Source organism: Taurulus bubalis (assembly GCF_910589615.1).
Source record: "Taurulus bubalis genome assembly, chromosome: 14".
In the NCBI taxonomy this organism is placed as follows: Eukaryota; Metazoa; Chordata; class Actinopteri; order Perciformes; family Cottidae; genus Taurulus; species Taurulus bubalis.
In genome coordinates, this window is record NC_136602.1 from 6,412,572 (window position 1) to 6,556,750 (window position 144,179).

The 144,179-nt window shown below is 40.6% G+C and overlaps 6 protein-coding genes across 6 annotated transcripts in view; all 6 read left to right on the top strand.

Moving 5' to 3' along the window:
• The window catches only part of ankrd1a (ankyrin repeat domain 1a (cardiac muscle)), a 6,854-nt gene extending 1,092 nt beyond the window's left edge, over positions 1-5,762 (top strand). The window contains exons 2-9 of the mRNA XM_079229686.1: positions 262-444; positions 1,620-1,748; positions 2,104-2,211; positions 2,421-2,519; positions 2,595-2,693; positions 2,883-2,981; positions 3,088-3,186; positions 3,983-5,762. Of these exons, the coding sequence (XP_079085812.1) occupies positions 262-444; positions 1,620-1,748; positions 2,104-2,211; positions 2,421-2,519; positions 2,595-2,693; positions 2,883-2,981; positions 3,088-3,186; positions 3,983-4,060 (894 nt within the window). The 3' untranslated portion in view covers positions 4,061-5,762. The remainder of the gene's footprint in view (positions 1-261; positions 445-1,619; positions 1,749-2,103; positions 2,212-2,420; positions 2,520-2,594; positions 2,694-2,882; positions 2,982-3,087; positions 3,187-3,982) is intronic.
• A 6,891-nt stretch (positions 5,763-12,653) lies between these two features.
• LOC306746532 (high-affinity choline transporter 1-like) lies at positions 12,654-16,663 on the top strand (the record flags this gene model as incomplete). The annotated part of the gene is made up of 7 exons (XM_079229455.1): positions 12,654-12,837; positions 13,734-13,850; positions 14,658-14,806; positions 15,188-15,331; positions 15,460-15,613; positions 15,728-15,945; positions 16,127-16,663. 7 exons carry the CDS (start codon positions 12,654-12,656, stop codon positions 16,661-16,663), a joined length of 1,503 nt encoding a protein of 500 aa, XP_079085581.1.
• A 1,847-nt stretch (positions 16,664-18,510) lies between these two features.
• On the top strand, positions 18,511-23,083 carry LOC306746533 (kelch-like protein 23; the record flags this gene model as incomplete). The annotated part of the gene is given in 5 exon segments (XM_079229456.1): positions 18,511-18,540; positions 20,069-20,371; positions 20,375-20,819; positions 22,543-22,695; positions 22,773-23,083. Coding segments are annotated over 5 exon segments (1,242 nt in total).
• Positions 23,084-25,819: 2,736 nt separating this feature from the next.
• Positions 25,820-29,404, top strand: LOC306747188 (lupus La protein homolog A-like; the record flags this gene model as incomplete). Its single annotated transcript, XM_079230210.1, has 10 exons — positions 25,820-25,879; positions 25,970-26,073; positions 26,867-27,041; positions 27,557-27,664; positions 27,746-27,849; positions 28,487-28,558; positions 28,655-28,697; positions 28,781-28,921; positions 29,004-29,190; positions 29,292-29,404. 10 exons carry the CDS (start codon positions 25,820-25,822, stop codon positions 29,402-29,404), a joined length of 1,107 nt encoding a protein of 368 aa, XP_079086336.1.
• An 11,570-nt stretch (positions 29,405-40,974) lies between these two features.
• LOC306746534 (high-affinity choline transporter 1-like) lies at positions 40,975-47,763 on the top strand (the record flags this gene model as incomplete). Its single annotated transcript, XM_079229457.1, has 8 exons — positions 40,975-41,158; positions 41,774-41,890; positions 42,656-42,811; positions 43,567-43,715; positions 44,184-44,327; positions 44,949-45,102; positions 46,419-46,636; positions 47,224-47,763. 8 exons carry the CDS (start codon positions 40,975-40,977, stop codon positions 47,761-47,763), a joined length of 1,662 nt encoding a protein of 553 aa, XP_079085583.1.
• Positions 47,764-53,800: 6,037 nt separating this feature from the next.
• Positions 53,801-95,714, top strand: kif20ba (kinesin family member 20Ba; the record flags this gene model as incomplete). Its single annotated transcript, XM_079229459.1, has 34 exons — positions 53,801-53,908; positions 54,283-54,372; positions 54,666-54,788; positions 55,028-55,166; positions 55,713-55,897; positions 56,556-56,598; positions 56,857-57,063; positions 57,561-57,672; positions 57,889-57,960; positions 58,079-58,225; positions 58,879-59,041; positions 59,178-59,333; positions 59,478-59,603; positions 60,043-60,182; positions 60,277-60,397; positions 60,896-61,061; positions 62,317-62,477; positions 63,596-64,072; positions 64,309-65,390; positions 67,343-67,481; positions 67,781-67,903; positions 68,016-68,070; positions 68,547-68,672; positions 69,435-69,568; positions 69,890-70,045; positions 70,435-70,611; positions 72,684-72,815; positions 73,404-73,511; positions 75,137-75,346; positions 86,823-86,864; positions 91,541-91,615; positions 92,165-92,279; positions 94,701-94,846; positions 95,634-95,714. 34 exons carry the CDS (start codon positions 53,801-53,803, stop codon positions 95,712-95,714), a joined length of 5,637 nt encoding a protein of 1,878 aa, XP_079085585.1.
• Between the last annotated feature and the right edge of the window lie 48,465 nt (positions 95,715-144,179).

Here is a 144,179-nt window from a genome sequence, read left to right on the forward strand (position 1 = left end):
GACAGTAGTGTTGGAACCTTTTTTTCTCCGCTTTTTAAAAAATGGTGCTGGCTTTCTCTACTCAAAATGCAAAGCAGTTCACTAAACCTTCAAATAAACATGCTCCGTTTGGTGACAGAGATTTAGATATTTTTTTTAAATTTTCCACGAAAACACTGACCTCAGTGTAACACATTTTAGGTCTGGTTTCATTCATGTTTGCTCGTGTCATGACTCAGGATCGGAGTGCACAACAACATCTCCACCTCTTCTCTCCCTCAGGTGTCCGGGAAGAGGTCAGAGGGCAAAGAGGCGGACGACTTCCAAGGTGGCGTGTACGAGGCGGCCGTCAATCAAGAGAAGCAGGATGACCGCAGGTCCCACAGGGAGCCGGGGGACCGAGGTCTGTCGGAGGAGAGCGACAGTGGCGGCGAACAGGAGCAAGTCAGTGTTGCTGCTCTCAATGTAAGAACAAAAAACACAACATACAGTTCCTTTTATACAGTTATTTTAAACTTATTTTCTTGGAACTACTGTAAGGAGTCATACAAATAAAGAGTCTAAAAACAAGTTCTGAATTGACAATTTTACCTAGTGTAACAAGAAGTATGATCAGCTAAATGTAATCAAAGTACAAAATATAAGGACACATATTGTTACACTTTTGGATCCATAGTATTGATCTATTAGCAAGAAATAAGTATTATTATTTTACAATGTCTGCTGTAGAGGGAGGATGGAAAGAGTTGTATCATTAAATAACATTGAGTAAAGTACAAGTACTTAAAAACTTGAATAAATGTACTTAGTTACATTTCACCACTGGTAGTTAGTCAGTTACATTGCATGGTAGGCTCCGCCCACATGGATGAACGGGCTGACGTTAGTCTTGTGGTCCATGCTGCCACCCGAAGGCGTTGGGAGTAAAACACGTCTTGATGTACTCAGGAGTACATCGGTTATAAACCTCATCATTGTGGTATTGACATTGTTTTTGCATTGAACGTTTATTGGGCTTAAATGTCATTTTCCAGTATGTGCAGTGTGCAAATCCAAACAGCATGTTCATTGCATAAAATCCATATCATTAATATTCAATTGTCCTGTTTCACACATACCATATTTTGAATGCACACCCACAGAGTGGGTCTGTGTGAATGCGGCATTTGACTGATCTTTAATAATCATTCAGATACAGCTGTATGAATGGATCATAATGGAGTTATGTAGATTACACAAATAGTAGTATTTTAAGTATAATTGTGAGGCTTTTTACTTATGATTTACTTTATTTCAGCGGGAAATATTGTACTTGTACTTTACTCAAAGCCAGAGTATAATTTCACCTGCAAAGCAAATGACACGTTTTCTATAAAACTAACTGAATCATTACAAATGAAATACTGTTCACAAGTTAACATACACAGTATCAACAATTCACACTGATATATCTACTTTTGTGTACCCTTTACTTTTGTTATTCAAGCACATGTGCCGGCATATAGTCCTTGCTGAGCTTTTAAAGCAGGGCTTGAAGTGTTCTGTGATCTTTCACTTGAGTATTACTCAGTGAGCAGAATAAAAGCTGCTTTTAAAATGTCGTTGAGTGCTGAAAGCCTCTGTGTCTTGTCTCCTCTCAGATGGATAAAAGCGGCAGGCTGAGGTTGGAGACGGTGGATGACCTGTTCAACATCCTGCAGCTGAGGAAGAAGAGGAGGGAGAGGAAGGCTCCCGTCCATAAGAAAAAGCAGCCAGAGCCTGAGAGCGTGGTACGATTATGTTCTCGGAACATACATATATGCCTCGCATACTATTATTACTTTGTTTAGAGTGGATTTCTGACTTTCTTTAATTCCTCAAATGAAATGTATATTGTAACTCTGAGGATGACATCAGATGAATGTAAATCGGGTTCACATATTATTTTTCTAACTTTCAGTGCATTTGTTTTAACAAAAACACAGAAACATATGTAGTTAAATGTTCTGACAAAAACATCCAGTAATTTAGTGCTGTTTCTGAAGCTCCACACCAGTCTGTGTGAATGACCCCTGGGGTTTTAAAACGGACCCAGGTACACTGTCCCTTTACCTGCAGTTTACATGTTTGTTTTTGATTCTTTAGCCAGAGATCGTGGATGATGAACTGTTTCTGACAGCAGCCATGGAGAACAAACTGCCTGTGGTGGAGAAGTACCTGACTGACGGAGGAAGCCCCAACGCAGCCGACAACGTGAGTGTCACGCAGTAATGTCTGCGCCTGCACAAACATGCCGACTTGTCAGAATCTCACGAAAACATGCGAATCAGCATGTAAAAGAAAAAATACTTGCGCATGATAATAATAGAAGGCTTTCAAATAGTGCCTTTATCAGATGCATGACGCTCTTTTAGGTAGAGTATTAATTAAATACACTTTATGTTTTGTTATCTTTCATCCAGTTCCAGAGAACAGCTCTGCACAAAGCCTCGTTCAAAGGTCACGTGGAGGTCATGAAAAGACTCCTGGAGGCCGGCGCTTCCATCCAGAAAAAAGACAAGGTGAGAGATTTGAAACGCTCATATACCACACACACACACACACACGTGTCAGTCTAACAGTTGTGTGTGTCTCAGCTGGAGGCCACAGCAGTCCACTGGGCCTGCAGAGGAGGCAGCCTGCCGGCCCTGCAGCTCCTCCTCGACCAGGGAGCCAAGTTCACCGACAGAGACAAGGTTGGTACAAACACATCTGTGCAAGTTACGGAAACCTCTTACTTTGGCTCCATCTGCTGGTGGTAATGAAAAAGACAACTGTCGTTGATGATTTCTGATATATATATATATATATATATATATATATATATATATATGGACTCTTATGGAGTACTTTCTTCGCATTAATGGATGAAACTCTCTCCTCAGTTGCAGAGCACTCCTCTTCATGTCGCCGTGCGGACGGGACACTGCGAGTGTGCTGAACATCTCATTCACTGCGGAGCAGACGTCAACGCCAAAGACAGAGTAAGGGCCGAACACAACGCAGAGATCACCAGTCTTCTCACAGCGACATTAAAAGCTGAAAACGATGCTGAATAGTCTGTTTTCTTCCCCCCCCCCCCAACTGAAGGAAGGAGACACGCCCATGCACGATGCTGTGAGAATCAACAGATTCAAGATGATCAAGCTGTTGATGATGTATGGGGCCGGTCTCAAAACCAAGAACTGTGTAAGTTCAGAGCAACTTTGCACATCTTTCCCAATAATCAGAGATGATATTTTCAAATTCTGGCATGAAAGGCAACATATTCAGGCACTTACTTCAGCGGAAACTAAGTCTGTTCGCCTTTTAAGACTCTTATCGTTTTCCATTCATAGTGCTGTGGTGGCTCACTGGTCATACCTAAAAATTACATATTACTATGTTATTTTAGTAACGGCCCGATGACCCAAAAGCACGACTCAGGAAGACAATCTGGCAGGAGACAAGTGCAAGTGAGGGGACCTAAGTAGTGAAGACTATTGAGGGAATGTGCTACAGGTGAGACAAGGATGGGCCAGGTGCAAGGAATGAGGGCTGACGAGGAGGGAGTGACTGATGAAGGGGGCGTGAAGCAGGATCTGAAATGACAGGACAGTTAGTAGACAGACAGGCAGACAGGATGAAAATAACTAATAGAGAAATGTGTGGCGCTGAACCGTGACAATTTTACACAAATGGGGGACTAGGAAGGACTCGTCGTCATGTGTGCTTTGTTTAGATATTTGGATTTTATAATGTACAGCGTGTAGCCTTACTTTACAAACACTGATACTGATTATGAAATGTAGGCGCCAAAGCACCAACGGCCTATAATTACAAAAACATGCAACAGGTGGGACAGTTGGAACAAAGCCAACAATGCAGCCTCCCTGAGGACAAATACTGAGGCTCATGACCTTTGTGCCTCAATGAATCTTAGGTGAAGGTGCTTCAGTTTCCCAGTTTAGATTTGAAGTCCTGTGTCTTTGTTCCTCCTGTGCAGGATGGTAAAACTCCACTGGAGACACTGAATTCGTGGCAGAACGGAGCCAAGAGCCTCCTGTGCAACTTCAGCCAGTAGAAACCAACACATTCCACGAAGAGCAGGAATTCAACATGCAACTCAGCCAAAGGATCTGATGGCTTATCAGGGAAAAATGTCAAAAACGACATTTTTCAAGCCCATCCTAGTCATTTGTATGCGGCGGTTCAAGAAGCACACACGTCCTTTTTTAAATAAAACGTGTTTATCCAGCGAGGCTGCGAGCGAGGGTTCACATCACATTCAAACCGTCCCACGTTTTGACTGACAGATGTTGACGCCCACAGGAAGTAACAGTATTATTAAATCTGAAGTTAGCACAGACAGTTTACTGATAAATATCTTAATTACTTCTCATCTTACAGCCACATCAGCAGGAACCTGAAGAACCCGTAGCTCAACAATGTGAAATCTCATCAGGTTGTTAATAATGTGATAATTTGCAGCGGTAGATTAACTGTTCGCCAAATATTGCTGGACAATGTCTCGGGGGACAACGTGAAGATGTTTTCTTCTTCTTTTCTTAATTTTCACTTCAAGCTGAGTTGAAGTCAGCGATACTGCAACGAGAAGATGATGTATTTATTATTGATTAATGACGACTGTCAGCAATCAACAATTGGGTTTGACCTACTTAACAACCAAGTGACTGTCTAGAGTTATAATGTAGTTTGAGTGTTTGACAAATGTTCAGGGTTAAATTTGAACCAATTATATCAACTTTATTTATTGATTTGTATTTATTAACTAATGGGAACTGGGAGATTTTTTTCCAGATGTACAACACCTGGTTCACATTTTCCTCACAGTTCCATTAGATCAACAGTTTATGGATCAATCCAAGTGTAAAACTGAAGTTATTTATTTGTATAAAATGACTCCATCTCAGTGTAAAACGTGAAAAAGGGAGGAACTGAGCCTCACCTTACTGGCAGATTGTGTGTTATACTTAAACATTCAGAGGAGTTTAACCAAGTTCTTTGGTCTTATGAATTTTAAGATTGAGAGATGAGACAGGATGAAGAAAGTTTTGGGATCAGAAAGAGAAGCGCCTCTCCACTTACACTTGCATTGTTGATGTTGGTTATTAGCATTTTTACCATTTATTTTTTGTTTGCGAGACACGCGCAAATACCTTTTCTCCTGCAGCAACATCACAAGTAAACTGTGAGTTAAAGAAACGTAGCACATAAAGCCCAGTCAAGTTATGTTGACTCATCTTAATCTTGGCTGTAATTGTGTTACTTTCAAATTCAAAACAGCACCAATCATTTGGATAAATGAGCTTCGTTTTATAATTTGCGCTCCCAAAAACAAGCCTCCAACCCTCTTCCTCAATCCACAACATTGATTTGATTAAGCATTTGTTTTGGAGATTTCGTCCAGACAAAAGTTTATCTTGCTTAGATTTTCCCAGTGTATTCTACTGGAGCTCAATTTGTGCATCTGGGGTCCTGACACCTTATCGAAGGTCACGTCAGTGATACAGACACTTCAACTTGTCCATTATTCCAGCTGCCGGCCCATTTTACACACACACACACACACACACACACACACACACACACACACACACACACACACACAGAGTGCGGGAGGGAAGAAGCTGAAAAGTGAGTTTTGGTTCAGAGGATGTGTTTATGTGGAAAGAACAGGTCTTGATGTATAACTTTTTTATTGTCAAAGATGTATGTGCATTTTTCCTTCTATTTATGGATTGTTTGATTAAAACTGATTTTGAATTCAAGACGCCTTTTTTTTGAGAGAGAGAGAGAGAGAGAGAGAGAGAGAGAGAACACGACCTTTGAAACACTACTAACAGACAGCTTTGCTTTCACTGAAAAATGCAAAAAAATTGAAAATAAAAAAAAATGAAAATAATTACACGGCTGTGTCGTGGAGTAATTAGTAAGGTGTGCTGATTTGATAATGACTCAGAGTGAGAAAGCAAGATACTGAGCCACTAATGCATGAATGCTCCGTATTTCCGTGTCACTCGGAACTAAATTATGTTTTATGTTAAAAAAAAAACTCATATGTTCAGAGATGCAATTATTATCCATCCATCCATCCATCCATTATCAGCCGCTTATCCGGGGTCGGGTCGCGGTGGCAGCAGGTCCAGCAGGCCGACCCAGGCTTCCCTCTCACCCGCAACACTTTCCAGCTCATTCTGGGGGATCCCGAGGCGTTCCAAGGCCAGCCGGGAGATATAATCCCTCCAGCGTCTTTGGTTTTCTTCGGGGTCTCCTACCAGTTGGACGTGCCTGGAAAACCTTTAATGGGAGGCGTCCAGACTAGATGCCGAACCACCTCAGCTGACTCCTTTCGACACGAAGGAGCAGCGGCTCGACTCCAAGCTCCCTTCTGATGTCCGAGCTCCTTACCCTATCTCTAAGGCTGAGCCCGGCCACCCTACGGAGGAAGTACATTTCGGCCGCTTGTATCCGAGACCTCTTTCTTTCGGTCACGACCCAGAGTTCGTGACCATAGGTGAGGGTTGGAACGTAGACCGACCAGTAAATGGAGAGCTTTGCCTTCCGGCTCAGCTCCCTCTTCACCAAGACGGACCGGTACAGCGCCTGTTTTACTGCTGCAGCAGCACTGCTCCGCCTGTCGATCTCCCGCTCCACCTTACCCTCACTCGTGAACAAGAGAGGCGATCCCGAGACTCCTGAACTGGATCCTCTCCGCCCCCTGACTGCGCCTAGATATCCTGTCCATGAAAGTCACGAACAAGACCGGTGATAAAGGGCAGCCCTGGCGGAGGCCAACACCCACCGGGAACGTGTCTGACTTACTATTATTCGATGAGGTATAATTAAAAAGTATTGAATAAAAGGTTCATCACAAAAACAGCATATGCATTCTCGCTTGAGGCCCTATCTTGCTCACAGATTCACAGTCTGTCCCCCAGTTACCTGCCGCCTCCGTGGTTCAAGAGAGCCCCTTCCAGTCTCTCGTGTTAGTTTATCTCATACATTCACATAGCTACATAAGGCCCTTCCATTGGTTAGTTCTATTATTTCACACCTTTTCACTCATTCATTCGCCTGCAGCTTCAGGGGCGGCGCTATTCTTCTTCTTCTCTAGAAAAGGGTAGATTCTATCATCTCAAAAGTCAATGTTCAGCGCCCCCACCTCAGGCGAACAAGAGAACTACACTTCCTTAAAGCAGTAGTCAATATATCATGCAGCATGCAGTATTTGTCTAACATTCATTCACACATCAATCATTCTACAGTAATAACAGTGACCTTCATATGCATACCAATTACAAATCCCTCATAATAATATCCCTTATTAATTATCATATTTCATGCATTGTAATGTACACACAAACAACTTATTTTACATAGATGTGCAAGTCCAAATGTGACTAACTAAGCTTAAAAAACACTACAATACTCAGCCACGACACAAGCTGTCCGTCCTGCGGTAACTTTGTATTCCTTCCATTGACTCCAGCTGTCTACGGCTGGAGACAAAACAAGCGTATTGCTTGAGTTCTGTCAATAAGATAACTGGGAAACGTTTTACTCTGTAATTCTTAAAGAGAGCATGCTTGAATGGCAAAAGGTTAAACACGTTTGTGAAATGGCTTTGGGCTGTTGAGGGTCAGGAATAGCATAATATTGTTATGTTGTGTTTTGCCCTAGACTCAATAAGTTCAAGTTTAGGGGAAAGGTTGGAAGATCCAACACACTGTCACTCTCACTTTACTTGAAATGAGAGAAGAACTTAGATGTATTATTAGAGTATGTATTATTTATAATTCATCCAGTGCAATTTGAAATCTGAGAATGAATAATGTTTAGATATTATTCAAAAGAACTTTTGTTATTTCATTTAACAAGTAAATTGTTGATAACACACACACATTAATACAACTGTTTGGGTACTTCAATATATATATATAAATAAATCATAGGACAAGTTAGACATTATTGTGATGTTCCGGACCACAGCATGAGGAAATTCTCTCAAACTGGATGTCGCTGAATTTTAATTGCTTGTCCCTGATGAAGAATAATAATGCTTTGATAAAGTGCTTTTCTAAATACTCTTTACATAGGAGTCATCCACCAAATGATGAGAGGAGCTACCATGCAAGGTGCCACATCAGGACTATCCAATATTCATACACCGTAGGCGCAGCTACGGGAGCAATTTAGGGTTAAGTGTCTTGCTCAAGGACACATCAACATGGGCTAGCGGAGCCGGGGATCAAACCGTCGATCCTCTGATTGAAGGACGACCCTGCTCACCACTGAGCCACAGTCACCCGTGGAAGAAGATCATTTTCATAATAGTTATTGATATTGGAGAAGCAGATTGATTAAAAAATAGCTCATCTTTGAAAATTCTTGCTAAAATCCACTTTCAGTTAATCTAGTTCAGAGGTGGCCAACCAGTCAGAGAATAAGAGCCACATTTTTTACTGTGTTACCGCAAAGAGCCACATCATGTGGTCTGGGGCAGTGGTTCACCTGGTCTGGCTGCAGGACCCACCATCACCCCTGAATGACAAGCCGCGACCAAAGCGAGGAACATTTTCAACTTCTCAATTTGATTTAATGAAAATATGGCGCTGTTTGAACCTGAGATAGTGTCACAGTATGCCACAGAACACAGAAATATTCCCTTTCACACTCAATTAAAAACTAAAAAGTGCTTCTTAAGGACACAAGGTAATACAACACACATAATAATGTTATAACTTCAGCCTTTTTGAACATAACATAAAAAAAAGGTTGGGAATGAAGCGAACTATCACAAATAGTCCGATGTGTAAACTCACGCAAGTAAAGTGTTGTGAACGCAGGATTGAGGAGTGTGTGAATATTCAATTCAATTTATTTTATATAGCCCAAAATCACAAATTAAAATGTGCAATCTGTACAAATGACATCCTGTCCCGGGACCTCACATCAGATCAGGAAAAACCCACCAAATAAAGATAGTAAAAACCATTTCACAGGGAAAACAGGAAGACCCTTCATAGAGCAACAGAGGAGGATCCCTCTCCCCAGATGGACAGAAGAATAAATGTCATGTGACCAGAATGAACAACGTAACAAAGTTACAACACATTACATCAATATGACTGAAATTGAATAAATTGCACTCTGCCGCATTAAAAAATCCCTTCAAAATGAAAGCACAGGATTTTATTTATTTTTTTGCCCATGTAAAATGACCGTCCTGACGGACTGAAAACGGGTCCGCGATTTCATGGCTTTCAAGCCGTCGCGCCTTGAGTTTGACACCAGTGGTCTAAAGTATTTGCAAAATCAATAAAAAGATTAAAAAAAAAAAAAAAAAACACAAACACAAACTTTGATATGAACGCGAGAGCTGCATAAAACCAGGCAAAGGGCCGCATGCGGCTCGGGAGCCGCGGGTTGGCCAGGCCTGATCTAGGCCTTCAAAAAAACGCTTTCAAAAGGAGAGCAATGCCCACCGACACCCAACCAAACAAGAAATGTTGGATGTTAAAGCGCATGAGAGCATTAGAGGTGGAGTGGCACAGAAAACAAAAAGACGATGAGTCTGCACTGGTAATATCATTTTACTCTGTTCCCGACAACCTGACTCTATCAAACAACCGTCAGGTTCAACATGGCTGTCAGTGTCCCAGGAGTAATTGCAATGTTGGTGTTCTACCTGCTGATCCTCGGAGTCGGCATCTGGGCTTCTTTCAAGTCCAAAAAGGAAAAGAACGAATGTCCGGCTGATAGTATGGAGACGGCCCTGCTGGGAAACCGAAACATCAGTAGAGTTGTGGGGATCTTCACCACTGCAGGTGAGCTCACCTTTTATTGCAGCCCAGTATCGTGACAGTGATTCTGGACAAGAATTGTATATTTTTGTTGTTTTGCTCAGCACGTAAACTAGGAAACTGAAGTTAATAAGGATCTTCTTCATGGTGGACAGACACATGAAATGCATCTGTGTGGCAATGCAGAGCTGGTGACATGGTGTCCCAGAGTGCTGTAGTGAAGAGACTGATGTGTGATTCTGTTTCCTTCTGTAACATAACGTCATCCCCGAAAACAAAGTGAAAAGTTGACAATTTTGTGTCCCTGTACATGAAACGGATAGATTGCATTTTGTGACTAATTCTGAAATGGCTGTGGACTGTGTTGTTTATGTTGTCAGTGAGAGAAGACAGCTCAGAGAGCTCTCTTAGTACAAGTCATGTCGCTGCTTTATTTCAAACATTGAAACACATTTCTGTGCATAATTTAAAGTTAACTAATTACATTTGAATACTGTTAACCTCAGTGGGATTGCAACACATTTTAATATTTGTATTGGTTTTGTTCCTGTTCCTGTTCCCTCTTGTCAGTTTGGCCGGAGGGTGATCCAATTAAAATGATTGGATCATTCATAGTTTATGTACAGTACCTCTACCCTGTAACCACCAGCTGTAATTGCAGTAGTGTTATATTCTTTAATTTGTTGGCTAAAGCTCTCTTGGCTCACTTAAAGTAATCCCAAAGTGTTATTTTTCATATAAATTTGCAGTCCAATGGATATGCTTTCTCTGTACAAACCTCAACAGATTTTGAAACGTGTGTGTGTGTGTGTGTGTGTGTGTGTGTGTGTGTGTGTGTGTGTGTGTGTGTGTGTGTGTATCACAAAAAGTGATGATGTCATCACTGACATGTTTATCATATTGCTGTCAGGAGACTGTTCCCACCTGCTTCAAGAGAGCCACCATATCCCTGTTCCAAAAAAGTCTGCAGTGTCTAGTACAAATGACCACTAACCTGTAGCACTCACCCTCATTCTGATGAGGTGCTTTGAGATACTGGTTCTCCAGCATATCAAAACCAACATCCCACCCAGTCTGCACCCTCACCAGTTTGCAAAGAGAGCCACCAGATCCACAGAGGACATCTTCTCCACTGCCCTCCACTCAGCCCTCACACATCTTGAAAATAACAACACCTACATCAAAATGTTGTTTGTTGATTTCAGCGTAGCATTCAACACGATCTCCACCATGACTCATTTGGTAAAATTAGCACTCTGGCTTGAGTACCACAACCTGCAACTGGTTATTAACATTCCTCTCCAACAAACCCCAGGCAGTTCAGATTGGCAGCCATACCTCCTCCACCTTAGTGTTGAACATCGGAGCCCCGCAGGGCTCTGTGCTCCTCCCCCTCATCTTCACGCTGTAGACCCACAACTGCAACCCCATGAAAAGAACTGTTGAGAAGTTATCAGATGACACAACCGTCATCGGCCTCATTACACATAACGGCTGAGACGCAATAAAGAGAGGAAATCAACGATCTTGCAGAGTGGAGCTCAGAGATTCTTCTCCTGATCAATGTCGGTGAACGGATATTAATAATCAATACTCAGCCGCGCCACAAGCTGTCCGTCCTGCGGTAACTTTGTATTCCTTCCATTGACTCCAGCTGTCTACGGCTGGAGACAAAACAAGCGTATTGCTTGAGTTCTGTCAATAAGATAACTGGGAAACGTTTTACTCTGTAATTCTTAAAGAGAGCATGCTTGAATGGCAAAAGGTTGAACACGTTTGTGAAATGGCTTTGGGCTGTTGAGGGTCAGGAATAGCATAATATTGTTATGTTGTGTTTTGCCCTAGACTCAATGAGTTTAAGTTTAGGGGAAAGGTTGGAAGATCCAACACACTGTCACTCTCACTTTACTTGAAATGAGAGAAGAACTTAGATGTATTATTAAAGTATGTATTATTTATAATTCATCCAGTGCAATTTGAAATCTGAGAATAAATAATGTTTAGATATTATTCAAAAGAACTTTTGTTATTTCATTTAATAAGTAAGTTGTTGATAACACACACATACATTAATACAACTGTTAGGGTACTTCAATCTATATATATATATATATATATATATATATATATATATATATATATATATATATATATACATATATATATATATATATATATAAATCATAGGACAAGTTAGACATTATTGTGATGTTCCGGACCACAGCATGAGGAAATTCTCTCAAACTGGATGTCACTGAATTTTAATTGCTTGTCCCTGATGAAGAATAATAATGCTTTGATAAAGTGCTTTTCTAAATACTCTTTACATAGGAGTCATCCACCATGCAAGGTGCCACATCAGGACTATCTAATACTCATACACCGTAGGCGCAGCTACGGGAGCAATTTAGGGTTAAGTGTCTTGCTCAAGGACACATCGGCATGGGCTAGGGGACCCGGGGATCGAACCGCCGATCCTCTGATTGAAGGACGACCCTGCTCACCACTGATCCACAGTCGCCCGTGGAAGAAGATCATTTTCCTGATAATTCTTGATATTGGAGAAGCAGATTGATTTAAAAATAGCTCATTTTTAGAATGTCTTGCTAAAATCCACTTTCAGTTAATCTAGTTGTTTAGTCTGCACCAGATTTGTATTCACAACTTTCAAAAAGAATGCAAAGCTGACTGATAGCCAACCAACCAAACAAGAAAGGTTGGATGTTCAAGCACATGAGAGCATTGGAGGGGGAGTCACACAGAAAACAAAAAGGCGATGAGTCTGCACTGGTAATATCATTTTACTCTGCTCCCGACAACCTGACTCTATCAAACAACGTCAGGTTCAACATGACTGTCAGTGTCCCAGGAGTAATTGCAATGGTGGTGTTCTACCTGCTGATCCTCGGAGTCGGCATCTGGGCTTCTTTCAAGTCCAAAAAGGAAAAGAACAAATGTCCGGCTGATAGTATGGAGACGGCCCTGCTGGGAAACCGAAGCATCAGTAGAGTTGTGGGGATCTTCACCACTGCAGGTGAGCTCACCTTTTATTGCAGCCCAGTATCATTACAGTGATACTGGAACATAATTGTCAGTTTTTGTTGTTTTGCTCAGCATGAAAACAAGGCAAATGCAAAATCAAAAAGGATCCTCTTCATGGTGGATGGACAAATTAGATGCTGCTTTAGTTTAAATACCTTCAAAACAGCTTCTATGATGAAATCCAGACCCCACAAGTACCTTAAAACCCATCAAAATGTGAAATCCACGAGAAGACTTTGTTTGCATTGTATTGTTTTGTCTGCACATCTTGACATGTTTTCTTGACACTGTGAATTTCCTCCCCTGAAATGATTATTTAAAAAGCATTGTAACCTCCAAATTCTAAATCATACTGATAAAAAGTTATCTTCAAAAGTGTTGTAAAGTATTCTTAAAATCCTGGGTGGTCGTGGGAAGTGAAAGTCCAGAATGCAATGAGTTATTATTAAAACTCTTCAGTGTTAAAACACATTTCCGTGTACAATTAGCTAATTACCTATACTGTTGACCTAAATAGGTAACACACAAATATAGAAAACATGTTTATTGTTTATTACTGTAGAGGTACATTAAATACGATCCATCGTATTTAATGTACCTCTACCCTGCAATCACCAGCTGTAGTTGCAGTAGTGTTCTTTTTTATTATTTGTTGGCAAAAGCTCTCTTGGCTCACTTAAATTAATCCCAAACTGTTATTTGTCATATGAATTTGCAGTCCGATGGATATGCTTTCTCTGTAAAAAACTCAACAGCTTGAAACAATGTCAAGCAGACATCTGTGTGTGTGTGTGTGTGTGTGTGTGTGTGTGTGTGTGTGTGTGTGTGTGTGTGTGTGTGTGTGTGTGTGTGTGTGTATGTGTTCATATATGTTTTTTCACTTTTCAGCTACGTGGATTGGAGGAGGCTTCATTATTGGAACGTCAGAAATGGTGTACAACCCGTCTATGGGCCTTGTTGGCGCTTCCAGCTTTATTTTAGGATTCGCACTAAGTTTGATTATTGGTAAGTCTAAAGTATAGTTTGTTTTATTTGTGTTGCCAGACAAAACTAACTATGTTGAAGTTGTACAACTGTGTTATGTTGCAGACTCCAACCCCTCACTATACATTAGCGCCTACATGTACCTTTTTGACACGTGCATTTCTGTTGAAAATGGAAACGAATGGAATCACAGATAATTTCCTTATCAGGAAACTTTGCCAAATTGCCACTGAATGTAATTTATTTTAGTAAGTTCATCTCTATATTCTCTACAGTCTTGTTTGTTTAGAACTGTTAGTCCGGTCCCAAAATGTTAACGTTCATTAGCATGCAGAGGTATTCTACAGAAAATGATGGACGCCAGCATTGCAATGGGTACGTCATACGATCGCGGCGGTAAGATGGTAAGATGCTACAGTGGTGACCACTGCTGCCTTACAGTAAGTGGGTTCTGTATGTTCTCCCTATGGGTTACTGAAAAAATGTCCTTGTCTCATTAATAAGGTGGTCTGTTGTTTGCTGGGCCAATGAGAGAAAGAAGATATGTGACCATGATGGATCCTTTCCAGATCAAGTATGGAAAAGTACCAATGACCTTTTTTGCTGTGACCACCCTGGTGACTGACATTTTGTGGGTGGCATCAACACTGATTAGTCTAGGTATGTAATGACAGTTTAAATAAGGTAACTTTCAAACAATTAGATGTATACATGTGTTGCATATATGACAGAACTAATCTCAAGGAACTAGCAATGTCGTTTCTTGTGTATGCAAGGATTAATGCAATTTTGAACAATAATTAATGATTGCCACCTGTGTTTCCACAGGTGCAACCATGAGTGTGATTCTGGATTTACCATTTGTCGTATGCAACTGGATCTCTGCTGCTGTGGCTATTATCTACACGCTAATGGGAGGTCTCTACTCTGTGGCCTACACAGATGTCATACAGCTTGTCCTCATGTTTATCAGCTTGGTAAGTTTTCTCACGTCCTGGTTTTTTCACATGACAGATTTTGCTGTTATTTTATAGCAGGTTTATGGTTTTACTTTTCTCAGATAACGAGTCTCACACACAGAGTATGAAACAGGCATGTGAGAGGATTGCTGTTCTTTGGCTGCAGAAGCTCAAACGTCCAATGTCTGTCTCCTTGAAATGATGTTTATATATTACTCATTTAATTTGCTAATTATGTTTTCAGGGTGTTTGGTGGCCATATATGTTTAGTTCATACAACAAAAGCAAAAGGTTCAAAACGAAGAAAGATTCGGTTTAAAAAATGTAACATTGTCACTTTTATGTACTGCTCTGGAGATTCTTGTGGGTGCCTCAGTATTATGATGCTTGTCTCTGCAGTGGTTCTGTGTCCCCTTTGTCCTGATGAACCCCTCAACCTCTGACATCACTCAGACAGCCCTGAACAACACTTTGCAGGCTCCCTGGCTGGGTACACTAGAAGCAGACAAAGCTTGGAGATGGATCGATAATATGTTTGTTTTGGTAAGTGAAAGATCATGTATTGCAGAACTATAACCCTTATGTCTCAGCCATATTGTACTCCTACTCTCAATTTGGAAAAAGGTTGTGATTTCTATGGTGCATTAAATTGACATTGCTTTTCTCTGAAGGCTCTGGGTTGCCTGGGCTATCAGGAGTTCCATCAGAGGACGTTGTCTGCTTGTTCCTCAGCCACAGCTAAAATCAACTGTTTTGTTGCTGCTGCAATTGTTCTTATTTTTGCAATTCCTCCTGTCCTGATTGGCGCAGTTGCCACATCAACAGGTAATTTATTCCCAATCAAAACTCTTTTAGTCTTACTCTTAAAGCTTGAAACTTCCCTTTGAACCACTTAATGTGTCTCAACATGTGTAATGTGTGTATCTGTCCATCCCTTAGACTGGAATCTGACTTCTTATGGTTCTCCATCTCCATTTGAACGTGGGGAGGCAACTCTTGTAATGCCCATTGTCTTGCACCACCTCACTCCAACCTATGTCTCCATTGTCGGCATTGGATGTATCGCCGCCGCCGTGATGTCATCGACTGATTCTGGCTTGCTGGCTGCAGCTTCCGTCTTCACCTCCAGCATCTATAAGGGCTTCCTGAGGACCCAGGTCAAAACCTTGAAGTTGCTTTCACAATGATAAGCCCCAACTGGCCTTGGCAAGAGATAGATTGACAGATGGTTCTTCCAATCCCCTGCCCTGTATTTGACTTCCAATGAAGGTTCCTCAGATGGTTCTGTGTAAGATAATAACTCATCATGTCATCTTTTTTCTGTTTCTCCTTTCCCAGGCATCAGAGAGAGAGATCCAGTGGGTGATTCGTGGCTGTGTGGTGGTAGCAGGCTTGATCAGCACATCTCTCACCAGTGCCCAAAGCAGCGTATACGTGATATGGTTTCTTAGCACATTGATAACCTACATTATTATCTTCCCTCAACTGGTCTGTGTTCTCTTCTTCAAAATCTCCAACTGTTATGGAGCTGTTATGGGCTGGCTGGTGGGGCTGCTGTTAAGACTGTTGTGTGGAGAGCCGTTGATTGGGCTACCGCCCATCCTCCATTTGCCAGCATGCACCCTTGAAGATGGTGTTTATGTCCAACGCTCTCCAGTGAATACCATCTGCATGTTGGCTGTCTTGGCTGCCAACCTCTTGTTTTCCTACTTGTTCTCTCTGCTCATCCACAAAAACCTGCTTCCGGAGAAGTGGGATGCGTTGAACATGAAAGTCAAACAGTTGCCGAAACAACAGACGCCAACAGACAAAGGCAACACTGACAATATTTGTGACAATGACGTTTCAGAGCCTATGATGATTACAGGGTGTTAAAAAGGCAAAACCATACTTGCTTCAGCTTAAACGTGTGAGGTACAAGCTGAAGCAGGTTTTTTGGAGGGCCAGGGAGGCCTTTTCACATTAACTTTGACTGTGAAGAGGAAGCCAGGAAATGGGGTGTGAGAGATTGGGGTGCACTAATGTTCCCTCAAATTTTTTTCAGCACTGAGCAATTTTTTTTTTCTGAGCGCACATTTCAGCACAGCGAGCAATTCGCAACCACGCGACCTACCGAAAATGACCACAAGCCTGCGTTTTCCCAAAGGTAGCCTATATAAACAATTTAATAACTTCATATTCTTCATATATAAATATGTCTGAAAGTTTCATCCTACCTGTGCCAGTTTGGACTATTTCATCTAGCCCCTCATGTTTGAACGTTAGGCAGACCTTTTTCTGGGGCACCTGCTCTGCCTTTCTTTTCGCCTTGGTAGCCTATAACTGCTGGAGCAGGGCACGCCAAGAGGAGCCTAAACAGCGCCGGCCCTAGATCATGTGGCGCTCTGGGTGAGCTTCACTCCTGGCGCCCGGAGGAGGACAGCGGGGTGGGGGGTGCTAACGAAGGCAGAGCGCTAGCAGAGGTACAGAGAGCGCATGTCGAGAAACGGGACGCTGATTGGCCAAGAAGACTCGACACGTCACATCAAAGATCTTATTATTGTGGAGATGGCTCACTCCTATCTCAGAAACACTGGCGCAAAAAAGATTTTTAACCCCTGAATAAAAATCTTTTGTGTGGTCTGAAAAATGTGAGCGGTCTGAAAAATCTATTGCGCGGCCACTTCGACTGGCCTGCGCGGCCGCGCACGCAGCTTAGAGGGAACACTGGGTGTGACATACAACAATGTTTGCCAGCTGGAATTGGTTTTGGTTATCTTTTTCTTCGTTGTTGTCTATTATTTTTCTGTAAAATACAAGTGTAAAACAATAAATAATCTCCATTTTAAATAATCATCCCTTAATATCAATCGTTCCTTTTTCACATGCACCAACCAACTAACTGATGTCATCACTGACATGTTTAACTGCAACCCCAGACATGAAGAGAACTGTTAAGAAGTTGTCAGATGACACTACCATCATCGGCCGCATTATGGCGTGTTCACACCGGACGTGACGCGTTTTTGCGGCGCGACCAGTTTGCATGTTAAGTCAATCCACAGACGCGCTGCTGCGCGAATTTGCGAATTGGCGAATTTGCGGCGAGATAGACGCGTTGGAGGCGGCGCGAACAGAACGTTTGACCTGGGGCGAACAAAGCGAAGGACGCGGCGCGAATTCGCGTGAGTTGAATTATCCCAAATCTGGTGGAGAAATCGCGTGACGCAAAGTTGCGGCAGCCAATCAGCGTTGAGAATCAGCGTTGAGAATCAGCGTTGAGAATCAGCGTTGAGAAGCTCCGCCCGTCACCACCGCCGTCTCCCCGTTTTTGAATGAAACTGCTGCTGCTCTGCCTGAACCAGCGATTATTATACATTATTGTAGAACATGATTAAGGTGATGGTGATAAGAATACAGAGAATCACACACAATTTATTTTCACTGCTTCAATTGATTGACTTTCTGATTATGAATAATACAAACATACTGATCCGCCCATACACATATTCAAACTCCTAGTTATATGGTAATCTACACATACATGTATATACACAAATATAGTACATGATTCATACGCGCATACAGTACATATATCCTCATAAGTATATATTTATTCGTAAATATAATCTGATTGATTTGGGTGATGAAACACTTAAAATTAAAAATCAGTGCGGATCAGCTAACGGGGTTATATATGTCTACAGCTTGTAATGCAACAAAATAGGAAAAACGCCAAAGAGATGGGATTGGAGAAGAAGTTCGACCGTTGTGTGCTCATGTTAAAAATGTTCTATTTTGCTGTCCCCGTCCCGTCACACTCAACAGTTTGCGGACGTTTGTGCTGCAATGTCCCTTTTAACTAGCTGACGGTTTATTGCGGCTAACGGCGGGATCCCAGTGAAGGTCCTGAACTCTGTGGCCCCGACGTCATTGTGCCAAGTTAGCCAGATAGAGCTGCTGCTAACACGAAGCTAGCGGGTAGGGGGCTAACGATCGCTAACGGGGTTATATTAGCTTGTTTACTGTCAACAAGCCCGTTTAGCTTTAGCACACCGACGACAATTGTGTGTGAATCACGGAGCTCGCCGCATTTTTTCCCTAAAACGATTAGCATTCGTGAGCTAGCTGTAATCTCAAATTAAAAACCTGCGTGCACGTGAACGACATCCTAAATGTGCTCCGGTATTTTGTGTGTTCAGTGTTGGGGAAATAAATTGGCACCATACTGTCAGTCATCAGTCTAAAAAGAGACGCTTGTGCGTTTCCTCAAATCACATTACATGTTTCACTTCAGATTCTTAGCGGACATTTTGGGGAAAACACAGAACTCCTCCGTGCCGATCACGTCCCGTTGATTTTAGCGTTTGTGGCTGTGAAAAAAAACACTGTTACGGTGATTGCAAAAGACTGGGAGAAATGATGATTATAATTAATCTTTTTCTAATTGGGCCTCTGGTGCAGAGCATCCTTTGTTGCAGTGAGCGAAGCACCATTAAGACACACACACACACACACACACACACACACACACACACACACGAAAATGATTCCTTGCAAACGTTTTAAAGTGGTTTATTAAAAATACGGTATAAATAAAAATGACACTTCCGTTACATCGTAGGTTACGTCATTCAGATGAGAGACTGGAATACACTTGATCGACGTTTCTTTTCAGTACAAAACGATTCCGTAATATCATTTCAGTGGTTTTTCCTGTTTTTTTTCTCATCTCCCATAACCTGCCACTGCCGTACCTTTCATTACAGCGACAACCCAGCAAGGCCTGCAGGAGACGCAACAATTACACTCTGAGAAATTGTCACTTTCTTGTCACTTTCTTGGTATCCTTGTGCTCGTGTGTTTTAGGGTCAGCTGCTCCGTCTCCTTAAAGGTGTTTAACTGTGACTGGAACACCTGCTGTTTGACTCTGAGAATCCAGTGTAGATTTGGGTCATCTTTTAAGATCAACACTTCTCCATGGAGCTACGAGCTAGCCTTAGCTAACGCGCAGCAACACACACACATATACACACACGACGACGGCGTCACACATAAAGGATTCTAATTAATTTACACGTTACACTAAACGCATGCCATGTATCAACTATATGAAGCCAAATGATTTATATCACAATATAAAGTGCAAATACTATATTTTGGTAATATTAGTAACACTAACGTTAGCTTACTAGTGCAGGAAAGTGTCCCTGCTTCCCTCTAAAGCCTAGTTTATGGTTCTCCGTCAGGTCGACGGCGTAGCTACGGCGTAGCCTGACGCGCACCTCCAAAAAATCCTAGGCCCGCAGGGTGATGCTGAGCAGGTTCCCAGAGCTCATCCAGCAGGAAGAGTTCCTCGAGCTGGATCATGGGCAGATGAGCTCCGTTCTGGCTGCACAGAACCTCATCGTGCAGAGGGACGACGTGTTGATAGATGCTGTAGCCAAATGGGTGACCCATGACTTGGATAATCGTGTTCACTGTTCTGCGGAGTTGCTGCACTCCATCCACCTAGACCTTGATGAGATGTACTTCAAGGCTACTTTAGAGGTGCACAGACCATGCTTGCTGAACAGTGAAGACATTTTTAAATCTATCATCGTTTAGGCTTTAAGGTCCAATGGCAAAGACGTGTCCTCAAGCAGAAAAATGTCTTCCAGCATGTATATCATCGGTGGATATTACTGGCACCCTCTTTGTGAGGTTCACATCTGGGATCCTATCAGCAACACCTGGGTGCAAGGAAAAGACATGCCTGACCACTCTAGAGAGAGCTACAGCGTCAGTTTACTTGGAGGAAATATCTATGTGACTGGTGGTTACAGGACAAACACTGTTGAGGCTCTGGACACAGTTTCTGTTTATAACTGTGACTATGATGAATGGACCGAGGGCTGCCCCATGATCACAGCTAGATACTACCATTGCTCTGTGGCGTTGCATGGCTGCATTTACGCCATCGGAGGATACAGAGGAGGAGCTCCGGAGCAAGAGACCGAATATTATGATCCCTTGAAAAAGAAATGGTCCCCTTTGGCCAAAATGATCCAAGGTATGCAACATTTTAAATGATGACTTATATGAATCAGTGAACTTAAGAGAAAGAAGAAAGACAACTTTACTGAGGATGAGTTTTAGTAGCTGTTCAGTGGCATCACATGATCTTCCTCTTTCATCTGCTGACGGAGATCATGTGATTTGATTGAAATCTCCTGAGGAGCTTCAAAATTAAATATTTTGTTTGTTTTTTATTTTCAACTGTTATTTCAGGTCAAGAATGAACATTGAACCTCAATAAATGAATTATTAACACACGTCCTACTTCTATTCTAATTTTTAGCTCCTTGCTTTGGATGGCCCACAACTTTAGTTCAATCCCACTGCTGTCCTCCACCCTGTTTTCAGACACAAGCATGCAGCTGGTTTTAGTGCTGTTGCTATATCGGAAAGAAAACCAACAACAACGACAAATAAAAACTATATTATATATGCAGGGTAGAGGAGGGATTAAGGAGTCTCACAGCCAGAGAAAATATGCTGTTTTGAAGTCTGGTGGTTTGGCAGCTGATACTTCTGTATCTCTTTCCAGGCGGCAGCAGGGTGAACAGGTTGTGGCTGGGTGGGTTTTGTCTTTTAATATCCCCTTAGCTCTTCGCAGGCTCCTCTTCTCACCAGATCACTGATGCTCAGTAGATGGGTGCCAATGTGGTTATGGGCGGTTTTAATCACCCACTATAGAGCCCTCCTGTCCGGTGCTGTAAACACCCCATGCCAGTTACGGTAGTAATGTTTGCAGGCAGGATGCTTTCTATTGCACTTCTGTAAAAGTTTACAAGAACTTGACACAGGCATTTTACCTTCTTACATTTCTTTAAGAAATACAGCTGTTTATGAACTTTATTCACTATGGGTGGATGTGTGTAAGGACCATGTCAGGTTGTTTTTTATGCTGATTCCTAGGAACGTAAAGCTAATAACTTTCTCTACCTCAGCTCCATTGATGTAGACAGGGTGTAGACAGCTTGTGCGTTTTCACCCCCTTTTTTCTAAAAATCTACAATCAGCTCCCTGGTTTTACTGGCGTTGAGCAGTGAGTTGTGAGCTGCAAGGTGGTTGATTTTCTCTCACTGTGAAATCTTTGCGCTGTTTGTAATCTGCAAACTTCACAACAGAGTCCTCTTCATGTTTGGGGTTGCAGTCGTGGGTTTACAGCGTGAACAGGAGGGGGAGGAGTGCACAGCCCTGAGGGCCGCCAGTGTTCAACACTAGAGTGAAGGAGGTTTGGTTGCCAATCCGAACTGCCTGGGGTCTGTTGTGAGGAAGTCTAATAACCTTGCAGAGTGAGCTACTCAAGACTGCTAAGAGTGCAATCAGTTTCATTGGGTAGATTGTGTTGAATGCTGAAATCAATAAACAACATTCTGATGTACATGTTGTTTGCTAGTGAACATAGTGGAGCATTTAGCAGCAGATATTTCTCTCAGGAGTTGATGGAGAGCCAAACAGAACTAAAAAAGAGTGAATATAGGACTTACATTGGCCAGCTAGCAGGAAACACCACACACATACACACACATTGATGTTAAAGTTGCTCCAGATCTGCTGGATGTCTGAATAAGCAACTTCTTTCTCACAAAGTAATGATATCAACTGTGTAAGGTGATAAGGCACTTCCTCCAAATGGTCAAAAAATAAATGAATGCAGGTTTAAGTCATTTACATTTATAGATGTGAGTGCTTGATCAAATACCTATAACCTCTGTCTCCTTTTAAAGGTGTAGGAAATGCCACTGCCTGCGTAATGGGAGATCAGATATATGTGACTGGAGGTCACTATGGTTACAGAGGAAACTGCACCTATGAAAAAATCCAAGTCTACAAGCCAGATGTGAATGAGTGGAGTATCATTACAATAAGTCCGCATCCAGGTATGAGAAAAAGAGGAAGAGATCGAAATGAAAATATGCTGAATACTGTATTCTGATTTGAAATCCTCTGTTTTCAGAGTACGGGCTGTGTTCAGTGTCTCTCAACAACACGCTGTATTTGGTGGGTGGACAGATGACTGTTGCAGACTGCTACGACATAGAGAGAGACGAATGGAGACCTATATCAGTGATGAAGGAGAGGAGGATGGAGTGTGGGGCGGTGGTCATTAATGGTTGTATTTATGTAACAGGGGGATACTCCTACTCAAAAGGGACCTATCTGCAGACCATTGAGAAATATGACCCTGAGCTGGACTCTTGGGAGATTGTGGGGACTCTTCCAAGCCCAGCCAGATCACATGGAAGTGTTTGTGTTTACAATGTTTAGCGTCAAACCCTTATCACATAATTTTGTGCCAAATGGATCTGATTCTTTCAAAGTCTGCAAATGCCAGCTACACGATCACACATGATGTTGAGTTAACCTTGTATAACGGCTGTTAGAGACAGCTACCGATTTGCCAAACTGTGAATATAATAACAAGCATTTCACTTAAACTCAGGGGTTTCATAGTTAGCACTTTACTTTTGGGTATTTCTGTTTTTATAGATGAAAGGAAGGACTGAAAAGAAAAAAAAAGATGACTTTACATGAGTATTATTCAAATACAGTTTACATATACACACAATTCACCTCACTGATGTAGGATACTCCAAATAATAATTTCCCTTTAATTATAGACCTGTACTATTACTTGATTAAATAAATCACTACCCTGTGATGGGATTTCTGACTCAATTCATAAGTGAGCCTGATATAAGGTACATTGGACTATATAAATTGTATCACAGTGTCTAAAGAGTCAGAGTGAGATGTTTGTTAGGCTCCATCCTATATAACCTGTCAGCTTTTATATAACATTTTAAATAAGTTGTAGTGCAAGGCAAATTTTCAGAAAAAAGGCGATTAAAAGTGTTTTACAATAGTAAACAGATCTAATTTTTTATATATATATATTTTGGATAGCATTCAACAAACAAATTTCACCTATACGACTGTGGCCTGTGGTGGAATAAATACTCAAATATTTTGCTTAAGTAAAAGGAGCAATACCACCGTGTAAAAATGCTCTGTTTCAAGTAAAAGCCCTGCATTCGAAAGTACAAAAGCACTGGAATAAAAATATACTTGTTTGTTTTCATCACTTTAATGTTGCAGCTGTTACAGGTCGGACTAATTTTAACAAATTACTGTGTAGATAGCAGAAATCTATGACAATACATCATTTATTAGTTTGTTATATCTTAAAGTTCACATTAATGTAAGAAAATAAATAAATGAATAAATAAATAAATGTACTATACTTCCCACAATACTAAGTAAAAGCATTAAGTGGCTTCCAATGGAAATACTTAAGTAAAGTACAAGCAGTACCACTGTGATAAGAAAAACACCCAAATGATGAAATTATTTCAATAAATAGATCTATGTTGTACAACAAATGACTTATCTGTTAAATGACATACAAATTAAACAAATGGCTAAATAACGAATGGCGGTTACATCGACTCACAGCGACATCCCGATGTCTTGACCTCCATCGCACAGCAGCCGGAGTAGCGCGCGGGGACGCGCTCTTTTTGGTCCTCGGTGTGTTCCGAGGCACGCAGTTCTACAACGTGCGAGAAGAGAAGTCTTTTCCTGTTTGAACGGCTAAACGTGTTGCTAGCGGAGACTCAACGTATCGTAAGTATAACTTTTCGAGGACGAGCGAGAGGGTGTTCGTGGTTCAAATGCTTATATTGCAAGTGTTGAAGCGCAGGCGACAGAGAAGACGTTTGCGGCGGTGGTCTGTAGGTGTAGGAAGACAGACCGGAAGAAGCAACTGCCGGAAATTACGTTCTGAGCGGACCAATCACAGCGCTTACGGTCCGCGTCAAAGCAACGCGTAGTTAGGATTTTTTGGAGGTACGCGTCAGGCTACGGCGTAGGGGTCTGCGTCGACAGCGTAGCTACGGCGTAGGTACGCCGTCGACGCGACGGAGAACCATATGGAGTTACGCCGACTGTAACATTACGTACTAAAGTATTTTGCGGCTAACTAAGCTAAACGTCCCACTGAATTAACTTAAACGTGTACTGTCCCCGTTGCTAGACTTCATAAGCTGTGTGCCTTTAGCTTTTCCTGAATCATACGGTCTCTGGCGTACAGCGTGGCCGGCGTCCAGCTGCAGCGGATACATTAAGCTAAGCTAGCGTGGTAGCTATGAAGTCAGCAGCAACATTGCATCAGGACAAACGAAAACTTTCTGTTCATGTCAATGAAATGCACATTTTAAACGTGGTTCGTTTGAAACTGGCTTATTTGATTTCAGTTACGGGGTCGAGCTGTTCAAGACATAGAATAACAGCGTGTTGTTCCTGCTTTTAAGGTGTAACCAATTACAAATTGATTCATTAACGTCTTAATCCCAGATAATAGGTTCGTGGATCAGGACTCTTTAGAGTGCACAACAAATTTGCTTCATTCGAAGAAAGACAGAAAACCTTGTGGTATTGCAGACAATGTGCACAATTTACAAAATGCACAGTTGAGTGTTCTCCAAAACAATGGGAAACGGAATTTAAATGAATGTGTTCACTATTTTAAACACGTCTTCAACCATCAACAAGGGGTTAAAGGATTTCTCAATAAAAAATGTCTAGAATACACTGAATTATCCAGAAACCCCAGCATGGCTATTTCCAACCTGAAGCAAATACACCTGGACGCCTGCCAGGATTAAGGCAGTGCTCAAATTGTAGCCACAAAAAGTACTGAAAATGAACAACCGCTGGAATAGACTAATGTGGATAGTTTGTCATGTATTAATTGTGGAACTTTTCAGTTATTGTAATAAAAAATAGTTTAGTATATACAATTGTTGAAGTGGCTTCCTCCAGTTGAACCAAATATCAACAAATACTGTTTGCTGTGATATCAGAGAGAAAAGCTATCCCCGCATATAATAAATTGGAACTGGAGAATATTTAGCATTTTTACTTTATTTGTTTTCCTTAGATTTACTTGTTTTATCATATCTTCTCAAATGTTTGGATTACTGTTTTCTACACAGAACAAAAATGGCAGAAAAGAAAGAAGAGATGTCTCCAATTGAGATGAAAGTGGCACGACAAATAGAGGTATTCTGACTTAATTATATATTTTATATCAAATTTTGTAAAAGTCCATTTAAATTCAGCTGAAAAAATGACTCTTATTCCCACCTCTAGTACTACTTCGGGGATCACAATCTTCCAAGAGACAAGTTTCTCAAAGAACAATTGCAGCTTGACGATGGCTGGGTGACTTTGGAGACGATGCTCAAATTCAACAGGTTCATTATCCCTATTTTTATCCCATTCTGTTGTAACACAACTACTCATATTTATTTGATTAATTCACTAAAAGCTATCCTTTGCATGGATGGGTGTTAGGATTTTATCGATACTAGTATTTTTATCAATACTGCTCATTGGTTTAGTTCCTTAGCAATACTCTTATTGGTTCTTTTGGATTATATTGTGAGGAAAACATACATTTAATTAAGAAAACAATCAAATTGATTTATTCTTGTATGTATACAAATAGTCTTTCTTGAGCAGCAATACAAACTTTCAAAAACATTAACAGCTAAAAAAATCAGCTGAGTGATTAGCTGTAATTTATGAGACTACTCTTATTAGCAAACTCTGTATGGCATTGTAACGTTACCTGCCGTGGACGAGGATGGATTAACAAGATAAGGCAACCACTAAAAACGTTAGAGAAAGACATTAATGACTTAACAGTTTGTGGAGCCATTGTATGACCTATGCCGAGCAGGGCAAGTTAGCCCATGACTTAATCCTGTCCCTAGCCACCTCATGCACACATAAAGAAAGGGACGAAGGGACAATTTGCTGACTTTAGTAAAAGGTATTCATGTCAGGCAAATATAATTGGAGACCCTCTTACTGACAAAATCCAACTGATTAAAGTCTATATATTTTGAGTTTTATATAGACAGAAGTCAGTGTGGGTCAGCGTTTTTACTTTCATCAAGTCTAAATACTTGAAAGAGCGGTGTAGTAGCAATTCAGTTGCCTTTTATTACCCTTTGAGATCTGAATATTTGTATTTCTTTCCAGACTGAAGTCTTTAACTGCAGAAACCAACGTTATCGTCGAAGCTCTCCAGAAATCAAAGACTGGTATCTTGGAAATAAGTGATGACAAGACTAAAGTCAGGAGGGTTCCAAACAAACCCTTACCAGAAGTGAATGACGATTACAAAGACGCTCTTAAGCACAAATCTGTGTACATGGTAAGTTTTTTTTAATTGCATGACACATTTATATTTATAAGTTGATTGTTTATTAGGTACATTTAGCTTAAAATCAATGCAGTAATACAAAAGTGCTGTGATATATTCTACTTTCATGAATGTTATAATGTTCAGTTTCTATAGAAACTGTTTTAGAGAGTTGATTCAACTGTTTATTTTATAGAGGCTATAGTTTGTAGCCCTATTAAACAGAGGTGTTCCTGCCTTAGCCTACTCATGGATATATATGGACCTAATGATGGGAACACCACTCTAAAACAGTTCCAACAAAAACTACACATTATAACCTTCATGAAGGTAGAATATGACTGTAGTATTGGACTGCATTAGCTTTGGCTAGAAGTACCTAATTAACTGACAACCGGGTGTATATTTACATTATATACAACTATAGAGCAGGTGTTATCCTGGCTGTTCAATTTACATAAATATAAATGTATATATTCTGAATTAATACATGTTTTACCCACATTCTAATATCTTTTCTCTTCTAGAAAGGTTTCCCTCTCGAAACTTCCCTTGATGAGATTCAGGAGCGGCTGAATGGGAAAGGCCCCATAGAAAACATTCAAATGAGGAGAACCCTGCAAAGGCAGTTCAAGGTCAATTACATTTGTATTCTAACAATGTTATCTAACAATTCAATAGAGATTTCTCTAATTATTTAAATTAATTAGTTTATAGGATCAGTATTTGTCTGTTTTGACACAGAAGAGTCATCTAAGCAGTTCGTAGAACGTTCAGACATAAAATCCTTCAAAGACAATGAGATGCTTGTGTTATCAAGGTAAGTTATACCACTTGTTTTTGTTTGTTTTTTAAGCAGAGTACCCTCTGAGCTTTTTGGGTTGTAAAAAAAAGTAATATACAGCACTGTGCCATCAGTGTCTGATTTAATATATACAATTCAGTTTATGAACTTACACTTGTATTTTATTGAATCATTTTTAAATAACAATTTTTAAAAGATTTCTTTAATGGATGCTCATTTTAAATATTTTTATAAAAAAAAATCTCATGGCAATAGCCGCCACATCAATTTAAATTAAAAATACACACCAACATTACCAGTTACTGAGGTATGTATTCCAACATTAACAGTAGTAAGATGTGTCATTTCTGTATTTGTGATGAACCTGAGAGCAGAGGTCACTGGTTACCAAGGGGAGACGAGATCTTAAGACTGGGAGTGGAGACTCAGCCGAACGCATCCCAAAATGTTCCTGTAACTTGAACAATGATTACATGAACTGTGCTAGCCACAACAAACTACAATAGAAAGACTCTTGGCTATCTACATTAAACATCCAAAATATATTGTCTGCCAAAGGCCTTTTTTTTTTTTCTTCAGAAATTTAGCAATTAAACTGAATTAAAATGAGGTTTTCCTATTTTTGAATATGTGATTGCTGTTCTACTTGCAGAGAAGACTACCATGTAAAGAAAGCAGAAGAGAGAAAACTGTTCAAAGCCGAGACCAAAGCAAAAGCTAAACAGTGAGTACACAACCAATGCCGCATTGGCCTGAAATATACAGCTAATTTCTTTGAAAACGACTGACCCATCCCCCCATCACAATGTTTAGGGGCAAGGAACAACAGCAGAAAAAAAAAAAATGCAGAAGACAAAGAAATGGTGAGGTCCTCCTATGTGCTAATAAGCTTTGCAATATGATGGGCTCTGGTCTCAGTTGTAATAATTTGTCATTTGTGTTGCAGGGCCTGCTTTTGGATGAGCAGATGGGTTGCTTGTTGAAGTTTTCAGGAGAGCTTGAAGATGTTTCAAGAGAGGACTTCCATGAATTGTTCTCTGGACATGGAAAGATTAAGTGGGTTAATTTTACAAGAGGGGCCAAAGAGGTAAGGAAGCTCTAACTCAAGTCTCACACTCGGGGTAAAAATCTGAGACTTAATTTAATTATACATTTTTACTTTTAACAAGGGCACCCTACTTTCCGATGGGAATGCAAAGGAAGCGTTCGATAAAGCCAAAGAGGCAAACGAAGGGGAATTGAAAATCAAGCAAAACAGTGTTACCGGGCATGTCCTTGAGGGAGATGAGGAGAAAGAGGAACTGAAGAATATCATCGACGCTCAACAAGAATCGTACAACAGGTCCAAAAACCGAGGTAAATACTTTAAAAAAAAACCTAACAGCTGGTCTAAAACAATTTATTAATAAATAATTGAATCCATGATTTTGTTTAATGTATCTGATCTGTCTTAAAAGTTAGCAGAGGAAGATCAGGTGGCAGAGGAGGAAGAGGAGGCCGAAGTGGTGGCAGAGGTGGCAGAGATCAAGGCAGATCTCAGTACAAGGGCAAAAAGATGAAATTTGAGTGATGATGAGGGCGACAGTAAGTTCAGCATCTTTTGGAGCTTGAAAACTCGGTTTGACTTTTGCATTGTTATTTATATTGGATCTACTTTGTGCTTTTCCTCCAGAACCTGCAGCCCCAAAGAGAGAACCCGAAGACACTGATGGTCCCGCAGCAAAGGTTCCCAAAACTGAAAATGGATCTTAGTCAAAGTCACACCAATCATTTTTTTTTTTGTGAAAAGATTTATTATAAACGGTGAAAATGCAGAGGCAACTTTAATCCATTCCAGTGAAAGTTTCAAGTTTTGGAGAATCGTATGAAGTCCACCTGGATGTCAACCTAGAGAACAATTTGCAAAGCATCAGTTTTCAGCTTTTTAAGTCCCTTTATATTGTGCCTCTCACATTATTTGTGTACCTATATTTCTCCTCTTAAGATGATTTTGACTTTATCATTCAACATAAATCTGCACTTTGACAGCAATGTAATTACATCTGAACATTTAGGTTTCGTAAGACCTGTGTGACATCTACAGTCTGTGTGCCATTGTTTTTTTCTGTGTAGATTCCCTACAGTGAATGAGAAAATTCTTTTCTTTTGGTGTTTTTTTGTATAGCAAATAAAATGTAAAAATCCATCAATTTGTGTGTGTTAATTCAATTACGCCTCGACACGAAGACAACTTACCGATTTCTTTTTGTGGAACTTGTAGGATGCTGGCAAGTCGTATCTTAGTTCTGTAAAGAGAGTATGTCGTCAGTGTTTGAATATTTTCACTATAGCGAATAGTATAGTCTTGCTACAGATGAAGACTTGGGTCAAAGTTTTACATATGAGGACCTAAGCTTTGACTTGGCTCAACTTCAGGCTTGAAACAGACATGAAAATCCCTCACCTTTTGGCGAAATTTGCCGTTTTGAAACCAAAATAGGTAACCTACGTGAATGGTGTAAATCCGAAGAGTTTTTGTTTTTGGGAGAGGGGGGCGGGGCGTCAACTGTCCGCCGTTTCTGAGATTGGAGTGGGACACGGAAAAAAAACTGAGGTCGTGATCATCTTAGCAACAGAAGACCTTTGACATGTCGAGTCTTGGCCAATCAGCGTTAAGATGTCTACAGCGGCTTCATTTCCCTCCCACCAGTTTAATAATAGCAATCTAGTCAGCTTGCTAACACGTTAGCTAACGTTGTTGGAGAGACAGCGAGTGAGATTACTGGCAGCGGAGAGTCCGTGGCAGCGTGTGACGTCATCCAGGAGAGCGGCGAGTCAGCGGCTCTGTTAGTTCTACCTACCGACACCTCACTACATATAAGGAGAGGACAATGGAGATTTTATCCAACTTTTATTTTAATAAAAAAAACGAAATGAGTTTCCTCCGTAGGGTGGCCGGGCTCCTGTTTATATTTAAGGGTTTAAGATCTACGTGTAGGAAGAAGTGTATCCTCTAGTTAATTATAATCTATATAGTTATGCGGTTATAATCGCTGTCACACAGAGAGAGGTGTGCATGTTCAGGTTTACTGGTGGGAACATTATTCAGTGTTCTAGACTAACAGTGATGTCGCCTCAAAGTAAAGTGGTATAACAGTATGACATAATATGGTCAAATAAAAAGGCTGGTACATTATACATATTATGGCATATAAACTTTAAAAATAGTTATTATACTAGTCCATGAACTACAAACTTTGTGAACAAATGTAAAGGCCATGTGTGTGTGTGGGTTTGTGGGTGGGTTATGATTAATTATTTTTCCTTATTTTCAATTTTTTTATTAGTTGTATATTTTTTTCACTTTCTGCAAATCAACACACACACACACACACACACACACACACACACACACACACACACACACACACACACACACACACACACACACACAAATGAAAATACTTGTTCGCTGATCCCTGTCATCATATTGAGCACATTCTCTAATTAAGTATGTTTAAAAAGAAGAAAAAAAAAGTTATTTAATTAAGTTCATAAACTGAATTGTATATATTCTATATTAAATCAGACACTGATGGCACCGCGCTGTGTATTACATATTTAAAGAATATATAAAGAATATTTCACATGGGGTACATTACTGAAAAAAGGTTGAGAACCACTGGCATACAACACTCAGCTGGGATAACAAAAACTAACGTTAATAGGGTTTGTTGGTTTGACTGTATTTCAATGTATTTTGCTGTTTTTTATTGACAGTTGAAATTGTAAAAAAAAAAAAAAAAAAAAAAAAAAAAAAAAAAAAGCATTTTTAACGGGGTATATATGCTGTATTCTATGCAGTACTGCATATATGTGCCATTTTTGAATTTGTCCTATTCTATTACCTGTTGCATTGTATTTGGCTTGTGGGAGGAAACTTTAACCCACACTGCACGGGGAGATCAATGCCAACTCACGCATACATTCGGGGGGGCGGGTCGTGCATCCCTGACCAAGTCCCGGTGCTCGCCATCACCTCAAGGTGGTGACCGAATGTATGCCAGGCCTAGTGTTCAGCCACTAAGCCACCGTGCAGCCCGATCATATCGAACGTGGAACTATATTTATCTTTGCCAATTTTCAGAAACAACTATTGCGCATCTACAGCATCTTTAGACTGTATTTTTGACCAGTTGGATAACTTTTCTCTAAAGGCCTTTTGAATGACAAACGGCTGGCCATACCTCTGATTTAGCTTGTTCCAAGCGTCACTGTAAGCTTCGCTGTCACTACGATAGAATGCCCCTTGTAAGCATTTGTGAGCTGAGCCACCTACATATCTCTTGAGGTAGTGCAGCTTATCGGTAGTGGGAATGTTCTTTCTATCAATAAGGGACACAAATGAAGCCTTCCACTCAACAAAGTCAATTGGATTGCCCTTAGATACTGTGGGCTCTGGCATTGGAAGTCTGTTAATAGCAATGCTGTCCTGAACAGCTTGTGCTAGGCAGGATACGTCCATGGGAGGAGATGGAGTGACAACTGTGCGAGGGTGCGTTGTTGCAGGGGGAGGGGAGTGTATAGGGTCCTGAAATGATTGAAATGACTGGGCATCAGACTCCTCTATCGCTTCTCTGTCATATGATTCAAGTCTGGCTTGGGCGGCCTTTAAGTCTTTTTCAGCTTGTAATCGTTCTAATTCGGCCTTGTGCTTTTCTAATTCGGCCTTGTGTTTTTCTGCTTCCCTTCTGTGTTGTTCCTCTAAAGCTCGAATTTTTTCCTTTTGTCTCTTTTCCTCCGTTAGCATCTTATATTCAGCTTCCTTAGCTGCTAACTCCGCCGCTGCTTCTGCTCGCTTGGCTGCAACACCTGAGTGCATAGAGAGATGACTGCCAGTCAGTGCTGAAGCAGAGGAGCCATAAATGGACCGGGCATAGTCGGGCTCAAGTAGCTCACGCAAGCGCCGTCCTTCATGTTCTGCATCATAATCTCCGTTTACGCCTGTCAGTCTCTCGTTCAAGATTTTGATAATGTCACTCGTTACTGCTGCACAAGCATCAACTTTACATCTTAGCTCAGTGTCAGGCGGGCCGCACTCTCTCAGTTCATCATACACTTTCATGACATCCATCTTCCTTATTTCCAAATTGTCTGCGAGGGATGCCAAGTGACTTTCTGTTAGCTCAGATTTGAGTTCTTGACGTGTTTGACGAGCTTGGGCTTTCCACTGTTCATAAAGGCTAACAAGTCTCCTTGCCCGTTTGCTCTGCTCTTCTTTACGGTATGCTAGCATCTTTTCAGTGGGAACTCGCACCCGGTCAGGACGTCTAACAGCTAAATGTGTATCATCATTTTCATCACTTAAAAGTTCAGCAAGAATCTTCTGTTTGTTTTGCAAAGACTCTTTTAATTCTTGTCTAACAGCACCTTTTTCTGTTTCCTTTTCTAGCATTTCCTTGTATTTATGAATTACCTTTCGAAGGATTTCGATTTGTTGCTCTTTATCCTTGCTGCGCAGAGCAGCATCGTTTCCCTCCATTTTCGTTAGCTCCGTTAGCTCCGTCTAACTTAGCTTCGTTATGCCGTGTTCACACCAAAACACTTGCGAAATATTCGCGCGTCCAGATTACATGTTAAGTCAATGCACAGTCGCGTTAGGTTGCGAAAAAGCAAATTTTTCGCCGGGCGTCGCGATAGAAGCGAAACGGCGTCGCAACGCCGCTTTTTCGCTGGCGTTCAAATATTTCAACTCCAGCGAATAATTCGCATGACGCGGAGTTGCGAAAGCCAATCAGCGTTGAGAAGCTCCGCCCGGCATCACCGCCGTTACTGAATGACACTGCTGGCCCGCTGAAGGAGCGCTGGAAGCGGCTTCATTATTCAGACACTCGTCCTGGAAGAGTCGGAGCTGTGTGCGACTACGGATACTATTATGAACCCAGACACGGGGGTGGTTGATGTCCCGACGTGTGTGGGACTTCCTCAACAAGTATAAAGCAGAACTAGAGGTTATTTCAATGCTGAATGGCGGAAATAGTAAATGCTTTCAAGACACATAGATAAGCCCCGCCCCCTTTCCCCCGCGATGGTTGCTATGGTTGCGAAAAAACGGATTAACCACATAGAGCGAATTGTTCACCTGCGGCGCGATATAGGCGAAGTGGCGTTGTGAAAATTCGCAACTGTTTTGGTGTGAACACGGCATTAGTCTTCCTCCGTCTTCTTGCTACTTTTACCACGTCACCGTCTTCAATTCACCGCTGCCCTTGTCCATTTCCTCCGTAAAAGTGTCTCTTTCCACAGTAGAAGTTGTCCTTTTAATCCGTGTTTCTTTCTGTAGAAATTGTCCTTTTAATCCGTGTGTTTCTTCTTCGATGCAGCAGGTGAGCGGCCCCGTATATGAATTGGCGTGAAACTTACTGCTGGTGAAATTACTCCTTTATTGTTTTTCCTCTGGGTCAAAATACATCCATTGAACGTGTACTATCACCACCGTAAGAGCATTAGCCTCATACGGGTCCATTAAACTATTACACTTTGTTAGGTGACGACAAAACTCCGTGGCCGTACCGTTAAGTTAAAGTTCAAAACATAAAACAAATCTGCGCTTCCTTTTACCTTTTCAAAATAAAGGTCACATTTATCTATTTAAGAGAAAGTAGCATAAAGCCTCTATAAACTCTTCATACAATATAATCTAGGCTGGCGTCAAGAGCCAATAAGACAAATGCAAAGCAGGCAATCAACACAAAACAATAAACCTTCCATGGGGTTATTTACACATATATAGAAATCAGTAGAGTTGTGGGGATCTTCACCACTGCAGGTGGGCTCACCTTTTATTGCAGCCCAGTATTGTGACAGTGATACTGGACAAGAATTGTATATTTTTGTTGTTTTGCTCAGCACGTAAACTAGGAAACTAAAGTTAATAAGGATCTTCTTCATGGTGGACAGACACATGAAATGCATCTGTGTGGCAATGCAGAGCTGGTGACATGGTGTCCCAGAGTGCTGTAGTGAAGAGACTGATGTGTGATTCTGTTTCCTTCTGTAACATAACGTCATCCCCGAAAACAAAGTGAAAAGTTGACAATTTTGTGTCCCTGTACATGAAACGGATAGATTGCATTTTGTGACTAATTCTGAAATGGCTGTGGACTGTGTTGTTTATGTTGTCAGTGAGAGAAGACAGCTCAGAGAGCTCTCTTAGTACAAGTCATGTCGCTGCTTTATTTCAAACATTGAAACACATTTCTGTGCATAATTTAAAGTTAACTAATTACATTTGAATACTGTTTACCTCAGTGGGATTGCAACACATTTTAATATTTGTATTGGTTTTGTTCCTGTTCCTGTTCCCTCTTGTCAGTTTGGCCGGAGGGTGATCCAATTAAAATGATTGGATCATTCATAGTTTATGTACAGTACCTCTACCATGTAATCACCAGCTGTAATTGCAGTAGTGTTATATTTTTTAATTTGTTGGCTAAAGCTCTCTTGGCTCACTTAAAGTAATCCCAAAGTGTTATTTTTCATATAAATTTGCAGTCCGATGGATATGCTTTCTCTGTACAAACCTCAACAGATTTTGAAACGTGTGTGTGTGTGTGTGTGTGTGTGTGTGTGTGTGTGTGTGTGTGTGTGTGTGTGTGTGTGTGTGTGTGTGTGTGTGTGTGTGTGTGTGTGTGTATAAATGTTTTTTCACTTTTCAGCTACGTGGATTGGAGGAGGCTTCATTATTGGAACGTCAGAAATGGTGTACAACCCGTCTATGGGCCTTGTCAGAGCTTCCAGCTTTATTGTAGGAGACACACTAAGTTTGATTATTGGTAAGTCTAAAGTATAGTTTGTTTTATTTGTGTTGCCAGACAAAACTAACTATGTTGAAGTTGTACAACTGTGTTATGTTGCAGACTCCAACCCCTCACTATACATTAGCGCCTACATGTACCTTTTTGACACGTGCATTTCTGTTGAAAATGGAAACGAATGGAACCACAGATAATTTCCTTATCAGGAAACTTTGCCAAATTGCCACTGAATGTCATTTATTTTATTTTAGTAAACACGTATTTTAGTAAACACGTATTGCAGAACTATAACCCTTATGTCTCAGCCATATTGTACTCCTACTCTCAATTTGGAAAAAGGTTGTGATTTCTATGGTGCATTAAATTGACATTGCTTTTCTCTGAAGGCTCTGGGTTGCCTGGGCTATCAGGAGTTCCATCAGAGGACGTTGTCTGCTTGTTCCTCAGCCACAGCTAAAATCAACTGTTTTGTTGCTGCTGCAATTATTCTTATTTTTGCAATTCCTCCTGTCCTGATTGGCGCAGTGGCCGCATCACAGGTAATTTATTCCCAATCAAAACTCTTTTATTCTTACTCTTAAAGCTTGAAACTTCCCTTTGAACCACTTAATGTGTCTCAACATGTGTACTGTGTGTATCTGTCCATCCCTTAGACTGGAATCTGACGTCTTATGGTTCTCCATCTCCATTTGAACGTGGGGAGGCAACTCTTGTAATGCCCATTGTCTTGCACCACCTCACTCCAACCTATGTCTCCATTGTCGGCATTGGATGTATCGCCGCCGCCGTCACACATCTTGAAAATAACAACACCTACATCAAAATGTTGTTTGTTGATTTCAGCGTAGCATTCAACACAATCTCCACCATGACTCATTTGGTAAAATTAGCACTCTGGCTTGAGTACCACAACCTGCAACTGGTTATTAACATTCCTCTCCAACAAACCCCAGGCAGTTCGGATTGGCAGCCATACCTCCTCCACCTTAGTGTTGAACATCGGAGCCCCGCAGGGCTCTGTGCTCCTCCCCCTCATCTTCACGCTGTAGACCCACAACTGCAACCCCATGAAAAGAACTGTTGAGAAGTTATCAGATGACACAACCGTCATCGGCCTCATTACACATAACGGCTGAGACGCAATAAAGAGAGGAAATCAACAATTTTGCGGAGTGGAGCTCAGAGATTCTTCTCCTGATCAATGTCGGTGAACGGATATTAATAATCAATACTCAGCCGCGCCACAAGCTGTCCGTCCTGCGGTAACTTTGTATTCCTTCCATTGACTCCAGCTGTCTACGGCTGGAGACAAAACAAGCGTATTGCTTGAGTTCTGTCAATAAGATAACTGGGAAACTTGTTACTCTGTAATTCTTAAAGAGAGCATGCTTGAATGGCAAAAGGTTAAACACGTTTGTGAAATGGCTTTGGGCTGTTGAGGGTCAGGAATAGCATAATATTGTTATGTTGTGTTTTGCCCTAGACTCAATGAGTTTAAGTTTAGGGGAAAGGTTGGAAGATCCAACACACTGTCACTCTCACTTTACTTGAAATGAGAGAAGAACTTAGATGTATTATTAGAGTATGTATTATTTATAATTCATCCAGTGCAATTTGAAATCTGAGAATAAATAATGTTTAAGTATTATTCAAAAGAACTTTTGTTATTTCATTTAATAAGTAAGTTGTTGATCACACACATACATTAATACAACTGTTTGGGTACTTCAATATATATATATATATATAAGTCATAGGACAAGTTAGACATTATTGTGATGTTCCGGACCACAGCATGAGGAAATTCTCTTAAACTGGATGTCGCTGAATTTTCATTGATTGTCCCTGATGAAGAATAATGCTTTGATAAAGTGCTTTTCTAAATACTCTTTACATAGGAATCATCCACCATGCAAGGTGCCACATCAGGACTATCTAATATTCATACACCGTAGGCGCAGCTACGGGAGCAATTTAGGGTTAAGTGTCTTGCTCAAGGACACATCAACATGGGCTAGCGTAGCCGGGGATCAAACCGCCGATCCTCTGATTGAAGGACGACCCTGCTCACCACTGAGCCACAGTCACCCGTGGAAGAAGATCATTTTCATAATAGTTATTGATATTGGAGAAGCAGATTGATGCTTGCTCCAAAATGTTGAGAGAAGCCTCTCCTTCCTCTCCGTGGTCGAGAGAATAAGTGTCCATCGGCACACAACGTTAAGGTCTACTGTCATCTTTTGTGTAACACAACGGAGGAAATGCAATGTCGAATTATGGTGTATTCCCGCTCAAAATTACTGTATTGTGATTCACAGCAACAGTTATTACTGTATTATGAGTCACAGCAACATTTATTTACAGTAAGATTCACCCGGGAATGAATTTTGACCATGATGCATTGCAGATCTACAGTAAAATGCTGTATAGGAGTTCTACAGTAAGAATATGGCCAGTATACAGTAATATTACTGTGAAAACTACAGGAACTTGTTACAGTGTATATATATATATATATATATATATATATATATATATATATATATATATATATATATATATATATATATATATATATATATATTTTAAGTGGTCGTGCCGCCCCCCAAGTGTCATGAAAAAGGTTCGCCGTGCCCAAAGCCGCGCCTGCGGCTGAGACGTAATAAAGAGAGGAAATCAACGATCTTGCAGAGTGGAGCTCAGAGATTCTTCTCCAGGGCCCTGTTTCTCGTACCTGGCTTACTGAGTTAGCGGGCTAATTGTCAGGATAAGATGACGTAGGTCTGTCTTTCTCGGTTTCTCGAAGCAAGCTTAGATTAATCACCATAGAAACACATCCAAAAATGTAAACCTGCTCCCGGGCAGGCTTACGGAAATTCACTGGATAAGGTGACCACTCCCACCGGACAAAAAAGGCAGCTCCCTTCCTCATTGATGAAGGAGCGATATTAGTTATATTAGTTTTATAGGGAGAGAGTTCTTTCAGATAGCCAGGATCCATCCTTTACATTATCATGACTTCCTGTAGGCGGCGATATAGATTTTGCCGGCAAGAAATAATTTATTTACGAGAGCTTCTCGAGCCGCGGACATTGATCACCACAGGCGCAGCTGATCGCCGTCTCAGACACAGACTGTCAGCCGCTGCAAGCCGCTGTTCTTAAGTTTATTTATCTCTTAAGAAACTTATGGATGTGTTGAAAGCACTCATAATTATATGTCAGCGTTATTAGTACACCATGCATATCATTATTGTAGAACATGATTAAGGTGATGGTGATAAGAATACAGAGAATCACACACAATTTATTTTCACTGCTTCAATTGATTGAATTTCTGATTATGAATAATACATACATACTGATCCGCCCATACACATATTCAAACTCCTAGTTATATGGTAATTTACACATACATGTATATACACAAATATAGTACATGATTCATACACGCATACAGTACATATATCTGATTGATTTGGGTGATGAAACACTTAAAATTAAAAATCAGTGCGGATCAGCCGTGAAGAAACCCAGATAGCCTGATGTGAATCATGTCGCTAATTTAAGATGGAGATTAGGACATTTGCTTGACTTTGTTTAGCCAGGTACGAGAAACAGGGCCCTGATCAATGTCGGTGAACGGATATTAATAATCAATACTCAGCCCCGCCAAGCTGTCCGTCCTGCGGTAACTTTGTATTCTTTCCATTGACTCCAGCTGTCTACGACTGGAGACAAAACAAGCGTATTGCTTGAGTTCTGTCAATAAGATAACTGGGAAACGTTTTACTCGTTTCTTGAAGAGAGCATGCTTATATGCAAAAGACAGTTTAAACAATATGTGAAACGGATGATTAAAGAGCAGGAACAGCATAATATTGTGAGATCACTTTGAAATGAATCATTAAGAAAAGCGTGCTCAGCTAAAATGTTTCTCTTAAGATTAATATGTGGTGGAATCTTGTTTTGTGTTTTGCCCTAGACTCAATATATTCAAGTTTAGGGCAAAGGTTGGAAGATCCGACGTACTGTCACGCTCATACCGGCCACGCGCACCGGGTCTGGCCCGCATGCAGACAGTGCGAGTCAAAGCGCGTACTCGCTCCCAAAACCAGGTGGAATCGCACCTCACGTCTTTCTTTCCCCATTTCAAATACTGTATTGTTGCAGCCGCTGACAAGCATTTTGGAAGTTTGTTTTCGTCTCACACCCAGGACACGAACACGGTAAGTACTAAAAACCAGCTTTCAAAATGTATTCAGTTACCTGTAAAATAACGTAGTAATTTAGCTTCGTGTGCGGTTTTTAATTCTTAATTGTGCAATTATAGCACGAGCCAAGTCCATGATTTTATGAGTGAATTCCATAGAACGATTGTTCCAGATTTGAATAGTCCAGTTAATTTTTTCTAACAGGGTTCCCAAATTAATATGCACAAATTGAAGAAGACCTCAGCGGTATCTAAAGTAGGATCAGAAGGAAGATTGTTTAATCTAAAAGTGATTTCAGTAGGAATGAGTGAAGAAGTAATACAAATATATTTATATTAAACCTTGAAGATGATTCAACTAATCAAATTAGATACATGTCTCAGGTGTTTAAAAATGAAGCAAACACACAAATGCCAAACAAATGGCAACTTGAAACTGTCTCGAGAAAACAAAAAAGGTGTTTCAATCCTTCATAGACCCCTATTTGAAAATGCCCAACTTTACAGCAGTTATAACACCCATTTATGGCCTTGTACATAACATGTTGGTCTCTATAACTAATATCGTCGTTCATGACAACTGTAAGGAATTTGTATATAACTCACCCATTTAATCTATATTTAGGCTTAAAGTTGTGCATTAAGGGTGTGGACGCTCTATAGGTGTCACTTTAAGATTCACATGTGATTTATTGGCATCAACAATTTAGCAAGTGAATGATCACCAAGCCATGAGCATTTTGGACATAATCCAGGAAAATTCACAAAGTTAATAAAGTTGAAACTTGAAAAGATTTGGCAGATTTTTGTAGGATTTGTCATAGCACTTGATACGCTGTTACTTCCTATAATAACAAGATACAAGGGTGAAAGTGTTAAACATCTTCTCAGCCAACTGTCAACATTCCTGCCTTTATGGGGTTGACATGTTGCCAAAATAATTGAAGAGATATTTCATAATAAAATCTGACTTTGTTCGCAACAAAACTACAATCTCATTTTAAAATCCATACTTTGACAGCAGACATTTGTTTTCTACTGTTGTGACTTTGAGGGAAATTTAGTTATTTCGTTCATCTTTAATTGCTCCCGTCAAATAATGATAATGTCTTCACCAGTATTCAGGTGCAGCATGGCTGTCAACATTCCCGGAGTGATTGCAATGCTGCTCTTCTACCTGCTGGTTCTTGGAGTCGGCATCTGGGCTTCTATCAAGTCCAGGAAGGAGGAGACCAAAAGTGGGGCTGACAAAATTGAGATGGCGCTGCTGGGAAACCGAAGCATAAAAAAGGTGGTGGGGGTCTTCACAATGACAGGTGAGGCATTACACCGTGGACGCTGCTGCTGCCAAAGTGATTGAACAGGTAGAGCAGGGGACACTTTAACAGGATTTACTTGCAAGCAACCTGCAGGCGGTGTTGCCAATTCCTTTCACTAGAAAGTAGCTAAATCCTGCTTAGCCACGTTCCTGAGCTAATATAGATATGCATATTGTCATAATATACATATGTAAGATTTAAAAGATGAAAGCCAGCTAAACTTGGCCGACTCTCTTTATCGTTAGCTATTATTCTCATCAATGTGCATCTAAAGTTACCTCTTTTGTTTTTAATGAAGGTGTTCAACTGTGGAACTAAAGTGCCATTAATGGAGATATAAACTCTCTTTCTTGCAGTTTGAGTTAAATCATTTAGAATAAAATCAAAATAAGAGTTCCCCAGACAAACAATAGAGATTAGTAATTGAAAGGCAAACGTTTAGCCAGCAGCTTATTCACGACTAATTTGCAACCACAAACACGTTTTGCAATTTGCAATTTACAGATGTTGCAAATCTCAGAATTTTGGGATTCAATTTCTGCATATTCTTTTCTCTCTACTTTTCTCCTGTGCACTAATTTCTGTGTTTGTCTGTGCCTGTCCATCCTGTAGCCACGTGGGTTGGAGGCTGCTTGATTATGGGCTTAACTGAGATGATATACACACCCTCCATGGGACTAATGTCAGCGGTAGTCTTCTTAACAGCTTTATCTTCTTCGTTTATTTTGGGTAAGTATTTAAGAATTACAATCGAGAGAAGTTTGATCGTGTTTATATATTTCATAAAACGAAAACTAACGAGGCTCACACAGAAAACGTTTTTCAGGCTTTCTTGTTCCTCTGCATTTTTGGGCCCACATATTCCTTCTCTGGATGAATTAGTTGACCTCCTCTTCTCTGGCATCAGACCTCTTTTATGATCCTATATGGAGGTGGTTGTTGCATTTATTAGGATACAGACATCTCTTTTGTAATGCCTGTATGTCATCATCATGGGATCCAGTGGGCTTGCTTTTTATTACGAGAGCTGGACACTGCACTGCCACAGAACTATGTAGAACCAGCATTGCATCAGGAGACTTTTAAAGGAAAGCTTTCATGTGTAAGAACCAGGGTTAAGTGACCAACAGGGATAGCTGAGCTAGCATCACTTCCTATGTTAGGAAGGTTAGCCTAGATAGCAACGCTGAAAGCAACCTCGGGTCACCTCCTGCTGTCTGTCACACTGCGCCTTGCAGTAGAGTCCCACATGGCTTCCCTTGACTTGAGACCATGTTCGATGAGCTTTGCTTGAACCTGCCTCTTATTGAAAGCAGGCATAAATGCAAGGCTCATAATCAGATGTTTGTGTCATGTTTAAATATATTGGATGTTCATATAAGGCATCCAGACAAAACACTGCAAGCGAATACTAGGTAGCTGATGTATGTATTTGCTGTTTTGAATGTGTGCATCGTGCATTTACTGAATCTATCCATCTGTTTGATTGTCCAGGTGGCCTTGTGTTCATCAAGCCAATGAGAGATAACAAATATGTGACCATGTTGGACCCTTTCCAGATCAAGTATGGAAAAGCATTCACAGCTGTTCAGTCACTGGGGGCACTTCTAAGTGATGTTTTGTGGTTGGCTGGAACACTAATCAGCTTAGGTACAGTATATAAGCACTTTACTGACAACTTCTTTAAAGTCTCTATTTTACCAACCAGAGCTGCAGTCAAGACCAGCTGAATTAAGTCCACGATGAAGCACAATTAAGTCCAAGAAAAGAATGAGTCTAAAACCAGGGTTGCAAGAGACCAGTAGTCATGAAAACCCTGAGCTACATTTAAAGGGATAGTCCAAATGTTTTGAAGTGGGGTTGTATGAGATACTTGTACACACTCAGTGTGTTTCCTACTGTATATGGCGGTTGGTGTAGGTGGAGCTGTGGGCAGGGGCACAAAAAACCTATTTTTGTCAGACAGCTCAGTCCTGAGAGGGAAACGTATATGCAATCTTTAAAGCCGCAAGACGCCGTGGACAAAAACAGTATAGATAAGTTTCACCCGAGCAAACCCTTAAACTTTTTTTAGGCGTGTCTTCCTTTATGTGGCTAAAATACGTTAAGCTGCTGCTGGTACTCCTGTCTGCTTCCCCAAACCGCCGTGTACTGTTGGTGATAAACTGAATATAGATAAGTACCTCATACAACACTTCAACATACCCAAACTATTCATTTCAGCATACCTCCTAACATTGTGTAAGCACAATCAAATTCAACTTAGTACAACAATGGTGGCTGCAGCTTGTTGGGGAGAGAGGGTCATCCTGTCACCACAAGGTTTGTGGTTTGATCCCTGGCTCCAACATGTCAAATGTCATGTTTGTTTATGAGGAGTTTTAAGTTGCATGTGTGCGTTTCAGGTGCCACCATGAATGTGATTTTGGATTTGCCTTATTCTGTGAGCATCTGGATCTCCGCTGCTGTGGTGATTGTCTACACACTGCTGGGCGGTTTCTACTCCGTGGCATACACAGACGTCATACAGGTCCTCCTCATTTTCATCACCATGGTGAGGATGCTATACATTTATGTGTGTGACTAATCATTCACTACTGCAGAAAAATGTTGTAAAGGAAACAAACTCTTTATTATGAAATCCGATACAGCAGTTGTGCAGTTAATAAATGGTCCTACAGTTTGTGGTGATCTACTGGGTTGATTCGCATCGTTTTTTAATGATGCAGACAACATATTCCAATAAAACAACACCTACTGTAGACTAACTCTGTCCTCAGAAATTATGTATTAATACATTATGAGCTTCCCAAAGATATTTTCTTGGGTTGTTATACTGAATCACATTGGAATGCAGGTGTGCTTATACCGATATTAAACACCTTTGTGTTTAATATGTTGCTAGTGAAATGTATTTTCACTAGCTTACCATGTCTTATTTGTCATCCAAATGACAGGTACTGAAAGCTCCTTAAAAAGTGTTTTGACTCCACTTGCTGTCATGTGTTCTTTGTCTTTGCAGTGTATCTGCGTACCGTTTGTCCTGATGAACCCCTCCTCTGTGGATGTTACTCAGACGGCCCTGAACCAAACGTTTCAGGCGCCCTGGATTGGTAAACTGGAGAGAAAGTTTGCTTGGACCTCTATCGATTCCTTCTTATTTCTGGTGAGCTCAAGAAGGTGAACAAACTCAGGACTCCAGTGTGAAAAGATCAGCCTCCATATGTTGTTATACATATAAATGGCAATATTTATTGATTTGTATAATGTTGGCATACAATTTTCATAAGTTTGTCATGAGAATTTACAGGAATATGATTCAAATTGTCACTTTCAAGTTGCAATCAATATGCTGACAGAATATTAAGCAACGGAAGGTTTATTGTAAATGTCGGCCAAATAAACATGCGTGAAAGTTCAAGGCTGGATTGGTCCATTGTTAGTGCAGCTTCGGTCCAATTTTTCTACCAATTACATTAGGAGATATTATTTAATGTTTTCTTTCTTCTGTTTATTCAACCTGCAGCCCAACTAGATCACCTTCTAACCATACTCATGCGCGCACATTAAGAAATCCACATTTGTTACCTATTACAATAATGTTCTGTGCGTTACCAGACGCTGGTCACCATGTGAAGGACCCTAGAAGATTGCCAGTGCTGATACATGATGAACATGTTCAATTGTTATCTAATGGATTAAAATCCCTAAATGTGACAAGTGATTGACTATCAACTTCAACAGATTTAATAGGAGTAAAAATGATTATGACTATTTTACTTCCAAGGGACTGGGAGGCCTGGGATGCCAAGCTTTCCACCAGAGGACCTTGTCTGCTACTTCCACATCGGCAGCTAGGACCACATGCTTTGTTGCGGCTTTCACTATCTTGCTATTTGGAATCCCTCCTATACTGATCGGGGCAGTAGCTGTATCCACAGGTAATGACAGCTTCTAAAGACATGTTTATTGAAAACATGCACAAATCATAACTAAAGTAAAAGTGCATGCATTGTGTGTGCGTTAGTGACTGCATGTAACCAAATCCCCCAGAAGTTGAATGCTGTGATTCTCAACGTTTGGGTAAGAATCCCAGGCAGTCAATTGATGTGCAGATTGGATCAGACGAGATGTTTGAGACAAAATATTAATACTCGCTCATATGAGATTTTGATATGGACATGTCAATGCAGCTAAATACATCTAATTGATGAGACATTTGAGTTCCCAAAGATAGCTGAAACAAGTAACTGTGTGCTAAGACAGAAGATGAAGTCATTTAAATCAGGAGAAAAAATAATTGTTTAGTACAACAGATGATGTGCGAGTTGTGGGAGATGACAAGTCTGGATTGACAGCCCCAAATAATGACAGCATGGAGATTAGGAGTGAGCATGTATGGAATGTGTGGAAGAATGTATGAGCAATAAACCACAGGCCTGAGCATGCAAAGGTAAAGTCTTGCTGACTGAACTTAGTCCAGTCACTCTCAGGGGTTCGGCAGGGGTCAAGACACACACAGTATAGCCCGGTTCACACCAGCGCTGACATCTTTGCTCAAGTAGTTGCAGATCTGATTTCAAACCCAGCAAAATTCAGCCTCCAACTCGACGAGACCACCGGCGTCTCCAATCTAAGCCAGCTTGTTGTATTTGTGCGCTATATGAAAGACGACGAGATAAAGGACGTTTTTTTTATTTTTAGTCAATGTGAAGAAACTCGTGGATGACTTCAGAGACAACGATCTTTCGTGGAATGTGGTTTCCTGCCCTGCCCGGCTGGCTGGTAGACATGAAAAATAAGAAAAGGAACAGACTTTTTTGCGAAAATGATATGAGAGTGGCACTTGCCAAGGTGAAGCCGTGCATTTCTGAACTTGTATCTGAAAGGCACAACAGCAAAAGTCACATTGATTTGCAGTAAATATTCATTGAGTTATGTTTTTGTGTGAAATTCATGTTTTGTTGGTTTTGTTCTTTGAACACAGTGATTTTGTGTGCAACTGATGCATGGTTCATTTTGTGCACGAACAAAATACATACCTATGTTTTGAAGAAATCACATTTATTTTTTCCAATTACGAAGGGTTCGGTGAATGCACTGATGAAGCTTGCAGGGTTCAGTACCTCCAATAAGGACCACTGATTTAGAGGCTGAACTGAACTCGTACACAAACATGTATAAACTATTAAATTCCTGTGAACATATTAATGAGCTTTCATTCTCTCTTTGTTTATCACATTTGTCTAAATGCCAGACTGGAACCTCACTTCTTATGGTTCTCCGTCTCCGTTGGAACGCGGGGAGGGAGCTATGATCCTACCTATCGCCCTGAACCACCTCACCCCGGCCTTCGTCTCTATCATTGGAACCGGAGCCATGTCTGCTGCTGTTATGTCCTCAGCCGACTCTGCTTTGATCTCCATAGCCTCCATTTTCACTTGTAACATCTACAAGACTGTCCTGAGGCCTCAGGTGAGACCAACTCGATTGTTTCTTAAATTGCTACATCATAAAATAAAAGGGGAGACAACACTTCCTTACTCCTTTTCAAAGATTTGCGAGTGAAATAAAAGTAATGATTAGATTAAATTAGATATTCCTTTATTAGTCTCGCAGTGGGGAAATTTGCAGGATTATAGCAGCAAACAGGGTAAGGTGCACACAAGAGACAGTCAAAAATCTAAACAAGTAATATAAATAATAAACAGTAGATAACAGTAAAAAAAATCTACAATACTGGATTATGTATATAATGATATGTGTATAATTATTACAAGTGTATTAATATTGCACAGGTTGAAGTGTTTGAAGTGTTATTTGTGGTCTACTGCGAGCTCAGTTGGTTGTGCAGCCTGACAGCAGCAGGAAGGAAGGACTTATGGTTCCTCTCCTTCAAATACCGGGGATGAATCAGCCGGTGGCTGAAGGAGCTGTGGGGATAAAAAAAGAGCAGAAGATAAAGTAGAAGAGTAGGATGAGAAAAGATTGAGAGAATGTGAAACCTTGACTCCGTTACTTCACTGAAACCAACTTTTCCTTCCCATTTCCTTTTTATATAGGCGTCACAGAGAGAAATCCAGTGGGTGATCCGTGGGACTGTGGTTGTGGCAGGCCTGATCGGTGCAGCACTCACCAACATTAAAAACAGCATCATTTTATTGGTGTTCCTTGGTGCCGAAGTGTCCTACATCTTGATCTTCTCTCAGCTCGTCTGCGTCCTCTTCTTCAACATGTCCAACTTCTACGGGGCCGCGATGGGCTGGCTGACCGGGTTGGTGTTAAGACTGCTCAGCGGAGAGCAGTCGATAGGGTTAGCGCCAGTCATACACTTCCCGGGATGCACTCTCGAGGATGGCATTTATGTTCAGTACTCTCCGGTGAGGACCATCGCCATGCTGTCTGCCATCGCTGCCAACTTGTTGTTCTCCTACCTGGCTTCCGTGCTTTTCAACAAAGGGTTGCTTCCGGAGAAGTGGGACGTGTTCAAAGTGAAAGCCCAGGACTCCTCTGACGACAAGAGAGACAATGAGAAGGAGACACTTGATGAAACAGAATCTCACCGAGATACATTGGAGCCAATGATTACTACCACATTTTAACTATTTTCTGTGCTGTACTTCAATGTAATACTATGTATTGCTATCAACATGCAATCTGGTTTCTTTTGGAGTTTTTCAGTATTTAAACTATGTATTTGGGTTTTTCATAAAGGTTTATCCTGTGAGGATGAGGAGGATTGGAACAAAGGACTGGGCCCTGTTTCTCGTACCTGACTAAACAAAGTCAAGCAAATGTCCTAATCTCCATCTTAAATTAGCGAGATGATTGAGATCAGGCTATCTGGGTTTCTTCAAGGCTGATCCGCGCTGAAACGGTCTCGTTAATTCTAGCCAGACGCCAGTCATCTGGATAAATGCGCGCCCGCTCCTCTTCAGAAGGGATAATAATCGAGCACTGACACCACGATGGCAAATAAACATATTTCTCTGCTGAGAAGCAGGAGATGAACATGAAGGCATATGAGGAAGTCAATACCGTAGTCATTCACAGCAGGATATATGTACTGTATGCGCGTATGAATCATGTACTATATATGCCTATATACATGTATGTGTTGATTACCACATAACTAGGAGTTTGAATATATGTATGGGCGGATCAGTATGTATGTATTATTCATAATTAGAAATAGAAATTCAATCAATTGAAGCAGTGAAAATGAATTGTGTGTGATTCTCTGTATTCTTATCACCATCACCTTAATCATGTTCTACAATAATGATATGCATGGTGTACTAATAACACTGTCATATAATTATGAGTGCTTTAACACATCCATAAGTTTCTTAAGAGATAAATAAACGTAAGAACAGCGGCATGCAGCGGCTGACAGTCTGTGTCTGAGACGGCGATCAGCTGCGCCTGTGGTGATCAATGTCCGCGGCTCGAGAAGCTCTCGTAAATAAATTATTTCTTGCCGGCAAAATCTATGGCGCAGGAAGTCATGATGATGTGAGAACGGATCTTGGCGATCTGATAGAACTCTCTCCCTATAAAACTAATATAACTAATATCGCTCCTTCATCAATGAGGAAGTGAGCTCCTTTTTTGTCCGGTGGGAGTGGCCAGCCTATGCAGTGAATTTCAGTAAGCCTGCCTGGGAGCAGGTTTACATTTTTGGCTGTGTTGCTATGGTGATTTATCTAAACTTGCTTCGAGAAACCGAAAAGCCTGACCTAAGTCATCTTATCCTGACAATTAGCCCGTTAACTCAGTAAGCCAGGTACGAGAAACAGGGCCCTAGACGATCACAATGCTTGTGATACGGATGAGTTGATGTAGCCAGACCCAGAGAGAAGCCATTGAGACGGCATTGCCAAACTTTTTAAATTGTCAAAAATAGTTTTAGTTTTTTTGATGATAGGTTTGCAAATGCCACTTAACAACAATGTCACTTAATACAAAACATGCATTAATTTAGTCCACAGCAGCATTTATACTGTTATTATTATTATTATGAGTAAATATTTTAGAAAGAAATACCTCAATTAAATATTGCCTCTTAGCAGATCATCACACTTCAGGCGACCCTGTGTTCCCATTGCCATCAGACTATACAACAACAGAGGAGACCGCCGACTCATCACTCTCCCTCTTTCTTGAGTGTTTTTATACTTTGATAGATTTAATATGTCTTTATATAATATAGGATTATGATGAAATATGTTATATGCTATGTCGTATTACATTTGATATTCTGTTATACTACTATATTCTGTAAGAGTACTTTGTTAAAATGTCTACATCATATACTTCATTGTATTTATATGTGCTTTTAAATAGACATTCTTAATTCCTCCTCATGGACACTACAATATAAAATGAATCTCATTCTGAACTCGAAGTGACGGTAGCAACTCGTCAGTGAGATAGATAGATAGATAGATAGATAGATAGATAGATAGATAGATAGTTACTTTATTAATCCTGCAAGGGGAAATTGTTTCACTACGGCAGCATTTATACATAATGTTGCTGTTAACATGCAACAATTTAAGGTAAAATGTGCCCATTTTTATGTGGATGTCCAATAAGTGCTGATGGTAAATACAGGCCATCGAAGAAATAAACTCCCCAGTTCTTGCTATATTGACGTTGGCCGCTGCACCCTAAAGCTCTTTCTGTCTAAATACGGCTGAATGTCAGCCAAAATACAAATAGCTTGTAACACTATCTTTTGTTTGAAGAGGAATTTTGGATGGAACCAGATGTGACGCTGCCAGACGGATTGAGTGAAGTTTCATGACCTGAAGCCGGCTTCAGAGATCAGTCATGCCTCGGCTGCTTGTTGTGGCTTGTCCTTCGGAGTTCTGATTATTATTGTACCAACTCATGTGCTTCAGACTACCAGCACAAAGACACGAAAAAATGAAAGAGAAATTTAACTGATAACCTTAAAAAGCATGTGCTTTAACTCCTAGTTACATTGCTGAGTCAAAGCGCAGCCTCAGGCAGGACTAAAGGTGACTGGGTTTTTGCAATAAGGGCCACTCGGCTGTGAAGCCCCCGGCCTGAAGATCTGAGGCTTGCAGAATCAGTGAGATCTTTTAAACCCCTTCTCAAAACTTAGTGTTTTAATGTTTTTGTTAATGTCAGCACACCATTTTATTTGCAACAAGTCTTATCATGTTTCATCTTATTTTTTGCTTTTATTGTTGTGTATTTTTTCCATTATATTCAGTGTAGTTACTTTTATTGGCCTTATTGCAGTCCTGCCATGTTTTAATCTTGGTTAAACCATGTAAAGCGCTTGCAACTTTATTTTTAAACGTTATTAGGGAAGGCACATTCTTGCAGGCCTAATTATGCTAATATACAGACATGAAAATCCTTCACCTTTCGGCGAAATTCGCCGTTTTGAAACCAAAATAGGTAACCTACGTGAATGGTGTAGATCCGAAGAGTTTTTGTTTTGGGGAGAGAGGGGGGCGGGCGTCAACTGTCCGCCGTTTCTGAGATTGGAGTGGGACACAGAAAAAAACTGAGGTCGTGACCATCTTAGCAACAGAAGACCTTTGACGTGTCGAGTCTTGGCCAATCAGCGTGAAGATGTCTACAGCTTCATTTCCCTCCCACCAGTTTTTTAATGGCAAACTAGTCAGCTTGCTAACACGTTAGCTAACGTTGTTGGAGAGACAGCGAGTGAGATTACTGGCAGCGGAGAGTCCGTGGCAGCGTGTGACGTCAGACAGGATAGCGGCGAGTCAGCGGCTCTGTTAGTTCTACCTACCGACACCTCACTACATATAAGGAGAGGACAATGGAGATTTTATCCAACTTTTATTTTAATAAAAAAAACGAAATGAGTTTCCTCCGTAGGGTGGCCGGGCTCCTGTTTATATTTAAGGGTTTAAGATCTACGTGTAGGAAAAAGTGTATCCTCTAGTTAATTATAATCTATATAGATATGCGGTTATAATCGCTGTCACACAGAGAGAGATGTGCATGTTCAGGTTTACTGGTGGAAACATTATTCAGTGTTCTAGACTAACAGTGATGTCTCCTCAAAGTAAAGTGGTATAACAGTATGACATAATATGGTCAAATAAAATAAAAAGGCTGGTACATTATACATATTATGGCATATATGTGTAATATAATGAAGTGAAATGTAGTAGTAGCAAAACAATATCCAGTATAGTATAGCAGTATTGCATATTGTAAGTATTAAGTCTACAAAATATATGTACACACACATACTACCGTTCAAAAGTTTGGGGTCACTTAGAAATTTCCTTATTTTTCAAAGAAAAGCACTGTTTTTTCGATAACATTACATTAATCAGTAATACACTATACATTGTTAATGTGGTAAATTACTATTCTAGGTGGAAACATCGGGTTGTTAATGAAATATCTACATAGGTGTATAGAGGCCCATTTCCAGCAACTATCACTCAGTGCTCTAATGGTACATTGTGTTTGCTCATCACATAGAAGACTAATGATGATTAGAAAACCCTTGTGCAATTATGTTAGCACAGCTTAAAACAGCTATGCTGGTGAGAGAAGCTTTACAACTGGCTTTCCTATGCATAGCATCACATGTGTGGGTTCCATTATACTCTCAAAATGGCCAGAAAAAGAGAACTCTCATGTGAAACTCGCCAGTCTGTTCTTGTTCTTAGAAATGAAGACTATTCTATGCGAGAAATTGCGAAGAAACTGAACATTTGTCTGGGCGACCCCAAACTTTTGAACGGTAGTGTGTGTGTGTGTGTGTGTGTGTGTGTGTATATACAGTATATGTACACTTGGGTATTGACAAAAGAAGAATTAAAACCCATAATGATCATAGTTTGTCAGCTTCTCGACGAGTGACGCTGTTCGGCACTGACTCGCCCGTCACTGCACCCCCCCCCCCCCCCCCCCCCCCCCCGCCCCCCCCCGCCCCGCTGGTGTCACCTTTTTAACCCCTTATGAGTTTGCAGGTCTGACTGTAAATGTTAGACCCAGTGACATGCTGGCATGAAATGGCTTGCATAATACTTAGTAAGGAGGCCATAATAATTTTTGACTCATGGCTGAAGTTAAGTTTCTCCAGCTCTCCCCAGGTTGGCAAAAAAAGCATCTCAAAATGCATCAGATTGATGCTTTAAAATATGGAATATTAAAAATGTTCTTACGGGGGAGCATGCCCCCGGCACCCCCTAGAGGGGTAATATCCTTCTCACCTTTTTCACCCCTGACCCGTTTTCATGCCTGAATATAAGTATCACTCTAACGATCCACACATGTTACCTTTTTAGGATGGGTACATTCTTCCTCATGAGGGATGCACATCTTTTCACTGAAGACATCCTATCTCAAAACCACACTCTTTGTTTTCTAGATTCAGTGTATTAATACAATAAAATAAAATACTTAACTGTAATGTCTGTGCATTATAGAGAAGGGATAGCCTGTGATGTGGCAGACAGTCAATGCAGTCTGAAATAATACACATCACCCTATAACTAATGCTAGGAAAGTAGAATATTAGGATATTAGGCATGGTCTGAAGTATACAATACTTGCTGGTAAAGTAGAGATATTTCCAATGTTTTGTGGTAGACTAAAAATGCAGTCTGAAAGACGTTTATCCCATTATACTTCATAATACCAGGCTACTCTACTATTCAAAAACATCTACAACAATATCCAAAGATGGGAATACAAATATTGTTTACAATGCTTCATTCAGTTCAATTTATATTTCGATTGAAATTTGTAATAGTTGTCCACTGATTCACACTCCAGACCAGTTGGTGGCGGTAATTCGCCATAGCGTGGTTTGCCAACCGCCATAATAAAAGAAGAACAACGAAAGGACGCATGCGCAATTTCTGCTTGAATCCGATTGGTCTGTTTCAAACTCAGACCGCGGCTGTGTTGTGTTGTTGTCTTTAGTTAGCTAAGCTAGCACACGAAAGAATATAATTTTATTCTCAACCAATGTCCCACATATAACTTGCCAGGTACGTGTTTTTGAGTAATTGTCCAGTTGTGGCGTTGTCGTGTACTTCCTTTCAGAAAAGTAAACGGACATTTTAAACTATATTACAATCAACATTGCCAGTTGACAGGTGCGGTGTTGCAGCTAAACGGCTAAGATTTAGCCGTTTATTTTGTCGGTGAACACGGTTTGTAACGATTAAAACTTGTGCAAAGAAACTTGCAAAACGTGTATAAACTGTCAGACACATACAACGTGAACAAAGCGCCACCGTAATGAGCATTTGGGTGGAAGTCAGTCGGTACCGACACCACCTTACGACCCTTCTCTGACGCGTTGACGTCGCACAATTCTCTCGCTGCGGCGCATTAAGTATGCGAACAAACGGTTGTTTGACTTAGCTAACGCTAGCCAACTAGATACAAAACTCTAACAACGTGCACGCCGAATTAACCGTAAGCCCTTGGAGGTTTGCAAAAGTGTGGCAATTGCAACACTAAGTGACAGACTTTTGAAGGGCGTGACTTAACTGTTCGTTTATTTTGTCCTGGTGTCAGCCACGTTTTAAAGTGAGCTAGCATGTTATCACTTTGCATTTTTGCTCTTTGCCTACTTTAACGTCCTTGTTTATTTGTTGCAGGATGATGGAATCATGCCTGAACAACGATGCTGACAGACGGGTTCAGGTAGAGGTCGATGATTTGAAGAGAGATCTTTCATCAGAATTCAGCACCTTGCCAGACCCACAGGTAAACCTGGACATGTCAGGGTAATTCACAATGATGCTATCACTATAATCGACATATTAGAGGCATGTTCTACCCATAGTCACGTATATATTACATATGGAATACATATTTTTGCTCAGAACGAGGACTGTGGGTTATGTCCCCCCCCCCCCCCCCCCCCCCCATCACTTTGTTGTCACAGTACTTGTACTATGTGCAATGACAATAAAGTTGAATCTGAATCACTTACATTGGGGAATGAGAGGATCTTAAAATGCCCAGTATGAACAAGATACATCATTACAGGAAACATTTAAATGTTATAGCTTCTAGCCCAAATGTAGTTTTTCACTTTCCTAGTGCTGTTTTTGATTAAATCCTGATGTGTTGTGCAGCATTCCATGATTGAGGAGAAAGAGCACCTTCAGGTCTACCTCCGTATCCGACCCTTCAGCTCAGCAGAGAGCAATAATGGAGAGTCGCAGGTAAAAATGATGGATATTCAGAAACAAATGGCAGTGTCCTTAGTAGATGCTTGGTTTTGTGGTTGTCAAAACTCTGTTCATGGTATTTACTCAGAAAATAATGACTTCAAGCCTCTCCTTAAAACAGGCATTGCTTTTAAGTTGAAATATTCTGCTGTCAAAAGTAAAACATGACTGGATTCAGCTGACTAACTTAGTTGATGCAGCTGCATACCATTTAAAGAAATGTAGCAAAAAACTGAATAATTCAATAATTGTCACTTCTGCTTGCCTTCCTCTTTTGTTTTTAACAGGGTTGTGTTACCATAGAGCAACCTGACACAATTCTGCTGAAGCCTCCCAGTTTGTCCCTCTCAGCGAGGCTTAGCGCTGACAAATCACTTCCACAGACTGGACAGCGCTTTCAGTTCTCTCAGGTTGGTGTTTCCTGGAAGATAACTTGATTGATGTGTATTAACATTTGATAATTTGATTTTGATCAGGCTTTGGTTTTTAATATATCTTTGCTTGTATACAATACATTTTGGTCGACCAATATTCATTTTCTAGGCCTAAAAACAGGGCCACGGGCAAGGAAAGGTTGAGACATCCTCATATAAAAGATAGTGTTTCATTGTTTTTTTATTAAGTACCTATTCATTACCCTCCTTTTTAGGTGTACGGTCCTGAGACGATGCAGAGAGAGCTCTTTCAAGGCACAGTCAAGGATTTGGTGAAAGATGTTCTCGATGGGGGGAACTCTCTGGTATTCACTTATGGAGTCACCAACGCTGGGAAGACCTTCACATTCTTAGGTGGGTTCCTCTTTGTTATTGTAGATTCTGCTTTGTTTGGTCTATTTCTAGCACAAACCTTGGCTCGGCTAGCTGTCAGGAGATTCAGGCTGATACTGTATTTTGTCAATAAGTGAGTGAACTCTGCATTTCTGCTTTGCCTTTGCTGAAACTGATTATTTAAGTAAAGCATTTAGTGCATGCTATTTCATGTGAGCTTCCCCCTGAGTGCTAAACAAGCTCAGATGTTGTCAGCAAAGATAGATTTAATATTCTAAAGCTCTGACCTAACCAAATCTAGCAAACTAATTTTTAAGGTGCATACCACCACCTGCTGTGTAGTGTGTAGATGCTGTGCTTGTTGAGTCAATGAAAGAAATTTGGCTCCTATTATCAGCCAATAATTTATTGCATAAAATGTCATTATTGTAATAGCAACATAAATTACCCATTACTCAGCCCCGATAAATTATCAACAGATACTGTCGATAATTTATCGGGGCTGATTTATATCTTGCATTCCTACAAGTACCTTAATAATCTAATAATCTGCTCTTATCACTCCAGGTCCCGATGCTAATTCTGGTATCCTGCCCAGGTCTCTCAATGCCATTTTCAGCAGCATTGAGGAACATGTTTTCACAGGAATGAGCATCAAACCTCAACGCTGCAGAGAGTTTACAAAGCTCACCAGGGACCAGCAGGCTGAGGAAGTGACCTTCAAGAGAAACTTCTTGAGTCAATTTAAACAGGTAACTCGTCTGTCCAAGGCTGCTGTAGAGTAAGCAGAGCGGCAGCTCCAGTCCTCAATCAATGTCTACACCAGCGTAAACCCCCTATTCATTTAAATTAACAATTTTTTTTTTTAGACCAAGTTTCTGGTGTACCGATTTACTATTTTACAGATGAATAACAATTCAGTAAATTTATATTTATTTATTTGTTTTACAAAGTTAGGAAAGCAATGTTTAAGTGACGCCTGATTTCGCCTTACACATAAAAGAATGATCCCAGTCACTTCCACCCAGTGAGCCATACAGCTTATCGGTGTTATTAATTAATAAATAACACTGGTATCGAATTGGTACTTTGTATCGGCCGATACCCAAAGCCCAGGTATCGCCAACGGTATTGGGACTGAAAAAGATGTAATGGTTCATTCCTAAGTCGCACAGGAGAGATGTCAGAAAGCCTTCTGGCATGCTCCTATGTGCGGTGGGGTTCGTGGTCAGACCTTTTTAGAGGTGTAAATGGTCAGATAGCTGATTGTGAATGTCTTAGAATTCCTTAAAAAATCAGCTCGGAGCTTTACTTACTTTGATTTGCTTAAAATGTATTTATTTTTATTTGTTTTTAGTAATAGTGTATTTAATGCATTTAACATTTTAATTCTTTTACGTCCTCTTTTAGAGTGAGAAGAGCAGCCTGTCGTCTAACAAGACTCTCTTTGAAGGCAAGATTTCGATTTTTCTTTTAATTTATTATTGGTTGTTCGTCTGCTATTTTTTTTATTAATTCTGATTGACAGGACTACCAGGCTTTGATTTTATTTTCAAAATATACTGCTTAGCCTGAGGACAGAAATGCCAAAAAAAATCTCATTGCGTTCTGTTATACAGAACAGTGACGAACAAAATGACTACTGTTTCTGCAAGAACTGTGAAGCGTGTTACTACAGGGCAATGATTTTTAGCGTTTGCCTTTGTTGCAGGATCCTCCATGTTGGACACGACCATAGCAGCAGAGGACAAAATCAACCTGGCGGTGGAAGCCCACACTAAGTTCTCTGTTTGGGTTTCTTTCTGTGAAATCTACAATGAGAACATCCACGACCTCCTTGAGGTGATACCCAGCGGGGCGCCAAGGAGGACCATACTGCGCCTGTCACAGGACGTCAAGGGCAACGCCTTTGTCAGAGGTCTGAAGGGTTTTATATTAAGACAATGCAGACAATTTAAGCATAGATTTGTGGCAAAATTATATACAAATCGGCAATCTTTTAGTAGATGGATTTGTTCCCATCACAGTTTATTGATTTTTTTTTATTTTTTTTTTGCTGCTGCCAATTTTATTTTCCAAAACAATACATTTCTTTTTCTTTTTATCACACCAAATGTACTTGCACTGCAGCTCTTGTTTAAGATTAGTGAAATTTCTCCCGGCGCTGTATTTATGGGTTGGTGTACTTTGCTTTCTTTGGCAGAATGAACCCTCTACATTTTCTTAAAATACAGTAATTTAGGACCTTTCCCATAGAATGTTGAGAAATAAGCACATTAATAAATGAATGCCATGTTGCTCAAACTAATAGTCAGAAATATTTTGTAATTCTTCCAACTGTGCCTTGACAAATAGGTTGCACTTTTTTCTTGTCAGTTTAATATGAATCTCCTGTTTTATCCCATTTGTATTTAGATCTGCGATGGATTCAGGTGAATAGTGCAGAAGAGGCTTACAAGGTGATGAAGTTAGGCAAAAAGAACCAGAGCTTCTCCTCCACCCGACTCAACCAGCTCTCCAGTAGGAGGTGAGAATGCCAGCCAGCAGCATATACAGATACTCGGCTCCAAGTGTTTTCTCTGATGCATTATATTTGTCCACTTCATAACTGTTTTGTATGCATTTTATTTCTTTGTTTTTGTGCTCATTTCCTGTGGTAATTTCTCTCTTAAGATCCTGTTTATTCCATCTTCATACAAAGTTACTAAAATGTATGCTCTATTTTTTTTCTTTCTGTCTGCAGTCACAGTATTTTCTCCATTCGCATTTTGAGGATTGAAGATATTGGGACTCCGAGGGTCCACTCAGTCAGCGAGTGAGTGACAGATTAGACATGGCACATATAAACATGGTTTTAGGTGTGTAGCAGGGCAGCATTGATAAAAATGCGAGTTATCATGTTCTTTTATGTGGATAAATGTGTTTGTCATCAGGTTGTGTTTGTGCGACCTGGCTGGCTCGGAGCGATGCGCCAAGACCCAGAATAAAGGAGAGCGCCTCAAAGAAGCCGGAAACATCAACACCTCACTGCTCATCCTGGGAAAATGCATCAACGGACTACGACACAATCAGCAGGCCAAGTGAGATTTTTACCTTTCTCTCCTCATCTCCATTTGATAATCAATCAATAGGCTTTACAGAATATGAAAGGGCCCATCAAAATTGCTGGGCACCCAACTCTGAAACTTTTTTGTTTTAATGTATTTTCTTTATCCTCTTTATAGCACACTGTTTTTGTTTACTGTGGTCGTATTATTGCTCTTTTCAACCTCCTATAGATGTTGCTGTTTTCAGCAACTACTATAAAAAGATAAGCCCTACTTTATACAATCTACAGCAGATGGACAAAGTTTGCGGCCGGTGCCAAAAATTGATATCTAACAGCTAAAGAGACAGATTTTTCTAGTGGAGGAGTTGGTGGGGACCAAACCAGTGCTAAAAGTAGTGAATGAATATTGAACTTGCATGCATCAAGTGGACACGAACCCAATGTTAATAGAATGATTAAATTACATAGTGTATAAATAGCAAACTGTTTGGAAACGCGTTTGTCGTAACAAATTTAATGAGCTGGTAATATTTTACCATATTATTTGTTAACTTCTACTGGCCAAACATTGATTCAGTAATTCTCCACAAGTTATACATCAATTCAGCTTCAAGAGTAGCAGCACAAACTGGTCAGAATGCACAGCCTGTATATCAATGCCAACTAAGCTGTTCCCTCCCTCAGGCTCCTTCAGCATGTTCCCTTTAGGGAAAGCAAGCTGACCCACTACCTGCAGGGCTTCTTCCGTGGTCGAGGTAAAGCCTGTATGATCGTCAATATCAACCAGTGCGCATCCATGTACGACGAGACTCTCAACGTCCTCAAATTCTCTGCTGTGGCACAAAAGGTGCATATACATTTTCATTTTCTCTCTTATTGTGCCGTTGCTCACTGAGAGTGTATACTTGTTTATTATGATGTGTTTATTCATAAATTCTATTATCTTTTGGTGTTTTTTCTTTATATTACCTGTCTGTTTCCAGGTTGTTGTTCTGTCCACCAGGCCCGCACCCATCATCATGCCCCAGAGGTCCGCCAGTGATCTATCCTTCATCATCAACAATGCTGAGAGAAAGGCTCTGCGGAGCAGCAGGAGGAGCTCCCTGATTGGCTGGGATTCTAGCCTGGAAGATGTACAGGTGGGGTGGAGGCTGGGTCCCATCACAAGGCTCTTGATTTCCTTTAGTACAGTTGATGCAATATTTTAGTGCTGCGTTTTGAATCTTACTTTACTTGGATTATCAAGTGTAAATCTATTAATCATGTGTAAATCTATTGTCCAGGAGGATGAGGATGATGAGTATGAGGAAGAAACAAGCCGGATGGAGGGCACAATGGATCAGACGGGCACTCAAGAAGACGCCGATGAAAGTGATGATACAATTAACATCGGTGAAGGAACGCACCAGGTCAGTCCCATCCCAATATTGGCAGATATCCAGGTAAAGACTTCCTTCTCTGTACACTGCTCATTGTTTACAGTCCGATTAGTAACTTGAGATGCCAAGCAGCCAGTGTACCAACTGAATCTAAATCATTACGAGCGAAACCATCGACAGAAGATAGCTGATAGGTCCCGAGAATGCATTTCGGGTTTTGCTTTTGCTCTCCAAACAGATTGGTTATCTGCATTAAACCAAAGCGATTCGGACTACGAATGGGAAAAAAACTTCTCGTCCTCTTTATAGATATTAGTCTTTTAGGATTTTATACATTGATTTTTTTTTTTTTTAAATACACTTAAAATATTCAGTAGTCTTACTTACTACAGTAGTAAATACTTAATTTATTTTTCAATGTGAAACATCCTTCTTGTTGTTTGATGCTATCCTGTGTCCTGTTCCTCAGAGGCAGTTGGCACTGTTGAAACAGCTGCAGGTACAGCTGAAGAAGGAGCGAGCAGAGAGCCTGCTCATGGAGGCGCGACTCAGAGAGGAAATCAGCAAAGAGTTTTCAGAGATCTTCGCCGAGATGCAGAATGACTATAAGTGAGATTTTTCCTAATCTGATGTTACCAGGAACGTTTTGGGTACGCTAATGTAGTCCTACAAATGTGTCTCTGTGTGTGTGTTTTTGTTTCAGTGATCGCCTGGCGAGGGAGAGCGAAATCTTAGAGGAGCGAGCAGAAAGGAGGTTGGAGATCTTCAAGAACCTCATGAACAAAATGGCCACCCCTGAACCCAGTCAAGGCGCACAATCCATGGTAACACAATCTCCTCTCCTTGGAGCCCACTTCATGTATCGTGGGGTTTGTTGACTTATTTGGGTAAATGTTATGAATGCTAAAATACATTTTTGATAACAATAATTTAATGATGAAAACATGAAGAAAAAGGTAATTATGTGGATGCTGTATTTGATGCCTATCATATTGCTTATCTTTGTGACAAGATTCTTATGCAACACTATCACTTCATACATCCAGTTCTCAGTAAAATATAAAATAATAATGATTTTGGTTGGGACAACTTTCATTTCAAGGTTTCTTACATTCCATACAGCCAAGTTATTTGGTCTCTTTTTGACAGCAGCTATTTGTAAAGTATTTGTTTACTCAAGTAAGTGTATTTTAAGTACCTGGCTCCAGGATAGTCTTGGCAGGTATGTGGTTGAACTGGCACCACACCTGGATGTTATAATTATAGGGATTTGCTCACTAATCTCCCTGACTGATTTGTCTGTTGCTTCCTACCTCCCTCAGGACACATCTCTGGAGTCCCACGCCGCTGCGGCTGCTCAAACATGTCAGGGCTCAGTCCGAGCAGGAGCTCAGGAAGACGGGGGAAATGCTGGAGAGGAGCTGGAGAGGAAGATGTTGGAGCTGAGTGAGCGTCAGCTGCAAGGGCAGATACTTCACAAACACAATGGTAAATATGCATATGAATCCACCAATGAATCCATCAATGTCTTAATCTGTGTGAAAGGCATTTTCACAGACCGGCCTTCACGGTGTGGGCGATAAATATGATGTAATACTATTATACAACCGGCATAAAGACAGTTATAAAGTGCATATAAATGCAACTCACCATTACGCCAAATTAGTGGGAGCTCTGAGCCTGTTTCTCTACTACGAGCCGGTCCCACCTCGGGGTGATGTGAGACACCCGACGTGTGTGCTTTATATCCGGACTACTCCTTAACTTTCATATGCGGTCTACCCCGTAACTTAAACGGAAGACGGGATGTTGGAAATGGAAGCAGGGTTTTCAGAGCTTTTTGGCGATCTCAGGATACTCTGCCTTGATTTTAATCCAGAACAACATCAGAGTTGAAACAGACTTAAGTTTAATTTTTGGGGTAACGTATCACGTGATCTCTTGACATGTGTCAAGAGGCTTAGACGCACAGGCGAATGTATCCAGTCATTTTTCAAAATAAAACATCTTTCCGACCTTGATTATTTTTTGCAAATTTCTTTTCTTTCATTCTTTCTGAGCGGCCAGGTACCAAGGGACTCACAGTCCGGTCCGGTGTTTGGGGACCGGTGGTCTAAAAGACTGATGCTCAGATCATTTTAAATATTCCAGGCATTAGCTTTAATGGGTGTTTTCTCTTTGACCCAGCACACGTTTAAGGAGCCCATAAACGTAAAGTAATTGCCATTTACGTTAGCATACAGATAAGGTCGAAGTAAATTTAGTGAAACCCCTCCTAATGCACACTCCTCTTCTGCACTTGGGTATTTTCAATTTGATAGCACAAGAGATGCTTTTCAGTTTAATAGCCTATTTAGACCGGTTGCCTTTTGGGAAAGTGTTTGGTGTTTGTATAGTGTTGTTTTTTTTTTTTTGTTGTTCAGTCAGGAGAAAAATAGGACTTCATCACTAGATCATCATTTTTTGGTAATGTTTTATTTGATACTTTTGTATGCATTAATTGGTGCATTTGCCAGAGACATGGACCATTTATTTATTTTGTGTATCTTTGTCACCTTTTTTCACCCCTGAAAAGTTGATGAGCCTGATGAAAAAGCCTGGTGACTATTAGTAGCCATCCATTTAACAGTGCAACATTAATCTCTTAAGCATGTCTTTTTTCCCAAAATTGTTGGATATCAGTCTGGCCTACTTTTGCACATCCTGATATACTGTTCCTTGTATATTTTTGGTTATTTCTTAGATGAAGCCAGTGGATTAGAGGATGAAGAGAAAAGGAGGCTTCTCTCTCAGCTCCAGGGGAAGTCATCAGAGATTTCCCGACTGGAGAAACAAGTGAAAGACCTGCAAAAGGCGGGAGAGCTTCTCCCCTCCTCGCTTCTCAAGGAGGAAAATCGGCTGCAGGTAAGAACCCTGGGGAAAGGAGCATGCAGGGGAAGAACTATGAGGAGGTGCTCCATGCCCTGTCGTCAGTATCCTGAGTAGAATCAGTTGTTAGGGAAGGGCAAGCTGAGCGTAATTGCCATTATTATCTCTTACAATATTACGCATGAGGTTTGCTTTTCTGGAGAAATATCTATCAACTTCCAAAGTTCCCCTCATGGTTATGCAGCTCTGTTAATTCATTCTGCCATAGGCTCGTGATGTTGACCTATGAGTCAATCTGCTAAATCATTTGGGGGTGGATGCCTTTTTCAGTGGTCCCTTGACAAATGAAAAATGTTTGTTTCACTTTGTGCACTCACATATTTATAGGTACATGAAATTAAAGCAGCGACCTGTTCCCAAGCGAGTCTTTCTAACCCCTAGGCTGTTACTAGCCTACATGGTATTTACCTGATCATGGTATGCTGTACCTATTTGTGAGCTATATAACATTTTGCTCAGTTACCACCAGGAATAAATCAACTGATTGAGAGATACACTGACTAATCGCACAGAAGTCTTTGACAAAGACAAAAAGCTTGGAGGAGCCATGGAACAACATTACAAACATTTGGAACAACTAACTTAATCAGACACTTATTATATTGTAATTCATTTCCATGCATGCTGCTTCCGAGTAAGCGTAGTGACCGGCTTGTCTGCTGACAGCATGGGGTCCCTCCCTAGCAAAGCCCTGCTTATAAGATAGCATTAACGGAGGTTGTATTAACTTGCATTGAGATGCGTTCAAGAAATGTGGAATCTGCAAAAACAGGAATCAGCAGCTCGGACTTAAGATATCCAAATTGGCAAAGAAAATTGCAATCGGTGCGTTTCTTTTATCACCAGGAATACCAAAAATCACAAGAAATGGAACTTGAATAAATGGTTGAGAGTAATATAGGGTTCATAATTTCCAATGTAATTAGCATTTAATGAGAAAACATATCAATCATCACAACTATTACACAACTACTTTTTTTAAACGCTTTTAGCCACAGCAAGACTTTGTTTCTCTGACACACTCCCTTCTCTTAAGTTTATTCAATACTGTTTAAACATTAAACTAGGAAATAATCATTCCTCCTCTCACTCAGGAGGCGTTGACTGCCCTTGAGAAGGAAAAGAAAGGCAGAGAAGGCACCCTCGCTGCTTTGGAGTACCAGACTATGGAAAGAGAGAAGGCACTGGCATCCTTAGAGGAAGAAACTAAAGCAAAGGAGGAGGCCCTTGCCACACTCTGTGAGCTGAAGCAGAGCAAAGAGGAGGCACTAGCATCCCTTAAAGAAGAGAGAGAAGGCTGCAATAAAGCCATGGCGGCCCTTGAAGCTGAAAGGAGAGCCAAGGAGGATGCCATGGCAGCCCATTCAGAAGAGAAGCAAGGCAGAATGGATGTAGTTGCTGCTCTCGGCCAAGAGAGGAGTTTCAAAGAGGAGGCTCAGTCTGTTCTGGTGGTGGAGAGGAATGAAATCAGCCGGCTGGTTGAGGAGAGAGAAACAAGGCACCAGGAGAGTGATGCACTTCAACGAGAAGTCAGAGAGCTCACTGCCAGACTGGAAGACTCAGAGCACCAGGTGGGCAATAGAATGATTTGTCAACTTGAACCCGTTATCAGCATAACATTTTATTTATATATTCATTACAATGCTAGTTATCTCAAGATATTCTATTTGATAAATTGTAAGAATGTAAGTATGAGATCTGATATTTGAGTCCTGACTTTATGAGTGTTGCCTGTTGCCTGTGTTTAATTAAATGGTCTTAGTGCTAGATGACATAACTTAGGTGATATTTTTGGAAATTACAACAGGTGACCAGCAAGACAAAGAGAGCCGATCAAGTGTTAGTCCAACTGCAAACTGCTCAGGCTCGACTGGACAAACACGCCGAGGAGATCCAGGAGAAAACTTCCCTGATCCACACCCTGACCCAAGAAGTTCAAGGGCTGAAACAGGAATCCCAGACTTCAGCAACATCATCTGATGGGGTTCATGACCAGCTGAGAGAGGAAGTGTCGGAGCTAAGGAAGAGTCTGGCTGAGGAAAAGGAGAAAAACGAGAGCAAGGACAGACAAATGCTGGAACTGGAGCGCCAGCTTGGACAGACGAAAGAACAGTTGGCACACAAACTGCAGATCTCCGACCAGCAGCTGCAGCAGTTCACAGACGAGCGGAATCAGCTGGAAGCTGCTTCAACGCGGCAAGTTGAAGAACTAAGAAAGAAGCTTCAGGAGCAAGAAGAGACGTCACAGCAAACACTGGATGAACTCGGGTCCAAGCTTGAATGCCAAGCACATGCCTCGGAAGAAGAAGTAAAACAGCTGAGGGCAAAACTCGAGGAATCAGCTCGGGCCTCAGAGAAGCTGGCAGAGGAGCTCAATGAGAAGCTAAAGGAACAAAGAGTTATCTCGCAACAGCAGTTGGAGGAGTTCAAATGCAAACTTAGTGAACGAAAAGCAACTTTTGACCAAGTTTTAGATGTTATCAGGCTGAGGGGCAGTGAGCAAAATCAAACTACAGAGCTGCTCAAGACTGAGATTGCATCCCAGACGTCAAGGATTTTCAACATGGAGGAAACCATAACTGACGCTCATCTAGCTTCTTCAGAATGTGAAAGAATGCAAAAGGGCAAACAGACAGAGGAGAAGCTAGCAGAGGCGGCGAAAGTGTTCGCGGATCTGCAGAAAAAGCTGCTGGCAAAAGAGGCACAGGTGACATCCCTGCAGAAGAGCCTGCAGGCGGCCCAGGAGCAGCGGGAGGAGCAGGAGAGCCAGGCAGTCCAGGAGGCTCGGCGCAGGGAGGTCGAAAGGCGCAGGGAGCTGCTGGCTGTGGCGCATGAGGCCATTGCTCAGAAGGACGCAGAGCTGGAGAAGAAAGCCGAGGAGATCAAAAGGTAACCGATCAGTTCCTTTGCATATCGGGGCGGGAAATTACTTTTTCCTAAAGATTGGAACATATTCATAATTGTTGAAAGATGTCTTTTCACAGAACTTTTTCTTTAAAAATACTGAAACTGGCTCTACTCACTTTGTCCTGTAAGACATAGTAGAGCCTTCCATGCAACACTTAGCCCAGCGTTATAGCTCTCTCAGCCCTGGCCTAACGGCAGACCTACACTCATTAACAAATCTTTTTCTAAACCCAGCATTCAACTACTAGCTCTGTGGGAGTTCTGCCCCAGTGGGAGTTTTGGGTTATGCCTCCAGTTTAAAGTTCCAGTTATCTATTTAAATCTAAACTGTTTTTTCGGGGTTAACAAATACAAACTTTATATACGGTTTAGTGGTTGAGGCCAGCCCAGAGATCATTATTACTGTAGTGAATGGTGTTAAAGTAGGAAAACAATTGTCTAGTTCAGAACTTCCTTAAATTTTCTGAGGGTAAGATTATCCGCAGAACACCTATTTTAAAGAGTAAATAATACCTTGAAACAGAGGAGAGAGACGAGACTCATCAACCAAATAGGTCTTTAATACAACGGTAAAACATTTTTTTTGCTTCACTAAGATATATTTTGTTGTCACATTAAAGTACAGTTATTTACAGAGTATTTTTTCCTGGAGTTGTTTATTATCCTACCCTGTCAAAGAATATCCCCACTGAGTTGCAGAGAAAACTAATATACCGCGTAGGGCTGCAACTAACGATTATTTTAATAATCGATTAATCGGTTGATTATTTTTTCGATGAATCGGATAAAAAAATGTTTTAATCAAAAAAGCGTTCATTTCCAACCCTTTATTCAAAAACAGAAGTGACAGTGCAAAACATCTTCAGAAAGTGCACAAACAGGTTGCTCCTTGAACATCCCTGAGCTGTTAATTAAAACAATAAAATGGACTAACACTAAAAACATACACATGTATACTTTACATCTGCCAAATGTGAGCCCTTTTTACTGTAATTGATCCCTTCAGAGGCTGCATTTACATACCCTGCTTTATCAATATGTATGAAATACTGGGACAGAGGGAAGCTGTACTGCTACATATAGAGCGTCCTCTTCCTTAAACTTTTTCATTCTGGGTCTTTTATGACCACGACGTCACGTTGTTGGCTAAGCCCAACTACGTGATTTGCTTCATTCTACTTTGAGTAAAAAAAAAATAAACCTGCAGCCAGATCCTCCGGTGTGCCGGTTTAACGTTAACGAGTGACAGCGTGAACTGAACCAGACCGGGGGGTGACGGCATGTTTCATCACGTTGCGTTTTTTTACAAGCAAGACTGAACTGTAACGGAACATAACGGAACTTTAACGACAATACACAACCCAAACACGTTAGCTAACGTGATAGCAAGCTGACTAGCTTCCATTAAAAACAAGTTTGAGGAACATGAAGACGCTGATTGGCCAAGACTCGACTTGTCAAAGATCTTCTATTTTTGAGAACATCACAACCTCAGCTTTTCTCGTGTCTCACACCAATCTCAGAAACGCTGGCCGGCCAGTTGCTCTGTTCCGCTCTTTTTTTTCTTCTCCACGACTTATTGCCCGGCGTAATAATCGCGCGACACAACGAATCGATAGTGAAATTCGTTGCCAACACTTTTGAGAATCGATTTTTATCGATTCGTTGTTGCAGCCCTAATACCGTGAGGAGCGGTCTCTGTATTACTTTTTGTTTTGTACTAAACTATATTATTCTGTCACTGTAAATACGTTTTCTCTTTATCTTGCCTGTCATCTCTCCACCAGTACATTGTCTCCAGGGAGAGCTGCATTATTCCATCCATCCACAAACTGTATTAAAGAGCAATGAAGTTGTTCTCGACCACAATGTACTGTCTTGTCTTGTTTAAAGAATTGGTTGCAGTTCATTGTTTTCTTGTCTCACTCTCCCAGACTGAAAGAAAACGCCAAGCAGGACTCGGACAAAGTAAAGAGCCTCAGCCTTGACCTTCAGAGGAAGGAGGACGACTCTTCAGACCACCGAGAGAAACAAGCCGACTACAAGAAGCAGATCCAGCAGGTCCAGAAGGAGGTACACATCATTTTATTACATTTCTGTGCCTTGCTACTTAAAACCAGAATAATGTCTTTCAGACAAAGCCAGGAGCTCATTTGACAATATTTACAAATACATTTAAAATGCATTTAATTAATGCTTTAGAGGCATCAGCTTCCATGCTTGAAAAGATGAACAGTGACAAAGAAAAGTTAAATTAAGGGGAAAGTTGAACACAAACGTTGGATCAGTGGATACTAATTGGACACTGATATAAACAGCAGATGGCTTATGTTAGTTTTTTCTATAATACCGTTTTGATTTTTCCCCTGAAGATCTCTGGCATGAGAGAAGAGGAAAAGCTTTTGAGGCAAAAACTGGCTGATGTGGAGAAAGCCAGGAAGCAGCTTCAGTCTGACGTCGCCAACAGAGATAGAACCATTCAGCAACTCAAAGTGGTAAAATGATCCGTCACTTTTCCATTTACCAGAGCAATTCTCTGAAGGTTATAACTATTTATCCTCCATACTGGTTTATTGATTGTCTATCTTCACCTCCTCCCTTCTCTAGGAACAATCATCTGACACCAAGTCCGACCAGACTCTCTACCAGAAGGCCTGTAAAGGTAAACAATGTGTGTCTTTGTATTTGTTCACAAGAGGAAAACCATTTTGTCATGTTTGTGGAAAGTTCTTTTTCCTATTTACATCACCGTGGCCATTCTTATAAATATTGTCAATATTGATCTGATTAATTTGGTTTTAAACTATTTAAGAAATAGTCAAAATAAATCCCCCAAATTTACCAGAGCTGAAGATGACCTCTTCAGGCTGCTTGTTTTGTCTAACGGATCAAAACGTAAGGATACAGCCTTCATAGTTGCAAATCCTCAAAAATGGCTTCAAAGTGAATCTTGCTGTTGAACGGTTTAAATGCTCTGAACTTTCTCTCTGGCTGAACCTTTACCTGTTTATGGAAGGGCAATAAAAAGAAGAGGATCAACATATTATAGTATGTTGCTCTGTAGTATGTTGCTCTGTAGTATGTTTGGTTAATTATGTCGTTCTGCGTGTAAACCTGTACTTTTTTTTTTTTTTGTAGACCTTGAAGCCAAGGAGTGCGTATTAGACGGCATGCGTTTAGCTCTGACGGAGCAGGAGGAGACCCAGGACCAGATGGAGCAGGTCTTGGAGGAGAAACTTAGCCTCATCCAGGAACTCTCAAGCGGTGAGGATTTGAAAAATCAAAGAAAGAACATGAAAAGAAATCAGACGTAGTGAAAAGAATGTGGATTTTATTGTTTTGAAAGGGGTTTGGCCCGCGGGCCGCTTAGTCTAATCCTCTTATGCTTGAAAGCTGCAGAGAAACCAGAGTGTTCAGAAAAGACATAAAATGAAACTGACTGCTCACTGAGACTGGAGCAAATGTGTGTGTCCTCACAGTAATAACACATTTAAATACCAGATACCAAAGTCAGTTTTGTAAGTCAATCCTTGTTAAGTCACTATAAGGTCAAAAACAGGATGCAGTGTGTGTGTGTGAAGTATAGAACACCACAAGAAGATGCATGCATGAGAGCAGAAACAATAAAAAAACAAGAGACAACTTAATGTGGGCTTATAAAACTAGATCAACTGCAATAAGTATTGGTGGACTTTCCTCCAACACATGGATGTATTTCTAATTTGGAGGCTAGATTACTTGGAGGACTTTTTTAAACAATATCTTCCCAAGGCACAGCTTGTAGTTGAAACTTTCCATGTATAAAAACTCTAAATGGTGAGATTTAGAGAAAAGCAATGAATATCATAGAAGTCTGTCATTACTTATACACTTGTTTATTCTAAACAGTTGTACAAATAATAATGAGTGATGAGTGTAGACATTATATTTAGAAGTTATATCAATTAATATTAAAAGTACTGAGTTTCTTTGATTTCAATGCCATTATTAATGTTGTGTCTTGTTCTCTGGTTTTAACCATTACAGAGGTGGAGAAATTGAAAGGGATGTTGTTGCAGCAGGACCGACGTGGAGACGGCGCACACCTTCAAGTTGACAGCCCATCAGATGACCTCAGACTGGCCAAGCAAGAAACTGACCGGGCTCAGGAAAGCTTAAAGGTAATACAGGGAAGTCGTTTTCAAATGTTTTTGTTCCAATAGGAATATTGATTATTGTAAGTAATTAGTTAATCCTTGTAAAAAATGTGATGGATGAAGAATATTTGACGTGTGTGTAGTGATTAGCTAAAAAGTTGGCAAAACAGTATTTATACATCCTTAAATCAGACCAGATCTTCCAACAACAAAAAATACTTTTTTAGAACACGGACATTACAACAGACTCACCCTGATCACATGTATGTGCACCTTAAATGTGTTCCAGATACTTAAACTGACATCCTCTTAATAAATAAAAAGAATAACCATTGTGTTGTACAGCTGTGTTCAGAGAAACACCAGACCGAACGCAAAAAGTGGCTGGAGGAGAAGCTTTCCCTGATTGGCCAAGCTAAAGAGGCGGAGGCCAAGAGGAACCAGGAAATGAGGAAGTTTGCCGAAGACAGAGAACGCCACACTCGACAGCAGAGCCAGCTGGTAGGAAAAGGATGATATGAAAACACGTGAAACTCTAGCCGCATCATGGACATGTCAATGTGTTAGAATTAATCTCAAAGCACAGATGAGCTGAAATCCACCTGCAGCTACAAAAACAACTACTGCTGAGGCTGACGACAGTTGAACCAAGTCTGACGATTTACAGCTAACCCTGAGAAGCCTGACATGTCCAAAAAGGGCTTTTCTGATTTGGGTGACTTTGTTTTTTTTTGCCTCACTTGTATTTATGGCCTAAGAAAAGCAAATCCCACTTTAAAAAAAGATTTTTTTTTAATGATCATAACAACCTTGGTGGTGTTATTTTTCTGTGTCTCTTAACATCTCTCACTTACACCCACATTTTGCATGTACATTTCCCTCTTTGTCAGGAGTCCTTATCATCCCAGTTGGCTGACAAGGAGCAGATGATGGAGAAGTGGAGGAAGGAGAGAGACACTCTGGTAGCAGCTCTGGAGGTCCAGCTACAGAAGCTTCTCTCCAGCCAAGCAGAGAAAGACAAACTCATCCAACAGCTACACCAGAATGCCACACAGCCTCCACAAGAGGTCAGTATAACATAAAGATAATACCACACTGAAGATGTAAACTGGCAGAATTTCAGCGAAATATATATTTAAACAACAATGCAAGATCTGCTTCATTTAAAGGGGGGATAGAGATGAGGTGGAAGAGAGGAAGGATATTTGTGTCTCACATCTTAGTCAAATCGCATCCCACTTGTGGATACTGTCCTGAAGATTTTAATGGATTAGTAACAACAACTAAAGATGGTAGCTGCTCTCCTCTACTTGAGACATCCCAGTAGTACATTTCATCTCTGTACACACTCAATCAATAATGTCAGAGCAATTTGTTCCCATCATCTGTCGAGGCCAAACACCGGCTGTGAAATCATTGATCGGGGTTTAGAGAGGTGAAACTTTACTAAAAGTTTGAACCACATCAACAATGTTCTACCACATTTAATTTGGTGTTGATTTACCCTTCAGATAGGATTCATTGTGAGAGCAGACCCTCCTGTTGTACAGGGAAAGGGATTGGAAAGCTTACCGAAACCCTAGAGAAGGAAGAAAAGGGCAGCTTTGGAGTCCAGTTTGTGACAAACATATCAGACAAATAGTTAAGAATAACTTGTGATTACTCTCTTTACTAAATGGTTCTTGTAATTTCACACAACAGAGGAGTGTATTTGGCAAAAGAGAATCTTCCAGTTTGAGTAATAGTGAGTAGTCCCTTCTTCCTTTCCTTTTCTCTCTGGGGAATTGCAGGTGATTTTGTAGGTGAATCAGCATTGTGCACTTTGAGCCGTATCTCTGTTCCACATACATGACATTTCAGTACTGGCCCTTTGCGCTCTCACTGTCCTCACTGAGCTTTTACTTAATTTTCAAACTATCATAATTTCTTTCTTTCATTTCAACCATTGGTTAAAAGATTTGGTTGAGAAATTGCAGCTAATTTTATCCAGGCGCCTTTTGTAACCGGAAAAAAATGCAAATGATTTTAGGAAACACGATACACATGAGTGCAAACCCTGACCCTGTCTATTGCAATGGGGGATTGGCATGCTATCAAGGACCACAAAATGACCCTGGATGCCTTGACAGATTGCTAGTCTTGTTTGTGTAGGTTTAATGAAACTCTTCCCTACATCTTTAACTCTCTTCATGCTTCCATCTGGTCCTATCCTCCGCAGCATGTTGTGCTCTGCCCAAAGTTAGTTTAGCCAATTTCAGTTCCGAGGTCAGAGTTTTCCGCCTGGTTGTTTTTGGCTAAGGCAACTACTTGTGTTGAGACATAAATAAAGTTAACTTTTTTGGCAAGAATTATGTGTATATTCAGCAAAGTTAATTACTGGAAGAAGAAGAAAAAGGTAGGTTAATAAGAAGTAGTATTTATAGCATTTAAAATGACCATTGAGTTTATTAAAAAAAAATGATAAGCTTTATAAAATGGAATTGTATCCTCTTGTTTTATTGCCATATGTCCCTCCGTGCCAACACTATATTTTGCTCCAGGATCTTATTACCGCTTCCAACACCTATTACATTTCATGTTTTCAAGGAGAGATGAGGGTTAGGAACCAGAGTCATGGTGCATTGGAAGCAATTCCATCATCTTGCCAGAGTTTTTCCACTGACTGTGTTGTCTTGTTCATTTTCTTGGGGATATTGGTCATGCCTATTTCGGTCTCCATGGTTCCATGCTCGCTCAAAATGTGCAGTTGCTTTTATTTTATTTTTTTACTGACTATGAATTGTCAGAACTCAATCTCCCATTGTAAATAGCAACCTCAGCTTTATGTAGGAAAGCAATATTTTATTTTGTTTGGCTATAATATGATTAGAAAGTGGGAAATATTAACTAGTAATGTGTCCTTAAGATCATATTTGCTGAAACGGTTCTCATGCTAATCTTATTTGTACATAGATATTTTAGATCTGCTAATCTTTTGTACCGTTTGAGATGAAAAATTATATGGATGCATACTGAAGTAATATGTCATGTAGTGTGTAGTCCAAAAAATTTCCTTTGAAATAACTCTTTTAAGCTCTGGATAACATGTTGTTTGAGAAGCATGAAAACATCCTCAGTGTCCATGAACTTCCTGTTACAGAGTGGCGATGATGATGTTGGCGCCTGTGTGGCAGAGCTGCAGGCTGCTTTGTCTGAAAGGGAGGCCGAGATCTTACGACTGAAGGAAGAGCTCAAGGCCTTAAACGCCAAATGGGAGGATGCAGTCACAACGGTCAGTCTTAAAGGAATACTCCCAATAATTATTTTTATTTTATTTTTACATTTAACCACCCAGGCTTGCATTAAGGTGGCTGTTTAAATATTTGTGGTTTCATCCTTCACAAAGAATAGCAGCAGTGGCCATCTTTAACTTATACCTCTTAGAGTGTATTCAGAGTGCAAAATATTGCAAGTTTAAAGTTGTTTGCACGCACATACATACAGAATGCTCTTGCATTATTATTTTTTACACTAAGCACAACTAAGATTACAATCTATCAAAATTGAGGAAGGTTCTCAAACCACTCCTGCATCATGGTACACCGATGATTGCTCATCTTTCACTGTGCGTTGACATTGCTAGTATTAAACTTGTTTGACACACTGTCTGGTGGATTTAAGAGGATCTGTATGCGAGAGACCTCTAGAAACAGAGGAGGCACTTTAAAATGCATAGGTGTTCTTTGTTTGTGTATAGCTTTGTCACTTGGCATATAGATGCAGGTAAAGAGCATTACATAATGCATGGATTGTATTAACATGTTTTGGAGGTTGTACTTGTAATCATAATTAATGTGATTTATTATTCTGCACCTGACAGATTAAAAGCGATGTGAACCCTGCTACAGTGGTTGAAAACCCCCAGTGTGACACCATTAACAGGAAATCGGCAGGAAGGAGGGATACCAGGACGTCAGTCAGCAGTCAGGTACGCTCATGAGATGACATGAATATGGAAAAGATCGGTCTGTGGTCTACTCCATGAATCAAGTCAAAAAGTTTAATCTGTGGTTCGCAGACACTTGTGGAACACACGTTTTTAGATTTTAGATTTTCCTTTTTTTACATTACAAATGAGTGGTGCAACGCATCATAAACTCACGGTTTGGATCGTATCAAATATCGGATCAGCACAAAAGAAAAAAGGCAGCAAATATAACTTTGAGATACTCGATGCTGCTGCTGATACTAATGGCTGATCATTGATGATCTACGTTGGCAGATACAGATCCTTTGTTGTTTGATGATGGCAGCTGGTCTACAGACTATATATTTTTTTGCCACCGTCCCAAAAGTAATTTTCACTGCTCTGAAGTCGGTGTAAACCGTCAAAAAATAGTTTTCTTCATATACTTTAATAGTCATCTATAATTACAATTCATATAATAAGGAAATAAGAGGTCCTTAGAGGTATCGTAAACGGGTCATAATTCATCTCTAATTTCTATTTATGTTCCCCTTCAAGCAACTGAATTTATGAAAGTTTCTCACCAACACTACATTTTACAAGATTACATGTGAACACCTCATGATAACATTATTATTTACCTTCGCCCAATACTCATTTTCACTGAACAGAGCCTGAACGCATCATAATGTAACTGAACGGAACCGTCGTTCATGCCAAGGTTACGAGCTCTCCTGTCAAGTTAAACACAGATTGATTGTTTACAATGTAACATTTTAAGAGATTGCCGAGTAGAAACGCAGAAATGCCGATGACCTGAACTCCAATTTTATTGAATAATGGCGGATAACGATCATCGGTAAAACATAATTTCACGCTGTGATGGTAACGTTAAACTATGTAGTTAATCCGCAGTTTAAATGAGTGACCGTGAGGGGGGACAACATTGCGTTTGGATTAGAGTCATTAAAAGAGTGCTTAAAATGACTTAAGGACTGGCTGAAGATTATAGTAGAAACCCACAGTTACTGACTTTTTTATTTTTTTTTTATTGCCAAACACTTGTTGGCTTGCTAAACAGTTTTCAGTACTAGAAAGGAAACAACAAACATAATATATTCAAAGCCATGATTCAGATTGTTGACATAAATTGGTCTGACGTAGTTACTGGTCACATTTTGGTCTGCACATTATCTCAGTCGACTAATCCATTGTTTGGAGATACTCCAGTGAGCCAGCAGCTGGCTAGACATTAACTTCAGACAAAAACGTATAATGTGACCAGTTAAACCTCATCATCATACTCTGCTTAATTTACAAGAGATTCTAATTTCCATTTTCCTTATTCTTTTGAGGACCAAACACACCTGTATGTTTTGTTGGTTTATATTTGACATTTACATGACACACAGGTACATACGCACTTTAGAGGTTGCCAGTGATTAATGGTCAACATTTGGCAGCTTGAACTTTTCAAATGCTCAGCAACAGTCCACGGGGGGTGGATGCTTTTGCTTTTGTGGTGGCTCACCTCAAGACCTTGTCGTATCGGACAGACAAGCCTGTATTCTCAGACCGAGACACATTTCACTCTTGAGTGACCAGGAAATGATCTTTTTAATCTCAAATCATGTGTGGTCCCACAGGGCTCAGCTGGCTGTCAGTCAGTGCTAGACGCCTCTGAGATTTCCACAGAGAACGGCAGGACGAGGCGCTTCCCCCGGCCGGAGCTGGAGATCGCCTTCAGCTCTCTGCAGCCAAACCGCATGGCGTTGCGACGCCAGGGAGAGGAGAACGCTGTCACCGTCAAAATCACACGCTCTGCGCGCAAGAGGAAGAGTGGAGAGATGGAGAAGGTAAGAGCCAATCAAACAAAAGCAGCTTGTCCGAACATTCATTTGGCGTTTAAACTTTTTTTCTTATCCAAAGTAAGAGGCCATTGAAAGTGATTAATTGGCAGTTTTATCACTGAGGAGGTTTAAGTTATGAATTGATTGAAGGGTCGCATGTCTTTTTGCCCTTCGTGGAGACATTTCCCACTATCTGACTCCAACTACAAAATGGTGCACGTGAAATCATCCCACTGTAGGAACTAGGTTTCCAAAAAAGACATCCTCCCTGGATAACTAGAAAAAAAACTGCAACATGGGCCTCAGCGATTAGCTGTTATCTTCACATGATAGTTCATTTTTCACACGTTCTGTGCAGAGAATGTCCCTGTGAAACCTTTCCCTCTGCTATTATCAACCCAGCACCGGCAGTACAGGATGCTCTTAACAGTTACTTTTGAGAATGGAGCAACAGCAGTTATAATGGGTGTTGTTGCTGTTACAGCAGGACATGGCAAACTCAACATGTTCCTCATCGAAACGTTTGTACTTCTAAAAAAAATTAAATGAAATTAAAGTATATAATGGGGTTGTCATTGCGTAGAAACTCTGTGATTGCAAGGTCTTGGTTTTGAATCTGGCGAGAGCGGGGAAAAAAGAACGAAACAACAGCTATTGTACATATTGTCTCAGTGTGGACAATGATCATTCAACACTTAACTAATGCAATTTGCACACTGCAAGGCAACAAGCAATCTGATTACAAGGTCAACCGATCCTCCTTGTGCCATTTTGAAATGCAGTAACATCCTGTGAACTGTTCGACGCTGTGGCTGTTCTGTAAAACCAATTGTAAGTCACACATTGTATGAAACTAATCCCAGATCAGAGCAAAGTGGTTCTGTAGAAACGAGCAAAAAAAAATTCAGAACTTTAATGTCCACAACAGAGTTTATAAATGTGTGTACGGTATAATTATGACTTATTCGAGAAAATAATTAAAGACAGATTTAGCAGCCATTCAATTTGTGAATATTTCAGTTTTGTTGAATAATTTCAGGAGAAATTTACACTCTTGAGTGATAATAGATATAAACTAAAATGTGACTTCTGCCAAATTATACAGTTCACGAAACTATCTTCCCTTCTGAATATTTTATAGTATCTGCCAACCTCAATAAGTGTGGAAAGAAAACCAATTTAATTGTAAAACTCAAGGTCTAATATAATAAAAAAGAAAAGATGTAATATATTATTCATGGTCATATTTTTGCTTCATATGCAAGTCCTTTATTTTGACAGAATACTGTATTTTAAACCTGAGGGGGGTCGGGGGGGGGGGGGGGGGGAATACTTTAGTAGTAACATTGCACCACATGTCTTCCCTCTAGATATAAAGCATACAGTATGGTTAGTTAAAACACTCACATGCATGTACCAGCCACACATGGGTGAGGGGGAAACAGTAATTAATCATAAATACCACCTACTAGGAGAAACACTCGCTTCAGCGATAGCACAAGCATACACACCTTCATTCTCACACCTTCTAGAGAACATATTAAACAAGCATCCCAGTCGGAGAATAATAAGGTCGGGTACAGTTCACTTGTCGCATCATTCTGTCACTGCCTGCAAAGGTTAATGCTGGTTGCAGTTTGTGCAGCTCCTCTGTTTCAGAAATCACTCACTATTTTCCTTTTTCTCTCATTGGTAAGAATCTTGAACATAAATGTCTGCATTCGGAAAAATACCCAAAATAGGAATAGTTTCGACAGATTTTCCAAAGGCAACGGGAAGTTTAAACAATACTTTCTTCTCACCGAATCTGCTTGTTGACTACATATATTTATTTTGAATGTTAAATTTCCAAATATGGAAAACAAGCCATTTTAGAGCAAAAGACCGATTAGGCATACAAACCAGTCAATGTGTTCCTGCTGCCTCTTTAATGTTGTGCCCTAGATTGCAGATATTGTACTCCACTCAACAGTTGAATATACAACTACATAGTAAGGCCTGGTAATATGAGATGATATCATTATTGTAGGTTGTAGTGTCGGCTGCTTGTTGCTAATCTTGAATTTGCCTTGTTTCCACATAATCCCAAGTGGCGGTGGGTTTGAGACTTGCAGAATTTGTTTTCTATAAAAACACTGTATGCCGGTTATTCATACATGCACACGCTCAATGTTTTAAGTTTACTACGATAACGTTAATTTAATAAAAACTGCATTTCAAGCCAATTTCATGCATGGCAAACCAGCATGATGAAATGATAATATAAAGATGATGATAAAAGGACGAATGAAGGAGACTGTGCTTTGCTTGATAGTCGTGGTTGAGATGATCTTTGACGAGTGGAGCAGCTTTTCAGTGATCGCTTGATAAATGTCTTCAGGCCATATTGTCATATTGATATATGTCATATGGTGTAAACGTTTGACCTGCAAACAACTTCTTGTTTTTCATGTTTTGTTCTTCTGTTATCCAGCATCATAAGGATGAGGTAACATTGTATTCTCAATGTGCAATTGCTTTCTTGTATGAGACAACAAAATATACTATGGTGTTTATTTCTGTCGCGTTGAATAGTTGTTTATTGACTTTCAACCAATTCCTATTTTAATGACTTTGGCTGTTGTCCTTTTTTATATTTTCGTTCACTTTAATGCTGCAATTGAAGTACAACAAAGAAAAATAGTTTTTTAATTATTAGTTTTACAAATATATATATATATATATATATATATATATATATATATATATATATATATATATATATATATATATATATATATATATATATATATATATATATATATATATACATGTTTTATCTACAGTACCTATTAGAAAATGTAATTTATTAATATTATAGTGATAACTTCCACCATATTGCCCAGCCCTATTGCATAATTAGGCATTACTTGTCAATACAAGCTAACTGAATACAGTTGTACTTAATCCAGTCTTGGATTTAAATGTAAGGGATTAATATACTTCAATGTCTAAGTACTTGACATGATATGTTTAAATTAACCTATATTCTTAAACTACAATAACAATTACGTTTTTATTCTATATTCCAATGAAGTCCTAATCTGGAGTTGATGGTTGTTTTACATCTTGTTGTTTTGCTGATTGAGAGCACATAATCCCCTGGTGCTGCATCGATATCCCAAGTATACAAGCATAACACTGTTTTAAAGGGGACGTGGTTATGTTGCCATCTCCTTTCTAAATGCATGTTTTTCAGTTTAAACATTTGCTCAGGGTCTTGTTGGCTGTATCTCAACAGCAATGTTCACACCTTCAGTGACATTAACTAGCTTTAATGAATAACATGTTGTCACCCAGGGCAAGAGTATGAATGCTATTCAAATCAGAAGACATGTAGGCAAGCATGTTAAAAACAATGCAACTGGCACCGCTGAGTCCATTTAAAATCAACTTATTATTATAAGGACATTCTGGTTTGCATTGATTTTGCAGACAAAAATCAGAAACAACATTGGTGGAAAGAAATCTCCTAATACTTGGCATCACATTGTCGGGGTGCATTTAGCATAATGGCTTCAGCCCTTAAAGGGTAACACTTTGATTGCACATTGTTTGAATAGTGAAAGCTGGTTGTTTTGTTTGCAGAAGTCGGCATATTCTGCCTTGGTTGTTGTTGTTAATTATTGAAAGTAACCAAAATGGCAATTCCTGATGTTATGTAAATCTTCTTGAGAATCAGTTTTCCCTGACGCATCTTGACTTTGCAGGCATGGAAAGAGAACCTTGCTGAATAAAAGATGAACGTCATTTTAAGATGGCACCAAGAGGAAAGCTATTTTGAAACTGAATGAGTCAAATGTGTGACTCAGCAACCTAAACCATGTTGAACAAGTAAATGTTTTTGATTAGTTTGAAAGGTACAGGGTAAAAGAAAGAAGTTTTCACACAACTTTGGAAGGGTATCATATCATTTGAAATGTGGCAATACTCGAGCCGAGACAATACGAGTTTGCATTAGTTTTTTTTCTCCTAACTTTAAGGAATAGAACATGTTTTGTGGAACCACTTATTTTTATTTTTATTACCAAAATAATAATTTGACTAAACGCAAGCCGCTGATCAAGATGTTTGTCAAACTCAAAGTCTAAATACAGCAAAATGGTCATTTACCCCAATAAATATCTGATTAAAAAATAATAATAATAAAATAATAAATAAATAAATGACATGACTAGAAATGCAATGCCCTGACAGTTGTTCTATTAACAGAGTGGTCTTGCATAACAGAACCACAGACATGCAAAGCTTCCTTCGAAAACCCGAATCAAGACTTTGAATATAACAAAATGACACATCATTTTATCCAGTCGGTGAGGAGAGAACCAGACGGATGGCTGAAGCCAGCAGCTATTGTGGAAAGAGGAGGAGGTGGTGGCAGGCTGAGGCCAGCAGAACGCAATGGGGTGGAAATAAGTCTGGAGCGGCTGATGAGTTCAGATCAGGGTGGAGACGCATCAAAGGCTGAGACTGCATATGTCAATATTAGGGATGTTGGGATTCGCAGGTTTTCCAATAACTGCTGTTATATCACATCACGGTTTCATAATCGTAAGAATTGAAGAAGCTACGATATCTATGTACTCCTGATTCCTGCATTGTTGCGCTCTGTAGACACGCGTCACAGGACCTGTCTGCGTGTGATGAAATCTCCTCTTGTGCATTCACGTAACGTGTGTGTGCGCGTGTGCGTGCCGGTTTGTTTTGTGTGTGTGTTAGTCATGCCACTCACCTGAAGCATTGACCAGAAGAGCTCGACAAATGTCACAGGGAACTGACGTACCAATCTTACATCTGCCAAATCTGCCAGTAACTATCATTAATGGCCTAAATTCAGTTTAAAAAAAAAAAGCACCATCAGGAGATGAGCGTTACTGCTTCATAGTCTCTGATTCCTGATATTGCTACATTGGGAATAACACATCTGTGTTGATCGGCAGGAGGAAAGCTAGTAGCGATAGCAGCAACAGCTAACAGCTGTAATGTTATTATTGTGTGTTTATCAGTATCTAGTCTTGGTGAGGAACCTGAATAAATAGTTTTAGAAGGAGATCACAGCAATACAAAACAGATGGAGGTAATTGTGACCTGTTTAACTTTCTAACTCGATTATAATACATCATTTATATTTCCTCATTTGATATGGATAGATGATTAGAAAACCGTTAAACCGTGATATTTCCACCAACAATAATTGTGATATAGACATTTCATATTGTGACCTTACTGGTCAATATGAAATATAAATGTGTAAATTACTAAAATAATGTTTATCCGACTGTTTCTGGTGCTGTCTAGCGAGGATGGCAGCTTTCGACTATCTGACTAATCTCGTACATCCCTACTGCCAAACCTGTAGTTTGTAGGGTTTTATTATATTCCATAATTTCGACAGCTCCTTAAGAGACTTTGAGCAAAGAGACTGGCAAAAGCTCATTAGTTGAAACCTATTATAGGTCTGTGTAATAAGTATCCCCTCAATGTAACGAGGCTCTCTGTCTCGGGCTCGTTTTTGTCTTTTGATACCAGCAGTGGGAGTATTTAGACAGCGGTGAAATACCTGCGATTAAAACTCCAATGTAATTCCACTAATGACTGCGGTTCTGTGGACTGACCTGAGTTCAAGAGAGGACTGGAACCGAAACAGAGGGAAGGGAGGTGAAATGAAAAGCCCACAAAAAGATGTAGATGTTTTTGTTGGGGAGGAGTACGACAGTCAGATGTTATTCTGGGGATCTGGGGCGCTGCAGTCAACATTCATGAACATGAACGCGTCCCTTTTTTTTAAAAGGGCAATAAAAAAAGGACTGAGATGGGAGTACCAGACAAATTATCTGTAGGTATAATGATGTTTTGTTGTCCATAACTGCAAGAAACAAAAAATGTGAATTGCCGAAATAATTTCATTTTCTTTTTTTGCTTTTGCTTTTTGTACACTTTGTTCCCTAACCTATACCTCTACAATGACCCAGTTTCCACTTAGAAAGCAATGGAGCCTTCCTGATCTGAACACATAAGAAAACATATATGGGGGGTGGAGGGTGTTTGAAGTGTCAAGAGCCCGTGGGTCATAAGAGTGTCAACACATCAATGACCCTGTCAGCCTTCATACAATGGCATGTCAGTAATGGAGGCTGAAGTAACATTTAGTCCCCAACAACAGAAAAGGAGAGATAATACAATGTAGAGAAAGGGAGAAAGTAAGCTTTAGACCAAGGAAGAAATGGCCCAAAATAAATGAAGGGAAATAGTGCAGAAGGAGGTGGAGGCAGCACAGAAAGAATACATTTGGAGAGATTAGTTCAGGGTTAGAGCGGGGAAATGCCAGGCAGGGAGGTGAAATGAAATGAGACTGGGAAGAAGGACAGATGGACAAAGACACCTGAGGGAATACATGAGTGAAGAGGAGGGTAGGAGGAAAAGGAGAAGATGAAAGTGGCAGGCAAGCAGAGATGTTTTTGTGGGGGGGGGTAGATAAAACAATAAAAAGCAATGTAGGAGAGAAAAAAGAGAAGCTGACACAGCAAAGGACGGTAGCTGCCAAGAGAGTTTAGATCAGAGCCGAGTGTAACTGCACAGCCTGTGCTCAATGAACACATCCCTGAGCACAAACATCTCCTTCATGTTCTCATTTTATCAGCGTCCGTTTAACTGATGTGTGTACATATTGAACCGCCGGAAACTCTGCAACTTGTCCCTTCTTCAGTTGGCAATGTATTGAACTCTGAAACCACATGTTTGTTGCCTTAATGGTAAGAGAGAAAAAACATGCGATGCCTGGAATTAAGGTGATCTAGTTCCATCACAAAACTCCTATCTGTTGGTGTCACATAGGCTCATTGGAGAAATAACTGCAAAAGCTGGAAGATAATGGATCGCAGAATGGAATTATTTTAACTCTAAAATGACTAATAGTTACACATTTAACATTTAGCCGTGTCTTTTATTGGAAAAGAACATTCACAACCTTTGCATGTAGAAAAATAGGCTAAAATCAAGTTTCTTAGCGTGTTGTAAACTACACATTCCTACTGCAGAAGCCCGGATGAATAAGGCGAGTGTATGCTAGTCATTTAATGCCAAACAGCAGGCAGATGCCATTTTAGATTAGCTGGTAAAGATGGAGAAACATGTAGCAGCTCTACTAAATAGTACATTGTTTCTCTGGAGTTGTAGGAGACCAAACCAGAGCTAAAAGGAGAGTGAATGTTGGCCTTAGGTTGTTCATAAAGACACAGATGTGACTCCAAATGAATACTAATGTGACTTTCTGTCTCCTGAATGTGGAAATGGTCAGTTGTCAGCAGGTTAACATGTACAGCTTGAGAGAGCAATGGTGTGTCTGTTTGTTCTTCTGCCCTCTAACTTTAGGCAACTGTGAAATTTTCAAATATCAGAGAATCTGCATAATATTACTACCGTAATATTGAGTTGTTGTTGTTGTCAGACGATCCTGAGTTTCCTGAAATGCGGATCTTCCCCCTGACTGTAAAAACTACCAAAATGATATGAATTGAAACCACAAAAGCTCCATATTTTAGTTTGCTTCTTGGGATCCTGATAGTTTGTGCAGTGGGTGTTGTATGTTTATTATATTAAGCTACTCAAAGCCAATGTTATTTCAGGGGAAAAAATATACAGTATGTGAGCCAGAGGACATTTTAGATCTGAAAAACATATTTCAGTCAAGCTCTCTCTCTCTCTGTGGGTTTATCAGCCAGCAGGATCTTGACCTATCCTTGATCTAACCGAGACGCAGCGAGAACACAGAGGCACAGAGCAGCTTCCCTGTTGATTAATGGGACACTGAATAGAGCCTCACACAGGTCAGGGAGACAGTGAGAGTCAGAGAACAGAGACAAACAGTGACGTCCTCAGCGCTATGCGAAGGAGTTGCAAATTTGCAATTTCTCAGGTCGGTCAACTATAACAACAGTCCATCCATCTCGTTCAGTTTCGCTCTTCATTAATTGGATAAAGTGGGTGAGTTTCTGATTGGCAGTAGCTGTGATGCATCAACGCAAATGTGAGGGGAAGTCATGAGAATGTACTGCATTTAATCTTTGTATTAATTTAAATAGGATTTTTATTTATTTAAATAACTTTTGCTGGTGGATTTTTTTTTTTTAATTTCTTTTGCATTAGTTTTTCATGATGGATTATTTTTTTAATATGAGACCATATGGCTCGGGCCGCTGGACATCATACATCAATTAAGAAAATAGTCTAGTATATAATCCTTCAGGTAAGGCTTCTCCTCTGCAATCCGCATGTGAGCGAGGTAGAGTGAAAATTAAAACTACTTCTGATGAATATGCTCCTTAGGCTTCTAATTTAGAAAAGGCAAATTTGTTGGAGAGCTCTCTTCAATTTACTGTGGAGGTGGTGAAGAGGGAAAAGATGGTACAACTGAGGTTCCTGGACTCAACGATGTTCCTTCCCGCTGTCCAGCTGCACTACGTCAGTCGGGGTTTAAGGGTTCACAAAGATGATTGAGTCCTCTGGTTTGTGTGTTCTCAGTAAAGTTGGGAATACAAAGGAACTACTGCTGCTGGCTGGCAACCTGCAGCAATGGGTTTTGGCGTCGTGTGAAATGATGAAATAAATAAAAAATCTGCCCATTCCCTATTATTTAAAAATAACCTAGTGTCACTGCTGTTTGCGATCGTGTTTTTTCTTTGATCGTTATTGTATTTATTACGTTCTTATTTCACATTTTTTTCCTTTTATGAATCTTTTTTTTTTTTTTTTTTTTTTTTTTTTTTTTAATATATAAACGGTGTGAAGAAATTAGTTTCTGTTGTTCACAGCTAGGTTATTGCTTGCATGAGAACCGACGTATTGTGTCACTTTAGGTTTCTGTAAATGCAAAAATTGTAACAAGTACCGGCCTCACAGACGATGCTTGTTAGGACAAATCCATTTGGGGTTTTAGGCTCAACCTTTAGTTTTCCAGGCTGAAGACCTCCAGGTGGTGTTGAATTGGATTACATCAGATTGAAAGGTGTTGCTTCGAATGTGTCCACCCTAAAGGGTGACAAGAATTTTATTATGACCTTAACGCTACAGAACAGATGATGACCTAAACGTCCTTTGGGCTTAACTGCAGTAAATGCTTTCAGTACAAACACTCGTTTCAACATAAATGGAGCACAACTGAAAACGTCTTGAGGCCTCAAAAGCTTCCACTACTTCCATTTTGGTTATGTATGTGTTCTTCTGATATGGTGCTTGTGACATTTATATAGCTGTATTTTGTGGCTCTCTCAAAAAAGGCAAGCGTGTGACTGCTAAATGTACCCTCTGTGAACGACACACAATTTCTACGAATAATATGCGTCTTCACTCACACAGAGCCGATTGGTTTTGAACATGAAACACGAATGCAGCAGGGAGTCGTGGGAGACTTGCGGTCCGACGGAGCTTGATAAAGAGACGCTGCATCCCATTGGTGGCATCAGTGGCACTTTATACCCAATCCCATCAGGACCTGGACTATATAAACATTTGATGATTCCTTCTGAAATGACATAAAACATTAAATCATGTCGGTGCTTCCATCTATTCACAGGCCATGATGGAAATCTATACGATCTGAAAAGTATACACGCGTTGTTACTTATGTATATCATTTTATGTGCCACTTCTCTTAACAAGTTTAGTGCTTTGCCGAGAGTGAACAAAACAAACTACTAGTATGCTCCTTCCTCTGTCTGGCAAAGGGTTTTCTACAAAGCTCTTATCTGAAGAACACTTATGGGAAATTCATGCTGCGTGTTCTTCGCGCCCTCGCATCCATTGGTGTCAAAGTAGACGCATGGAGGGTTTGCACAAAAGTGAGAGCGGCACCTCAGGGAATTTTTAGTGTGCAACGACTGCGGCGCGAGATAAAAAAAAAAATAGTTTGACTTTTGGAGCATGTCATGCGACGGCTGAAACAGTGACGACAGAGCTAGCGGGGTTAACTCTGTCATTTGTCGGGACGGCGTTAGTGCAGTGGGGCAGTCGCACCGGCTAAGTCAGGGGTGCCCAATACGTCGATCGCGATCTACCAGTCGATCGCGGAGGTAGTGCGGGTAGATCGCGTGCCATTTAAAAAATAATAATAATTAAAAAAACTTTAGCTCCCAGTGTGCAAATTAATGTCAATCACTACGGAAGCTGCGCCCGCAATGGTTGGCCGCTTGAATGGATGTATTGCCAAGTACAGGGAGATGTTTTCCCCGACTTCCTTAATTACCACTGCATAATACACCAACAAGCATTATGCGCTACAACGCTAAACATGAAAGAGATCACGGATGTGGCAACAAAGATCGAGCGAGAGCTCTTCAAAGACGGATGTTCTGTGCGCATCTGGAGAAGGACTGCAGCCACTCTGACTTCCTGCTGCACACTGATGTGAGACGGCTTATAGAGCTCTGTCCGGAGATACAGGAGTTTCTCCATGTTGTTAAACATGCAGAATACAACCAACTAAGAGTATGTCAATATGCTCACGTTTCTGAATTACAATTTAAAACGTGTGTAAATTGTGTGTTCCCCTGAAGGAGGGAGCAGCAAGACGTGGCACTGTAATAAGTCATTTTGATTTACTTTTAAACCCTTGCACTTTAATTATTGGGTAGGATGGACAATTTTTTTAAACTTTTGGACTTTGAATGGCACTTGCAGCCCAGTTATTCTTTAGTTATTTTGCACTTTCAGAGGCTTGATTGCTATGTTGAGTTACCTTTAAAGCTTTATTTGTACTTTTTCTTTACTTTTAAAGGATATTTGCACTTTAATTTGTATTACTATTTAATTTATTTGTTATGATGATGTTCTGATGTTCAGATCTTGTTACTCAAATACATTTGAAGTTCAAATTCCAACATTTTTTTTGGCTTATCTCTGTGAAAAGAGCTTTTGTGGCCCGATTTTTTATTTTTATTTTTTTCTCGGCCGGGTTGGAAAATTTCTACTTGCGCTATTCGCAACGCATCGTTTGCGCCACCTGGAGAAAAAAACGCTTTTTCGCAACCTATCGCGTCTGTGCATTGACTTTGCATGTAATCTATTCGCGCGTCAAATTCACGCCGCGTTTGGTGTGAACGCAGCATAAATCAAGATTCATGCAATCTGTTAATTTGTACAGTTGTCTTAGTGGGCGTCGCCGCCACCCTGTTGCTTCCCCAGCCTGAGATCGTCTGTATGTGTGACTGTGTTATAGTTGCTTTTTCTCGTTATAACCTAAGCAATACATGGTGTTAACAAGACACCACAAACATGATTCCAGCAGCAATTTGAATCATGTAAAATCAGCACTCAGTTTGTAAAACAGTAGAAATAGCAACAATACTAATGCTTTTCACTAAGTGAGCACAGATACTCACTTGGCCAAAACATGTTTAAATTTTGATGCACTGCATAATTGTAACCACGTTTTTTTTTCTTTCTGAAGACTCACATTTTCAGGAGGAGTAAACGACGAACAAAACCTGAGGTACAAAACCGCATCATGTTCTCATTCCTCCATCCTCATCAACATCAACAGCCAATCATTCCTCTTCACATTCTCCACATTCTTCATTGTCAGTTACCACATTAGTATAGTTTTCACTTTTGGGCCCAAAAATGTAGTGCTTCCTAATTGCTTACTCATTATTACATCGTTACAGAAATCTATACAGCAACTTCCTGTATAGCGGCAGCAAAAGTGCTTCTGACCAGAAGGCTGCTGGCCGGATGTCCTAACTTTACTCAAAAATCCAGCAGAGAGTACTGAGAACTTTCGCTCAAAAGCCACGTTGTCCTTTACTGGCGTTTTTCACCTCCAGCTTGGATCCCTGCCAACAGTAGATGCAGGAATGAATAACAGTGCAGATATGATTTAGAAAGAACTGCATGTGTTCATCCAACCTTCCCTGTATCAGAAATGATTTGAAAACAGACGACTTAACTGCCCTTCTCTCTCTCCTGAGTTTTAAAGAGGCTACATTTACTTGGGCATTATCTGATTATAGCCAATAACCAGAGTTAAGGCAGCACACCGATGAGGATGTTTACATGGCTCGCCTGTTGGAGCGTTCCATTAATTTACCCGTTTCAATGCTCCAGCGACTCAAAGCGACTAATGCCTCTTGACGACCATTTCAAATCATTCTGCAATGTCACAGATGCCCCCCCAGTATTCTCATTCAAAAACACATTTCTTCCATGATGCTAATGTGGTATAACCTTGTGCTAATCTGGCCTTTTATTTTTCTCTAAGATGTTCTCTTTTCCAGTAAAAAGTGGCAGAACGTTCTAAGCATTTGTTCAGCATCTATATTGCTGTTATTTGCAGAATGTGTTAAAAAACTGATGGTTCATAGTTGAGGAAAGTGTTCAAATTCCATTGTCAAGCAACTCTGTTAGATACAATCCATATATCTTTCTCAGATCATGCTGATTGCATCTATAAGGTTAATCATATTATGTTCGTTTTTACATGTGCTACACCTTGTTTTTCTGCCTTGATCACGTGGTCATTTGATTGTTGGTGTGCATGATAATGGACCCACTAAGAGCAGTAATCCGTTGATTTCCTCTGTAAACAGCCTTTCTCTCTGAAAAAATTAGCAGAACTCTGGTCTGATTTGTACCGTTGTAGCCGCTGAGTCTCGATGTTTTGGGCGGAGTGCAATGCAGCTGTAGCCGTTCTTCCCTCCTGCAGGGAGGTCAGAGTTGAGGTGGAGCCACAGGGCGGTGCTCCTGGACATTGTTGGGACTCACTTCCTTCATCAAGGACCCTTGAGCGGATATCTCACTGTCAAAGTGTACAATTATTATTACAGGGTCACTTGTATGACCACAGGCCCACACTGCGCCCAGCTGAGTGTGGAGTTGATAATGGAATCACTTAGTCCTGTACTAATGCCTTTCCCCGGGGGATCCATGTAAATGTCCCAGATTTAGCTATGCAGGCTAATTTTCATCTGCATTCTTTGGTTAGTGTTCATGCCTCCTTTTTCTAAAGTTAAGACCTTGTTCCCCTGTCATGTTTTCTTCTCAAATCAAGATTCATGTCATCTATTGTTTATGCTTCCCTCGTTCATTATTAATTATATTTCATGATTAGGATTTATTTTCAAATCTGTGTCACACGTGTGCCTCCTACTTTTATATATCCTTTTAGTGCAAAGTAGATGCTTCTCGACAATTGTATGGTCTTGTTTTCGAAATTAATTACATTGTCAAAATCAATGAAATAATGTTCATTTAATTGGCCCCTCTTAAATAGAGTGCTCTGATTTCATCTGAAACAGCCGAGTAGCGGGTTTCATGGTGAAGTAGGTTCCTATCTGATGGGTTTGACATCTGCAGGCAGTGACCCGGCGGCCGATTTCACCATTCAATCTTTTTCTCTGCGATAATGTGAGTGTTGGCAGGCGGGAACATGTAAACTGTGCTAGTGAACACACACACACAAACAAACAAGCAAAACAAACTGCTCTAGCTTTTACACTGTGCACACGATTGTCTTCTCTTCCTCTCCGTTGTGCTTTCTTTTCCATCTCTCTTTCTGTCCTTTCAGTCGTCTCACATGGAGCCTCGTCTCTCCCACCCAGCCACTTCTGTCCGTTCAGCAGATCATTTCTGAATGATTTATTGATGGTGCTGCGTCTCTTCTTTCGAGGAGACATCGCTGCTGTCCCAGAAAACCTTTATCGGATTCTTTTATCTTTCAAGATTTGGATGTTGTATGGCCCTGTCAAAAGAAATGCTGTGCAGCAACCATTCACACTGATTATACTCTTGCTATACAACTTTATAACTGTTATCTTCCTACAGTACAGCATGTACTGGGCGACTGTGCAGGCCGACTGTGGCTCAGTGGTGAGCAGGGTCGCTCTTCAATCAGAGGATCGGTGGTTCGATCCCCGGCTCCACTAGCGCATGTCGATGTGTCCTTGAGCAAGACACTTAACCCTACATTGCTCCCTTAGCTGCGCCTACGGTGTATGAATGGTTGATAATCTGATATGGTAGCTCCTCATCAGTGTGTGAATGGGTGAATGGTGTCATGTAGTGTTAAAGCGCTTTGAGTGGTCGGAAGACTAGAAAAGCGCTCTACAAGTACGGGTCCATTTACCATGTACTCATTTTTTTTTATTTTTATTCTCACCGCCTGTATTCTACTCCTCAAAGTCACAGTGTATTTAGATGGCTCCGTCATCAGTTATTCCATTATGATGTTTGTGGCTGTCCAAAAGAAATGCATTATGCTCTTAGTCATTTCAACTATGGAAGACTAACTTTTGCCTTCTTGCCAGCATGCTTGAAAACAATTGCATATGGCTGGGTATTATTTGACATTTTTGCAACTCTTTTTCGCCAAATATATTGGCTTATATTGCCTTATTGCAAATACATATATATTGTTCAAGGTTTTTATTTGGCCATTTGTGCCTAGACCAACAGTCCAGACTCATTGGAATTTTTTTAGCAGCGCTCTCTGAGTCAACAGTTTTGGAAGAAGAAGAAATAAAAATAAGAAAAAACACACTATACAGGAAAGAGACCAAATATAAACTATGAGAACACTATATAAAATATGAGAAGACTGAGACAAAATATGAAATGCCCTGAGACAAAATATGAAAAACACTGACAAAATATGAACATATTTGTGTATGTGGCTGGCAATAAGTCACAAGAAATTGCAGACATGTCAACTTTTGGGAGAGAGTTGTCAACACTAGGCTGTTTTTTGTTTTATAAACCTGGGGACTGGCTAGAACGATTAACAGAAGTATTCATTTATTTTAACAATTTTAACATTTGTTCAATACTGCGTAGTTGGAGTTGAAAATCCAGCAAGAAAGCATTAACTTGCAGCACAACTCTGCCTCTCTCTATCTCGTCTGCATCTTTTGTCCCGAGTCTTGGTTGACGTTATCTCGCGTCTCATTTACTTTCTCCACACGCTGCCGCTATCACCTCATCTGTCTCTCACGCGCGCAGACACACATCTCATCTTGTTTACTTTCTCCACACTCACACTCCAATTACGCTTTATCGCCATCACTTATCACTACGCTACTCATCTTTATCTTTCCACTTTTTTCTTCCTCTCACACACACACACACACTATCCAGCACCATTATGCACTTTCTTCAGATTTTTGTATCTCTGCCAATCTCCGTTTCCGTACTTCTCTCTCCGTTCCGGTCTTCCTTCCTTCCCTCAGATTATTTTTAAAACCGGCCGCTGACTCACTCGTGACTTCACATGTTTTGACCCTTTTTTTCTGCTTTTCAAAGTGGAGCATGTTTACGCCGTTCGCCGCGCCCACTCCCCTCCACTGCCGGGTCGGCGTAGCCACCCTCTCAGGTCGGCCTCGTCCCCGACGGCTAGTTGTGAGTCAGATCTGTCCAGGGATTTATCGAACTGTTGTGGACTGCTGAGGAAAATACTAACAAAACCTATGAATTTGAAGTGCCGGTTTCTTGTAGTTTAAAAAAAGGGGTCCAATTTTAGAATATTTCTCCATTCACTCATACATATGCCATCAAGTCAGATACTTCACCTGATTTAAAAAAAAAAAATCTGAATGCGAGCTGGTTATCTTTGATACGAGTTATAAAATAAAGTATTGACTGGAGACGGCAGAAAACATCACACTCAATTGTTTGCTTTCTTTAGTGTTCATAAAAGGTAGTCTACACACGGTTGACAATAATGCTCGTCACTGACATCAGAAAACTGATTAACTCTCTGAGGAATCCACATGATACATTTGGACTGGTAGCAGTTGAGCGTGTCAACTCTTGCAGCCCTCATGGCAGGTAAATCGCCCTAAATTGGCGCTTGTTTGTTTTCTCCCCTTGAAAATTATTCCGGCTCGCAAAATGATAAAAGTGGATTTAAGCGTCGCCGATGCACAAAGTGTCTGAACGCTTTTCTCCTGATGTCTACCTTGTATTGATGACCGTCTCGTTCAAACAGTTATGTCATTATGAAACACTAAGTTGTTGTTTTTTAAGCTCTTTGTGTCATTCTTACCTCTTGAGTGTTTACTGATTCATCTGTAACACAAGGTTAGTAAGAGGCTGAAAGGCAGTTAGTTTGTGTGTGTGTCTTCATTTTGTATGTCCTTTGTTTGTTTGTGTGTGTGTGTGTGTGTGTGTGGATAGGAGGAGCTGGATGCCGAGAACAGAAGGAACACGCGGACCAAACTGACACCAAAGCTGACCCCACACCAAGAGGAGGTGACGACCAGACAGTAACACACAGACGCATGCATAACCACGCAGACGTCCTCTGTTACATCCTATTCATGTGTTACGACAAATAACTCGTAGCTAAAGCCTCAATGTTTGTTTCGGAGAACATAGCCGGTCACTGCAAACCTGAAGGGGTCAGATTTGTTTTGCCTGAGATCTTCTGTTTTCTTGGCTCAGTTATCCTGATTCATACTTTATTATTTAACTTGCTTTCTTAATTGCTCAGATACATAGTTTCTTAAGTCAACTTTCTATAGTGAATACACAAATGTCCTCTGCTTTGTAAAACCGCATGCATACACAACTACACTAAGTACAGGAGTTCAAACAGGAACCTTGAGGCGTTTTTTATTTTCAAAAGCCATTATCTGTTCACAGGAGACAGTTTGTCATGAAGCTTCGTTTTCTTTTCACGATCTGCGGTTTGGTTAAACCAGTCATGTTTTCAGTGTGTTTGTACTGGAAGCCACATGCAGCCTTTTTACACTGGATATGCTGACAGACTAACCACAGTTTACCGCCATCTGTGATTAGTTCTCCTCTCCAGGCCGCCATGACTCTGAGAGCAGCGTCCGCAGCAGAAAGGAAGGAACTCTGCAGAAGATCGGAGACTTCCTACAGAGCTCCCCCACGCTGCTCGGCTCGAAAGGTTAGTGTGTCGCCGTGAAACTCTTCCCTGTGGGAGATATTTCATCTGGTTGAGAGAGTGAAGAGTAGCAGTTGCAGATACATGCGTTTCAAACATAAAGAGGAGTTTAAATATGATGAAGCAACACTATTACAACCACACGCCAGTAGGGGGTTGAAAGTGTTTTTCATCAGCTGGTGACAAAAACGTATATCGTAATAAGATGAATACAAAAAACACCATGTTATTCTTATTATGTTAAAACATTATGTCCATATTTCGATCCAACAACAATTTAAATAAAATGGAAGAAACTATTTGAGTAAAATCAGAAAAAGCTTTTCAATCAAAGTGTGATCATGATTTAAAAGATGTGTATTAATTCATTTCAAAATATTGATTAATACGTGCCTCTTTAGGTCCATTGCACTGGGTGTCATGTTCCTCCATTACCATGAACACACAAACATTTTGACTCAATCCCGAATACATTGTCATGCTGCCACAAATGCATATAAAAGCATCAAACGTGTATTAATCTGGCGCTGAAAATAGTCCAGATTCACTATTTCCTCATGTTTTCAATCATGTTTGTTGGCCAGCTTTTTAAGAAAAAAATGAAACTATATATTTGTGCCACAGACTGGATTGGAAAGTGAGAAAATGCAGAGCTTTCCATAAGCGCCGATCAAACAGACGATTCCTCTTCTAATGCCGTGTTCCACCGTAAAGTAAAGTTTACTCGCGTGAGTGAAACGAGGGTGTTCACACCAAATGCGAAAAATCGCGGCGCGAAGGGGGCGTGGCTTAGCTGAGAGACTTAGTGAGAGGCTTAGTGAGACACAAGCGAGGAAGCTTTAATTTCCACTATCGATCATGGAATAAATAACCACTTGTTCTGCTTTATACTTGTTGTGGAAGTCCCAAACATGTCGGAACATGAAACGCCCTCGTATTTGGGTTCATAACATCATCCTCCATGGTGTCTGGGTTCATAATATTATTTGTAGTCCCACAACAGCGTCTCAATGAAGCCGCTGTCAGCGCTGGTTCTTTCGGAGCAGCAGCAGTTTAATTCAGGAACGTGATGACGGGCGGAGCTTCTCAACGCTGATTGGCTGCCGCAACTTTGCGTCACGCGATTTCTCCGCCGGAGTTGGGAGAATTCAACTCACGCGAATTCGCGCCGCGTCCTTCGCTTCGTTCGCCCCAGGTTAAACGTTCTGTTCGCGCCGCCTCAAGCGCGTCTATCTCGCCGCCCCGCGAATAAAGCTCAACTGTTGAGTCACATTCAGTGTTTGACAAATACCAGCAACATAATTGATGACAATGCACATTAAGAATGGCATGTATTGCACAGAAAAGAGAAATCTGCAGAGCTGAAGAAGTGTAGGCAATGCGTCAGCCTCACACTGTAATTTTACATCACAACATATCTTGGTGGGTTTTTTCATAACTATTGTACACACACACACACGTGCATAAACACACCGACGCTTCCTCTCTAATGCAATGTGATGCATTGTGATGCATTGTGATGCATTGTATTAATTCACCTTCAGTCAATTACTGATAGCATCCAGGAGGCAATCTCATGGCTCAGATGGGTTTTAGAATGTTTAAAATGTCACAGTTGAAAACCTGTGTGCAGGAAAAACACAACGTAGGACACACAAGGACAAATCTTGTCGAGAGTAATTTAGCGCGGGTTGGGCAAAGTAACCGGGCAAGGGCAGCCGAGTTTGGGACCCTAATGATGGCTTAAAGTTAAGACGGGGAACATATTGGAATCAACCAGTCATCTCTGAGTTTTATCCTCAGGGACAGTTTCACTCGGTCAATTAATTGTCGCCCTGGGGTTCCAGCACAAGTGTGGTGTCATCTGCCGCCATGTGATCCTCCCTCTCCCTTTCTGCTGCTCGCTGTTTCTTCCCCGTGTCCCTCATCGTCTTTCATCTTCGTTATTTACTTCCACCAACACATCAATCTTTACCCTTTCTTTCTTTATCCATCACTCATTCCTTCTCTCCCTCCATTGTTCTTTCTCTGTCCATCCTTTTTACTACTGTTATTTTCCCACCTCTCTCTTTCTCCCATCTTCCGTATACCCTGCAGTCTCCTCCTCTGATTGTTCCCTGAGCAGAAAATTGAAGGTTAAAACTGCATAAAATACCGTTTTTAGTATTTACAATTTCTCCTAAAAGACCATTTCCAACCGTATCGTCTGTGATCCAGCCTGACAGTCAGTGACGGTCTTTAGGAGTTATTCAGAAAACTTGACGTGATTTATTCATCGTAATACAAATATTTAGCACATTTAATAACATTAAGTGGTTCACCATCATGAAATACTGTAATCAATGAAAACAATATTGATCTTAATCTGCCTAAACCATCTATTCAGCAAGTTCCTCTTGTCTTTAATTGTCTCCGTCTCTGCAGCCAAGAAGATGATGAGTCTGGTGAGCGGTCGGTGTGATGCAGACTCAGCAGCCTCCTCTTCCTCCTTCAGTCTGAAGGCCAAGAAGAACAAGAAGAAGCTCTACACGCCGGAAATCTCCTCTCCCATGGACATGCCCTCACACCCAGTAAGTGTCATCAAGCATAACAGTTCTCAGAACACACACACACCCTGCAGTACAGCTATTGTGCCATCTTATGACCATCCATAGGGTTAATGAATACATTTACTAGTGCACAGTGTTAATGTAGCCTGTTATCTTCAGAATATACATGAAGTGCCAAAGGTAAAAGTGTACGCATAATGCAGAATGGCATTTTTAAATAAAAATATGTATGGTAGGTCTGTATTGGTGGATTATAACTATTAATGCATTAATGTGTCCATCACACTTCAGCTAGTAAATGTGGAGCTTTCAGCATCTTTTATATCCTTAATAATTAGGCTATTCACTATAAAGAATACATCATAGTTTATTAGTTGATTTATGAATCAAATGTTATATTGACTATTTCAGTCAATCTAGTTTAGCCTCAACAACAATTATTATTATTAATATAATTACAATTGTAGGAACCAAATATCAGACCTGACCTTAAGCAGTGAGGTGAGAAACTAGTGAGCAGGAACAGCTTTCAGTAAAGAGTCGATTCAACCTAATACTTGCCAAAAAGCAGTACGAGACCTTCACTCTGGACAGCGTTCTTGATGGTATTTTTCTACTGTTTTCAATGCTTTAAGGAGCACAACAATGTCACGTTTTCATTAATTGCAGGACTACAAGTTGTTGAGGCACTTTCTAATGGCATTGGCTGATGCACGACACTCAATTCTTGATCGTATGACGCCTGTGGCTTTAATAACAAGCCTGCAGTTATATATAATTTGTGTAACTATTTGTTCTTGTCTTGTAGATAATCAGCAGAGATCCAGAGGAGAGAGACAGTGACCATCAGATCATTAAGAGGCGTCTTCGCTCCAGAATGGTCAAATAATGAACCTGCTCACTATACTGTATACCATCTTTTTTTTTTTGGTAAACTCTATCTTAACAAAATGAAGGAGGCATTTAGCTGCTTATAGGCCTTTCTGTTAAACTGGGTGAAAAATCCCCAAACTTAAGTTAGAACTTGTCTTATTTAATCTAAAAAGTAATATACTATAATTTCTGAATATAGCAAAAACACTAATATACAGCTGGTTATGTGGAAAGATGGAAATTAAAGGAATAGTTTATACAGTGGGCTCAGTGCGGAGCTCGACCCATTTAACAGAGTTGAACATAAAAGCCCCTCTAGAGCTGTCTAACATGTTGTGTTTGTTTAATCTGTCCACAAATACACAACAGTTGGTGGTGTTAAGGGGAGGTACATGCTGAAACTATTTCATGCAACGGTTTATCCATCGGAGCCAGGCGAGCAGTCTCTCCTTGCTTTCAGTCTTAATGCACAAAGATGAGGGGCTAAACTACCCAAATGTTGAACCATTCCTTCACAATACTGTGAAATAATTGAATCAACTTTTAGCTGGTGGAAAACATTTACCATCAAATGACTCAAGAGTCACTGCAGTCACTCCATCAGATAGTGAGCACTCTGAATGTGTATATCTTCTACACTTTATAGACAAAATAGGATGATTTCTTCCTTTATTCTGATGTGCAATTTTTTGTATTGTTTATTTGATGTGAGTAAGCTACAACAGTTACAACAAGTGTCATTTTTCAAACCTTTCTGTTATCCTTTTTTCTTTTACTTATTTACTTTTACTGATTGATTGTCTGAAAGTGATCAACAAAGCCCGCGAATGGAGCAAAATGTCTTGCATTGTTCTAAGCAACTTTTTTCCCCCCTTTTTCAGAATGGTTCGGGTGTTCAATGTTTCTGTAGTTTATTTTGTATTCAGCTGTAAAACATCCACTTCTCACTAAAGTCCTACTGCACTTTATCTCTTCCCTCCAACAAACTTGTGATTTTAGACTAAAGCCAGATGATGCAGGATGAGATCATCTACTGCTCTCCTGTGTGCTTGTTGCTGAACACCTGGCTGCTAAAAGCAATGACTTTAGGACTGGTGGCTGTTGATCTTGAGATCATTATATTCCGTTCTAGATAAAACAAAAAAACTGCTGAGTATTTTTCTTTTCTTCAGGAAAATCTTGTTAAACCTGCCTCAGTTTAAAAGGAAAGATTGTTTATTTAATTCCTGGTTTTCTAAAATTGTGCACTTTTCTGAAAAATCTATACTTCTGTCGTACCATCATGTTTTTCTCCATTTTTATACCTTTTGTTCATAGGTCTTATCTGTCATTTCCCGAATAAAAATACAAAGCTGTATTTGTTTGTTTCATATTTTAAGACCAAATATCTTCTATCTAAAGTTATGTCTTTAAAATATAACTTATCTTTAACGAGCATTAAAAAAAGGTTGTCATTTATTACTATGATGATCTTTTATTCCATAACTATTATTATAATTGATCACCAACATAAGTAGTAGCAGTTATGTTGTGTATTTGCATTCCCTTATACATTTTAGTTTTGATACTTCCTGCGTAGACGTGTGAAAAGCTGTTGCTGACGGCGAGACCCCCGGTCGGCTTGTGTTGGCGGTGGTCTGCTGCTGTGGTGTGTGTGGGCACAAATAAAGAAAATGTATTTCAGTGAAGAAGTATTGAAAAGTCTTCAAAGAAAACCATTCAACCAAGAGAAAGACGTGACCAGAGGTTCACCAACCTAGACGACAAGAGACGATATCACAGTTAAATATTTGTTGGTACAGTGGAGCTCAACTGTGTAGGATGTTTAGATCAGACATTTCCATCACGAAGCTTCCTTAGTTCTTAGTAGCTACTAGTTAACTTCAAACCAAACTGAGATCTACCATTACAATACAGGAGTGCTTTGTGTGAGGGTTGAAGTCTATCAGAACTCGTTTACACAGATTTCTGAGGCTCTTCTCTCTGATGTCAAAGCAGATTTATGGACGTTTATTTGTGATGTACATGAGATGATTAAAATGGTGTCAGTCACACTGGATTACATCAACGTAAATTTCTAATCTGAGGAGAAATCCAATTTTGGATTTATAAACCTCAAGTATTGACTTGAACTCTTAAATAAATACAATACATGTACTTGTCATCGTATAGTATGTCATGAAAATAATATCAAAGTATTGTATGTCATATGTCATTGTTCAGTATATCATAAAACATATATAGTTTAGTAGTCATAGAAAAATGTCATAACAAATTAATAAAATAGTATGCCTTATAATTGGTATTATAAAAATGTCGTCATATAGTTTCATGGAATGTCACAGTAAAGATGCCATAGTTAAGTATGTCACACAAAAAATGGATGCTTTTAAAAAAAATGTATAGCATAGTCTGCCATAATGTCATAAAACAGCATAGTGTAGTATATCATTGTATAGCATTTCATAAAAGGCCATGTCATTAAAAGTCATAAAAATGTCATAGTATGTCATACAAAATTGACATAAAAATGCTTAAAATATAAAATGTCATAAAAAGTAAAAGCATATTCTATTGTATTTCACAAAAAATGTCATAGAATTGTCAAAATAGATCATAAAGATGCAAAAGAAAAAAATAGAATAGTAAATAATAGGGATTACAGTATAAACTACCATTTAGAAATGTCATAAAACTCAGTGCGAAGGTCATAAACAAATCCCAATCTAATATTCCAGAAAAAAATCTTTAGTCCAAATATTTGAGTCTGTGGAAAAAAAGGGAAATTTTGAAAAAGAAAATGTGTAGAAACTAGGGTTGCACGGATTCAACTGTTTACATAACGATACCAATACCATAATTGATGATGAATACTAGAAAAACAAGAATGCATAACTTCTCATCTGACCTTGATCACACAGACTTCATTTGAGAATTCCTTAAAGTGTTGTTTCAGGAAATGATCTGACTGGGCAGGATGAAGGTTGCAACACACTCCAGCCTGAACATTAAAACAGCACAGTCATGAAACTGAGACATCAAGCACAGACCTCATTAGTGGCAGGAGGACTTATTTGCATGTGGTTCTGTGATTATTACGGTATGAATATGTGGTTTTGAAATGGCTGCAGTCCACATTTTTCTGCCTCCATGTCACATTAGTGCTGCCAGAAACCGCCCATGCAGCAGAGTGAAAAAGCCATGAGTGTGTCAGAGACTTTAATCCAAAGACATCATTAGCAGAGAGCATCATAATCACCATACAATGGAGGGAGAGATAGAGGGTAAATGGGGAGAAACCACAAGGGAGGCGGGGTAAAAAAATTATGAACGGAGTGTACAAAACTAAATATGAGATGAGAGCGTTTAAAGATGGCAGCAAGGGTTCAAATAAGAACACATCCATCCACTTCTTTCAAAAAAAAGCAGTCATGTATTGGGTGAATGATGGAGAGGCTGCCATGATGCAATTTTAGTAATCACTTCCCACACAGCTGGGCCCTTTGTGCCACAAGAACAGCCTTTCTGTGCGCAAGCCACACCGACAGGAACATGGATGAGAGTGTGGAGTTCAGTGTGCGTTTCATTCACAACGTTTTAGTTCATTACTCAAGAGTCAAAGGAGGGACAAAGTCATTGGGCTACAAGTCATAATTAAGTCTCGGGACTTTGCACTCATTCAGCAAGTCAAGTGCCAAGTCCTGTAGTTTGATTTCCGAGTCCCGAACAAGTCATAGGTTCTTTTCCAAATCATTCATAATGCTGTTTTAACAGTGGCGCCATTAGTTGACTTGATTGATTGGATTCTGTTGGATTGATTACAAACACAGTGGATCTGGGGAATTAAATATTGACTTGATGGAGATTAATAGCTTTAATTTGAGTTAATTAAGGAAATTAAGGAAAACAATTGATTTGTGGTGCACCGGGTCGCCTGTGTATTCTTGTAGGTGCCAGCCGGAGTTACTTCCGACAATTTAATGTGTACATTTACTTTGTGGTCAATCCGCACACGGACACACGACTCAGCGCCAGGCGTTAAATCAGTACCAGGAGACAGAGCGCACGCAAATAATCAAGAAAATAAATAGAGCAACAATGCAAACTCTGATCAATATGAGACAGTGTGTTGGAGATATAATGTAAAGCCACACCCAACAAAAGAAAATGTCCTGCACAGGTAAGTCCTAATAATTGAATTGAAGCTCAATAATGATCACCAAAAAATTGTGAGTCTAGAGTAAAAATGAAATAAAAAATGTATCAGGATGAGTTATGGCTATTTTTTATATAACATATAACTACAGCTACAGGAACGTCCAGGAAACTAACTTCTGTTTCAGAGGATTTCTGTTAGATTTAAGTCAACAATGCCTGCTGCATCATAGACTCATCTCATTTCCCCTCAAGTAGGGTCATCTGCAAAACCCAGATTTCAATTACAGTCCATCTACTTCATATGATTCATAACAACGGCCGATTTTGCGAATGTTTTCCATTTCCTTCTCATCCAGCTTCTTCCTCAGAAACGAGAACAAAGTGAAGAAGTGGGTGGTTACCATGAGCAGTGTTAGCACGGAGCACAAATTATGTGACTGGAATATAATGATGTGCACGGTGATGATAAACACGTTCTATTATGAAACGTTTACATACTATCAGCAGGGGGGGACATTCGTGTGATTCCGCATTCCTCTCTTTATTTCACCCGTCTCTAAATTCAGCGTCATTTCCTGGTGATAAATGCACCATTTAAAATTAGAATAGAACTTAAATCATGTCCAATCGTATGGGCATTCAGGTCTTTGAAGTGTTTCACTTCTTTTCCACAGGTAAAGCGTGTGTGCGTCACAACATGTTGAGGGGAAGAAAGCAGCAGCAGCTATTTGCGTAGAAGCACAATGTCTAAAAGACTCGAGAGAAGGGAGCAACTTCACGGAGGCATTTGAAGGTCCACTCGATACACTGCGTCAAAGCAGATTTATTTATAGCTTAACAGGTCTGTCACAAAGTGTGTTTTACCGACGCCAACGACACATCAGATGGAAGAAGAGGACATCAAACCGGCTCTGATGTGGCTCTTCAAACACAATCTGAATGTTAAAAACTGAAGCAAATCTATCTCTAATCTAAAATCATCTTTATCATGGACACACACACACACACACACACACACACACACACACACACACACACACACACACACACACCTCAATTGCTCCCGACTGATTACACTTACCGACCACACATTTTAAGTACATTCTGTCACACAGCGTGTTATTGGTACCCGGCTGTGTCGGTTATTAGAGTGAAGTGATCGGATGAGAGTGTATAGAACCTTTAACAGCTGCCTGGGCAGAGGAGGAAGTCATTCTCCATCTGTGTCATCTAATCGGGGCTTCCACGTTCTCCCAATCTCCTGTTCAGCCCTTTACATTGAGGACCCTTTTTTTTCAAACCACTTGCGTAGGATTAATCTGTGTCTTACTTTGGCAGCCTTTGTGGCAGTATCATAAAAGACACGATTTGATGAGCATTTATAAGTGACAAAAACATTTTTAAATCATTCTGTTATCTAAAAGACTAAAAGTTGCATTATGTATGTCATTAAAGACTTGCTGTCAACCTTTTTTTTGATTTATGTAACATATTAGCTCATTCTTTATTATTTATATTATTATAAAAAATAGTTCTGATTGCCGCTGATCATTTCAAAGCAAACCATTTGTTGTAGCTTTCCTTTCCTGTCAGTGAATGCAAAGATTTGAAGATTTCGTCCATGAGCTCATCCCTTCACCAAATGAGTGAATCTTCTGTTTCAGCCACCGGCATCACAACTTAGTATTCATTCATCGTTTCTACTAACGGGTGGCTTAAGTAGCCAGACGTCGTCTAAGAAGGGTAGTTGTATAACATTAAATCAGACCTGCCTCAACTTTGTGCATCTGCCACCAAATTTGATTGAAACAAAGCATGAACAGGTTTCTCAAACGAGAGAGACACACACACACACACACACACACACAAACACACACACAATGCACAGATGCCTTAACACACTCATCAGCAAGGGTGTGTTAAAAGATGCCGACAAACAGCCAAAGCTCCCATCTGGACCAAATTGCCCCAAAACCTCAACGTCCTTCAAATACCTTTCATCTTCTCGCTGGGACGTTAAACCCCAGTGAGGGGAACTGGGATAAACAGGATAAAGCCAGTGAAACACACACACGGTGAAAGTAGCTTTAAAAAGAGCTCGGAGGTGTTCTCATACATATTGGGTTACCGGTGCGGAACCAACAGGATCCCACTTTAGGACAAGACAACACTTTTGTTTCTGGAGTTTCAGAAACAGCACAAAGGAAACACATCACTGCATATTTTTAACGGAGACGTGACCAGAAACTATGTTCAACAGTCGATATATAATGTACGCAGCGTACACTAGGTGATGGGATACAGAGGGCTGTATTTGAGGTTCTCAAAATCCGGGGGAAAGAAGACAGATGAAAAATTCTCAGCTGCAATTAGAGAAGCTTTCATAGGCCTCTCCGACCTGTTCCCTCACTCTTATTTGGAAATTCTGATCGTGAGATGCGTCCCTCAAAGAGCCTCACAGCTGGAGAGACTTCAATTTTTTTTAGGGGTCACATTGCTGACATTTTGTTCTCACGTGGAAGAACAAAAACAGGAGAAAAGCGTCCGTAGCCAGCAGCCTAAGTGGGACCGAACAGCCGCCCCATCCCCGGTCTGCGCTGCTCTCTAATGGGCTGCATGACAGCAGAGATGAAGGAAGAGGCGCTCGGCAATCCCGTTAGAACCTGAATTTTTTTTTTTTGGCATTTCACAAAAGCGGTGCCAGTGCTTTGACTCAAATGTTTCCCTCACAGGAGAGCTGCCAGCTGTTTTTCAAATAGTCACCGCACAAAAAATGGCTTCTTTCTCTCTCTTTCATGCTAAAAAGAACAAACACATGACTCCATCAATAACGCACAAGTGTGTAACGACTTTACTTATTTCCATGTTGGGAAAACAAGATCCCACTATTTATTCCAATAAAAGCACCCTTCACTGGAGTCTCGGTGCATCCTTTGTTGTTCAAGAAGGGAGATCTCCTCCATTCAAGTAGCAACGCTTTACAGTTCTGAATTATTTATCCTCTCAGATGATGAAATTGGCGCATGTGGAGGCGAATGTGGGACGGCAGTGGATCCGGGTCCAGATGGTTCCGTCTCTTCCAGCACCCAGACCTGGATTTTGGCTGCACTGAATGGGCTGGCGTGTGTGCGGGCGAGAATGTGTGTGGGTGTATGTGTGTGTGTGTGAGTGTGTCTGAGACAGTATCGCCTGTCAAATCTGTGATTGCAGACAAACTAGCCACATTCAAATGTGTTTTTGATGGAGTGTTCACTAACTGAATGTGTGTGTAAGAACAATTATGAACACAAACCTTGAGATCTGACATACAACCAGGCCACACTAAATTGGCTTATTGATAAAGTATCAGTGTGTGTGTGTGTGTGTGTGTGTGTGTGTGTGTGTGTGTCATGATTTAATCTGTTAAATCTGTCAGGGCAGGACGACATTTAATTGGTTTATCAGTGTGTGTTTGTGTGTGTGTGTGTGTGTGTGTGTGTATTCACAGTTATTTACATAGACGGTAAGAGGTGACCTTACAAGTCCACTGCAGCTGTTTTCGTCTGTCATACTGAACACTTTTGTGCAGGATGATTTGGTAGCCCCTGGTTGCCGTGGTAATAGCAAGTGCAGTATACAGCTACTTTGTCAGAAATAGAACAGAAGGGTAATTGTGTATTTGTGCTCAGCGCATCAACACGTTTTAATAGAGTCAATAATAACCACCATCGACACTACGTTACAGCTGTTTAGCTTGTTGACCCCACACAAAATCACAAGGATTATAGCCGTTGTTCAAAATATCCGTTGGCAATCGAGGAATACAAGATGTCATGGATGCAAGCCAAGGCAGCGAGGCTGTACACACTTTGCACACACACATAACTAAGGGCTAATATTGTAAACAATAAGGTGCACTCACACAACTACACTCTGCAGCAGAATACACACAAGCACACGGCCTCGCTCACGGAACACACACACACACACACAACACACACGCACAGACACACACACACACAGGGGGAGAAATCGTCTCTCGTACTCACTATTCATGTGTGAATACATGTTTTGCAGCTCGAATAATGAATACTGGGCATTATATGCTTTCAAAAGACATTTTTTTGCGACAATTGAAAGTTACAAATACATGTTCTTGTGATTTTAAGACCCCCAAACAATTTGCAATGGGGTCTCAAATGTCAAATCAATTTGTATTTCACACACTTATTTTACTTTTAAAATGTCCATGTCATGGATGTTATGAAATAAATAAATAAAAACAACTAGTCCAAAAACAAATAAGGACAAAAATAATCAGTCAAAGCAATTAATTTAGTTATATCAAATTTATTTTGCACACATTTGGATCGTGCAACTTGGTCTACATAGTTATTTATTCATGCACACTAAAGAAAAGCACATTAGTTATTTTCACATTTTTATTAACAGTATTTTTAATAGGCTGATATGAGAGAAACGAAGCAATTAAACCCCTCAAATAGCAGAATGGAATTGTCCATTGTTTAATTATCACATTTTCTCCACTTCATGGTACAAGTTATATAATGAACTCCACGATTATTTGCTGACGTAGGCCATGCCTCGTATATGTTTTATGGAAACACTAAACAAGCTGCATGGCTCTCCTACGTCTGAACTGTTCGTCCCTTTTGAGCGCAGTCAAGTCAAATATTCGCCGGATAGATTTGGATGGGAAAGAAGTTCAAACATCACAATCAACAGCTGAACCCCGCACAGGCTCGATTCGGGGTCGTATCAGGTCAAAATGTTCCCACACTCGACCGGAACCGTTGTCAGAAGCTGTTGAGGCGCCAACGATGTAATCCTATTCGCCTTCTCTAAAACTTTTGTGGCCCCTTAAGGTCTGGGGCCATTGCGCTGTAATCCAGCCTTAACGCTGCTTCCCCCTGAGCACAGGATCAAGAACACAGAGGACCCCTAAAACGATCACAGGAGGGCTCCCGGTTCACAGTTCTGATGTTTTTTGGTTAAATTAAGCCTGCAATGTCTTTTAATTTCTTAATTTGATTATCTCTTTCATAACAACGACCTCTGAGTAATGCTGCCGAGGAAACGTATGTGACGCCCTCGATTAATTTCACTTCTGACTACTGAAGCTCCGTCTGTCTGAGTTAATCAGCCAGACACTGGAGTCTTTTGAAGGTCGGTCCTGAACCCGACGTGAACCGCACGTCGTCGGATCCACCAGAACTGCATCGACTTCAGCACTTAAAGGGCAGAAGACAAAGAGAGAGCCTCTCCGTCACATTCCATTTTCCCCCTGGCTTCATTTAGCTCTCCCGGCCCCCGCACCTCCCCCACTCTCTCTTAGAGCTCTTCCCCAAAAAGCCGCCCCATCACTCCATCCAATATTCACCAGAAGTGCTCCAATGTCAGGAGAAAGGCACGTGTGTGTGGGTGCACTCAAGTGTGTGTTCTGAGCGTTTTCCTGCAGCTTTTACTGGCCTGCCTGAAAACCAATTTACAATTTTGGCACATGCTGAGGAAGAACCGTTGGTTGTTATTCACTCTTATGGTAGGTAGAAAATGTAATATTTTAGTTTCCAATTACAGGCTGCTATTTGTTGTTTATTTCAACATATTGTGGATGTTTGGATGAGATCTAATTCTGTCTGACTCATTCAGTTCACCATCTGACAAACTGGCGTTTCTCTACATCTTACGGTTTCAAGGGTTTAAAGACAGAGTCTTAATTTAGATATGCATAAATCTAGTCATGTATGTGTAATGTGTTAATGTGTAATCACTCAGGTCGCCACATTTTTTTTAACATCTAATATATGTGGCTGCTTACACGGTTTTGTGTTTTTCTCTCTGGAGGTGCAGTAGTGGAAATGTGTCCATACTAAAAAAGGTCACATAGAATATCGGTGACCTACAAATTTAAACAAATGGCCGATGCTGTTGTTTGCTGGTGAGGACAGTGGTGCCTCAGTCATTATTCATTCTTATCTCAATGAATCAAACATGCAATTCAAAGAAGATTTCATGAAAGGGATGATTGCTGTCACCTCCAGAAATAAACCACAAACAGCATCAAAAGAAGAGCCCTCAGGTCAGAACTTGGATCGTTGATGGTGTTACAGGACCATAAATGTGTTGATGCATTTCATCAAATATCTGCTTACAAACCAGTTTAAAATAGGGGCAATGATTTGTGAGGGCGTGACTATCTGCTCCCACAATACCCTCCACACAGCCGGTCTCACGCTCCCCGGAGTATGATGGACACTCTTTAAGGACGAAAGCTGACGGGAATGGAGGTCACGTAGAGTGAAACGACAGGAAGCTGCCCTGAAGCATCGTGGTCGTCAGCGGGTGAAGGTGCGGACATGAAATGAGCGTTCTGATGGGAGCCATAGAAAGCTGCACCAAACCTGAGCTCATCCCCAGAATATCTACTGGTAACGGCGACAGGGTGCTTGTGTTTTGGCCCACGCGCATTTCTGAGAAGGGATGGAGACAGAAGTGATCAGGAAGCTGAAGTTTAGTTTCAGATACAAACCTTTATTTCACAGCGAACGGATGGCGTCTCGGGTTGGCTCACTGATGGCAAGACTTGACTATCATTTACTTTGCTGCTTCTCAGTGTTGCCTGAAAGTAAATTGGAGTGTTTGATCTTGAATTTAGGCCTGGGGTGGCTGTGGCTCATGGGTAGAGTGCAAGGTTCACGGTTCGATCCCCAGTCTCCCCATTGTTCGCATGTCGAAGTGTGAGCAAGACTGAACACCAGGGCGGCTTCACAGCAGCCCAATTTTTTAAGGATGGGTTAAATGCAGAGATCAAATTCCATGTATGTATATCAAAATATGTAATATGACAAACTTAATAAAATGTCACTGAAAACATCAGAGGTTTTCTTAAAGGGGAAGTTTCCCCATAATGACAGGGTGGACAGCAATGTCAGGGACACATGAACAATTTTCAAAATGATTATGAAAATAGAATATACATGATCAAAATTAGTCATTTTATCAAATAACTTGTTGTTGACAATAAAACCATATAATTTTTTAGGGGATTTAATATCATTTAACCATCTATTACACACACTGTAGTTAGCAGAGCAGTGTGTGGGACATGCCAAAATCACGTACAGCCAATGAAACAAAACAGCATAAAATAATGAAAACACATTTTAAGAGACTTATCATTGTATTGATATGTGTGCAAATGTTTGGCCATTTATAAAAGGACATCAGAGTTTCATTATTCTGATACATTTTCATAATAACTGAGTGATTCTGATGAGGACACCAAAGGCACTTTATAGTGATATTGACCCATCCGGAGCGTCTCACAGCCATCAAAACGTCACGTTTCGGGCCTTTTCAAGTCCGACGGTGCCGGAAGTAGAACAGAAAGTGGCAGAAAGTAGAACCTCTCCAAAAATGTGGAGAAAGCGGGGCAGCCATCATCAGTCATCCTTAATGAGTGCAGCGTCTCCCACATGATGGACTTCAAAGTTTTTGTAAACGGTAGCCAGCAAAACAAAAAGCAAGAGAGCAGCAGACAGCTTTGTCTCATATTCATCACCATATCCATGTTTGTTCCTCACGGCTCATCATGTGTGGATTTCGTGATTGTTTTTCTATCTGTTCCCGGCAGTACTTTCATGCACCGTTCGATCTGCAGTGTGTTCACATCAGCTCGCACAACAGTGAAGTAACCTTGACAAAATGAAGTTGGGCATGATGTTCCCTGTGATGGATTACTTTGCTCGCGCAAGTTTCTCGTGTGACTTTTGCTTCGTAACAACTATAACTGAAACAAATGGTTGCGTGAGGGGAAGAAAAACACATTTAAAACCTAAATACGTGTGCAGTGTAGTGAATGGACTTGGATATGCAGATTGGTATTTAACTCTGCAGTGCAGGTTGATTTTGACTATGCATTCATATTTATCTTTGCTTCGTACAGGACCATTAACGCAGTGCTCCACAAAGTTGGCTGTAAATTTGACTTCTCAATTTAACTCTGGAGCCCATCTACATCTGTGAATATGCTGAACATGACATTCTCATCACTCGCCACTTTCAAAACAGTACTGGTTAAATCTGATTTTAACCTGTGATACTAGTTTTTGTATTTTGTTTCTCACTGATGTCATTGTTTTATTGCTGCTTCTATTGTTTGTCTTTACCATGTAAAGTGCCTTGAGTACCTTTTAAAACGCTATACAAATAAAATGTGTTATTATTATTTATTCACAGTAACTTTATTACTAGCTCCCCGCTGCTGCTAGCTCCCCGCTGCTGCTACTACTGCCCGCGTCCCAGAGGGGACGGGGCTGGTCCCGCTACCTTCAGTGGTTGTCGGGGAACTAGCAAGAGCTAACGGAAGTTAGTGGAGAGCTAGCGGAAGTTAGCGGAAGTTAGCGGAGAGCTAGCAGGAGTTAGCGGGGAACTAGCAGCAGCGCTAGCTGGCTACAGCGGGGAACTAGCGGGGACACCCACCGAACGTAGTAGCTAGCGGCTTGTAACCCGACTTTTACGGTAGTTTTATTTTTACATTCTAAAATGCACCTGAACCGTGTAGGTTCCTTGTAGCTAATTCGCTACATCAGTCCTCTGTTAATCCCTAAAAGGATCCAAAGATTAGGTTATCCAAAAAAAGCGCCTTGTGTTCAAGGGTGAACATAATTAAAGTATGGGATCGAGGTGGATCAACAAAGCGACGCACTTTCAGATTAGAAAATTGTAAATCATACATGTAAAAAGTAATTTGGTTTGTTTTGGAAAGTAAAACTCACATATTAAGACAGCAAAAACACATAATGGCTCAATACTTGAACTGAATATTTCACACTTGTAATTTGCTTCTTTTCATGGCCCGTTGTTGGCTAAAGGAACCCAAGCAGCTGGGTTGTGGATGGCAGAAAAAACATCTCTGACGAAGCTCCCCTCACAAACTTCAAAGCCAATTCCACTGAAATCTCTGATCCGACTCACCACCCACACTGCCCTTCACGAGTGCTTGGCTTGGTGCAGAACCGTCCGCCTTTGTTTCGTTCATCCGTGTTCCAACCCACACAAAGACCCTCACCCATGAGACTGCGTCAGCAGCAGCGCTCATATGCTGCATATTTCACGTCGATCAAGTCACATTATTTTCTGTCAGCCGCACGCTGTGAAACTGTCGTCAGTGGAAGAGTCAGTCACACTGGTTAGCAGTGGAACAGTTTGCGTCAGTGTTTGTTCTAAATGTCTAGTTTGGTCGTATTTGCTAAGATTCAGCGGCACAGCCGAGCGAGTCACGGAAGTTGGGGTATACAGATTACATTCAGTTGCGAGTTGCTTGGAGGTAGTGTAACTGTGACACGCTGTCACTTTATACAGAGATAATACAACGAACAAACAAAGACTTCCAACGGTTCTATCCTATCAGGATGTTTTCCTGCGTTATTTGTCATTGACGTTCAGCTGTCCTTGGTAGACTTTAAATCTAAAAATCATGCCCAAAATATTGCAGTACATTTATAAGTAACAGGTTTCCTATTCTCAGCACTGACGATGCATCCACAACTTCAAGTCTATTGTTGGGGACGTTTAAAGGTCTAGAAAAAGCAACCGCAGTCTGTCTCTGTCTGGCATAACACACCGGAAGAGATCATTCAAAAGTGTCAACCAATTTAATATTATTTGTCAATAAAAATAAGTTTCATAGAACAGAGATGTGATGGTATTAATGGATGCCATTAAAAAGATAACATGTCTAGATGCTGCGACAACATAAAGGCCACCACTGACAACACGCTCGTCTCCTGCAAGTGAATTTTTTTTTTACATGATACATGATATGATATGAAAAAAGAAATACACAATGTTCTTTTTTTAATGGTGTTCATTGTGAATCATCTTAACCTCAAAGTTCAACTTGACACGCCTGCACAAAGTCCATTTATTTTAATTGTGTCTGGACATGAATGGTTGCTGCAATGTGAGACATTTCTTCTAAAACACGACCTTTGCAACTTTTTCCCCTTCACTAGACGTTATATGATCTAATGATGCATATTATATCTATAAGTGTGATTTCCCTAAGCACTTGGTCAAGTTCTCTCCTTTTTCTCCCTCTTTTATACAGCATTATGTTTCCCAGGGCAGTTGGCTGTTTTTATGCAACATGCAGCTGCTTCACAATGGGAAAAACAAGATAAAAGCCTCTCTCAATCATCTGCTGATGAACTTTAAGCAGCTCCATCGGAGTAATTTGGGGTTCTGAACACGCTCCACTAAAGTCCTCCTTCGGAAAATGTTCATGTGACTCAACGCACTCAATCACTGCAATTTAATTTGAACTCTGTCCCTGACCTTTTTTCTGCCTCTGACCTTGAGTGCAGGCTGCTGGCGTGAATTAAAAGGTGCCATTTGCTGCTTCAAGTGCATTAGGGGGTGAGAAAGTGTTTTCGACTTACACAACATCACCCTGAGAAGGTGTCAGATCTTCATGGAATACATCGATATAATTTCGTGCCTTTGGCGGAGCGCGGCCATCTGTTCATAAGTATAACGCACATACAAGGTGCGGCCTACGTCATCACGATGAGTGTGGAGGCAGAAGGGAAATAGAAACAAACGAAACAGTGTGGTTGTGATCACAAAGACAGATGGAGATTAAAGGAGATGCACATGCATAGATCAGGCGTCAACCTCCGGTTCTTAACTTGTATTCCTTTTAATAGCCAGCAGGGGGCGACTCCTCTGGTTTCAAAAAGAAGTCTGATTGTACAGAAGTCGGTGGGAAAATTACCCTACTTCTTGATTTATTACCTCAGTAAACATTATAAATGTTAGTTTATGGTCTCGGTCGCTAGTTTCAAGTCTCCTTCAATACAACATAATGTTAATTTAGGAAACTATGTTCCCACTTAGAGTAAAACGACTTTAAAGCAAAGTAAGATTCAGGGTGTGGCTACAGTGTTATTGGTTGGCTTTGTCTGGTCTGGGATTTGTGTTCACTTTTCAGATTATGTTTTCAAATCCCTAAATGTAACTAACATTTTGATCACCCTCAAATGTATTCAGTGTTTAGTTGTAAAACAACAAAAACAAGATGGCGACGTGCAGGTACAGACTGCACAAGGTTAGTCTCTCCAGAAGGTCCCTGAATCAGATCAGGTGATCATGGCGCCTGAAACTCCTGCTGTAAATCGTCCTGCAGAGAGACTACAGATGGTAGTCTGGATCCTGACCAACAGCAGCCCGCAGACTTCTTGACCTGCATGCCACCCAAAGGTGACTATGGCTTTCTCTCCACAGTATCTGCAGTTTAGTTGCTCATATCGGTCAGCATCATGCATAGCACCTGTTTATACATCTTATGTGGGTTTTAATGTGCTCTTTTGTGGCATGACACAAGCTATAATCAGTTTAACTAACTTCTTTGTTGTGTCTTTATGCTGCTTTCTTGGTCAAAGAACATGACTGAGGGCTCTCGGTTGCACATTTATCCTGTCATTTCCGGTCCAGACTATACAATCACTAATTCCCCTCACCCGGAGTCTGTTTTGTTGCATGAATGTACTATATACATGCAGTCCTTCCTCTTATTAATACCTCAGTATTTATATAAGTCCACTTGCACATGATCCCTGCCAGATTGTCTTGTGCGCTACTGCCAAGCTCTCCATATTTCTAATTTCTGAGTCGGATTTGCCCGTTCGGATCCTGCTTTTCCCGTTTGGATTTTGGATTTTCTGCCCGCCCTTTTTTGGATTTGTTTGCCTGACTGACTGATCTCCCATTTTTTTTTACCCTGCTTGAATATTAAGAAAACTAAACAATCCTTGTATCTATCGTCTATTTGTTGTGCTTTAGTAGTACTTATTATTTATATTTCAATGGATCAATTCGCGGTTTAGTCAACCAATGTCAGAGACCCTGTTGTAATCTTAAAACTTATTTTTTTGTCCAACCAAATCTCAAAAACCCAAATATAATACATTTAAAAATGACATAAAACAGCATAAACGTTACATTTGAGAAGCTAGAAACAAAATTTTGGGGATTTGAGCTCGTTGAATGAAACATTTTTGATTAGTTTTGGTCAAACTTATTGTATCATGTGCATTAGTTCAGGTTGGAGTTTTACAAGCGACCTGCAGTATTTGTGCTTCTAGAGTTTTGAGGAGAGCTGTAGTCAATGATAATTAGCGAGCGCATTCATAATAGCGGGAACTGAAGGTTAATGACAATACATTCATGCAGTTATTATCAACTTCATTTGAGCTTCATTTATCCAGGTTAGCTCCATCGAGAACCTAAATATCTTTTCCAATAGACACTGGACCAAAACAGGCTCAGCAGCATGTTTAATTAGAGACAGTAATGACAAACACTTTCCAGCTTAAGTCCCCGAGTAGAGAAGAGAAATAAAGTCCTGGAGCTATTAACAGCCCATTGGGCTAATGAAGAGTATTACTGTCACTTTTGCATGACTTACTCCATCTAACGTTTCAATCAGTATGAGGCACGCACTGCATTGCAGTTTTTACATCACTCCTCAACTCCAGCCTGGTTTACTGGTATAGTGTTGGACACCCTGGATAAATGCTGTCGTATTGCTTCAGTCAGGGAACATTCTAAAACATATTTGCTGTCAACTCGCCATGAATAAAAATGGCAGTAAAGAGACATCATCCATCAGGCAGTTTAAGCTCGGATGATTATTGGTTGACAGAAAAGTTCACCAACAGCTCAGTGCTTCCATAGGATAAGAATTCAGAGATACAAATGCAGCAAATGCAAACTGATCACAGGTGTACCTGTCCAAAAGAGAGATAGTAGTTTGGACCAATTTGAGTTTCACACCTTGATGGTCAGGACTTGGTTCGAAAATATGAATATTTTGTCCAGGTGTCACCTTTTCAAAAGGTCTCTTGAAGGGTTAAAGTAATAATCTCAAAAATAAAATTGTATATATAAAACGATACTCGTTGGTAGGACCAATTCACGGAATGTTTGGGTTCCCATAATATCGCCTGTATTTTCCTTTTAAAGGCAGGCTTTCATGAAAAGAATGACATTCAAAACAATGAATATTGTTTGAAGAGAAATGTCAAACATTTCCTCTTTCTAGGAAACATCGTTGCAAATTAAAGATCATTAGGTTTTGGACTAATTTGGCCTTTTAAAACCAAAGCATTGGTCAATCAAAAGTTAACAGAAGTAAATAAAAAGGTAATTTAATTTCCTCTTGTGACTTTGTTTTGTTGCATGAATGTACTATATACAAATGAATGTTTTTTGACCGTATTATGTCAGAGCTGCAGTATTTTAGCTCACTTTAAACCTCTTTAGTGCCCGTGGTTCCTCCTCCGTAAAGCCCTCTTTCATAATGCTGACATTCCTCATTTCCTCTCTGCTCTGCTGCGACTGATATGACCGACTGTTTACCCACGCATGTTTATTCACACACAAAAAGTGGCTTTTGTGTACGTTTACAAAACCCCATTTGCCCTTTTCGTATTTATCTTGTGTCTCTCTTTTGATTTATCCCATTATTACCTGCCGCTGCTGCGAAAGCCTGATTTCCCCCTCAGGGACGACAATGATTAATCTAGTCTATTGATATTTTCCAGGAGCTTCATTTTGTATAATCCCAACAAACTGCTCTGAGCTCACTCCAGCTCCTTATACAGTTTGCAGTTTGTCAATCCCGGAGGCCTCGGGATTTACAGATAGTGTGTTTGTATGTGTATCCTTATCTTGCTGTCTGTGTGTAAATAATTCATACTTGTGGTCTCGTCTGTGCCCTTGAAGGAAAGGCTGTGCTTCAGATCCATTTAGATTTCCAAAAACACTCAATACAGCAAAGAGTTTAAGCTCTACATGAGTTTGTTTGAATGGCATTCCCAGTGAGGGTAGTTTCTGGCAAACATTTATTTGTGTAGATCATCTGCTGGTGAGAAAGACCTTCACAAACTCGATCCCAGCTGGATTATTTCCTTGTTAACGTGCCCTCGGGCAAGACGCCGATCCTCCTGAGATGACATATGGACACTACAGCTACAATATCAATTCTGGGAAAGAAATACAATCAATCCTCGGCCACAATGTAGGATTCTGTCTGCACCTGCTGCTGGATTTACTGCTTAAAATTATTGGGATTCACAATGCAGCAGGGATGTGTCACACGGCTGACAACAGGCCTTCAGTCTTTGAGTTAAAACTCCCTTTTGTCCAATGTCCTCACAGGCTGTTTTTCAAGGCCAGCCTCGTATGGCTGGATAGAATGTGAGCGAGGACTTTAAAGGTTCTCCGGGAACCCAGGTTATACGAGATTTGGAGCATTAATATAGCCGTAAAACTAATTGCAATGTTAAGATATAGCGGAATAGCCTGATGTCTACCTGAGCAGAGAATAAAGTTGCTCTTCCTCTTGTAAATTGTAACCCAAGACATATATATATATATATATATATATATATATATATATATATATATATATATATATATATATATATATATATACAATATACACATACATTAGTTATTCTATAAAGCACTTGAGCTACATCTCTATGTATGTGTATATATACACACACAAACACACGCACCATATATAAGTTACCTATTATTGTATAATTCAATTGCCTATTTACCTTTGTTTAAATGTGTTGCTTTATTATAAAGCTCTTGAGCTACATCTCTTATTATACGGTGCTAACAGCACTTGTCAAACTATTAGCACAGTTAGCTGCTAGCCACCAGACCAGCAGTTGCCTGTTGAGAGCTGTGTGGAGCCGATAGAAATGCTTTTCAATTCTGTAGAGAGAACCTTTCAGGCTTTCATATCCGAGCCAGCTGAGTTTATTGCAGTGCAGAAAATTGGAAATTGCAGGATCATATTTTGCATTTTACACAACCCTGAAACTCTCAGGGTTACAAAGTTCTATTCCCAGTTGATTTACACTGCGGTGTGAATCCCCCCCAAAAATGATATGCATTCATTGTACTTGATGGAGGTACCTGGGATCAAAGTGGCCACCAAATAGCAGATTTTCTGTTAATTCACATGCACGGGACAGCATAGCTAATCTTGAAAAAGCTTTAAAATAGTAAAGAGGAGAAGATGGCGGCGCAGAGCGCAAATCTAGACTCAAGGCAGCACCGAGCTCAAGAAATAAGGTTAAGAAAAAAAAAATGTTTTATAACTTCATCTAGAAATGATTAATGATAGAATGAAACTAGTTATTCCGCCTAACCCTCAACAATCCTGCTACACTGTGGTGTTCTGTGTAACTGTGTTGCGTCACATCAATGACACCGAGTGTCCTTGTTAACTTTATCAGCTCTGAGGCGCAAAAACTGAAGGAGAAAGTTCTCCAAAAATTAGATGCAGCAACTTCTTTAAAGCCGCCTTTAGCTGAATTAATTCCTGATGACATGTTTTACCATGTAGTTAATCTCAAATATGTCTCTTTTTCTCTACAATCAGATTTTAGGGTAATCAGCTTTTTACAAACCGTAGCATTTTTGTGAACATTATTGTGATGCAACTGTCTTTGCTCATTAAAAGACCTTAAAAAATAACCCCAGCAACTGATTAGTCAGCTAACTGCCAGCTCTGCACTCGTTCCATCTCATTTATTGAAGCAAGAACTGCTGATTTCACCCTGAACTGCACACAACGTACTATTCCTACGAATGCCTATTTATTTTCAGAGCTCGTCTGGCTGTTGCTTTGTTCATCCGTCTGAAAGGTGGAACACAATCAGACCGAATGTGTCATTCAGACGTTACTCTTTAGGGATTCAGAGGACAAGATAAACGTCATTCAGTTGGATTTCTCTTGGGGGGAAAAAAGTTGGAGTTTTATGCTTGCCATCCTCAAAACTTTGGGCAACTTGTCTTTTCTGGGCCTCGGGGGTGTTTTCAGAGGGCAGGTGTCTTCTACAGCAGGGATGTCACAGTCCTTCTCAAGCTAATGGATACTGAGAGCAGCACGGATAACATATCTGTTTGCCACATGCTGCATGATCACATCCACACTGCAGGAGTTGATTTATTCAGCATGGGGTGATTTATTAATTCATGCATTTATTTTTTCCACAGTTGTTTTGGCATTCTACCTTTGTGCAAAAAAAGTGTTCTTAATCCTCAATGTCTTCTGTCCAAGAGTTACGAAACACTGAATGAACGAAAACTCTCACGCCAACCCGCGATTCATTTGTAATACAGCAGTGACCAATTATGTGCAAATATAAATATTCAAATGTTTCGATGTTTTCCTTAGAGCCCCTGTTTTAAAGGTACGATGACATTGTTTGTACAGTATATTAACTTGACTTGAAATAACATTGACTTTTTCCACTGCAAATGCTACTGTGTTTACTAGACACAACATCATAATACCCTCTGGGCCCATGGACTATGATTTGCTTTTAATTTATTTTAGAAAAAAATACAAGGTTTAATTTGCAGCTGCAATAAAAATCTTCAAGCATCCACATCTGGCACCATCACAAAAGGGAACTGACAGCATGGAAATGATATCAGTGTAATTAAAAAGATATGTGTCTGGTTAAATCCCTGTTAAACTTTGGACTTTCCTCCTCCTGGCTCTTCTACCATGGTTGTATTTTATTTTGTCAATTCAAATTCACAGTGGAAATAAAAGTGTTTTTTTGTACAAAATGCAGTGCAATACGGGTGACTCGTGGTGGTACGAGAATCTTTTGCCGTGGGTAAGTTGGTCTTCCGTTCGCCGACACAAATTGCAATTTTAGTTCCTATAAACACGTAACAACCAGGTACCAGATTGTGAGCAGACATCCAAGAGGAAGCTAAGACAATGGCAGACACTGTGCCAAAAAAAATGCAAATACAGTGAGGGGAAATACCACGTGGACAATACCAGAGCTACCAACTCTCACGGTTTCGCCGTGTGAGACACGCTTTGGCTCAAATATCAGGAAATTTGAATTATTTTGGCGTTGTACCCATGTTGTACCCTGCTACTGGACATGGACAACATTGGTTGCATTCTGTGAAGCAAAGACATAGCTGATGGTCCACCCCCAGGACATTTTGGTTGAAGTAGATGTTATTTCATGCATTCTAGTGGATTTTTGGGTGGTATGCTAAAGATGTAGCCTGGTACCAGCCGAATTTAGCCCCGCCCACAACATTTGAGGTCTGGAAGTTCGGTCTGGCACTGCTCCGTTGGGGAGAAATGATCCAAAATAAAAAATTGTTTGGACCAATCAAATTGTCAGGGCGGGCTTTATACGATGATGGACAGATGACAGTAACGTAATCAACCACGTCACCAAAGAGCGCTTGGGAACCACATGTCATTAACATACCTTAGTCCAGGGGTGGGCAATTCATTTTCCCAAGGGGCCACATGAGAAATTTGGACCGGTGTGGAGGGCCGAACCAATAGTCTGAACTTAATTAAATTAACTCAATATGAATGTTATTACTTTATTAAAAAACTGTAAATTATATTGTTTTGAGCTGCTACTGGTAAGAATACATGTTACAATACGGCTATGAAAATAAGTTTACAAAAATGTAAACCGTTCATTAAATATGTATGTTAAAGACCAGCAATTTATTAACTTCAAACAAAAGCAATAAGTGCTTTTGATGTTTTCCAGTTCAGTTGTTCTTACTCGGTGAGAAAAGTCCAGTCTGTGTTGCTTGAACTAGAGCATGAAGTCTGGTTGAATGAGGTGGAGATGAAGGACAGGTATCAGAGAGAGAGGATCTGATCTGTTGAACTTCATCACTAGAATGTTTGTTCTCATGTAGGTAGATCCAAAGAGAACCAACATCTTCTGAGCATCTTTCCTCACGTGAGGAACGTTCTCCTCTTTGAGAGAAGAGTGAAGATCCTGACTTAAAGTGCTCTGCCATAGTGGATCAGCGCGATTAATTTTCAATCTGGAGGCGGAGACTGCAGCGCGAGGCTCCTTGGGAGCCTCTGAAAATCTTCTTCTGTTGCTAACTTTGGGACTCTTTGGGGTAAATAGGATGTCTATGCAGCAAATAGGTTTACAGATGCGCTCCTTAGCGCCATCTATCATCGGGGAGTTTGAAAAGGAACGAACGCGCCTCGGCCCAAAATCAGAATTTTTTTTTTGCCGTGAGAAATTGGTTGTGTAGCGTGAGTGCGTGTGAAAACATGCAAAAGCGTGTGTCACACGGTGAAACCGTGAGAGTTGGTAGCTCTGGCAATACTCATTCCAAGACTAGAGTGAATCTGTTGGCTTTCAGCCGTTGGTGAGCATGATAGCCCTCCTTCAGCCGGGGGCAAACTTTGAATGTTATGTTTACAAACCTCAACTAACTAACAAAGAAAAGACAAATAATAACCTTGTGAACGAAATGACTAGTGAAGAATCTGAGGCCCCAGTTACCCACTTTGCAATTGTCATAACTCAGCCTTGGTAGAATAGAAGTGAAAGAAATTCTCATGGTAACTGTGAGACAGTGTGAGAAAATGTTCTCGTCTCTCCAAACACTGGAATTAGACGCAGAGAAGAATCATCCAAGTTAGCCTGAACAAACTGAGATTTAAAGCGCAAAAAATGCATCCACCCACCAACACCCATTGTGCTACATGTAAGCGTGCACACTGGCTTTCTCTTATTTCCGGGCTCTGGCACTTCACCTATCAAGAAATACAACACTTTCATCAAATGTGCTCCCCAGAGGGCCATGTCCCAGCTACTGTACCTTCCCTACGTCTTCCGCCTGTGTAGCGTATCTGGGGTGTGCTACAGGTATCAATCAACACACATCAGAAGACATGACGCTCTGCTGGGGCCATGTGTGTTGCACTTAAGGGATTGATGGTAGACACAACGCCACTATCTTACAGCCTTGAAGATAAGCAGAGGCCGAAGACAATACTCTGGTTGTGACTTTAAATGGGTATCTTGATAGTATCAGATATACATAGCTCAACCCTTGAATTTGTATTGAAAACGTGCTTTGATAAACCTTTTTGGGGGGTATAGTATAGAAGTTGTAATTATAAGCTGCTTAAAGTTAGTGTTACCTAGTTAAACAGGTCAAACGTCCCTCTCATAAATCTAAATTATATTGCTTGAGTAACAGCTTCCTCAAAACAACGGTGTCTCGCCAAAAACTACATTGGACAAATATTTACTGTCTGTAGCTCGAACTCACCCGCATGTAATTGAATGGACCCTCCCTGCATTAGCCGTTAGCTCCTCTATAAGCAGCTCAGCTTCGTAGAGACTCCGTGCTGTCGGCAGAAGAGCTGGTGATTACTTTGAGCAGCGTGCATGGGAATTAATTACAATATATTAGGCCTAAGATTAAGTTGCTCTGCTCTTAGCTACATTATTTAGCCAAGCAGGACTGCTCTGCCAACCACTGCGAACAGCGAACACCAACTAGCCCTGAGAGGTTTGAGCTGCTGCCAGTTGGCCTGCTGCCTTCGGTTCTCATCCCCACAATGATGCAATCAATACCCAAAGAAGATCGTCGTGTAGAAACATTGGCAAACCATTTAATCACGTGTTTGGTGGTCAGCATCTCTCTTTTACCTCTCTCTCTTTTAATGTTTAAAAATAGGGTTTTAAATCAACATGGCAACTTGTCAACCAACACAGACATTTTCTATGGCCTGTAAAAAGATGTTATATTGGCTTGCTGTTATAGTATGTGCTTGTGCGTGTGCGTGTGTTTGTTATGCAGCTGCCTGTTTTAATAAAGTCTATTTTGCCCACACTGTTGAATGTAATGAAAAGGTATCACGCTCTCCCATATACGCGGCTTAATGTTCACTATACACCACTTTGGACTATAAATTCAGGCCGTTGCAGCTGTACAAAAGGTTGTTAATGCCGAGATGGCTTTTCAAACCTATGCACCTTCAGAGCTAAATCACAATAAAGTACCACTTCGTTCAGGAAAAAGCACAGAGGAGAAAGTTTGAAAGACATTGTTCTTTTTGCCCTGTCATTTTAAAATAATAGTATTGCCCTTGGATAGTTTCCTAAAGCGGGGGGATGAGGATGCACACATATTTTAACATATTGCAGTTTGAGTAAGAATGGGAAGTTGTCACAATAGCGGGAATTATTCGCATCAAGTACGCTTTATAGCATATATTACATTATATTTCATGGGCCATTAATAATCACCACTACAGTAAATCAAAGATCAGAAAGCAATGCTACACACACACACTTCAAAGCTTCAAAAGATCAGTGTGAGCAGTGAGGTGGCAGGAAAGCTGGAGGGACTAGAAATGAAGCCTCCTCAAAGTTCAAAGAATGAGTCTGATATTCAATATAAATGTGTGGCTCAGGCAAACAAAGTTGCTTTGAGACATTTCACTGATTTCATACTTTTTCAGTGAGAAGACTGAATTCAAACCAGGATATGTGGGGGATGGTGTGTTTAGGCCTTTGTAACAAATACAGGGAACTGTATTTGACATTATTTACATTTAATGAGAATAGAAATAATGGATCATCTGCCAAAAATGGGGGTTAATGACATTTTACTGATTTAAAAAAACTATACTGATGATGATAAATCTTCATTATAGGAAGAAAGAAAGATTTCTCCAACCGAAGCAACAAAACAAGTTGTTTGTCAGTGCCTTGTTTTCTTAACATGACTTGTTTTAAGTTATTTCTCACAATAATTAAGTAATTTACATTTGTAATCCAATATAGTGCACCGTTTACCTTCTGTGGGCATCCTTTAAACTCCCAAGAGCTAATGATTGCAGATTTTCCGATGCAACTGCAGAGAATGCGACCGCATAAAGTCACAAACATGTAAGGAAAAAGGACTAGTCTCCTCACTTACAGTGATGGATTACACGTATCAATGCAGCAGCAGGTCGCTGAACAATGGGTTCTTTAAATCGACAGTATTGGGTGAGAAAAAAACTGCAGCTTCTGACTGTGGTAAAACTGTGAGCTTAGCCTTTCCATGAGCAGTAGCATGCACTGTGTTTTACTTAATATCCTTTAATTTCAATTCATGCCCTGGGTTCTGTTTGATTTCCCTACTGAGCTCCTTTATCAAGCACCTGAAGCCGTGCCAGAACCAGAGTGGAGCTCCAGAACTGGCCTGGATAATGAAGCTATTTGTTTGATTTAATTTGGTTGTCCTGGACGAGAAAAATGAATAGGAGTATGCTTGTACTACTATTGTCTGGTAATTGCAGAGAATAATAGATAATAAAGGATAGACAAAGTAATTGACTTTTTCTTGACCTGTGAAAAGTGGGATTTTGGTGCAACGGCATGTTGGATTTTCAAGAGATCTTTTGTGTAATGGTGCAAAAAGAATTAAACCTGCCTATAAACTCTAGCTCATACTTTATATATACCCATATCGTCCTGAAATAGATGGAGGAATGCCGAAATTGCCTTCAAGGGTTATCGAGCATGGAGATTTTGTCCGGTGTGTCTTTCACAACTACGGCATCTTGTAGAAATAATTCATACACGACAAATCCAGAGGGAATATTGAGATTTGTCCTTTTGATTCATACACAGAAAGACCATGATACCGTCAATAACTTACCATAAAAACCCAACGCATATAGAAGATACTTTGGGAGCTACAAAAACCGCAGTTTTGAAATGAAGTTTCAAATTGATCTGCAGCTTACGAGTAGGAAGTATCAGGAACTCCACAGGTCTGCAGAGGTCAAGACAACTTTTTGCCTATTTTTATATAGAAAGACACATCATGGAAACTTCACTTTGAGAATCAGAGAGAGGATGAAATTTGATCTCATGTGGATAAAAAATAAAGTCTCTCTGAGGGAACATACATTTCCTTTTGAGTTGTTTGACTAGACTGGAAAGAAAAAAAAGTAAAGGCCATTTTCCCCCTCTGAGCAATTATTGCTTTTTCTCTTTGTAGTCCACCGTCTCTGATCCGGCAAGATGTAATGTTTTGCTCTCTAACCTGAGCTTTAGAGATGAGTTGGTTTCCAAAGCTGTGCAATCAGTCTGTCTGGCTGTATCTCAGCTTCAGATCTCTCAACTAACCAGCAACTCATTAATAGAGTCTCTCCAGACGTGCTTATCAGCGCATGCACAGACATAAGTATGCAATGAAACACACACACACACTAATTAGATGCCTCCATACTAATCCAATGCAGTCACGAATACACACACCACTACACGTGCAATGTGCAAAGTCACAAATGCTATGATGCATGTTTAGACAAGAGCATGTAACTACGCATCATCACATTAATAGAAGATAATATTACAAAGGCTCACATAACGTTGCATGTTTGCAGAATCTCCGAACACAGACACACACTAAATGGAGAGACGGTCCTCGTTAATAAAGGCGATGGGGGTAAGCTTTCAATCTGCATTCCCCCTTTGTTTACTTGATGCAACTTCTAATTAATCATGTTACCACTAATACATCATTTGCCTTCGTTGAACAGCCACCGCAAGCCACACTGCTAACTCTGTGAAGTACAGACCATTCTGGAATGGAGCTATTGCTGTGTTGTAGCATGGAAAAGAAAGAAAATAGGACATAAAGAGATTAACATGAAATGGGATGGGAGCTCAGAGGTGCAGTAATCTGATACTTTACTTAAGGAAAAGCAGAAAAACCACAATACAAAATTCTGAAAGGCAATTGCGTACAAGGTATTCAAAAAGCACGTAGCAAAGCTAATTAATAAGCTTACAAACACTAAGATGAACTCTTAATAACTTGTGTACTTGCAAGATATTATAAGCTCATGTTTACAAGATGAAGTAGCAGCATCATAGATGTTCAAGTAAGTTGTTATAAAAGCTCTCAAATATATATACATATTGAAGTGGATATTTTCAAATAAAGTACAATTAGCTGAAAACTAATATTCAATATGTCATTTGAGTTCATTCACTCAGTTATGTTCCACCAGGAGAGCCAAACTTACAGAACCATTTTACAGAGGTAAGTATTTTCTTTATTTTGTATTACCACATAAACACATAATGGTCATATTACCTGCAGCATGTGTGCAAGAAGTTCATTGGGCGGCTGATGAATACCAATAATTTCACCATCACTCAGCATCTGCTGGTATTTCTGCAAGTACAGAAGATACATTATATGTTGTTGCTATTTCCAAAGGTTGCACAGTGATCACACAGTGAACCATATATATATATATATATATATATATATATATATATATATATATATATATATGGTTCATCCACATTCTGGCCAACACGCTTCTAAAAGGGCTCCATATCTTTTCCCTTCCGTTGGCAGCGACTCTCGGCTGCAGTGCTCGTAGATTCTCCACAGAAATCAATAACTGAGGCCAGCTCAGCTCGACAACTTCCTTCTCCTCTTTCATCTGAGATATGAGTCCTGGCGGTCAAACGTCACCTCGGTGGACGACTCCAAGCGTGAACGCAATGAACTTGACTCAAGTCGGATCTCTTCGGTCTGTTCTTCTTGCCCTTCTGCCTTTGCCCTCTTATCTCACTGAGGCAGTGAACATCCATGGGGACTAAAACTCAAGTCCAATCACCTCCTTTTCATCTGGAGACCTTTCACAAGGGGTTTGCCTCAACATTAGGGTGGAACTGGTTCAACCCTTGTACAAGTCAGACTATTTTCCTGTAGTATAATTTACTAGTTTCCTAGGTTTTGTGGCTTGGATGTTGGAGACCTGGGGATAAAAGTGGGGGATAAAAGTGGGATAGCTCCATTGGGAATCTGCCTCAAACTCTTCATTTATATTCAACCTACATAGTTTGTGATGTCCCTTGGGGTTGCAATGTTAAGCAGATGATCCACCTGGTGGTGGTTGTCCAGATGAACCCCTCATTTCTGTACGCATGTCCAATGACATTCCAATTTCGGTTTCACATCAACTGTGGCTAAAGATATCAATACAGTTCCTTTTATTGTTTATTTCATTACGCTAAAAGGCGTATTACCTGAATGTGAGAACCAACTCATAATAACAGACACAAGTTTGCAGATAATTGAAATATAAGATGCTGCTAATTAGAGAATTTTCAGCTCAGATGACGCGAGTAGCCTGAGGTTTCTCGAATACAAAACATCAGCTGGGATCCATTTCCTTAAATTAGTTTACAATTGCCTGCAAGAAAATAATATTTAACTTGAGTGAACATATGTGTATGAATCAGAGCTCCAGTTGTAGTTTCCATACCTCCTGTAACCTCGGTAGAACATCTCATTTTTCAACACTAGACATCTGAGGCTCAACGGATCCTCTCCAGGGACACTGCCAAGATTGTACGGTTGTCACCTCTGGACTAAATATCCCCTTGTACTCAATGTAAAGATTCCTTCGATACCATGCACTGCCCCAAGTGCCACATATCAGATATGAAAAAAATACTTCATACAACCTGCCCTGAAGCTCTTTTTTTTTAACATCCAGAATAGAAGTGATGACAAACCTGATGGATTCTGGTGCTGGAACACAGTTGGCCCGGATCGGCTGACTATATGATGTAACACCAAGGTTTCTGAAGCAGACGGTTCTTTCCTCATTATTGTGGCTGCATTGTTGTTCCTGTGAAAGCAGACACTATAGATCTACCAGCAACCCACCATTCACTTTCACCGACAGCCCAGTGATGTTTGGTAGAAGTGTAGCCACTGTCAGTTTATTTTATTTATTTATTTGTTTTCCACCCATCTGTTTGTTTTAATAGAGATAGTTTGGTAGGAACGAAACAGAAGGTACTTGTGCAAGGTATAATTTAACAAGGGGTGGGATATAATGGTTGATCGTGACGACAGACACATGTCTTTGTACAACCACAGTGCTTTTGACATGTACAATAGGTTGGCTCGATAGGACGAATATATCAACTTTCTGCAATAGGCTGAGTACATCGACGGCTGTTTTTGGGGATATTTTTGTCATTTTATTACATTAATGGAATAGTCTGCCTCTGAAGCTCAGCTGCCAGAGAGAGACACAGCGGGGGAAACAGCATGTAGAGGGTTTTTCTGTTTATGGAAGATAGGTGTACGAATATTTTCATTCTTGACGTTTTGATTTCAGTTTGTTTTGTCTACTTATTAGACTACAACTAATTCAATTCAATTAAGTTTATTTTATATAGCCCAACATCACAAATACAAGTTTGCCTCGGAGGGCTTTACAATCTGTACACATAACATCCCTGTCCCGGGACCTCACATTGGATCAGGAAAAACTCCCCCAATACAGATTTGAGGGAGGGAAAAAAAAGGGAAGAAACCTGAGGGAGAGCAACAGAGGAGGATCCCTCTCCCCGGATGGACAGAAGCAATAGATGTCATGTGTACAGAATGAATAACGTAACAGAGTTACAGCACATTCAATGAATATGACAGAAATTATTCATATAATAGTATGCATGGTCCATGATCCAGATAGCCACGATCCATGAATCAGAAGGAGGTAGAGAGGGAGGGGCCATCAGCAGGGCCATGGCAGCTGGCAGGACCGGTTCCAGGCCGGTTCCATCAGCAGGGCCATGGCAGCCGGCAGGACCGGTTCCAGGCCGGTTCCATCAGCAGGGCCATGGCAGCAGGCAGGACCGGTTCCAGGCCGGTTTCATCAGCAGGGCCATGGCAGCAGGCAGGACCGGTTCCAGGCAGCCACGATACATGGCAGGGGGCAGGACCGGAGAGAACTCAGAGAGTTAGTGTGACGACAATCGTCTGTTGTTGGGCTGATGGCGGCCGGTTGGAACATATTCACATTTTCCCCAAACCAAGTTTACAAAGACTTCTACAGACTAGCTCTAGAGTCTGAGGAGAAAATGTGTCCTAATTTTGCAAATATTTAACATAGACAAAAATAGAACCATTACTCACCCAGTAAGTTGAGACAACAGGAAATTATTCTTAATGAGATTCAAATAGAGGCATTTTCATTTACATACATAGCACCACCACACACTGTGACTCATATTAGAGAGCCGACAGGACCTCATTTGTCCTGCATGTATTCAGCGCCTTAGGAGCGAGTTGGTGAATCCACCTTAAAATATTCACCTACAAAATGCATTCTGGATTTCGGAAGAAAAGCCAACTGGCCTAAGAAAGAAAAGAGGAAAACTTTTGAAAATCGGCCTTGGGATGCTGAAATGACACTTTGATGAAGGTCTTTTGCTCATGGGGGCACTACAACTCAGAGACAGAGAGACACACCTGAACAGGTTCGAAGCCTCGGGCCGACACTCACCAGGCAGCTGCGAGATGTTAGAGGGGCTGTGATATGATTCATGCGATCTGAATGTTTCTAAGATTTATGACTAATGCATGTTTTGCGTGAATGAAATAATTAAAATGTGTAGCCACATGCGTTTGACATATACTTTGGTGTGTTGTAACCAATACAGCAAAGCAGCAAGTACATGGGAGATTAAACTATATTATCGGTTTAATATTTCATATTTCACCACAGCTTTGTTTTCCCGGATCTGAGAGGCGTTGCGGTCGAGCGTCACCGCTGTGAGCAGCAGTGGCCCCATGCTCCGTACACCGGGGAACACAAAGACAGAGTTATAATAACTCCCTATCAGATACAACGTGTCCCAAATGGTGATGAAAAAGGATGTCTCATTCCGTTTCTGGGTCTCACCTTATCTCTGAATCACATGCACACACAATAGCTGTTCAAACCATTTCTGGGCCAATGCACTCATTCATGTTTGTCTAAATTGCTCGCCTAGTTTTTATGCTGTGCTGGCTCCTAGAAATCAGTGCATAAAGGAAATGAGAGAGGGGACAGGAAGAGAGAGAACAACATGTCATTCTGTAGCATTGTAGCTATACAAGGTTCCAGTTGGGTTCATTGTAGTTTTGTGGTAATGAGAATTAAAGTTTCCACCTCCCACAGACCAAAACGAATAGAAACTTTTTAATTACTGACTTTTACCCCCTGGAGGAAAACTGTTTTGAAAGCTATCCTCAGTCGCATTTGAATGTGCTTATAGAGAAGTGTTGCGGAAGTGCAGAAACTAACACAAAAAACTAAGTAAATAATTATTCTGTGACCAGAAATATGATTGTTCTTTCCAATACGTCAAGGTGAAACATTTATGTTGCAAATTTTAATTAATTTCACTTGAAACATGACACAACTCTTAGCAGATGAAAGCCTTGCAAGAAAGAAAATATTCGAAGGCTGTTTCACTTTTATCACGTAAATGCCAACAACTTTTTCTGGAAAATGGAAAGTCAGGTCGGATTTCTGTAAAAAGAAAGTAAATGTGAGTCGCATGCATATGGTCAACTGCACTGATTTATGGTCAGAACAGGAAAATGTGATGCAGTTGTGACCCCCCCAGTTGTTCTATAAAGTTTGCGACCTACAGAATCCGCCAAAACTGAAATATGACTTACTTTTGGATGAAACAATATCCCATACGGCCTTGTTTGGTATCGAAATGAGCGCCTGCTTCCACTTCCGCCTTCTGACGTGTTTTGAGAGGCGTTCAAGATTAATTTCTAGTCGCAGCAGATCTGATGCTACGGGTCACTTGACTCATTTTGAGTGGTTTAAAAGGCTGTCAAAATCATTTTGCTTTAGACGGCTCCCACAGGCTCGCATGATTAAAAGGAAGGGTTTTTTACTGAAATCTGACTTTGTACGAGGAGATATGATGCATTTTGTGTGAAGTTATGATCCACAAGGAAAGTTATGATCCATAAGGAAAGTTATGTTAGTATATGTTAATTATTTATTTTTCTACACATATACAAGTATTCTCACAAGGGTTTCTGTATTATATCACTTGAAATTATTCAAATAGCCCTTGTGGTTGAGGAGACCACCTTCCAATTTTCGAAAAACAGGGCTTGATTTTAAATCCTCAATATTGATTTTGTGTGTTCAATATAATGTTAGATAGTTTTCTCTAACTGCCAACATACAGTTAATGTTGCTTTAAAAACTTAAAATTGTTATTTTTTTATCCAAAACCATGCGCATACACAACGTTTCCTGCCATTGTTGTTGTTATGCTCTAGCAGATTGAGATGTCATTGACTGAACATTTAAAGAATGTATTGTTTGTATTATTGATGCTCAGCCTCCCCCATCCAAAAAAGAAACACACAAACAAAAGACATGAGTCTAAATGTGATGCAACATCTTCCATGATGGTCAACAAAAACACATTTTTGCAGTCTTTTTTTGTTCTTGCAAAAAACACAAAGATTCTTGAACTTTTTATTCTCCATTTTTTCTGCAACATTCTTAAGCTGACTTCAAAAAAGTTTTATGAAAGCATGCTAACACAAAAAAATACTGCACGCACACACACACACACACACACACACACACACACACACACACACACACACACACACACACACACACACACACACACACACACAACTGGACATAATCTCTACTCAGACACATGAAAATACCTCAGTGTTTCTAGGTCAGCGGTAAGGAGCGAGCTAATGTGTGCAATGGTGCGAGGGGGTCTGGATCGGTGCTCTGTGAGGACGGATGGATGATTCACATGTTCGCGCTACAGCGACGTTCAACTAAAAAGGCCACCAGAGCCAGATGTGCATCATGTGAAGATTAATATGCATCTCTATGGTTCATTTATAGAAACAATATTAAACTTCAAAGGGTTAAAAGCTTGAGAATGTTTCTCGTATTCTGTTCCAAGATGTGATTTCCAATAAAGCAAATGATTAATTCTCAAATTAGTGAACAAGAGGCAATAAAACGTTTAAGGGCCGGGTATCAACAGGTAACAGTTTCACCTGAACTAGACCTGGACTGAGGTTTAGCCCATGCATCATGTTTGACCCCTCTGTTTGGCCCTCCTCCCCGTCTGGCCTGAACCAAACAAGTTGAGAACCGTCACAGTGGACCCCGCACATCTACAGAGACACCATGTTTTGACCCCGGCTGACCCTCCAATATTAGCCCCAGATGCTGCACCGTCTCTCCCGGGAGCAATTGGTCGGATTCTCAGCTCAGTTTGTTTTTGGCTCACCGAGGGAGCTCAGCTGTGGAGCGGTCCGTTTTGCACTGCTGCCTTATTGGAACATGTACGCTGAATGCTTTTTCTCAGCTAGTATAGGACAAGTTCTCACAATATGGTAAGTAAGTTTGCTCAACATTTCGTACGATAAAAAGTGAAGAAATCATTCAAATGATCTACTCATAAAACAAAGTCAGACTTATTTTAATTACATGTCACGCCGACTCAAACAGATAGTCGTGTCACCTTACAAACCGATTTATCGCGTCACTCTGCTCAGACGGTCAATACATTTCATCTCAACTCCATTATTGATCTGGTCAAATTCTCCTCTCTCAATCTACAGAAAACTGTTGAGTCATCTCTCGAAATCTGTGGGTTTTGATATCACTACACGGTACTTTCTAATTCTCTTTGTTTGTAATTTGCATTCACTGTCGGTTCATGGTGATCTGCTGAACCAAATAAAACACGGCTTCTGGCAGCACTATCTATCACGCTGTTTTGTTCCTCGTTTGTCTTCTTGACTGTCTGTCTATTTAGACTTTTATTTATTTGTGTGATATACTTATTTTGACTGTCTTGCACAAAATGTAAAAAAGGTAATGCAGCTTACTGTTGAGCGTTCCCATCCGCACTGTACTGTATACTCTTCAATAAATACAAAAATAATACTTTATTTAATGTAGTAATGACATGCCAAGAGTTCATTTTGAAATAAAACACAAACAACCATAACATTACAGTTGTGAGACCAATTCAAAAAGAAAAAACTTAAATGTGTTGAAACAAAAATCCAGACAAGGCTTGAGTTTGATGAGTGAGAAAATGATGTGAATCTGCTGAAGAAGTCTGTAGTAGTGTGATATTAAAAAGTGTACAAAGACATGTCTGATCTGTTCCTTCATCCAAGAACACGATAACAACAAGGTCACAGAAACAGTCATAAGCCAAAGTATGGCCTTCACATTCACGATATATCCACCACCTGGGCACCTCTGGGAGAGTCCAGAGTAGTAATGTTCAGGGCACTCTCCACCACCAGCATCCAAACACCAAATGAGGGGAAATGTTATGATGAAGTATTATTTATTTGTCTATGCTGTGTAAAAGTTGTTCTTTCTTTTTTGACATTATCTTTTAGGGCTTTTATTGCCTTTATTTCATTGTCGCAGGATACAACTTTTAGAACTTTTATAGATATTACAAAGGCTATTGAGTGTGTGAAGACAGTGGCTTCAGCAAAGGGAGTGAGAGTATAGTGGGAGTGGAGTATAGTTGTTTGAGAGTGAAGACTTCGAACCAATGAGAAGTGTCTTAGTGCTTCTACTGTTAAGTAATTGTTTGACATCCATATCTTTTTTTGGGGGGAGATTAATTAATAGTGATTTAGAAATAGGCCGATAGTTGTTTGAGTTACTAGTGTCCAAACCATGTTGGTCTGATTACTTTTTAAGTGGCGAGGGACATGTTTTTAGACAGAGAGGAATAAATATTGCATATTTTAAGGGAAACGATTGAGAGAAAGCATGCTTTAACAAAGTCAAAGCAGTGTAACGTTGGTTCAGAATCTTTAGTAAACACATTATCAGTGTTATCTAAATGAACTTGTAAAGCTGCAGCCTTGCAGTAGTTCCCGCTTATCCTGTTTGTTCCAGGTTTAATTATTGTTTGAAAAAGCAGATAAATGCAATGCTGTTTGGCAGCCAGTGTGGTGATCCTGTCTGTTGGCCCATCAGTAGCTCACGAACCGAACGCAACAGTTACAGTGAGAACACTGATCTCCTCTATTGGCAGAAACCCCGGATCAGGACTGCCTCCAAAAATCTAACTGTTCTTCAGGCAAAATGATATCCAGCCACCAAATGTCTGTTTGGTTTGTAACTTCATGACATTTGAGCTGCCGCTGGCTGGACACTCCAAACTAAATCAAACTTGGCATGTTTGCGCAGCACAAAGTGTTGGTTTGCAGCTCCAGTCACAGCAGTATGTGTGTGCAAGCTGGTCGGCCGATGAGCCAAAAACTTGGACTGATACTTTCACACACCCTCGTTCATTCCCCACAGTGCATCCCTGCTGACACACTTGGCTAACGTTTGGAGAGCTGAGCACATTTATCCTACTCTTTAAAGTTTAAGCAAGAATATATTAATGCTTATTTATGCCTAAGAGAATATACACTCAGTGGGCCCCTTTTATCCCTGGGCAGCAGTCAGCTCATTGTGCCTCCAGTCCGAACCAAACGTAGTGAAGCATTTCACTAAAGAAGGAACACACTTTGCCATGATCTTAAGTCCCAAATTTAAAATCCTAAATGAAAACAAATGTATCTATTATTTTTTATGCACCTCAGGGTGTGAAAAGGTGCTATACAAATATATTTGTCAATTGTAAAAACGTAAATCGTCACCATTGTCTTTTGGTACATATTTTTGGCCACACTTCCCTTCTTAAATCATGGATTGCATACCCTGGTTACTAAAAGAACAGTACACTCCCATGTATTTTGGCTATGTCCGGAACTTGTACAGTTTGGGGGAAATTACCATATGGTTATTGTCAAAATTCTGGGCTATGGCACACCTAAGTTCTGTATGTTTCTTTACTTTGGTAATATGACAGCAGATACTGTGTTCAGGTAAGACAGGTATCTGCTGAAAATTCTGCTAGCAGCTAGTAAAAAGAGATGGCACCACCATCACAAGATGGATGGTTGAAAATTGTGACTGAAATGTACGATATGGAACTGTTAACCCACAGAGTTCTGTCTGTGGTGAAAAGGCAACAAATGAACTGTAAAAAAAAGAGAATATTACCGTCAAATAATATACCGTCAATAATTTTCTCCATTATGTAAGAATCATATGACAACAGCAAAATAAATGTCCCCTTGTTTGTCATAGAAAAAGGTGAAACAGTGCTTTGGTTTAAGCAAGAAGAACAACTTTGGTTACAAGAGCCCCCAAACACCTCTACCCTATTCTACTCTTTCTTTCAACTTTTACATTTCAGACTACTTTCCGTTTTTATACATATCTCCTGCACATAATCCTTTCATGGCAGAGACAAACTGATTTCACGCACCACATTATTTAAGGTATGAAAATACTGTGCTGTGGTCTGAGCATGAACATTAAGGAATGTCTACATCAAGGGCTGATCAACAACAAAAGACAAGCAAAAAGATCAAACATCCCAGAGAGACAATGTGGAGGAATATTATTAAGATGAATTGTATAAACGTTAGATTAACATGACAGCAAAAGCGGAAAAAGCATAATAGATATCCATGTATGATGAGACAGATGTTTCTTTTGTGGCAGGAAGCCCCGGCTCACAGTTCAGGAATCAGTGTATTGTTAAAGGATTCATTCATTACGTTTAACAAAAAAATCCTTTATGTGCTTTTTGGCTCCACAGAACATGAATGGGAATGAATACAGAACACAGCCAACCTGAGTGCTACTTAAAGCGATTATAATGTTTTTTGTACGACCGTCCTTTATGTGTTTGGCACCGTGTGTCAAACAAAATGGAAATTTGGGAGATAACGATTCATCCAGACGGACAGAGGAGACAAGATAAGACATTAGCAGTGCGTTAGCACAGCTTTAGCGCAGCATTGACCACTCGGTGTCTGATTCAATAGGTTGCAGGGTTCTCTGGAAAGTAAACATTGAAACCCAATTCTACATCGTCCAGCAACGCCCTGTGTTAGCCAATCAAAACAACCCTGCTTGCTCAAAGTCACACACACACACACACACACACACACACACACACACACACACACACACACACACACACACACACACACACAGAGAGAGAGAAAGATTGTGTTTATCAACCTCACCTGTATCTTAAAAATACGTATCTGTAACAACGATAAGATTTTCTCTAGCAAAACACTATTTGCCTCTAGCAGCTTAAACATCATTACACTTGTTTAGGCCCTCACAGCATTGGGTTTAGGAAAAAGTATGGCCTTACTTCAATATTGAATAAGTCAACAGCAACTTAAATTAGACCCGTCAACATAATAGAAGTCATCGATTAAAAAATACTTGTGTCTGCAAATTGCAGGAAGGGCTGCGCCTTGTCAAATCCTGGATTCCCCCGGGGCAGTAAACTGAAGTTTAGAAGAAAACCTCACCCACAATCCACTAATGTGTGAGAGTGTTTCAGACAGATTCCAAACAATGTGGTGGTCTCTAAGCGCTGCAAATTGGAAATTGCTTATTACAGCAGTATGCCAGTTTGCACGAAAGATCTCGGAGCACTTTGTCAAGCAAGAAAACACCATCTAATGTACTTTTTGTCCCCACCACAGCATCATGTATTAGGATTATTGATCAAAGTAGTAGTCATGTAAAATAGATTTTTCAAATGTTTAGTCTCTGCCCAAATGTTGAAGATACTTTTCTTCCCTGCTGCTGTTACGGATATCGCAACGTTATACCATGCATCATCTAACATTGTTATTTGTCCGTCTCATATATCTGCTTACTGTTTAGATGTAAGACTGTTGTTTCAATATGCGAAAATCATTTTAATTATTTCCCTTGCTCTACACTGATGCACAAATACATTTGATTTTCTTCACTGCATATTGCTCCAGTGATGCAATTAGTCCATGTCATAACCATTTTAAATGTTGAGACATATTATGTAAAATGCATGCTCCGCTCATAGGAAACGTCGCTGCATATCAAATCATTTTCTTCCTAAACCAACAGCCAGCCACTAGGGGGCAATATAGCGATGTTTTGGCTTCACTTTGATGGAGCCGTCATCCCGCTGTGGCGGGAGCAGCAGCCGCGAGTGAAACACGTTCCTGAATGTTGCGGCTGTAGTCCAGAGTAGAAGAGTAATATACTGTGTACAACTAGTTTTGCCTAATAACTAAATGCAGATTTAAAAGAACCGTAATCTTTATTTTTTATTTGATGCAAAAATGTGTAAATTAGCAGGAACGTAGCACAACGTGTAAGTAAAAGTAGCGGTCTGTTGAAAAATATGGGCGAAGAAATGTTGGTTCCTTCTAGGTAATGAAAAGACAACTCACAAGAAGTGAAAGCAGTGCTCTCTCACTTCAAGTCAATACAAATAGTGATAAATATTTGTGAGCTCAATGTTTATCAAAATAATCGTAATTGCCATAATCATTGAGCCCTGTGTTTACTTTCGATTTTAAATCGAAACAACGATCTTTCTGCAAGCTTTCTCAAAGTACTTTTATTGTCTAATCTAGGTTATTGTCCAAGTCAGGAAGCGAACCCTGGTCGACAGCGTGTCACTAACACAAAAAATGTTGCGACTAAATATATTCCAGGCGGCAATTGTGTTTACAATCAAAACTACCGCTACTACCTCCGGTCAGTGTCCCGTTGTAGCAAGCTAGGAGCAGCGCTAGCTAGAGCCGGGGCTGGTCCCTACCTTTGGTGGTTGTCGCGGAGCTAGCGGAAGTTAGCACGGAACTAGCATGAGCGCCAGCTGGCTACAGCGGGGTGCAAATGGGGACAATGACCGAAGGTAGTAGCGGCGTATAACCCAACTTTTACGGTAGTTAACTTAGTAAACATAATTTCAAGTCTACAGGGGTTGATCAAATACATTGAATCTGTCTTTCCTGGTAGATTGCTTTGTTACATAAATGACACAATATTAATTTAGTCCAAAAAGCCACAGCCATAAAGTATTAAATATCTGGTTTGAGTCATTAAATTCTGTCCCATGGTATTAAAAAACACTTCCCAGTGTCGTTGACATCTCATGAGCCCTCAAATGTACACACCATTTTCTCATAATTACTTTCAACACCACTCAAAGTTTAATCTGTCCCCCTCTTCAACGCCACATTTTTCAAACTGGGCCGTAAATTTTAACTAGCAGTCCTCAGGCCTTTAGACGCCGGCAGCGTGATCCAGAGCAGCGTCTGGCTGTCTGTCAGCTGATGTATAGCCGAAGCTCCTGGAAGATATATTATCGCGTTCCCTTTCAGAGAGTGAATCCCGAGTTCCCCTCTGGTACGCCGTTATACAGTGTTTGTGTCTTGGACTTTTATTGTGAGAGGTGAGAACGTGCATGCGCTTCATGCTAATAACTCAGCGGCAGAGGTCGGTGGTTGTTGTGCCAGCGGCTCGGCTACATGGTGGCGTGCCAGATTGGGCTGCACTTGGCTCGCGATGAAAAAAAAAACATAGCAGTTTGAAAAATTATATTGAAGTGCGAGTTAATTGCATGAGACAAACATCTCTGTGGTCTTTATGATCCCGAGTAAGCGTTCATAATTTTCGACAAGTCTAACCTTGACATTTGAAAGCCAAATTGACATTAAATGTGTCACAGATGAGATGATGGTACCCAGTTATTTGAATGAAATGTCCAGGATCAGTAATGATGAATAATGTTCCTGATGACCTCCTGGCCTTTTCTCTCATGCCACCATCAAGACTTAGACAAGTTTCATATTCTAGGATCTGAGAATACTTAAATCATCATTGCAATATACAGAAAATTAGCTAAATGTGTAAGTGGGAAAATTCTTGCTCGAGTCAAAAATAACAATTACGTCATTTAAACCAGCATGATTTCAAACCACTGAATCACAAACACACACACACACACACACACACACACACACACACACACACACACACACACACACACACACACACACACACATACACACACACACACACACACACACACGTTTCAATACATTACTCGCTCACTTGTTAAATTCTTACACTGTCAAGGTTCAAATACTTGATATTCCTCATAACACCCAGGAATGAATCTACCTTATTGATAATGAACCCATGATTAGTATTGAAGAATGTACAACTGAGCAAATCGCTTACCAACTCTGCCGTGGTAAAACTGCAGTCGATCTTACGCCAACCATCTATCAGGCAAAAAGTAAGTTGTTTTTAACAGCTGAAGTCATTTGGAGCAAGTCATCAATGAAAGCAGACAGCTCAATCCATCAAGACGCTCTCGTACTTCAAGCCATGTGATCTCAAGTCATTTGTCTGAAAACCCGCAGAGACAATCCTCTGCAAAACTTTATCTCTGCTTTAAAATGTAGCAGGATGTGTCTGAATGGCTGTCAGAGAGGACTGGATTTTAACAACCGCTGTAGCTGAGCCAGAAACTGTACCCAGCAGAAGGACTGCGAGAGGAAGTCGTTACGCAACAACGGATGTCACACATGTGCCCGTGTGAAGGCTGTCAATCAAGTGCAAGAATAATTATGATTAATTTCAATTAGTCACATATTTAGGCACGTATTGACATTACCTTTGAATAAATCATTTTCTGAATCACCCGTAGGACGTAAGGTGGCACTGTATGTGTGTGTGTGTGTGTTTGTATTTCTACAACTATACCCGCATCAAATCGAGCTGACAAGGCCTGTATCTCGTTACAGAGGCTCCTTCGAATATACATCAAGCTTCCTTTTGCCGGAAGAAAACAACGGTGTCTCACAAACCGAAGTGCATTGACCTGTTTATTCAATAGCACATTGACTTTATATGTTGTCAAAAAGAGATTGAACGGGCAAGTAGTTTTAGTCTTTGTGAAACTGGACTGACGCATTGGTGGACGAGGAGCAGGTTCAGAGTCCAGGGAATGGAAATTTAAATTCTCATTAGTATCTTATATAGGTCAATTAGTAAATAAGTTTGTTATTTAGTAAAACTATCAAGGACTGCATTGTGAGACTTGTGGTGTATGCAGTAGCTGTCTAAGTAGCATGCACATCCTCTTCACCTGTTGATAATAAAGGACTTATATTTGCATGTTGCATTTATGTTTAATGTTGGGCTGTATGGACGCTGACGTCAATCCGGCAGGGAGTCCGGTTAGTCCATTCAGGGTGAAGCAAGGGGTCGGGTTATATTATGGTGTACGCGAGCTCTGGACAAATCAAATGCTCTGAGTGTGGATATGCAGGAAACAAACGTTTCGCACAAGCACTTTTTGTTTGTAAATGTCAAAGCAGAATATTCCAATAACAGCCCCAACCTCTGGAAACTGTCTTCATAACGCTGCGTGGTATTCAATCTTCAGCGCTTGTTGTGGCTCTGTGCAACTGAGCGTCTTCTAGCAAGAATATATACCTATATATACCTATATAAAGATAAGTTTTGGACATTTTTTTTTGCCACGACAGTATCCAGGACCTGGTTAGAGATGAAGCTAATGTGTGTTTGCTGTGTTCAGGTGAAAAACAACCATCAAACGCAGACATTATTACAAATGATAATGTGAATTGGTACCTTCTGAATTACCCTCCATATTACACACAATCAGGATATCAATACGATGGAATGAGTAGATATTATCATAATGGGGTGTATGTCACTCAGTGAAACTATATATCTCTTTTGTTGATCCATTTAATAATAATTTGATAATCCTACAGCACTGGAACACACCACAACAAGTTATAGCCACTTTTCACCAAATGTTGTTGACACCTATGCTTCTCAAACATGGGTGGAGAAGAGGAACTAAATATGTAAATATACATCAGCCTTTCCTGCTCATTGGTTTGTATTTGTTCAGAGTACATAGACAGCAATTGAATTTGGAAAATAACACACAACTGCACCTGTAGATACCCAATGCAGAGAATAAAATGTCTTCCAAAAATTCCTTCATCACCTCAGAATAGCATTGGCACATTAAACCATGTTTTCAGTGCTTGTTTACTTATGTATGATGCAGTTTACACGAGTTATAATTCAGTTTGTATGAAACAGCCCCAGAAGGAAATCTAGAAAAGATCGACTTCAACGAGAAACACGTTTGCCAAATAGACCAGTTGGTTTGTGTTTTCTCTTGTACTTTTTTTCCTCCAAATAATACAGTTTGAACAGCTCTGAAACTCCCACATGCTGTTAATATCTTTTGTTTTCTTCTTTAATCTATTCAACATCCTGCTGAGGAAACCATTTCACTCAAATGCGCAGCAAATATATCAGAAAGTACGTTATATTGTAAATGTAATTATTTGAAGACAGCCAGCCTCCAGGGAGACAGCAGTGCTTCCTCTTCCTGTGAGCTCACCTGGACTGCCTTCATGTGCAGACAGTTCTGGTTCAGAAGCCTCTCTGGGGCTCTTTCTGCAGCCTATGTGAAGGAAGGAAGCACCTTTCAAAACATTAGCACGGTTGATGAATCCCATCCTATCACATGATACTGTCACACCTCAGTCCAAAAAACTGTCATGTCTCCTTCTCCCTCCTCGTTTCGGTTCCCGTTGCGTGTGCATGTGAGAGGTGGATGTGAAAGTGGTACGAAGTTTGGATTGTACTGTCACTGCTTTGGTTTCCTCTGTTCTTCTATTTATGCACATGATCAGGTAAGAGACGAAGAAAGCATTGGTGGTGTGTTTGCCGTTGTTTGGGAGCATGGCGTCCTCTGAGACGTCACACCCGTCAATCCGGCAGGGAGTCCGGTTAGTTCCCCCGGACAGCGGCGTGTCGGTAGAGGAGGTGTTGCTGGCTGTGGGAGAGCAGGTGGGACATGACAAGCTCTCCTTCGCCTCTCGGATGAATTAAGCGGTGGTTGTGTTCGTGACCAGCGAGGCTTGTGTCCACAACCTGGTAGAGAGTGGCCTAACCACCAGGGACAGCTTTGTGCAGGTCTCTCCGCTCTCGATGCCTTCAACGCGGATCACCGTGTCCGGTGTTCCGCCGTTTATACCCAACGACCTGTTAGAGAAGGAACTGTGCAGATTTTGAAAGTTTGCCAGCGGATTAAAAGCAGTCAGTCTGGGATGTAAGGATCCCAAACTGAAGCACGTACTGTTTTGTTAGACGGCAGGTCTTCATGTTCCTGGAGTCACCGACACAAACACTGGAGGTGTCATTCAGGGTGAAGCACGGGGTCGGGTTATACATGGTGTACGCAAGCTCTGGACAGATCAAAGTGCGGAGGCCCTCGCCGGATATTTATTTCTGGTCTTGTCTTGTCTCCTTCTATCCGCTGACCTTTCTGTGCAGAGCTTCAATTTAGGGTCTTTAAACATGAGTGGTGGAAGGGACAGGCTTAAAAGAGCATTAATAATGGAAGTTGTAAATCAAAAAAGGTTGCACATCCTCTTTTTGCTAGAAACTCACACCATTCCATCAGATAAAGTAGACTGGGGTTTATGGTGGGAGGGCTCATGCACCCTGAGTATTTAGAACAGCAGCTAATGCAACAGTCCTGTCTGTCACTGACTTGGTGAGAGCAGAGATAGTGGGCTCGGTTTACTGCTTTGTCATTTATGCACCAAATCAGGGGCCGGAAAGAGCCTGCTTATTCACTATGCTGCTAATCGAACTGCAGAGCTGCCATCAGGAGCAACTGATCATCGGAGGGGACTTCAACTGCACGCTAGACTTCACCATAGACAGGAATAATGAGGAACCACACCCACAGTCAGAGCAGAGTCTCCACAACGTCATCACACAACTAGATCTGTTGGATACCTGGAGAGTAAAACACCCACAAACCAGACAGTACACTTTGGTTAGGGTCAGCAACGACAGAATAAAAAAATAGAAGTCCAGTTGGCTTCAGTGACATCATCAATGTGGAGCTGATGGTTTCACCGGGTGAAGGGGTCAGGTCATGCTGGAGTTTCAATTACCAGCTCCTGCAGGACAGCGTTTTCTGCGAGAGCTTTGGGTATTTTTGGCAAATATGGAAAAGTAGAAAATATTTTGTTTCTCTAAAGCTGTGGTGGGAGGTGGGAAAGGCACACATTCACATTTTTTGCCAGCAATACACCTCCCACTCCACCGCTAGCATCAAAGCAGCAGTCCAGGAGCTGGAGGCCAGCATCAGGACCATCGAGGAGGGGCTGCACAGGGGCTCACCTGGCACTACTGAAGAACTGGAGGCCAGTATCCCTCCTCTGCACGGATTATAATGTGCTCTCCAGAGCCTTATCCAATAAACTCAAGGTCATCCTGGACGTGGTTGTACACACCGACCGAACGTATTGTGTACCAGACAGGACAATTCTGGACAACATTGTTCTCACAAGGAACATTTTGGATTTGTGCAGAAACAATAACGTGGACATTGAGATTGTGTCACTTGACCAAGAGAAAGCTTTCGACAGGGTAGAGCACTCTTACTCTGCTGGGCTGAGTCAGCCAATCCCTGTAAAACTCAGCCCAGATGAGCGAGGGTGAAGACAGGGATGCTCTATTTCAGGCCAGCTGTATAGTCTGGCTATTGAGCCCTTGCTGTGCAGGTTTAGAGGTCGACTCTGCCGGGGTCCTGCGGCCCGGAGCGTCCTCCTGCTGTGTCTGCTTATTCTCCAGTCAGGAGGACGGTTCGGTGTCTGCAGGAAACCTTAGCACTCTATGAAAAGGCCTCATCTGCACGGGTGAACTGAGCTAAGAGTAAAGCCTTGCTAATGGGACAGTGGAGGGATCGGGCAGCGCCCAGTCTGCCGGGTGGACTTGAGTGGGGGAAAGAGGGACTGAAAGTGTTGGGAGTTTGTTTGGGCACAGAGGGGTTCCAAGCAAAGAACTGGGAGGTAGTGAAGGAGAAGGTGTGCTTGGTTATCTAAATGGAAATGGTTGCTACGCCAGTTGTCATATAGGGGAAGAGGTCTGGTTGGCAATAACTTAGTCACCTCAACGCTTTGGCACAAACTTACTGCTCTGACGCCACCGAGAGGCCTGATGGAGGACATCCAGAGAGCCATCGTGGACTTTTTCTGGTCTGGCAGGCACTGGGTCCGGGCAGCAGTGCTGTACCTACCTGTTGATGAAGGGGGGCATGGACTAACTGACATCCAGTCAAAGGTTGCCTCCTTTAGACTGCGGACAGCCCAAAGGCTGCTTTACGACTGTGGCCCATGCTGGCTGGACACAGCCCGACTGCTGCTGATGAGAGCTGACGGTTGGGCTACGACAAGCAGCTCTTCCTCCTGCAAAAGGAGAACCTCGACCCTACCGGTCTTACGTCTTTTTACAGCTCCGTACTGCAGGCATGGCAGATCTTTAAGGACCATACGCACCACATCTGAGGTTCCTGGGATGTGGCTGTTTGAGGAACCTTTGTTCTTCAACAACTTTTTTCACACTTAAACTCTACAATCTGCCAGCCTGGGAGCGAACTTCAGAGAGCCGGCTGGACCAAGCTGGGCCATCTGATGAAGATGACGGCGACATCGGTGGACACACTGAGAGCTAGAAGCAGTATCACCTCCGTCAGGCTGATCAACAGCTGGTGGAGGAAGTCTGTGCCGCTGCTGAAGGCCCGGCTGAAGGTGGAGCACACGTATTATCGGATGATGGATAATATGACGATTTTCAGCCGTTTTTGGGCTGCTGGGGGTTCTCTGCTCCGTGGGGGAGGAAGGGGTGCTGCTTGTCAATTTATGAGGATACGTTTATTCCTGTTCTGTCTGGAATTGCTTTATTTGTTTTATTTCTTCATCTATCTTCAGGACTAAACTGATGAAATAACAGTGTTTGGTTGTGTCTCCCTGTAAAGGAGCAATACACTGACTTTGAAAAACCAGTCCTCTCCTTCCTTCCCTCTCCTCTCCTCTCTATGGGTGTTCCTCTCCTCCTTACTTTGTTTTAGGTGCCTTAGAGCCTTGTATTATTATTAAAGGAAACGCTCACAATCTCGTATTGTGCACCTCTGATATTCCAGACGCGTGCATAATGGCTCTTTATCCCACTGCATGTCAAAAGATAATCTGCTTTGGGGAGAAGGGACTCTCTTTGATTAATTACATTATTGGTTAAAAAAAAGGTCCCTCTTAACCCAAAACTTTGCATTTTGAATATTTATCCTGAGGCCTTCATGACCTCGATGGAAGAGAGAACAAGCATTGCTTTAGAAAACATGATCTTTTTGGGTTCTTTCTACTGTGCAATAATGGTGAAGCACTTTCAGTATGTAGGGTATTTAATATGAGAGTGAATGATGCATGCACTTCACTTCATTCAGGGAATTGAAAATGTTCTCCAATCGATCTTAGGCTGCCACCTTTTCCCTCTTGTATTTGATATAAATTATATTTCCCCTCCGATGTTTGTATCATTTACGAAGGCGTATCAGTTGTCACATTGTAATGCAATCAGGGCTGTAGCTCCCGATGCGGACACATATTACACATGGTGGTTTCCTGTTGGGTGAGATTCTGATAGTCTTTAGAGGCGGTGTTCTTAAGGTGCAAATGCAACTGAACAATAGAATTAATAGGAAAAAAAAAGGTTTTGCTGTGAGTCTAGTGGGAAATATAGTATTCTAAAATGCTGGCTATAACATTGCCCTTTTATACTTTAGTAATTGTCTGGGCTTGTGTCAAGACAGTTTGTGTTATTCTCCAACATGACAATAAAGATATGTCAGAACAAGATGAAAGGAATATTTCTTTACAAAGACATACAGCATGTTGTCATGTTATCTTTTCCCGTCAACTGAGACGAACAGATGACAACATCCTCCGCTCTGATCACTGCACTCGTTGGCAGCAGGCGCTCAAATAAAGACAGAGAGAAGTCTGGATAAAGTGCAACAGGCTGGAACAAACAAGGCAGCCGGAGTAAAGACAAGCACTGATTCAGCTGGTGTTCAGTGTGTGACACTTTGACTCGACTGACTTGCAAAGATAACAGATTATTTCTTGGAACACAAATTGTTGACATGCTCTCAGTTTCTTTCAGCATTAAAAAGAGCATCAAGTTATCGGACCTCTATCAACAGCTGCTGCTGAAATCAGAGTCTTAAACATTTGATAAACAACTCTGTCAGATGCATCAAGCTCATTTCATGATGTTGGGCAGTAAATCTGTATTTTTTTGACATTTTGACTGGATACATGAAATTTAGCGAACATTTAGCTTTCTTTTTTTTATTCAAATCATAAAATTCGAGAAGTCAATGCAGATAGATTAAATTACACCAAAGGAAAAAATACTAACCCATCTTCCTTTCCAACTGTCAAGCCAATAACAGACAAGCTGTTGACCCACCCCATCCTAGTGACATGTCTGTTGAAACATTGTCTTTCTGGGCTCAGAGGTCCAGTTGAGGGAAATCTTAATGCCACAGCAAACAAAGATATATTGTAGACACCACAATGCTTCCAACTGTGCCCCTAGAGCACCAAGACGGCCACCCTTTAAAAATGTTTTCCAAGTTTGGTGTGAAAGAACTTGGCTGGCCTGCAAAAAGCCTTGACCTTTAAAGTGCTGCTTCTCAGTAATTTTTTTTTGCAACTGTGATGTTTTTCTTTTCTCTTATTCTGTTTTTTTTTCTGCACCATTGTTGTCCAAATCTCAATTCGGAGCTCTTCAAATATTCCCCTAACACTCAGATAAGAAAAATAACAACAACTGGGCAGATTGTCTAATTATGAAAGTAACTTTGTGATTTGGCTAAGAATTGAACTGAAATGCAAAATCCCCAAAACTGAGCATAGTTTTCGAAACTGAAAGCGTAAAAAAAAACAGTATCATTAATTAACAAACTAATAAAGTAAATCAGCACAGGAAACAGAGAGGAGGCTGAGGGAGACACTGAGACAGTGACATGATGGAGACAACAACCGCTTGATGAAGATGGATGATGATGGATGTAATAAACAAGCATGCAAATTGAAAACGCAGTGATCAGCTGTTGTTGTCAGAAGATGATTGAAACCGTTTTCTGATTTTAGGGGAACAATTACGGAATCACAAAGACACAATCTGAAAGATAAAACAAGTCTTTTTTTAGTAAATCAACTTTGTGTCTTTGTTCTGTTTTTTTTTTGTGTGCTTCTGGTGCTCATATTTGGATAATAAACTCAGTTCCATACTGTGTCTCCATTCTGTCACGCATGAATCCCATTTGATGTTTAATACATTCTCAGACCTGAATCAAATTGTTTTTAAATGGCTTGATAATTGGACCGAGAGAGACAAAGAAACCAAACGTATGAGAAACTCTGAAAAAAAGAGGTTTTGCAGTTGTGAGACATTAATGAGCACATTATTAGTACACATGTGGTTATAATGTCAAACTGCGGCCCTCAACAAAGGATGGGGAAGAAACAGGGCGGGACCTAAACTATAAATGCTCACATGGTAATTACAGCAAAATATGCATTTTCATTGGAGGCATTCCTTTGAAACAGAAATAGACGACTGTTTTCATTCACCACTGAATTAATATTGCTTCTACAGTAAAGCTACCAACAAAACACTCAACAGAAGTTTCAAAGTCACCAAGAAAAGGAAGGATGTTTTTGTATGAAAACATCTGACTGTGCAGAAATAAACTGAACACAGAATTGGCAAAGAACTAATTAG